Source organism: Sinohyriopsis cumingii, chromosome 14, assembly GCF_028554795.1.
Source record: "Sinohyriopsis cumingii isolate HCF-2022 chromosome 14, ASM2855479v2, whole genome shotgun sequence".
Classification (NCBI taxonomy): domain Eukaryota; kingdom Metazoa; phylum Mollusca; class Bivalvia; order Unionida; family Unionidae; genus Sinohyriopsis; species Sinohyriopsis cumingii.
Genome location: NC_142974.1, coordinates 107321888 through 107463821, shown reverse-complemented (window position 1 = coordinate 107463821; position 141934 = coordinate 107321888). Strand labels below are relative to the sequence as shown.

Sequence of the window (141934 nt, the reverse complement as noted above, 5' to 3'; positions counted from 1 at the left end):
ATTTATCGTCGAGATTTTTAAGTCCAGTCACCGAAACAGTCGAGAGAGTCGCATATGGTGACAAAAAAGATGATAAGGAACTCAGGAAGCGCGGAATTGTTCCCATGACGAGAGATATTGAGGAACACACTCGATTGGTGCCAGGTCAGCTTGAACAAATTCACCAAGCACAAGTACAAGCACAAGAGCGGCAAGAACAATTGCAGCAAGCACAAACACAAACACAAACAAAAAGGAAATTTTCGCGTAAAACAGCGAGAGAACAAGAGCAACCTGGAGGCGGAAGAATAAGAATCTCAGGTTCTGATAGATTTACCGATGAGATTACCGAAAGAATAAAATTAATGAAACCAATGGAGGTTGTAAAATTTACTGTGGAAAATTTTGACATAAACAGACGAAAAAAATTAATGAAACCTGGTTATGCCGAAGGTGTAACATTTGAGCAATGGATAAGATGGATATATTATACATACAAAGATGTCAAATTGATTAAAGGTAATGATCCTGAATATGGTAAATTTGTTGATTTGGTAAATAATTATTCTTATAGGCCGCGAGGGTTGTTTCCGGTACCACTATCGTTATCATCTCCGCCCGCAAAAACTAAAACCGAACCTGCAGAAACTGAAACCGAACCTGCAGAAACTGAAACCGAACCTGTAAAAACTAAAAAAATTAAGGTTTTACCATCAAGGTATTTCACCCGTGATGCTCTTGAAACATTTAGTGACGAAGATAAATTAATTTATGTCGCCAGATCTGGTTTTGAAACACAAGAAAATTATTTGAAACCAAAACATCGTCATCAAAAAATGACAAAAGGAAAATGGATACCTGCGGTATATTTTGCTTCTGTCGGAAAACCTATTGATACCAGTGACCCTGATTACATAGATTTTCTAGAAAAAATAAACCGATTAGATCAGAAGGAAAAAATGTTAGGATCGTTATCTGATAAACCTAAAGATGAACCAAAAACAGGAAGCGGATATACCGTTTGCCCTGACAGCGTCGTCAATGATGTGTCTCGCCTCGAAATATTAATCGGAGGAAAACGAGCTGGAAATAACTCTCGTGAAATAATCAACGAGGCCTCAGATATTTGTCAGCGATTATTCCGTGGTGGTGTCATCGATTCTTACATTTACAAAGAACTCGTTGACGAACTCATCGATTAAAACAACACAATTGAGATAACATGATTGTTCACAAACATCAGCGCAGACCTAGACAGGTCCGCGTAGTTAACTCTCGATTGCCTGTATACAAATATATCCACGGCAATGGACTCGGAGACATCGTTAAAAGTTTCGTCACGCGGGTAGTCCCTAAAATAGGACCCGCAGCTAAGCAAATCGCATCAAAATCAATAGGAAAGATTGGCGAGACTATCATCTCTGGTATTGGTAATTTGGCAACTAAAGGCTTCGATTTTGTCAGAGGTAAAATATCAAATTTAACGCGTAAAAAACAACCCGTCAAATTACCTAGCACCAGCGAAATGCCCCCCGAAATCAGTAAAGCCATAAACGACGCAGCAAATAAAAAAATAAATGATCTAGCGCAGGAAGTTGCTAACACAAATCTAGCACAGGAAGTTGCAAATACAAGTTTCATATCGGGTAGCGGTCTTCGTTTTAGATAAAATTCTTATTAATAATGTTCGCACAAGTGTCAAATGAAGTGTTCGACATGGATGAGCCTGTAGGTAGAGACACATCCGTGCGAGATTTCCAGTATTTCTCGTACGACGCAGTGACACCAAATGCGATTGGTCGCATTGAAATTCAAGTTCACGATACAACGAGATATTTTCTTCCATCTGAGGCGTATATCGAAGTTGTTGGGAAAATTATTAGGACGAACGATACCAACTTTGATGGAAATTTTAATATCGGATTCGTCAACAACGGTATCATGGCATTATTCAAGAGCGCCACTTACATGATCGACGGAAGAGAAATCGAATCAATCACGAACAACGTTGATATAGCAACGACGATTATAGGCCTAGCTAGATACTCGGATGATTTTACCAGGTCAGCCGGTCCTAGTATGATGTTCACCAAAGACAATTCTAATCATCCCGATGATTCCACGTATGAAATCAGACAACCTAAAAATCGAGATACTCCCGCTGTGCTGCAAAATATCGAAAACTTGGTAGTTGGCCCCAATATCAATCACAACCTTGGATTTGCCACGCGAAAACTTATGCTAAAAGGAAATGAACGAAAATTCTCCTGTGCAATTCCGCTATCTCACATTTTTGGATTTTGCAGGCATTTCAGGAAAGTTATTTACGGAGCAAAACACACGATAAATTTTATTCGAGATGACGAAGGTAATAACAGAGCCATCTGGCGAGCAGTGGGTGCGGATGTTGATGTCGGTAAGGTGGTCCTAACCAAATTTACCTTGTGGATGCCAGCGATAGTTCCTTCGATGCTTGAGGAGGAAAAATTATTGTCATTCATGAATCAAGGCGGAAAGTCCGTTATGTCCTGGCTGACAACCATGACCGACTCTATCGACGTTAATATTAACGGAATATTTACCTGGCGAATTGCGTCACAGCAAGGCGTCTCGGCACCTAGACATATCTTTGTTGCTCTTCAAAACGCAAATAGACATGTTCAAACTAACAATCACATGATATTCGATAATTTCGCAGCAACAAACGTATCACTAAGAATAAACGGCCAACAAGAGCCATCCGAGGAAATATCGATTGATTTTGTAAATTATTATACGGCACGCGCGTATCATCGCTTGTTGTGTTTCATGGGTCGCGATCAAAATATCGATACCGGATTGCAAATATCGCAGTTAGATTTTAATGCTCGCTATCCCATCTACTATTTTTCCCTGGAACATCTCGATTTGGTAAAACAATCCGTCGTTGATATCCATTTCAAAGCCAGAATTAACACAGCCGGAGCAGCAAGGGCATTTGCGGTTATTCTCAGCGATAGAACAATGATCCTGGAAGGAATCAGCGGCAGAATGAGAGTCATCGACGCTCCTGTCGAGAAAATGTAACTTAAAAATGACGAAGATTTTTAAGATTTCTAAATTTAGATTAAAATAATATTAATATGCCGTACGAACACGTCAGCGTGACTCTGACTCCCGGTCAGATGAAAAAGCTCCAATCAGCGATATCAAAGCGATGCGGTATGAAATTAACCTTGAAAAATGATCAAATTCATGGTGGGCCTAACAAACTATCGCTAACTAAAAATCAACGTGAACGATTTACCAAAGCCAAATCAGCGAATTCCGGCGTTCATGTGAGTCTTAGTATAGGCGCCATCAGAGACATGGTTAAAGTAGGCGGATTTTCCCAGCTCTACTAGCCGCGATTCCTGGATTAATAGCTTCGCTTGCTCCGGCAGCAGCACCCGGTCTAGCATCAACCGCGGCCGGATTCGCAGGTAAAAAAATATTAGAAAAAATTACAGGAAGACGATACGGTAAAAAAAAGTATCCAAGAAGACCCCCGCGCGGATCTGGCCTAAGACTGGGACGACCTCCCATATACGGATCCGGCCTAAGATTGGGACGACCTCCCATATACGGATCCGGCCTAAGATTGGCACGCCCTATTCGAATTTAGATTTACTTAACGAAGCAAAGAAAAAAAAAATAAAATTTTTCAGAGGTGTATTTATGCGGGACCAACTACCAAAAACACCAAACCCTACCGAGACAGGAATAGTAAATCTCGACTCAAATACCGGCCCTGGCACACACTGGGTCGCCTACGCGATTAATCCTCGCGAAGTCGTTTATTTCGACTCATACGGATTAGCTCCGCCAAAAGAATTTATCAACTACATGTCAAAGTTAAATATTCCGATTTGGTATTCGACACTTCCAACACAAACATTAACGGATCCACCGATATGCGGCCCAGAGTCAATTAACGTTCTCGATGCGATTTCAAAATCATCCGATCCATATCACAAGATCGTATTTAAATACGCCGTAGATAAATATCATGGTTGATATTTACGGTAGATCTCTCTTTAGGAAGAAGGAAAAAGAAGTAGATGACGTCGATACATCAAAATTCGCAACTAAGAGTGATATTAATAATCTTCTATCGCTGTCAGAGATAGATCCTGGCGAAGTTGCTATTTTTCAAAATAACGAAGGAAGATTACAAACCAGCAACGTCAAAATAGCGGATTTAATCAAGCGAGACGACTATAACGAACGTATCAACCAATTTACCCGCCTATCAGATTCGGTAACAAAATCTATCGCTGACGTTGCTGATCTTATCGCGAAGTTGCCATCAAAGGCCGATATCGTAGATGTAGAAAAAAAGGACAACGAATTATCAGCAACGTTGCTTCTAAAGGTCGATAAGGCAATATACGATGATGCTCAAGATAAATTGACAAAAAGACTTAACAGGCTAAATAACGATCTTAAAAAGCTCGACGATGCCTTAGGTAAACTTAGTAAAAAAGTTGACGAGGATATAAAAAAATCCATCGATACTTCATTCGCCGCAGATCAACTAGTAAAGAAAAAAGTTGATCAAGAGTTGCACGATGATCTTAGCGATAAGGTAGGAAAAATCAACGAGGATATTACTAAGATTTTTACCGATGTTAACGAAATAAAAACCGTAATGGGCCAGAAAAGCGATAAAACACTATACGACGATCTCAGCGAGAAAACAAAAAAAATAAACGAGGATATTGCCAAAATTAACAAAGATATTGACGCGGTACGTGGATTGGCGCGTCAAGGTGTCGATATGTCATTGTACAACGACCTCGACGAGAAAACAAAAAAAATCAACGAAGATATCACCCAAATCAACGAGGATATTAACGCGGTACGTGAATTAGCGCATCAAAAAGTCGATAAAACATCACATAACGATCTTAGCGTAAAAACAAGAAAAATAAGCGAGGATATCGCTCAAATCAACGAGGATATTAACGCGGTCCGTGAATTGGTGCGTCAAAAGGTCGATAAAACATCACACGATGAGAAAACAAAAAAAATCAGCGATGATATTAACGCGGTACGCCAAATCGCAAGTGAAAAAGTCGATAAAACATCACACGATGAGCTTAGCGAGAAAATCAGCGAGGATATTAATGCGGTACGCCAAATCGCAAGTGAAAAAGTCGATAAAACATCACACGATGATCTCAGCGAGAAAACAAAAAAAATCAGCGAGGATATTACTAAAATAAACGAGGAAACTTCCGCGATACGCCAAATCGCAGGTGAAAAAGTCGATAAAACATCACACGACGAGAAAACAAAAAAAATAAACGAGGATATTACTAAAATAAACGAGGATATTAACGTAGTACGTGACTTGGCGCGTCAAAAGGTCGATACATCAGTGTATGACGGAGAAATTCGAGATTTAAACGCGAAACTTCTTGCCGCAACAACAAAAATTGACCAAAAGGTAGATACACGTGTGTACGACCCAGAAATGCGAGATATAAACACGGATCTTCTCGAAACAACCACAAAAGTTAACGATATTAGCGCAAAAATATCGTTTCTGAATATTCCAAAATTGGTGAGTTTTCACATACCAGATCACGTGGTAACAAAAAATATTCCCTGTAATTTAACATTTGTGGTAAAAACACAGAATAGTACCTGGACACCCGAGAATAACACGCTTAGCTTTACTTCGCCAATTACTGGTGTATATCGAATATATATTATCTCCGGAGCGACAAAATTCAATGTAACGGCCGATCATCATGAAATTTATGAATATTATCCCGGGTTTTTTGTTATTTCTATAGGTGAAAATAACACGGAAACTTTTAAGCTAGAACCACCGGATAGAACCACCACAGGACCGGTTGTATATTTTGTAATTTTCGAATATTTATCGACATGGGACACAGTTGGTCGACCCGAACCATCTACAGTTGGTAAATCCGAAGAGACTGTAAACGGTAAAGTTGTGATTCCAATTGGTTAGAAAATTAAACTAATAAATGACCTCATCGGATTACCGTTACAATCAGGCGCGTTCATGGCAGGATTCGCTAAAAAAACTCCTCGACGAGTATCAGGTAAAAATAAAGAAATACCAGCGTAGATTAGTTACCATTGATGTTGCCGTATACGCGGTAAGTGCAATAGTCGCTGGTGCAGGAATAATCTTATCCGCGGTAACAACAATCGCGCCGATCGTAGCGACGATAATAATCTCATCGACAACAACAATCGCTGGTGTTCTCAATATCATCGCGAAAAAAATATCCTCGTGCACGAATGAAAAATTATCCTTGTACAAGAGTAAATTATCCCATGTCAACGAGGCGTATTCGAAATTATGATCGCTGCTTTCTGAGAGTCTCAACGACGGCGTTATATCCGATCTAGAATTTTCCTCGATGATAAATATCTACTCCGAGATTGAACAAATAAATATAAATAATGTCCGAATTGACTCAAATCGTGACAAACACGACACCGCTGACAACAACGCTAATATCGTTAAGCTCAACAAGGCCAGAATTTAGCATTGATTCTCTAACTCCAATTGGCGTCAAGGAAATTGCGTTAACACAGTTGCGTGTCTATAACAGCTGGCCCAATATCAGATCGAAATCGTTCGGTAGATTATTATCAAACAATTCACTTGTTATCGCCAACAAAAAAAAACTCGATGGAACCCCCGATTGGATCACCGTTGGCATACCAACAGGCAGTTATGAGATTGAGCAAATCGACAAGGAATTCACATATAGGATATCAAATATAACCGGCGACGCTGAACCGGGGATAAAAATATTAGCACATGAACCAACGTTGTCGTCGATTATCGAGATAAAATCGCCGTATATGGTCGATATTTATCACTCATCGATTAGGACCGTTCTAGGTTGGCCCGAAATTCCACCTGGGGAAGTGTTAACACCAGAACCAAAAAAATCTGATTTTATCAGCGACAAAAAAGATTATCACGGCACCGATCTAAATTGCATTGGCTCATATGAGAACACGGAAAGGAATCTTGATTTTACTTCAGGTTCTCAGTATATGCTAGATTTATTCGAAGATAGCATTAATTTGCTGTTTGGTGAAATTATCAACGAATACGAGAAACAAAAAAATTATTGGAACATTTTTTCCAGGAGTGCATATTTAACGTACAAAGCTCATGTGACGAAATTATCATGACCGTAGAAAGAATAAATAAATTAGCGGCCGATATGGAACTCATTAATAAATTAGCGACAAAAAATATAGAAAAAAGTGCCGTCTTTGGTATTGGTATTATTATTACAACCTTCATGCAAAGGCATAATTTAACCTAGAGAACGTTGCTAAATTATAAATTTCCTGGTTATAAAGTTGATGAAATGAGAAAAACAGTCACTGATACCGTCGATAAATTATTTCCAAAATTACACGATGCGTGGACCAAGAAAAAATTACAAGCAGAATCGGTTCTACAACATGATAACGACTCAGCCGGGCAAGGGCGGCATATCTCGCCGGGCATCGTTAATATAACAGAGGTCATCGCGATTTATCTTCATGCTGATGTTGTTGAAAACAGCTACAACGTTGATTCATCTGTGTCAAAACAAGCACAACAGGGATTTATCTTGTATTCGTTTTCACCTAGCGTCTCTCCGGGTTATTTGATAATAAAAGAGCCGGTAAATCCGTTTTACCTGCGATGTCATAATCGATTATTATCGAGAATAAATTTCAAACTAACGGATCAAAATGGACAATCGCTTGATATACGCGGAGAAACATTGAGTATTAATTTGCTGGTAAGATCGTGAAAATCGAAGATTCTTAAATCGAAGATTCTTAAATCGAATCGAAGATTCTTAAGATTTTAAAATCTTTCCGCCAGAAAAAACAGGCCAAAAAAAATAAATAAAACCCAAGGAAATTTTCAAAATTAGTAGATTTTTTTAGTTTTGATGGGGGTAAATACCCGTCAAATTGAGTAATTTATATAATTTCGTAAATTTACTGGGGTAAATACCCGTCAAAATTAAGAAAATTGCACAATTTCAATAAATAAATTATTTCGGTAAATAATAAAAAAAATTAATAAAATTAGAATCGGAGATTCTTGAAATTAAGAAATTTATATAATTTTATGTTTTTGGTGGGGTAAATACCCGTCAAATTGAGTAATTTATATAATTTAGCAAATCTGCTGGGTTAAATACCCGTCAAATTGAGTAATTTATATAATTTAGCAAATCTGATGGGGTAAATACCCGTCAAATTGAGTAATTTATATAATTTAGCAAATCTGATGGGGTAAATGGTAGTCAGAAACAAGAAAATTGTACAATTTCAGTAAAATACTAAAAAAAAATAATAAAATTTGTTTTTTTTTTGTGATAAAATCTTCAGAATCTTCAAAATCTTCGATTCCAATTCTGATAATATCTGAAATCTTCAGAATCTTCAGATTCTTTAGAGTCTTTAGAATCTTTAGAATCTTTAGAATCTTCGATTCCAATTCCAATTCCAATTCCAGAATCAGAAATCGAGGATTCCTTGATTCTGCTTTCATCGACTAGTTTTTTCAACTGCCTGACACGTGAGCTTGTAATTTTTCTTGACTCGTATTCGTCGGACAATCTCGATCTAACTTTTTCTACCAGCGTCGATAATTTAACAAAATCCTCGATTTGATCATCGCTGATAGTTGCAAGCGATTGGTACATCGCAATCTGGATTTTCTTTATAAACTTATATTCTGATGGTAGCGTGTACCTGTACTCGAGCCTCCCTTGAACAATCGTCTCAAATTCGGACCGGATTTTACCTGTGTCCAAATCCGAAGATAAATTTATATTTTTCTTTTTTAAATCCTCGATAGCTTCGATGATATTATTTATATTCTGTTCGTCCATTATATAATTTTTGTAATATTCAATTAATTTTCAAAATCTTCGTTTTCACTTTCTGAGTCTGATATTATTGGAATATAATAAAACTCGATCCACTCGCCAAATAGATATGAGAATGTTGCATTTTGAATTTTTTCTGCCACTCGCCACACCGAGACTATATTAATACCGAAGTATCTTGCAGCGATGCTCATCGACTCAAATACAAGTTCCTCGCTTGTTTCTCGATTTATCGACTTGACCGCCTTAGCTATTCGCTGTCCGCCGGTATTGCCGGATCTGCAATTTTCACTCTGAGTTAGCGCTCGAAGATTGAATAGTTTGTTATTGAGTTTATTTCGATCGATATGATCGATAACGAGACCGATTTCTATTGGTCCGTTGAAAACTTCGAATACAAACCTGTGATTATAATAGCTTGTACATCTTCGTTTTTTGTTTTTGTTAATAGTAAATTTGAGATATCCAAATTTATCAATCTTGCCGACTTGATTCTTTGTTCTAATATGCCTAACGATACCATCGGACGATGCTTCATATCCCATGATCGTTGGATGAGATTTAAACTCGCATGTCATTGTTTTTTCTGGAATAGCTGATTTCAGATCCATATATGATAATCTATATGTCTAAATCATTATTTGCCTTGAATCGATTAATATAATCTTCTTCGCAGGTTATCACTGACGAGGATCTTTTTTCATAATATCTCCGCAATTCCCGATAATTCTTTCCTCCACAGGCCAAACACAACCGAGTTTTCCCTCGCGTACCAACTTGACAAACTAAACATCGTTGTGGTCCTTTACTACCACGCCGAATTGCATGTGTGTGAGCGCCGCAATAATCACCTCTGCAGGATTTGTCACAGAATTTTGTTGAGCCGATTAGTATCCATTTGCAATGCATTATTATAATTTAAACATATGTTTAAAATATAATTATGGACGCATTTGATCTTGATGAGGCAGAATATATTATACCTGAAGTTGATCGGGCGAAGAGAGAATTTTTCGATGATGGAGCTGTTCACACTTGGTCGACCTGGAAAACAAATTCTGTTGATGCTACGATGAACCTGGAACGAGCCAAGAAAATAATCGAGCATATAAAAACCGAACACAAAGAAGAACGATTTATCTTTGAAATAAAATTTATCGCACAAATGCCCGATGATACTTGGATTATTCGCGATAAACGAGATCCAGTGCGTGGCGGTAAGAAAAATGTTATTCTCGATAAAAACTCTAAACCCGGGTTGTTACTGGGAATCGATGGCCCCTATTACGCCAGGGCATATCCATCTAGTGCAGTCGTTTATGGTATTTATCGGCTAAATAACAACCCGGACGTGAAAAATCTGCCTGCGATGAAAGAATCACCGATGATAAACTGCGTGGCTGAACGCGTCATCGAGCACATGAAAAACGCTCGACGTGGATCTGGTCTGACCCAGTTGAGGTTGAATAAAATTAACGCATGGGCAAAGACTGTCGCTGATGGTGCATCTGTGGATGATGTAGCTGCGCTGAGTAAAAAACTTAAATTTCCTATCACGGTGAAAACGTTATCGGGAGAAATATTATACTCATCACCGTATAAATCCCGAGGAGCGCCAATCGAGATTGTCGATCACAATTCCCACGCGTGGTCGCAGTCGGTAATGATATTTCCACGAGATCGTGTGGTTAAATTTTATCCTGTAGATGCCGCGAAGGACAATTCCGATGCCATGTTCAGATATATCAAAAAATTAAGCGTATCTGATCCGATATCGATATGGTTATTCTCGAGCGAAGAAAGATACGATCAGTTTATTTTGCCATGCGGTGATATTTACCGGGGGGAAATATTACACGAGTCGATGAAAAAACTTGCGGTGAAATATTCATCAAATCCCGATCAGCTACTAACGAATTGCTTTACAGTTCCGTCTGTTGCTGCTCACGCTGCTAGAGAGAAAAATTCGTGGAAACCTACGAGGAACGAATTTCTCGCTGATATTCAACTTAGCTGTATCGAATACGGCCATGGCGGATTGTGGAATACCAAATATTATTTCGAAGATATGATCTCCGTTGATATGAGCGCGTGCTATCCTGGAAGTTTCCTCGGATATGGCGATTGTGCTGATTATTTTGCTAAATTCGGCCATCCTACCAGCGAAATGACAAGAGTAGCGATTAACGGGCCGTTGCCTGATTTTGCCATGACCGGATTCGCTTGCGTCACGTCGTTTGAGTTTGCTGAAAATTTACATAAAATTTGCTATATTTGGTTCGGCAGGCATTTCTCTCAGCGTCGTTGGGTTCCTACGGTGTTGTTGAGATATATGCTGGATTCGTCGATGTTAGTATCGTTGACAGTGAGCGAGGCGATCATATCGTATAGGAAACAAACTAATGTGTGGTTGCCGACAGATTGCGACAACGCGAAAGATATAGGAAGAAAGATAATTGGTAAATTTACTCAAGGTGGATCCATTGATCATAAACATCGACACGCTAGATTATTTATCAACGATGCCGAGATGGATTTTATAATCGCTGATACGGTATCACGAGGAATATTCTGCAACAGAGAGAATATTATCATTGATGGAGCGAAGTTAGGTACCGTAATTAGCTACCTTGATGGAGAATCAGCACAGTATATGCATTTACGGTCGTCGATGCTCGCTTATGTTAGTATAAATTTACTCTCGATGATAAATACATTTTCTGATATCGCGGTAAGAGTCGCGACGGATTCACTTTATATCGATAAAAAATATCAGGACAAGTTGGAAAATTTAATCACCGATGGTAGTTCATGGGGAACTTGGAGGATAAAAAACGAGGATATTCTAGATTATTGCGAAGACGCCGATGTCGAAGATTGCGATAAATTTCATCGAGATAAATTTGGAGAATCTTCGGTAGCCGCATCTGTATTTGACCCAATTTCACGCAGTAAATTCGTTTACCTAAATGGACCTGGTGGCAGCGGTAAAACAACGCGAGCAATAAACTTATTTGCGAACTCCGATATGATTGTGTTGATTCCGACTCACAGATTAGCGCGATAAATAAAGCAGCGCGGAGTTAATTCTTGCACGTATCACAGTTATTTCAAGTACAGTGGTGGATCATGGGATTCGGCTCGTATGGGAAACAAATACATCAACAAGATTATAATATTCGATGAAATTTGCACGGTGAATTTAGATATTTTAAAATCGATCTTGGCTTGGCTGGAAGGGAAAAATACCGCTGTGATAATGTGCGGAGATCACGGCCAACCTGATCCTATCGATGGTGAATCGCCTCACGAATGGCTCAGAAACTTCGTTGACTATTACGAGGAAATCGACGCTGATTATAGATCGACTGATATTTTACTGACCGAATTTAAGAAATTGATTCGACTACAACCAAATAAAATTCAGTGTGATGTCATGAGGAGAATAATCGACGAGACTCCAATGAGCGAATTTCTAAATTTGTGGCGTCCCGATCATCTGATCATTGCTAGTAGGAAAATTATTCGTGATATTATTCAGGAAATGTTATTCAAGCTGCATTGTGAGAAATTTCCAACGCTGCAGGTACCATTGTGCTACAGGCCCGCTAATACTAGGCGACAAAATATTAATATTATTTTGCCATGCGGAGAGGAAAAGATTTTGGTCTTGAATGATATTATCTTTATTGATATTAGTCTCGTTAATGACGCGATAAATGCAGAAAAATCACCGTGGAAACTAGGATACGCAACAACGATACACTCATCGCAGGGATTGACCGTAGATGGCCAAGTTTGGATCGTCGATGATAGAATTTCCTGGTCAAATTTGGTATATTTGGCCGTGTCGAGAGTAAGAAAATTATCCCAGCTAGGACGAATTCGAGTAAATCACATTAGTGACGCTGGCGGTAGTTGAGTATCTTCGGGGATTATTTGTAATTCTTCCTTGGTAAATCCGCGTTGTGGCGCTAACGAATCCAGAATATAAATTGCTGGTCTTCCTGACGATCTTGTTACGGCGGATATTTTATGTGTTGTGACGCTCCAGGTTGGATCGGTTGCTCTTTTTCTGCCTCCTTCGGCCTCGCCTTCTTTATATAAATATCTGACTGTGACACTACCTAGCACAGGCTGAATTGTGGAATCTCGCTTTAGTGGTATATTCGATTTTGTAATTGCAATTGCGGGTTTCATTGCTATTGTTCGAGTTACTTCGTTATTCAGCGCGTTGATTACATGAGGCAATCTTGATGCCCAATCGTGAGATCGATTATCTTGAATAAACTCACGCGCGTACTGGTATCCGAATAATCTTTCTGCGAGCGTTTTATTGAATCTTTCGACGATAGCTTGATTGCGATGAACACCTACAATACCGCGACGAATTTTGACATTATTCTTTTTCATCAACGAAGTAACCGCGCCAAGAAATTCTCGACCCGGATCAATCTGGAGAAGATTCGGCCATGTCAACGGGGATCGTGAATAAATTTCGTTAAATGCCTTGGCAATTTCTGTTGCTGTTTTATTCGATAACGGCTCGGCTTCTTTATACCTGCTGGCGATATCAACGACTGTCAAAACGTATTTGTATGTGACGCCGTCAACGGTATCGTGAGGAAGAAACATTAAATCAGCCTGATGAACTTCATTAGGGATGCTGACGGTGAAACTCGCATACGGTATTTTTTTAGGCGGAGGAAGATATATTTGCCAGATTGCCTGTTTCGATAGCCACGATTCAGCGACAGATTGTTTTACCTTAGCGGATTTGGCGAGTTTGGCGATCGCTGATTTTCCTCGCCAAAATCCTCGCGGAGAATAATATATCTGCTCCATTATTATTTACCAGCACCGAATACTAATTTACCTTTCATCGCGCCTTTTACCACCCATGTTGCTAATTTCTCTTTGAAATTTTTGTTAGGAATCGCGTCTAGTGCATGAATTAGCCTGATATCAGCGAGGTGTCTCTGTTGTAAATCACCGCTGCGATATGCGAGATCGTGAACATAGCAAGCTCTATCGATGGCGTTTACCGGATCTTCACCCTGAAATGGTTGGTTATTATCGTCGAGTCTTATATCGAGCCTCGTTCCAGGTCCACAATAATTGTATCCTGGAAGATGCTTCTCTCCGGGATATTTCGCCCAGGGAGTCCCAGGTAGATTTGTTAAGGAGGCGGCAATGTCTCCTCCGGTTCTACTTTTTTTTTTACAAATCTAAACTTGCGCGTCTTACAATCTTCGCATTCTCCTGCAATTGCGTTCCTGTTATTTCGTGTAACGATTTCGGTTGGATTTATCGTAGCTGTGTGAGTGCGACACTTAACACAATATAAATCCATGTATTCTAGTAACATGAATGTAATTGATTTTTCAGCCACGAAGCGACGCGAGCAGGTAAAACACAACGCTGTATTACCGAATTCGATTAGAATGATAATCATCGGCCCATCAGGATCTGGAAAGACGCAGTTGTTGCTAAATTTGATCATGCGATGGCTAAAATGGGACAAATTGTATTTGGTTGCACCATCCGTTGACGATCAACGATGTTATCAAGTGCTAAAAGAATTTAGCGACAATACCGACGAAGGCACAATCGAATTTATCACAGACATCAATGAAGCTCCATCCGTGGAAAATTTAGACGGCGATGTTAATAATCTTGTTGTATTCGACGATGTTATGCTAGACAAACAGACCAACCCGGCTAGGATATTCTCGCGTGGCAGACACAAGAACACCGATGTGATTTACGTAACACAGAGATATACTCAGATTCCAAAGGTGATTAGGGACAATTGTAATATCTTATCGGTGTTCAATGGCGTAGACACGCACACGCTAAGAAATATCCATCAGACTTGGTGCAACGGCGACATGGACATAAACAAATTCAAAAATTTATTTAGCCGCGCTCAGGCAACACCACACGGTTTCATCACGATAAATCTTCATGATCCACGCAGTCGGTATCGAATTGGTCTCGATCAAATTTATTCATGAGAAAGCAGCCCCAAGTTGCAACAAAAAAATTAACACAAAAAAATCTATCCCTGGATTTTATTTTTCCTGTCCTTAACGCTATATTTACTAACACACCGGGGCGACCAACCAATGCACTCAGTCTGAAATACACGAAAATTAGCTTCCGTAGAAGGCTGTAAAAGTGAAATCCGAGGCTTCTACGGAGAATGTTCTCGTAGGAAGCTTTATTTTGTCTGTTCACGAAGGTCTGTTAAACTTCCCTTGATTATGAAACTTTATTTTTCTGTCTCGGATGCTATGTTTATTGACACACAAGTATACACACCTGATGCACCTAGTCTGAAATGCATGAAAATTAATCTCCGTAGAAGGCCGTAAAAGTGAAATCTGAGGCTTCTACGGAGAATGTTCGCGTAGGAAGCTTTATTTTGTCTGTTCACGAAGGTCTGTTAAACTTCCCTGCTGCTGGTTTTAACTAAAATGTTTGTTAGGATATATTGTTAACCATAATATACAGTCAATGGGACAATGGGGTTTTTGATAAAAAGTAACATTTATGCCATCTAGTTAAAGATATTAACTCAAACATAAGAAAAAGTTTTTATTTTAACTAAATTTGATAATATTTACTTTCTGGAGAATATCAGCGATGGGCCCTATAGCCTCCACATAATTTTGAGCACAGGTCACCTATGGAATTCTTATCATGTTTGGAAAAATATGTTTGAGAAATTTACAAATATGTTGCTTGAATGTTTTAAAACATTTTTAACAATCATATCGTTAGATTTGCAATTGTTGTTACACTGGAATTTTGTATCAGTACAGTGATACATGTATGTGACTTGAAATTCTAGGGCTCTTTTTGCTCTAATAAAGAAAAAAATAAACTCCAAGCTGGAAATGTTGAATACATGTACCATTTCAGTGATACAATATACAGTGTAACTGAATCATAAGTGTAAATATATGTATCACTGTACTGATAAAATATACACTACAACTACAGTTACAAGTCTAAATATACCGTTCCGGAGGCCTAGTTTTTAGACTGTCAGCCTCTGAAGTGGAAGGTCATGGGTTAGAACTCCAGACTTGTCATACCAAAGAATTTTAAGAATGGTGCTGGCAGCTGCCTTGCTTGCCACTCGGCATTAAGAGGTTAGTGTTAGGATTGGTCAGCCTGGTGTCTGGATAATATGTCCGGGTGGGAAATGATGCTATATATTTGTGACACCCACCCAGTCACATTATTCGGACACTAGGCTAACCAGTCATAATACTCGCCTCCAGTTTATGTTTTGCTGTTTAGTTGAGGGGAAAAATAAGCCAAATGAAAGCCAAAAAGATTGTCTCTGTGTAAAATATAAATCGTTTTGTTTCAAACATGCCTAAATACATTTCTTTGATTAAATTTGCTAATTTCTCCATCAGATACATTATTCAATTTACATTGATGTTAGGGAATTACTTCTAGTACCTCCAGAATTCATCCCTCGCATAGACTTGAAAAGTCTTGGTCTCTCTCTCTCTCTCTCTCTCTCTCTCTCTCTCTCTCTCTGCATTTGTATACACAATGGGAAGTAACTCTTACCGATTTCTTCCCCTTAACCCACAAGTTAGCTATCTGTATACAGAATATAATCAGTTTAACATTTGCTGCCAACAGTCAACAGGTCTCTGAGTTATCCAATAGTCTTTTTGTTGGTACAGTAAGTAAAACAATCATACTACATAGTATAACTTAGTGAAATTTAAACCATTTTATATGAATTTGTTATTGTTTTATCAGACATGTTTATATGGGTAATGTGTTGTAAAGCTGTGGTAATGCAGTGCCACTCGTCTCATGCAAATGTTGGCTTGGTGACAAACATATTTCTTATATATATATATATATATATATATATATATATATATATATATATATATATATATATATATACATATCCATGTCAATCAATTCTGCGCATCTAGTAATTCTGCGTAGCATTACGTCATTTCTGTAAACATTGGATCACATGCTATTCTGGGTCAAAAATCCATTTCGTATCAAGAAAGCACAATCGTGCTTTAACTAAGAAGTGCGATACACATAAAGTGTGCAAAAATATCCCACATTTCTACTTGAAAGGCATATGCAAAATATGGTTTCTAAATGTCAACATAAAGACACACTCCATGGCCTTTTTAAACCTGTAACCCAGAAAATCCTTTTTACTATGTTTCTTGAGAATCATTCAAATAAATACATTATATAAAAGATGGAAATGTATGCCTTAAAAAATTATGCATGTTAATCCAAGTTTCCAATTTGCAAGAAGTTTTCCCACACGTGCAATATCGTCTGCTACACAATGTGTCAACTTGCCGCTAGAACGGCATTCCCAAGAAATTCCCCAACGTATAGTCTGTTTTTAAATTCTTTAGTAATTCTTCCCCATAAACAAGTAAACACATTACATCTTATTAATTATTGTTTCTCTTTAACATAATGGCTGATTTTTTATAAAATGTTGAACTTTACTAATTTTTTTTACAAGATCGGTTTAGTTTGCTTAATTTATCTTGCCATTTATTGGCATTTTTACGTTTAATTTTGTAAAACTAGCAATAAACTTGACCTTTCCTCGACTGAAAATGCTAACAAAAACAGTAGAAAGTAATGTATTTCATTTCTAAAGCCCGATAGATAAACATTAAACATTTTCAAAGCTGTGCGCAGAATATGCTGACATAACTCGAGTCATAAAAACATAGGGGTGATATCCTGTGTGTCCCAAATTAATATTATTCTGAAGAGAATATTCTGGGGACAATTGCCACTTGTCAAATGGTAAGCATTGCAGTATTTTATTTTTCATCAATCGGTTGAATTCAATAAACGTTTTGCTTCAATATTGGAGACAGAAACCTTAGGTGCAAGAATGCCTGACTGCATTATATATATATATATATATATATATATATATATATATATATATATATATATATATATATATATATATAATCAGTATATATTTAATTATCATTTCATTTTATCCTTGTAATTGGATCAGTAACTGTTTTCTTTATCCTTTGACCAACTATTTCTAATTTAAGACATCTAATGGAAATATACATTCATATTTTGAAATTTGATTGGAACTGAAATCTTGAAATGAGGGTGATTAATATCACAAAGCTTTGTCAGCAAGAATGTTGACAAGCAAATACGATGAAACTGGGTGTAAATCCAACTCTGCACCCAGATATGATATAGGCTATTAATGACTTATTTCTCACTCCAGTTGTTAACCAACCCATGGAACCAACTGGACAACAACCTGACCACAGCAATATATTTTCAGCACCAACTACTGACAGAATCATAAAGTCATTCAGAGACGATATATATGATACAGGTTCAGTGAGCATTTTATTCTCTGTAGTGGCCAAGTCAGCGTGCCAACACTCCAGCTGTCCTTTTTTGTCATAAAACCAGTGAGGCCACACCCATAATACTGTTCCATGCAAGGTGGAAAGGTGATACGTTATGGGTCACTGATCTGTTCAGTTGGACAACAGATCTGCCCAAGAAAAATCATAGTGACCGCAAAGCTTCAAAAGCAGTTTTGGTGTCTAATGTTTTGCCCATGTCTGGAGAACTTTGAATTGATGCATACATCTTGTTTAGCAGACTATGTGCAGAAGAAAACTCAAATGATTTCAGTTCTTTCAAGGATCACATCAGCTTGATAATGATCAACATTTAAAGAATAAAGTATGAAATTATCATACAAGACATGCTTTCTGATAACTTGACTTCGACACAGAGTAAGTGGTCTGCATGCTCTGAATGTTGGCCTCAACTACTGACAGATTTATTCAGAAGGTTCATAGGTTTCATGACATAACCAATTTTATCACTGTAAACAGGTTTCCATCTACTGGCAGCCATAAAATAATGTTATCACCCATCTCATATATCCGTCATTCGATAGAGGCAAGGACCTGATACATGCTCTCCAAAGAGACTGAATTACATCTGGTTTGGATACCAAGGGCTTTTCTTCCCACTAAAACCACGGAGAAAGGACATAATCCCACAAGCATTCTCATCCTAGCTAAAGGGAGTCGCCAAAACAGAATATTTTCTAGCATAGTACTTTAGTAGTCAGTAGAGTCCTTACAAAATCCTAATACAGCATTATGGAATAGTAAATCTAGCATAGTACTTTAGTAGTCAGTAGAGTGCTTACAAAATCCTAATACAACATTATGGAATAGTAAATTTAGCATGGTACTTTAGTAGTCAGTTGTTGTTGTTGTAGGTTTTAATGCCATTTTTCAGCACATGATAGGCTATACATGGCAGCCAGTATTAATGGTGGAGGAAGAACCCGGGAAAACCCTGGAAAGAACCACCGACCCACAAGAAGCTACTGGCATGCTTTCTCATATACCCATATTAGCCGAATCCAAGACTCGAACCCACGCAGACAGGGGTGAGATGGCAGTGATCGTTAACAGAGAGCGCATTAGACCACTCGGCCACTCTGGGCCCCTTAGTAGTCAGTAGAGTACTTACAGAATCCTAATACAGCATTATGGAATAGTATATCTAGCATGGTACTTTAGTAGTCAGTAGAGTGCTTACAAAATCCTAATACAGCATTATGGAATAGTAAAGCTAGAATGGTTATTTAGTAATAATATTAATAATAATGAAGATTTTGTATCGCGCCTAATCTTTAGAAGCTCTAAGTACTTTACAACATTACATTAAACACCTATAACATAAAATGAATATATAATGATATGATTACAAAAAACAAACACCATGAAATTAGAAAACAAAAAACATGCTGAATATATTTAAGGTAGGAAACATTATTAGGTCTGTAAGTTTGTTCTTGCAGTCGAAATAAGTGAGTTTTAAGAGCACTCTTGAATGTGATCACTGTTGTCTTTGTGTCTAAGTTCAGTGGGTAATTCATTCCACGTTACTGAGCCCTGGTATGCAAAAGATCGTTGTCCATATGACTTCGTTTTCATGGTGGGAAAAATGAGTATACAATTGTCAGAATAGGAGCAATAGTATTTTGCTGGAGTGTACACATGGGTAAGGTCGGATAGATTTGTTTTGACTGGAGTCCCTCAGTGAAACGTAGCACAGAGAACAAATTTTGTGTTTGATTCTGAATCGAATGGATAGCCAGTGTAAGGTACAGATCAGCAGGGAGGTGTGCTCTGATCGTGGTACTCTAAGTATGATCCGAGCAGCTGTGTTTTGAACTGTTTGAAGTTCCTGGAGTAGATATTGAGATGAACCCGATAGAATTGAGTTACAGTAGTCTAGTCTTGAAATTACAATGAACACATAAGTGTTTTTGTGGCATCAACTGAAACATATTTGCGAATGGAGCTGATGCCTCTCTGCTCAAGGTATGCAGCCTTCATATGTTCATAACATGTTGGTGCAGTGTGAGAGTATTCTCCAGAGTAACACCTAGGTTTCGTACTGACTGTGTGAATTTAATGTTGGTGTTGCTGATATGTATTGTTTGAGGTAAAGGATGTGAATGAGAAAGTCTTTGTGTTGTGATCAGAATGGTCTCAGTTTTATAGTCATTTGTCTGCAGCCTGTTACGTGTCATCCATGATTTCACATCACAAATGCACCTCTCTACACCTTGGATTGTAGCATCAACTTCAGTTGGGTGGCTATATTTGTATAGTTGGGTGTTATTAGCGTACAGGTGGTGATACACTGGATGATGATCTATGACACTTGAGAGCGGTTGAGTGTAGAAAATGAAGTGAACAGGTCAAAGAACAGACCCCTGTTGAACTCCACAACATAGATTAACTGGGCTGGAGTGTATTCCATTTGAAGACACAATTTGTGTCCTGTTGACCAAGTAGGACATGAACCACAGTAAGGCTGTATCATGATTGCCAATTACATGCTGAAGATGGTGAAGTAATATATCATGGTCTATTGTGTCAAATGCGGCAGTCAAATCAAGGAGGGTGAGAATTGTAATCTTTCCGCTATCCAAAGCAGAGATTATGTCATTACCTACTTTCAGAAGAGTAGGTTTAGTAATATGCAAGGGCGACATGCAGATTTAACATTGTTACAAAGACTGTGAATTCAGATGAGATACAAGCTGTGATGGAACAACCTTTTCTAAGACTTTTTATATGAATGGGTTCTTAGAAACTGGGCAGTAGTTCTTTGAATTGTTATGGTCGAGTGTTGGTTTCTTCAGCAGAGGCTTTACAGTGGCAGTTTTGAAAAATGATGGGAATTCGCCGGATGAGAGGTATTAATAACATCAGTTATTGAAGGCAATACTGGATATAAGCACTGAAGCAGCAATGATGTTGGAATTGGATTAAGTTCACATGACTTTGGTTCACTCTTCATCACGATTGTACGTACTAAATCCATAGAGACAGGTTCAAATGTTCACAAGACTTTGGTGCACCCTTCATCATGATTATATGTACTAAATCCATAGAGAGAGGTTCAAATGGTGCTAGTAGTCAGTAGATTGCTTACAAAATCCTAATACAGCATTATGGAATGGTACTTTAGCAGTTAGTGGATCGCTAATTCAAGTAAGTTAAATTTTGCAGAGCATATGTTAGTGAAAAATCTTATTCTGTAGCAGATTTATCCAAAAAACAGTATGTGTGAGCTGTCACAGATAAGGAACTATTTAAGTCGAGAAACAAGGTACGAATTAATGTTTATAAAGCAAGAGGCAGCATGGTTTTTTTTAAAGATTTATTTCAGTAGGCATCTCACAGAATGGAACAGAAACAAAGAGATATTTATATTAAGGTGTTATCGAAATACTGAACTACGATCGTTTCCTTCTTCCCCTCATTTTTGCTCTAGTCCACCATTATTTTTGTGACGGGGGGGATACCCCATATAAAATCCTGGCAACATCTCTACAGGTGTTAATGTTTTAGGATTTCGTTGATCGTAGTTTCAAGTTCACCATAGAACTGATCCTTTATTTTGGAGGACAAGTGACATGTTGAAAGTTAATGAGAGCAATACCGGGATTTTGTCTGAACTACTTGTGTGTAGGTTTATCATCCCTATAAGTGGGTTGTTCAATGCAAATCCTATTCTCTTGAGTCATCTGGACCTTTTCTTTGCCAGAAGAAGGTGTAGTCTTTATAAGTGATCTTGCAATGTGAGGCATGTGTCTTGAATAGTTGCAATGTCATTGTTGTGTTTTCAACTCAACATGATCACGGCAGATGTATGTGAGCCATTGATCCGTTTAATGTCTTCACATTGTCCAGTTGTCATGTCCATGTCATTCCTACATCCTAATCTTAGGGCTGGTTTCTTTTTTCTATTTATCTTAGGCTTGCCTGGTACAATGATTTCAATCTGTTTGTCTAGTATAGCCTCTATGCTGCAATCACTCATTGAAGATGTTGGGATATGGTGGGACAACGCCTTTTTGTCTAGGGACTGACCAGCTTTGTGGCTGACAGACGCTGTCCATTGAACTGCAATGAACTCTCCTATGATGCCCATTCTCTATGCCAATCAGGTTAACTGCTGCTTCCAGTGTTATGTCAATGCTCTGAAACTAAGCCTGAGTGACTTCTCCAGGGCACATGCTTCAGCAGATTAAAATGGTTGTCCATGTATCATGACCATCTCTCAGCAGTGTGTTTTTCTTCCAATGGAACGGGGAAACCAATACTGTTTGAAACAAGTGCAAGTGCTGGAGTTGCCAGCAAAATGTCTATAATGACATCAGACTGTCTTAGTGTCTCCACTCCAGAATATCTTGTTTATTACCTTATTTATTTATATAGTTACATTTGTATAATAGACTATAAGTGTATTCGTATAATAGCTTTTAGGTTTATTTGTACATTATAGTAAGGTTTAATAGACAATAGGTACATTTATATAATAGAAAGTAGGTATATTTGTATAATATATTATAATGTATATTTGCATAATAGACAATAGAAGTGGTTGTATAATAGAACATGCTATATTTGTATAATAAACTTCAGGTATTTTTGTTTAACAGACTTTACGTATATTTTCATAATATAATTTTTTTGTATCACAAGATCAAGTACGTTTATGGTATGGCTCTGAATACGTTGTCCATCTGTCACAAATTGTTTGTAGCCATCCCTTGTATATTCATTATTGTATGGCATTTAATTTAATTATGCAAAGATAGTATATGTATATCAAACTGTCATAAATCAATGAGTTGCTGAGTAATACTGAGATTTTATTCTAAAAAAAGAATACAATTGGGTCCTTCAATCATGATTCACTTTTGGTAAATCGAGTGCGATAAGCAGGTTTATAAAATTTTATTCTGACCAACCAATCCATTTATTTCTTTAACATGTAACTGGAAACACTCATTTTGTGTTATGTCTAATAAACATTGTGGCCACTTAGTGTTCAAAGCATTAATACACCCCATAATTTCACTACTTATTTGGATATGCTTTCACAAGTTTATATTTGCCAGTCACTTAGGTGAGTGATGTCAGACTCACTTGGGCATCTTGTTCAAAGATGATTTACTCATTCTTTTTGGACTGATACAACATGGAAATGAAACTATTCGGTAAGCAGGTTGCTATATTGTACTACCACAAGTTGGATTGTTTACAGTTGTATGGAGAATGTGAGGTTCCATTGCATGTATGGTTATACATCATTAATATCAGTTGGATTTTCTACTGCCGATATATTTTGTAATTTATCCATTCTATATCACATTCCATATGGTTGCTATTTCTACCATTTATTTCAACATTCAGTGAGAGATTATGTAAAAGGCTGTAAAACTCAATGTTTCAACAAATGATAAAGCTTCATGACACTTCTTGATATTTTTATTCCTAAACTCAAAGGTGCATCAAATACTTGATGTTTGATACAGATACGTAGTTGTCTCATTATTTTAGTTTTCAAGATAAAATTAAATGAATATGTAAAAAAATAAAGAAATGAAGATTATACAATTTAGAACTTTAATTATGAGTGGAGATTTATGCCTACAAGATTTTGTACAGGATACAAATCTATAGTCACAGCTGATGATTCCCATTCACTGCAGTCATCATCATCATCATTGGTATTATTAGATAATTTTGGTTGTTGTTGTTGCTTATGATTGGTCCTTGTATATTATAGTGGAATAAAACGAGGATTTTTTTTTTCTTCTTCAAAATAGAGTAATACTGCCAGCTATATTCAGCCATCATCTTCATAGTTATAGGTACTGATACAGGATTTTCGTTAGTAGTAGGATTAGTAGTAGTAGTAGTAGTAGTTCAGGATTGTTTCATTGCCCCTCATCAGCTTGATATATATTAGAAGATTAAAGAAGTTTTATAATGAGATTTTCTGACATTTTATTATCACATTAATTTTTACAAATAACACATCCTGCATTAGCTGCAAGGATTCTACTAAAGGCACAGAATAACACTATAGGCAACAGTGGGAATTTAATATTATTGCTGCCATGTCCTGTCCATACTATTTTTTCAACAAATGACTGCATGCAAAGGGAATTTTACATCTGCTATTAGGGTACACATTCAATACCAAATTAACAGAACATTTCCAGTTGGTCACCAACTAATAGTGGACAAACATTTTTTTTCATTCTTTCTTGAAGAGGATAGACAAATGTCACAACGGGCACCGAGGAAAACTAATATTAAAAATACCTATTGGTTGACCAGTACTCACACTAACCGATACTAACATCTACTGACCAACACGTGCCTAATGACCAGTGCCTACACTAAGTCCAGATGTAATAGATGGTGTAAGACTGAAAGAGATATAAAACCCATATAAGCAGAATTAAACTACTCCAATACAATCCCCTTATAAACAAAATTAACAATTCTCTGCTATCTCTATAACCAATATAACAAAATATAGCAGAATGCTGGATGTAAAGAATGAGAACAGTAGAAATATTTATACACAACCATGCCATCACTCATATGTACCTATTCAAAGATGGAGCAATGGGGAAAAGGGTGGAATTATTAACATACAAACATACCATCACTCTCTTGCACCTATGCAGAAATGAAGTGATGGGGTAAATGGTGAGAATGTTCACACATGCTTACAGAAACATGTGAGTGATATAGTATAGGTGTGGTGTAAGAAAAGAAAAGGATACAAATGTACACTTACATATAACTGTATTTATAAACTGTCACATATGGGGTGTAACAGACATACATACATACATACATACATACATACACAAAATGGAGAGAAATCGATAAAATGGTATAGATGATTATGCACCAAATAACAACATTGGAACAAAAAATAGGACGTTTTTTGTGTGTTGTATTGTCACTAAAATGATCATCAGTAAATAATTTACTTGCAAAACTGCAAAACAAATATTGCATAGTAGAACAAATATTGAAATAAATAATTTTTAAGACATTTTACTTTCCAGTTTAAAATGAATTAGGCACATTTAGATGTACTTAAAATATTAAAAAAATTAAAACTGTGACAAGCTTACAGAATACATTTTTGAACTAGAATGTGTGTTTTGCGCTTATAATACCATGTACGTGATTTATTTCTTAACAGTATAAAAATTTGCTGAGGATTTTGGTTTCTAATTGAAATTTGTATGACTTTATTATATTCGGCCTAACTTAAGTGCTTTTGAAAGTTTGAAAGCTCCTTATATCACGATGTATTGTAGAACATTTCTGTTCAGCTTTTTTATCGGGGGGGGGGGGGGAGTTTGCATGGAGAAAAAAAAATGTCTGATTGTTTGTGGAATTGGGTGTCAAATGTATTGCTGTTTCGTATTATTTGTAGATAAACTTACACATTCTTCATGATGGGATGACTTCTGAGTATTAAGTAAAATTCGATTCAACGGTGTTAGAAACGTTACAGATTTCTACAGTTTTAGTAAATCCTCGGCTTTTGTGAAAAATTTGTTGTTGTTATTAATGGCAACCATATTTGATAACACATCTACTTGAGTTGTACAAGTTCGAAGGCTCTCAATGCCAAGACGTATTTGTATAATTTGATCAGCTTCTGTTATGCGAATTTTATATGATGGGGTGGGTTTAAAGTTTGTGTGGTTTTAACAATATGATCTTATTTTGATTGCAATTCAGGATTATTTGTATGTTACGTTACATGCCAGGATGATGTATGTCATTCGTCATATTCTGCTCAGCAGTATACTTTTCAAACTTTTGTGCAACGACTGCCATAGGAACATCGGCTAAATTTTAACACAAAACTCTTAAGGTTTCCGTGCCGGGATGCTTTCTGTCAATTTGGTCAAATTCTTTTTCAACCGTTTTTGAAAAGAAGTCACTGATGGGTTCATTATAGAGTGTTTCTCATGACGAAGACTATTTGAATTTCGAATACAAAGCATCTGTCCCGCTATTTAGCTACACCTTGTTTGGTTGCGACAGTCATTTATATATCAATACTCTTTTAAAGAATGACATAAATAAGGTGGACTTAACGATGCAAACTATTCGTTCCATTCAGCAACAATTTCATTCTTGATAGGGCCATGACGGATAGTAAGGACATTGCTGTGTAATGACATTGCTGTGTAAGGACATTTCTGTGTAAGGACATTGCTGTGTAAGGACATGACTGTGTAAGGGCATTGCTGTGTAATGGCATTGCTGTGTAAGGACATTACTGTGTGAGGACATTACTGTAAAAAGAAAGATTTTATTTCTGGATTCCTTCAGGTATTTGGACCGACATGTCTAAGAATCATTTCAATATATGTCAAAAAGGGGTGGGGATCGGGGTAGAATAAAACCAGTGAAATATTCCCATCGGCATAATGGGGTTTTGTGATGTAGCTAATGCCCATAATTAGGACTGATTCTTCCCTTCCTTGTACCATTACTTGGCAATAATATTAGTCTTAGATATTCTCCAAATCATAATACACTATAATAATAATAATAATAATAATAATAATAATAATATTATTATTATTATTATTATTATTATTATTATTATTGTTGTTGTTGTTGTTGTTGTTGTTGGATGGTAATGATGATGGTGGTAGTGCTGCTGTTGATAATTGTATTGGCGGTGGTGGTAATAATAATAGTGATGGTGGTGGTATAATAATTTGTTCTGGTTTTGTTTTGTTGTTGTAGTTATTTTTTTGTATTTCTTGCTGAGGTATCCATTTTCAAGAATTTGCCTGTTTTTTCTTCTTCTTTATATCCGCATCATGAAGAATAAAGACCACAATTAATTGTGTTAAATACCTTTATAAGTACGAACAATATAAGGAATAGTAACTCTGAACATTACATTACAATGAGTATCAATAACGTCATACACATCTGACGTCATGACCTTCATAAGGGCAACGTCCCTGGTTACTGTTATCATTTCATATGTGTCATTCGCAGCGAAGGAACGTGTATTGTTTGTTCCGATAATTTTTGCTGATCTTATTGAACATAATTCATAAATGGACACAGTTCTAGTACAGAATATTACACCATGCTGTTTGAATTCCTTCATAAATGGACACAGTTCTATTACTTAGTATTACACCACGCTGTTTGAATTCCTTCATATGTGGATACAGTTCTGTTACTTAGTATTACACCATGCTGTTTGTATTCCTTCATATATGGATACAGTTCTGGAACTTAGTATTACACCAGGCTGCCGGGAGAGAAATGTGTAAGTTTTTGACGTTTGGTTTAATTTAGTTCGAAAATAAACAGAAGTACAAAAACAATCTCTAATTATTATATGTAAACTAAGGTATTGTAATGGGGCGGGTTGGGGCGTTAATTGACAATATCACTTTGGTAAGGATATGTAACTATGTATAGGGTTCACAACACGCACACGCCAACACAATACTGGAGATATAGAAATGAATACAATTAAAAAGACACAGATGAAGAATAGTAACGTACATCAAGTAAGATGAACCCTTGCATGTAAATGAAAACTGTAAACAATCTAAAATGTGAGCAAGATAAGAAGCAAATAGGCAAACAAATCTGTAAATGGTATATCAAATAAAAGGTAAAGGACAAATCTTTAACATACACATTATTAGTCACGTTTTTATGCCTGCATACAAATTGCAAGTTATCATTTGGAATATTCAATCACACCCCTCAGTCGTGCATTTTAATTTAAATTCAGTGATGTTACAACGAATTAATAGGTCATAGAAGGCCCAACTACTGCAGAGTTGATCGCGAGTAAGTAACCAAATGTTGGCCGATCAGCAAGGATTTTACAAAAATTAAACCTCTCGTTGTTAATGTACTCTCTGTCTATTACTCGCAAACTCGAATCAGCGATTGACGAGAAAAGCCATTTTAAGCGCTCTATATCTGCGTAACGTCGGCCATATTGGATGGCGGCCATATTGGATGGCGGATCATCATCATTTATAACAACTTGAGAGGTCTCTATGCCAGATTGTTTTTCCCTCGCAAGTTTGGTCAAATTCAACTCAGTAGTTTTGGATGAACAAGCTGAAAAAATATTTTACTTCTATTTTTTGTAACAGTGGCTTTCCAATTTTGTAACAGCGGTCATACTTTAAGGTTGTTAATGTTGTGGGGATTGACGCCATTTTTCAAAGCATGATAGGCTATCATGACGGCCGGTATAACTTGTGGCTGAAAAACTTTGGGAAGAACCACGGACCCATGGGAAGCTACTGGCAAACTTTCTCATGTACTCATATCGGCTGAGCCCGAGACTCGAACCCACGCAGACAGAGGTAAGAAATCAGTGATCCGTAACGGTGAGCTCTTTAGTTACGTCGGCATCCCGTGGTCCCTACTTTAAGTGGTGAGGTATCTTGTTTAAACTGAAAAGATAATCATATAATAATGCTTTCTGTCACAATATATGGTGCGTATTTGAGCATAATGCGTTAAGTAATTTAATAACTTTAGTAACGGATCATATATTTGATGACGGATCTAGTACAGGATTATATGTACCAAACTGGATTACAAAACAGCAGGTTTTTTTTTGAAGACGTTTATAATAGTAATTTAAACATTTTAATAATAAGATAACTTGACATATGTGAGAGAAAAAATATTAAGACAAAAAGGCCATCATTTCTTAACAGACAAGCACAGAGGTGATCATAAAAAGAATTATTTGTTTTGTGGATAATTTCGGTTGACGGGCATGTCTCGACAATAGTTGGATAAAAAGTTAATGTCAAGCTTGAGTGAATTTTACAAAATAAATGTTGTTATAACATACCATTAAGCGGATATTTTTAAAGAATCCAGGTGTCCATTATGTAAATGAAACCTCATACTTGATGGAAATCCAAGTTTACAATGGACTAAGCTCAAGTAGTGTATCTTGTATATGCACCGAACTTGATTGTATGAAACCTGCACTTTTTAAAAATGACATCTGCCTACACGAATATAAGGATTGCTTCAATTTATTCCGTGAATCATCCATACAACTAAAAGAAAATATTTTCTTATCCATTCATGATTCAAACTTAACAAAATATCATTACAAATATGTGACACGTGCCTGTTGTGACGTCTCTCACTTTAATATGAGCATACACACACACACACACATATATATATATATATATATATATATATATATATATATATATATATATATATATATTGAAAATATATGACGAGAATAGTATAATGTCTTTGTTTTGCACGTACATTAAGGACCATGACAACCACCAGATCACAAAAAACATACAGTAGCGAAAGTTAAATATCTTTACAAAATGAAGGTTTACTGAGGATCTGAAGATACATGATAGATTTAAGATATTCATTATCTAATTTTTTCTTGTAGTTATAAAGGGTATGTAATGTAATTTATGAACCAGCTATAATTGTACGGATCTTTAATCTAGGGGAAGATCTGACTGCGAGGCACACGCTTTATATGGAATGCGACTCAGGATTGTATCGTATATATCCGTTGATCGGGACGCTTTAATTATTACCCTTACGATCTCATCTAGTTGCTTTTGACTGTTTGATTTTAATATCGCTGATCGATAATAAACCTCGTATCAAATGTAAATTATCTTGCATATAATCTTTTCTATGCGGCTGAAAGTCATACACTGCTGGTGCGCCGTAAACCACAATCAATCAAGCATCTTATATAAATAGAATAATATCGCTCAAGATATTGTGATGACATTTACCAACCTATCTGGCTTGTCCGGATTCTTTAGTGTAGTGGTATGTGTGACTGGATACAAAAAAATAAAGTACTTGGTTAGATACCCGGCAGTGGCTTTTGCTGCCTCCTTCTGCAATTTTATGGTGGAGACTCGACCATCAGCACTGTCATGAAAGCAACAGAGGTGGGTTTGTACAAACCGTTGTCATTTCAGTATTTTCGTAATTCTCGTTGACCTTGTTGATATTTATTATCGTAATAATTATCATCATAGTCGTCTTTGTCGTAATCATTGCAATGGCATCATAAACTGCCACTACTGTTAATACTAGTACTACTCACATTCACGTTATCTGAGTAAACATTTCGCGTTCCATTTTTTTCCCTGGGCTGATCTTTCCTAAATGCTTTCAGGGTTTAGAATATATATGTTGCGTCATCAAGGATAGCATGTACATTTAGAGACTGAAAGTCATAGATAAGCCAAGAATTAAGAGAATTTAGGTTATAGTTAGGTCTTAGGCTAAGATAATGTGTGTCAGAGATAGGCCTTAGATTAGGAGAATACGTGTCAGAGAAAGGGCGTCAACTAAGAAAATGAGTGAAAGAGACAGTCCATAGATTGGAAGAATGTGTGAAACACAGACCTTAGATTAAGAAAATGTGCATCTGAGAAGGACTGTAACATATGAGAATGCGTTCCGGAGATACACAATATCTAGGTTGAAGATAGTCCATTAAATAAACCCCAGATATACTCAAGATATATGATAGTTTCAAACGATGCGCACTAATCTCTAACAATGAAACTGAATTCAGATTCCTAGCGTCCAAACTCTAATCATGTCATATACAAAAGTCAAATAAACCATTGTATTAACGCTAGGCTTGTGTTAATACTGGTATGGTCATCTCGCAAGGTTATACCATATATTTACTCAACAATAGTTCCAGTCATTTTGTTTTTGTTTGCTTGTTAAATTCCTGACAATATGGCCAAGCATGGGCATATTATGTGCAGTCAAATTATCCGCAAGTGCTTCCATTGCAAAACTGAACTCTGGTCATAAATGTATACTGTCCTCAGTCACTGCCTTGCTCTCTCAACCATGTGGTAATTATACAACTGTATAAACACTTTTGCCATAGTTTTCCAGTTAGTCTACCAAAATAACACAGTTAAGTTTATGAGTCAATTGCAATAATTGGCATCGTATGCGCTCTAAATTAGCAGCAGTCTATGTGTACATAACTCCTGGCATCCTTTTTCTATTTTTTTATATAGCATTGTGATATTTTATCAAGATATCGTTTTATAGATTATTTTAGTTTGGGTTACATCAACCAAGAGACAGTTTTGAATTTATGCCTCTAATGAAGCATATTTAAAGCGCTGTTCCAAAGACAATACAGCTCAAAATTTATATCATTAGTGTATGTGGCATTGGGTCTGGGGTATGGAGTTAGGATAGGGTGAGGTGATTTGGTGGTAATGCAATGTGTGACATATGTTCAAAATTATTTGGAAACGGGGTGCCACTACTAAATCTGTCATATGATACACTACCGATAATTGGGGCCCCGAGTGGCCGAGTGGTCTAAAGCGCTCTCCGTTACGGATCACTGCCATCTCACCTCTGTCTGCGCCGGTTCGAGTCTCATATTCAGACAATGTGTATATGTGAGAAAGCTTGCCAGTAGCTTCTGATGAGTTGGTGGTTCTTTCCGGTGTTTTCCCGGGTTCTTCCTTCACCATTAATACTGGCCGACATGTACAGCCTATCGTGTGCTGAACAATTGGCGTTAAACCCCACAACCACAAACCACCACCACTACCGATATTTTATTAATAATTGTGTTTTTCAAATCCACTTGCCCAACATCGGGCAAGCTCGTATTTATAAGGTACTTGACCATAAAAGTGTCTACAAAATTAATATAGAGAGAAAAATGTAATCTTTAGTTGTAATGCTTAATTGTCGTCACTTTATTAGCTCTGCGATCTCATCATATAAATATATATCAGTATCTTATTTCAGTCAAAGATTGTTTGGATGGATGTAGCCATATGACATAAAAACAGAAGCATGTAAGTCAGATGACAACACTCCGTGAAAAGAAAAGGGTTCACTAATTGATATCGAAATATTTCTGCAATGTTCTCAGCTCTTTACTGTTATGTCATATTGGATTTGATTTTTTTTAAAAATCTGCATGATTAATTAAACTTTAAGTGGTTATGCAGATAAAAGTTTGATATATTTACAACTTTATTAAAAATAAATAAGTACCATTACTTCTTGGCTGTTAAGTATCTGAGTTTAAGATCTTTTACCTTAATATATCTTTCTCTTTCTCTCTCTTGCAAATTTCTTGCTATTTCCATAATCCTTACCTGCTGTTAATATTTACTTTTCGAGCATTTGCTTTACCGCTTCATCTACATATATCTTTATGTCCTATTAATATATCATTTTGGTTATTTTAATTATGTACATATTGGTTTTAGTTGAAAAGAAACATACAAATACAAAAAATGTTGTATTATTGCAAAATAAATAGAACATGATTCGAAAAGAAAAAATAAATCTCTTGATATACCGATTAACTCAGGCATGCGGTCGAGTTTGAATACCTTCTACTGAAGATATTAATGAAAATTACATTTGGTTTATTTTAACAGAAACGACAAGATTTTATTTTTGTATCTACAAAGCCTATTCAAACATAAAATGTTCCGAACACATGTGAAGCTCCAAATCAGTATCATCATAGAAAGTGGCATATAAGGCTAGAATGGGATAAAGTCGGGTGGTGTTGTGTCAATAGCGAAACCAGCATGATGTTCATATATGTTTGTACACTCTGCGACACGAACTAATTTGTCTATATTTTATCATTCTGGAACAAATAATACACTCTATCATCTGTCTATAAATTCAAGATGAAATTCGGCCTAGGCAAGCTCATGCATGCAAGTAGCATGCCAATGGCCAAATCTTGCAACATAAAAGATAGAGACATACATTATTTTCAGTTCGTAATGCTCTATGTTCTGCCACTTTTATGATCTGTGTTCACACACCAGCACATGCAAAGATTGTTTAGAAGCTTTTCATCAATTTTAAGATGAAATTTAATTACATATATATAGAAGGAGATAAGTCAGTAGACAACACAAAATCTACATTATGCAAATGAGCCTGAAATAGAAATGCAGCTGAACAATTTATGATGTACTTACACCGTTATTAAAAGAAAGGAAGGATAGTTGTGTAAGGCCATTGAATGGTTCCATTTAATGTCTATTTCATCAATACTACTCTCTCTTAAAATTACTAAGAATTTATAAATGTAGTGTTAGGTATATTGTATCTGTATTGTGTGCTTGAATTTTGTCTGTTATTGACGGATGACAACAAAGATTTTGCCTCCTTGACTCTCGTCATGATTCAATAATTGTGTGGATTGTTTTTTATCTTATGCACTGTAAGTTATAAGCAAGATGTTTACTAGAATCTGACTTCTAGGTGTGTCCTAGTTTACAAGTTAATGTAATTTCCCACTCAAATTAAGGAACTTTCTATTGCTTAGTATACCATCTGGGGATGTGTACATATATAGTCAAAAAAGGAATTCATTTCTTATATGATCATTCATATGGATCTATTGATTTTAAAGTTCTTTTCAATCAAAAATCATTCGAGATGAGTTATTTATTTAAATTATTTATAAGATTTACTAAAGTGCTCATTGACTTTCTTTGGATTATTCCATTCATTTGCAGCTTGTGAATTCATTGACATACATTCTGTCCTATTGTGTTGCCATATCAGGATATATACTACCAATGTTATGCCAGGACACTCAAGGAATATTATCTATTCGTGACAGTTTATATTCTTGGATATTTTCAAAGGAAATATTGATTATTTGAATTTAGTTAACAACAGTTTCTTTTAAAATGTCACTTTATATTCCGCTGAAATATATTCTATGTTGACATTTATGTTGGTTTCACTTCCTTCCTGTTATATATTTTAAGACCCACAATCGTAGCGTAACTTGTGAAATCATCTAGACCAGAATTTTATTAGAATGTTTCGGAGATACTAAAAATTTGTCTTAAAGATTGATGTTGATTTTATTTTTGGTACAGAGTTTTATTTTCATTATATTAGGTAAAGCCAAAAAATATTCACATTGTCATTTAAGTCGAGAACATCATTTTAAATTCTACCCAATAAAAGCTAGAGTCTATAGAAAAGGATGGGCTGCTTCAGCTTACCCGACATGATGATATTTTTTTTAAAGCGAAAGCTTCTTGGACAAAACACGTGATAAAGAAAAGCTTGAATCAGTATTTAGTGGAAAATAATATTTGGATTATATTATTTTGGGTTTATTAAGTAAGTGCTTTTGATAGGAAATTAAAGGAATTACAGATGAACAAATATATAGAATTAAAACAAAGAAAGTTTCAGCTTTGGAGACGGTAAATTCAAGACTGCGAAATAGAGAGAAAATGAAAATGCAAAATCAGACAGAGGAAAGGGGGTAGTACAAAGCAGATGCAGAAATAATTAATGGATATGCAATTGAGATTGCAATAATTAGAACTGGCAGGCGGGGTGCAATTTTAGGGCAACTTTATACATAACTCCTGTTTGTGATGTGACCAGAGATATTAATTATTAGGTTAGAACTCCCTGTGCTAGTACAAATATACTTTTTAAGAAAGAAACTTAACATACACTTTCTTAAGTTTGATAGTATTGCAGAAAATTTGAACTGGACAAGAGAATATTGGACCTTATTATGTTTTCCTTTGCTACTGATAAAAATATATACATGTGTCTGCTATTGCAGTCTCAATTAATCTCCTAATTTAAAGAAAATGAAGGAAAATGACTAATAATTATTCATGACACGTTTCACTCCGATAGACCAGTAAAAAATACGATGTCAAAAAAACCTCGTCACCACTTTGCTACCTAACAGATATCAACAAGTCCATTGAAAATATGCATCTGATATACGTGTGTATCTGCAAAATTCTCCTTTCAAATAAGGATCTTTATACTTTCTTGCTCAGCTCAATGCCGTTTTATTTGAATGTTTGAATTGATATCAATTGTATCTTTACATTTCATTATGGGAATATGTAGCATAGACACGAGCTATGATTATATGTGGCATGTACTCGAAGCATCGGGTGAAGATATAGAGTAAATAAAGAGATTAAGCGGATCCAAGGACATAACATCAATCTTGGTCTAAATTGTCAACATAACATCGATCATCACGTTTACATTAACGTTTAAATTAGATTTCATTATTGTTCACGGTAACATCAATATTTACTCTAGCTGGTTGTTCTTCTCCTATTTTCAGTTCCATTAATCTCCCCGTTAACATCAATATTTACTCTAGCTGGTTGTTCTTCTCCCATTTTCATATCTAGATTAGAGCAAAGAAATACATATTAGGTTTGACGAAAGACAAACATATTAACATGCAGATATAAAACTTAAGAATACATCTTTAAAAGAAAGACAAAAAAGCCATAAAATTGTTTCTGTCAAAGTTTGAAAAGCACTGGCGACAAGCTTAAGTACTACCTGTAGTACTGAGTTTTATTCTAAGGTGTATATATAGTTTGCGATAAGCTTGCAAATGCATACCAGACCTATATTAGCAAAACTATGTAAGCGTTTTTCCTGCCCAACCCAAACATTTATTTGAAATTTAATAGCAAAATAAACAGGCCATGTAATATCGCAATCAATAGAAGTGATCTCCCGTGGTGTAACCCGTATGTAGCTTCGGTAAGTAAAGGCGTTATTAAAAGGTAGAGGCCCCACGTTCTTATTTCACGTTATTGCTTGCAAGTGATTTTATCTGACAGAAGCTAACAACTAATATATACCCAAGGTATGTAATATTTTTACCTCTAAGATTGCTTTCATTTCAAGTATAACGTGTATTATAACAAATTGATGTGTTTATTGTTTCTCCTCAACCGTCTTCATTGTGGGTAATTTACATTTGTCGCAGACATAACTAAAGAAATAAATTTGATTCCATGCTACGTATCCGATCTTCACTGTGTCTAACTTTGATACAGTTACCAAACTGTATTCAAGCCAATCTCAATGCTATAATCCAAATTACAACTTTAGTTTCTGTGAGAATATATGAATCCGTAGATCATGTGTATTGGTCTCATGCGATCCTCCTTACAAATAAAGGGGAAAGGAAATTACAAATTTAGACAAAGACTTGCATGTACGAACAGAGAAAGAACTCACAGATTAAAACAAATGGGCAGTGCGGAATTAAATGCGATCCTATTTAAATTTAAAATCAGAAATGGTTTATTCTTATAATTATTTCCCTTTCCCAAGTAAAGGTAGCCGGAAAATGCAAATCTCTAAAGTGCTAGTATCAATGATATAAAATAATAGCAAATATCATATTTGTACATGGCTGTGATGTTCACCTCCGCATGCTTATGTTTCAAAACATTGTATTTGATTCATAAATGAATGGGACCGTGCATATTTCATTCTGCCACAGGTGGAAAATATGTGCATTTTAAAGATGATTCCATTACGATAATGGATGGTGCGTAGTACGTTGTATTTGTTTCACCTTTAAAATGTGTGAGGATCATTCGTTAATCTTCTGAAGTCTTGGGTCCGAACCAAATTGAGCATATTCCCATTGTGATTGTTTTCGTAACTGACATGGCTTGAACTTGTTGCTTTTTAACAATTTTATTAGTGGTATAGATCTAAGATATGATAATCTAGCTTTATGTAAACATAACGAACTCTATTTAGATAAATGTGAATATTGAATATCGAAGTAAATTAAATCAGCTAAAACACATTAATGACATATTTACATAGTTCAGTAGCAGAATGTGACACGAGTTAACTCGGATAGTATAAAGTCATCACACTTCTTCAGGTATGATTTATTAGTATAAACTTTGTATGAAGTGTGTGTTTAGAATACACCATTATCAGATTCAAGACAAGGGGCACATTTTCCTGAAATATTGCTGGATGATGGAAACTTGCAGAAAACCTATAGGATTACTTATACTTTAAATATACAAATGACAACGAAGCAATGATTTTTGTTTTATGGAGAGCTTACTTGTATCATTTTATTAATGTATTCGGGATACTTTCTTGTACAAAGAGAACTTTAATGCTGAAATGACACTAAACCATACTGCTCTTGTATTGTATTTATGTCAGACAGTCAGTGGCTATTTTCAACATTGTTATAGGACAATTCCCAAATAAATCTTAAAGGCCTTCAGCATGACTAGTTTTTGCTGTCATTAAAACATATTGTAGAGCTTTTCAGTACCCCTCAACCGTACAAATTTTGAGCCATGTCTGTAAAAGAAACAGGCATAACTAAGAAAACTAAGTTCACATTTCATTTGAAACTGAAGCTACACGCATCATCTCATCTACAACGTCTAACTTTAGAAGTCAGTCATGAAAGGAGCTAATTCATATCGAACAATAAGATAAACTAATTGTAAGCCAAATTAGATTCAGTTCGTTTGCATTTATAACGATTAGGTTATGCTAAAACATTTAAGCCAACAAGACATTAATAAATTTCGGTTAAATCTGATAGACAAGTTAATGAAAAAAGTTATTTGAAGTATATCCTCAAATGCCAGCGATATATAATATATTAGATTTCAATCGATAACAACGTATGTATGATGATTTGTATTATATCGTGATTAATAAGAAAGTCCCAACAGGTGCAATATACTTACTTTTCCATTTGTATTCATCTACATCAGTTGTACATGTGATATATTGGTCATGATAAGTTATTAAACGAGTTCACCAAATTGCTACGTATTCCTACGTATTCGTGATGTCCGCCTGCAGACAATATAAAACGAAAGTCATATTAAAGTGGCAATATAGAGCACATCAAAAGTATGATATTCTTTATTTTCTTAAAAAGGTCTGGAAGTGTAAAAGGGAACAAATTTGTCGGAAATTTTCAACATTAGTCTCATAATTTCATTGAGATCTCCCCATGCCTAATTTGAAGTAAATCCATTAAATGATTACAAGTTGTGATTGTATTAAGTAAATTTACATAACACATAGCAGTTAACCCCAACCCCGTACACGTTATTTGTTTTCTCCATATCTAGAAAGCACCGTTTGTGAATTTTAGGGGATGACAAATTTCATTGATTTTATATATACTTCTAAGTTAATTACCTAACTGATACAAAACTGACAAGTGTGTCAATACACTCTTAGTGGGACCCCACATGTTAGATAAAAGCAAACAAACATTATAATAGCTTAATTCATATCACCATTTATGTATGCATTGTTTCTACTGAATGAAAAGTACAAAAAGGCGATTCGATCTGGATATGGTATAAATGAGATTTGATAACTTTCTTAGCTGTGTCTTTGAAATGGAAATCTAAGTTTCATTTTGTCACTATAACTTGAGTATTTCTTTCAACGGTTAGGCTTGGCGACTTAGTGGACGTCTGGAGTATGCATGATGCGTCATGACAAGTTATTTGATATTCATTACTTGAGGAAATACCTGCTTACAATTCATGTTATGGTATTAATTTTGATTGGTAATACAGCCTACTTATATTATTGCGCCGCGCTGTGTCAATCTTAACAGAGCGATCGTTTCAAATAAATGTGAACCTACTAATTTTTTAATTAGTTTTTTAAAACATTCTGACGCTACTAATTTTTTTAAGTTTACTATTGGGTTTTATGCGAATTCAGCATATTTGTTTCAAGAAATTCCAGGCTTTATTTATGGGCAGAGGAACAGGCTGATGTTGTAACTATATTATGATTGATAGGTTTCTTCCTGTTGATTGCTAAATTTTCTCATTGGTTTTATTAAATTGTGACAAGGTAATTTGCTTTGATATAGCTTTGTAGAAAGAAATTAATTCATTTTCCAGTCTATATATTTAATTAATTTAGGACAGCTTATTCAATATTGAGTTTATACCTCCTGTGGTATAGTCATAAATGAATGCAACAGTCCAAGGTCCTTTATTAAATTTCATCATTTAAAACACCGGAATGGATGTCCCAAGTATATTAAGCATATTCTAAAATAAACCCTGCTAAACCCTTGGACTCTACTGATTATGCATTTTGTAGGCAAGATGGCGGGCTGAGTCTTAATGAGCAAAAAGTATGATGTACTTTGGTGCATAACAGTTGAATGTAAATGTTTCCTTTCAGAGGACCAGTAACTCTACATCCTGTAAATTTTGTTCGATTGACATTTTCTGTAGAAAGTCTCTTCCGATGAATATGGCATTTTTACTTTTGTCATTTTGCATTATGTTGCATTGTTTTAGGGGGGAATCAGGCTAGAAACGGGGACAAGTCAGATATTTCTTAAAATGTTTTATTGATTCACCTGGCATGATACCATTACCATGTGCATATCGTCTTGTGTTTGACAAATGTAACTTATTTTGAATATGGAGTGAATGATCTGACATCTTTTGGATGGGGATATTGTAATCATCTGTATAGCATAAGAGGACATGCCTGTATTACTCTTGTCTTGTGTTTGAATACTCCAGCATGTTACGATAGAATGATACGTGTTTGGGGACATCAAATACTAATAACTTTGAATGAACAAATTGTTCGCATCTATAGAGAATGAGATGATAGACTTGTATTAGTCTTGTCATGTGTTTGAATGATCAAACATGTTTGAATGGGAAATCACTGATCGTACGCATTTTGAATGGAAAGTGTGTTGAATGAAGAGATTGTAATCATCTGCACAGCTTGAGGCGATATAACTTTGTTAGTTTTGTCTTGTATTTAAGTAATGTAACGTGTTTTGAATGGAAAGATGGAACACCTATATATTGTAAAACGACGTTACTTCAATTTTAAATGGAAGGAGGAACGTTGATGTGTATATGTAACACTGAATGTAGCAACAATACTGCTAGCATCATTGGAGACAATGACATGCAAGTTAAAAAGCAACGTACGTGTTTCACATTCAGGTACGTTCCAGACGCATACAAATATAGTCATCGTTGCTAACGCTGCACACATTATACCTTTCATAGACAGATCTGAACTAGTTTATTATTTTAAATTACCTTCAGGTAACTATCCTTTTTGTAATTAGTGAAGCTAAACAAAACTGAATACTATATTTCAATTTTTTAGATGTCAATGTATTGTAATAGGAATACAAACGGTTTCTGTCTCTAAGAAGCATTATTTTATCAAATATCTTAACATACAAATCTATGGTTATAGCAGCACTCATTTTAGAGTACTAACAGTATGGTACAAGCATTAGAGATATAGTAACAACTCTCCACAACAATTATGCTGATACAGAACATGTGTATAGCTCAAAATCTTTGACACAGTATCTGGAAACCTTTTTAAATAGGTGTAACCAACTTTTTTCATGGGTATACTAGACAGTAACTAGTAGTACATTAGACGTAGTCATATTCACCCAATCCTTGAGCTGATAAATGAAATGTATGATTTAAACAATCTCGTAGCACCTTAAGATGTTTACACTTGACGTCACCAGATTTTTGAACATATGGTTGTTCCAATTTTTCAATTGAATACAGCAAGTGATGCTGTAGATCTGAAACTTTGAGAAACGTTAATACGGGTCTTTATCAAAATCTAATTCATCGATATATCACAAGCGCCGATTACTATTTAGAAGCTAAAGCTTTGTTGTATCCTGGTTTATTCCGTCAAATATTTTACAATTAACTTTACTGTACGTCGATTAGCAGCATAAGGCCATATTATTTAAGGCAGTTGCTCAGGAAACCAGTGAAGAAATCAACACAGATCAGAGAGTTGGCATTTACGAAGCCACATTCAAAAGTCAACACGCGTCCAACGCTCCTACCACACCTAAATTGTTTTGAAATCCCATATGTAGGATTGTCTCAAAATTAAGAACCATTTGGCATCTTGACCTCTTTTCCGTCACCAACTTGGACTTCACGGGTACAAAGAGTTAAGTGTACTGGCATGTAGTTTCTGTCTAGTAAATGAATCGGTACATACGATTGAATTTACAGAGGTTCGTGATTGGATATATATTTGGGACACTGGTTTACTATTCCTAGCCAAAATACCGCTTATGCTGCTGTTACAACTGTATGGTCTTAAACTTAAGAACAGAACAGGAGCGAAAACAAACAAGTTTTACAAAATTCAAAACATTGTTTACTTCCCTAAAATACGAAATGAACAGTCTTCTTGAGACACTTATTTCTGCTAAAACAACGATGATAGAAAACAGATGTACGTTAATTAGAACCAATATTTTTAAACACACCCCTGACATATTCATCGCCTGAGATAAACGTTATACTCTTATATTGTTACAAAATTCACAGTAAACTAATGCACCGAGTGACATAGTGGTCTAAAGGGCTCACCGTTATGGATCATTGCCATATCATCTCTGTCTGCGTGGGTTCGGCCAATGTGGGTATGAGATAAAGCTTGCCAGCTTCTCTTGGGTCGGTGGTTCTTTCCTGGACGTTTCGAGGTTCTTCCTCCACCATTTATACTGGCCACTATATATAGTCTATCTTGTGCCGAAAAAGGCGTTAAATCCTATGACAACAACAACAGCAACGACAAATGCTATCTGTTATCATCACCGTTTTTTTCCACCCAGTATATATTCCAAGAACTTTGGACAAGGATACGAAGATTTGTTTGTATCCTTGTTTGTTTGTCGCTGTTTTGTTACTTTCATGGCTTGCAATTTGTTCTATTCATCTTATCCTAACACACAAAAAACATAGTATGTAAACAACACTACATACTTCTAAAAATACATTCACTAATTCTAGCAAAAAAAGGGTTTAACCCATGTACTGATTGGTTGATACTGTTCAGTGTGATGTACACTGAGAAGATAGAAAACAACAGGAAAATAATTGAAAGCGTAAAAAACTATTTGTTAAATAAACAAACTTAAAGTAGAATATTTAAGAGCACTAAGTCTTTTTCACTTTTGATTTAATGTCTAGTCATACTAATCATAGAGCTAATCAGAAAATGTCATGTCTGTGAATGACTACGATGAGTATATGTTGATGATAATTTTCAAACATGCTTGTTAAAGGCATACAAACTTTTAACTGAGTAACTAATTTGAGTACCTCGGCAATTTACCTTTGATATGGAAGTGTTTCTTTTGAAGGTTTAGCATCACATGACTGTAGAATTGTGCTCAATAGCAAGATGTGTTTTACATTTTGTCACATTCTCTTTGTAATGTTTAAACTGTCCGAGGGGCGTGCTTTGTGACGGTTGTAAGCGTAAGGCTTCAGCACTATAGAACGTTAAAACCCAATTTTTCATTATATAACTAGAGAACTTTAACGATTTTTTATATGGCTGAAGGACATTCTTTGAGTTCGCACACAACTCATATGGCAAGATAATGAGAAAATAGTATTTTGACGTGACTGTGTTCTTGTAAGGCTTAATGCGCTTTAGTTATTGACCAATTGCTTAACTATTAAAGTCAAGCTAATTTACATGCATACAGAACTGTACGAAAAACAAACATTTCTTATTAAAAACTTGTAATTTTATCTGTATCTTGGAAAAGAAGTGTACCTATAGCATAAAATTGATTCCTTGTCATCCATATGCATTTGGCATTATTAGTCATCATACATTATCATTCTTTATGATGCATTGCATATACATCAAAATTGTTGTTCTCGCTAAGCGACACTATTCACATTTAATGGACGGAAATTATAAAACGACGAAAAAATAAAAACGAATACGACACTTTCCAATGGATACAATATTTGTATTCTTTACTTCAAAATGGAATACTTGAATGCATGAGTGAAAAAGTTGATATTGCCACGGTGGCGATAAGAGTGTTATGTAAGGAATGAAAAGGTGCTATGAAATGTGCATACTTCAAACTCAAAACAACATATAGGTTTTAAATAATGGATTATTTTGAGACAATCGATACATTCGGGATGGAGTGTGTGTGCGTGTATATTGCAATTCGTCTGCAGTGGCTGCTACATAATTAGATCGGAAGCTCGCCAAGACCAAAGACTTTATGTCTGAATAAAGAGAAACAATATCACAAAGCGATATGCTAATCGTAAAGATCACGATCTTTATGATATGACAATTGTTACATTCTGAAGGATATCAAACATGACCACTGTCTTAATCCGAGCATAACATGTATTAATGCAAAATTATATCGTTTCTATTTTCGTATGAAAGCAGCTACTAATGACACACGGGCACAATTTAAAGCATTGTACGTAGGAGATACATTTTTTTAAAGTCACTGTCATAAATTACTGTAAAGTTTCGGAAATAATTTGTATAGAACTATGGTGTTAACCGCACTGTCACATAAAAGTTTTATAGCTTTGAAAAATGAAAATGAAGCAGAAACTCCTTTTATTATGAAAAATATAAAGACAAAGTTCTGTCGTGAAGTGGAAATCGTTGGTGGAGTTACTCCTGGGTTGTCCAATAGCGACAATCCACTCCACTTCTCTACTAAAGTATTTCCTGCTGTGTACTCACAAGAGAAGATATTTTCTTTATCTGTGGCGTACCTAATATATTTAAACATGTTTCCGGAAAACACTCTTATTCGATCACATGTATTGCAAAAATAATTGAACGTTCAAAACGCTTGAAAGGTAAGTTGCAACATAACTGACATGCATACAGTGCATGTTTAAATGCCTTAGAAATATATTCAAATGCGTTTAGTGTATGTTGACATGCATTACTTATAAATTTTGACACCTTAGTTAATCAAGTTTTATAACAACAATGGCCTCTGATATACCTCACTCACCGGGAATAAATAGCCTCAGTTACGTTGGAAACACTATATTTTTGCTAAGCGTGGTGCTGTTCTACACACGATGGATATATCTGGAAAATATTTGGTCAATGAACATAAACCATTACAAGATTGTAACTTAGTGCTACACATTAATCAGCAGACAACTTACACGTGTGAAACACAAGCGAGAACATCAACATGAATCTTGTAATTATAAATATTAGTAGTAGAAAAACGAAGTTAGTATCAATATCAGTAGCAGACGTATTGTTAGTACGAGTGATAATCGCAGCAGTAACTGTACTTCTAATAGTAGATGTAGCAGTAGCATTGGTAGAAGACGAAGTTAGTAGCAGTAGTACTAGTTAAAATGAGTTATATTAGTAGTAATATCAGCAGTAATGACAGTGTTAACATAAGACAACGTGATATCATTAATAGCAGACGTATTTGTGCAAGCAGACGAGGCAATTAGATATGTGAGCCCACATAACCAACAAATGCAAAATTTATAAGATATTTATGCAAATGTTGCATGTTGCCGTCACAGTACTGTATTATTTATGTTTGTTACTACCTTCTACTATTGTGCCTTATCACGTACAAGACCAATATCCTTGCACTAGATACAGCTCTCCCAGTTGGACGCTTTTTCGTTGGCATTGCAATCCCTCTTCTGATTAGGATAAAATCTTCCTCGGTTAGGTAAACTTTTTTATGATGTAGTTCGCTGATATGTATTTGCAAAATTATCTGCAGTGATTTGTCCTTTTGTTTATAACTACATGATTCACATTACCTGTGCTCACAAATATGTTAATTTCCATAAGGTCAGTGAACGAAATTAAATTTAAATGCCTTTGTATTAAGTAGGTAGAGTTAAACCCTAAAATTATATGGTGAGCGGGACTCTTGTTTTATATTATCTGAATAGCGTATTTAAAGGGCATCTTTATTCTGAAATATAGCAGTCGTGATAATGATACAAGATGACTCAGGGTATCAGACTCTTCAACAAAAAAGCGCAGACTGGAATCATTCCTATACCAAGCCTGGAAAAACGTCCTTGTTTCTTTGGAAATAGACTTTTCCTGTGCTGATGTGGTGCTAAACGCGAAATAGCATATTGTATTGCAGAACGATCAGATTAAATTTAATAATAAATTTACTTTTTTTATACCTTAAAAAGTAATTAATAAAGGTGTACAAAAAAGCAGACAATTCTGGACTAGGCTTCTGGTGATCATTTCCCTGCAACATGGTAACATTTCAGACGATATAGTAACGATTCTGACATTTCAGTACTTGTAGCAACGGTAGAAGAAGAAATTAGTAGTAATATAAGAATTAACACAAACGGTAACGGCAGCAACAGTAGTAGCAGTAGAAGACGGAGTTAGCAATAGTACCAACATAAGGAATAATAGTAATAATAGTAATCTCGGTAATATTTTTGTACTGTAATTTATGTGAAATAAATTACTTTTACCATGTAATATGTTCTGGAGAAAAACATTTGACCTTCGAACTTCTGGAGATGAACTTTATGACCTTCATCCCGGTTCTCATATTGTGTTTTTGTTTTCAATATTAAAGTTGTTTATATCAAAATTATTTATTCATATTTTAGCATCTGAAGAGGAATCAGTCCTTAAATTACTCATTGGAAATTAAAGTTAATTAATACTTATGGACCAAGTCAATATTGTGTGATTAGTGTAAATTCATGCAGACATTTTGGATTATATCAATGCGTTACATCAGGCTTGTTAGCACATCAACATATTACATACCATTCGCAAATCAGCACATTCAAGACTGGAATTCATCCATACCACCACTGGAATTAATTTGGAACACTTTACACTTTTAGACTTGTGACGGAACTTGTAAGACTATTTGGGATTGAATTTACATTACGGCATGTTCTTTTAAAATTGCCATTTTACTAAACATACTGGCTTTCGCTATTTGCTTTACTTAGTTTAGCTCAACAGAGTCGTAACAAATAGTAAAACTAGTAAATGTAGAAATAATAATAATGGTTGTTACATCAGCATTTGCAGTTGAAGAAGAGGAAAGGGCTAGTAGTATTAGTAATAATACAAGTAGTTCAAGTATTATAGTAGTAACAGCATAATCAACAGAAGTTTGTGTAGGTCAATGATGCAGTTCGAGATTTGAGCTTCCAGGCAGAGAATAACAGACATATAGAAGGCAATTGTGCAATCATAGCCTTTTGCTGTCACACTAATTTTTCAGTTTTGTTGGTAAAGACTATCTGTCTGTCGTGTCGTGATCACGGCTAATCTCCTTGAATAAGATAGACCTCTCCTAGGTTAACACTTGAAGTTTTCACTAAACTTCGTCCACTGATAAGACTAAAGTCTGGCTGAATTAGGTCACTTATCAATAACGTAATCCGTACTAAGATAATGCTATGCAGCGATTGGTAGATTGTTTATAACAACAAGAAAATGTTGTTTATGAAATCAGATATCTAACTTAACATCAGTGAGAGCATCAGTTGTTTCGAGAATCTTGCTTTTTAAGGGATTTAAATAACCATTGTAAGTACCAATTTTTGTGAAATTTAAAATGAAATGTTTGCTTTTGGCAGGGTATGTTCATTTAAACTAATGCCATTCAAATTACCTGTTCTCACAGATGTGTGAATTTCTATGCGATCAATGCATGAATTGAAATTTTAGGAAAATATGGGGACCAGGAAAACTTATGTTACATTATAGGATTGATATTAAAAGGGCAGTTATTTTTTGGAAAATAAAAGTTGTAATGATCAAATGTAAGCATGACGAACACCCGACCATAAGTGTGCAGGTTCGGATACTCCCCAAACCAAGCATGGACATCCACCTTTGTGCCTCTTCTATCCTATCGCATTGTGTTATGCCGGAAAACACCAACATTAGTAGATCCTATTGCATACGAATCAACTCAAATTTTCTATTAATGCTTTAACCATCAATTAGTAAATTGTAATGCATAAGTATCAACTAAAATGTATCATTAATATTTTTCTCTTTAATTAGTAAATTGTATTGCATAAGAATCAATTGCAATTTATTATGAATACATTTACATTTACGTATGCATCCTTCTAAAATTCTTCTTTTTACAAAATAAGATACAATTCCGGTGACAGTTCAGTAAGATATGATCATTCTTTTTGCAATGAATTCAGTTAATGAACATCTAGAATGAAAATACTTAGCATAATGGTTGTATATATTATTTATGTATGTGTTGCATTCGGGCAATATATAATTAAGCTAAAAAGTCAGGACCTGCTGGGCTTGTGGCCTTCAATACACTGACCACTGCACTTATGCATGCCAGTACCGTAAATCGCACCTCCAAATCTCTCCTACTCCTGAAATACACTTCAAAACGATATGACATATCGCTAGTGTCACTTCAAAAAACCAGAAGACAAGTGTGAAAACTCTGTTGTTTCTGTAACCCACAGTAAGTGTATTTAAATAAGTTCCCAAAAACGTGTTTAGTAATTTGCATATTTTTAAAAGATTACAGGAATGATGAATTTATTTTTACAACCGAACTGATTGTTAATACCAGTTGCTCAATATTTTCAACAGTTTGTCATTCAGTAAAATTTACAATATAAATATATATGGGGATTTGGTCTCTCAAAATTGTAAGGTCCGCTTAATTAAATATCTCTGCAAATATATTGATTTTATATTGAAGAAATATTCTTTCTTCAACAGTAATTTGTATTTCCTAAACAATTAGAAGAAATATATATGTATAAAGCGGTACTAGTTATAATATAAATAATAGTGCAGGTAGGATAAGAAGCAACAAAGTCAAAAGTAAAGTAAGTCACAGTAGTAATGATTATATGTACATTACTAATAGCAATATTAGTTACTGTAGTTTACAGTAATTTATAATTTGTATGTCACTAACGTCAACCTATTTCCCTTATCATGTACAAAAATAATCCCCTTGAACGCGATTTACTTCTCCCATGTTGACAATTAAGTTTGCACTAACGTTCAACTGATAATACTAAAGTCTGGCTGGGTCAGGTCAACTTCTTATAACGTAGGTCGTTACTATGCACTGTCAAACTTCTCTGCAGTGATTCATCGTTTTGTTTATAGCAACAAGGCTTTGTCTAGGAGACCAGTATCGCACACTGAAGGGCGTGTACATGTTAAGTGCGAGGATTGTATTAAAGGATTTATAATAAAAGTTAATATGCAAAAAGCTTATTTTGAATGGATTCATATACATTTGTACGTATCAATTCTCTGTATATAAGTTTGGACGAGGATATATGTTTCTTGAATCGTATTTTTTTAAGATCAATATCATGCATTATACCTGTGCGCACATATGTGTAACTTTCTGCGATAAAGTAACTTCCTGTGGGTCGGTGATTCTTATCGGAGCTATCCCGGGTTCTTCCTCCACCAATTATGCGTGCTTGATGTATTGCCTACCTTGCGCTAAGAAATGACGTTAACCCCAACACAACAACAACAACAACATTTGCGTAGAAGTATGTTGTATTACCCGTACTGCCTATTAACTACAATTTTGTTCTGGTAAAAGGTCACCATGCCTAAGATTAATGAAAGTTCACTGATTAGGGCGACGGACTTAACCAGAAATATGCGGGTTAGAATCCTGTCCAGATCAGCGGGGAAGACAGCCGTTGTGTGCTTCTAAATAGTCTGTTATGCTGTTAAACACTACATAATTGGGTGTAATACAAGTAAATGTGAGAAGAAAATGATTTCACAATTAATAAGATTTTACAAACTTTTATTAAAATCTGTTTGTTGGTCGCCTGATGTGTAATAGCATTATGACACTTGACTAAAACTTCAAGGCTTAAAACAAGATCAAAGGCATTGCGTGCTTTTATTTGAGAAAATAATTATGGACTTTTACGTTTCTACCTGTTGAAGTAACTCATGGTTCTTTAGACTCAAAGTAAGAATGATGATAAGAGCTTGTTATATCGATTACACTTTTAGACTCACACAAAGGAAGAATGATGGCAAGAACTTATTATATCCTTTATACTTTTAAATTCCATACAAAGAAGGAATAAAGCAATTACTTTTGTCACAATTAATTTAACTGCATTAATAGATCTCCAAATACTTTTCTAGCCTGTTGAAGTTGACATGAACACACATTTGCATTGAATGATTTGGATGAATGCATCCATATGCATAGGAAACATGTCAATGTTCATCACCGCAAATCCTTTTAGTTAATCGTCTAAGCCTATTGGAAATGAGCTCATACCATGCTCGATAAATAGGGGTTTTGTTAGAGTTTGCTTGCAGTTGTAAATTAATTATTGAAAAATAACAAAATTAAATAAAGAAACCTTCATTTTTTTGTTACTATATACATCATCGTGTAATATGAGTATGGTGAATATATACATCTTCGTACACTATGAATATGGCGAATATATACATCATCGTGTACTATGAGCATGCTGAATATATTCATCATCGTGCGCTATGAGTATTATGAATATAGACATCGTCGTGTAATGTGAGTAAATTGCTTACACAGAACTGAAAGGTGAAAATTGTCAGAAAAGTCAATAAAGTTTTAATAAAGATTTCAAGCTTACGATTTATATTGTTAAAATTTATTTTCTGTTTGTATAATTTTCAAACATTTAATATTTCCTTTATTTAAAATGTATCAATAATTATACACTCAGACTGATGTTTCTCAGAATATTATATTTTACATTTCTTGATATTCAAGGACATTTATTGTATAGTTTAAACTTGTACTGTTATCTTTATTGTAACATCTCCCGTGGGATTTTTTATATACGTTATTATAAATAAATGAGTATGGTTGGTCAATATCCAAAACATCAAAGAGTTTAACATACATTTTAGCAATTGCATTAAGATGTCGCTAGTCCTTAATGTTTGATTTATATAATTTAAGCAATTGTGTGTCACCGCCAAATATAATCATAAAGTAAAGTGATTACAACTATTTCTTTAGCTTTAATTTTCATTCAGAGAACGAACATATGATGTCAATACTAATTAGTACAATGAAGTCCATACGGATCAGCTTTAATTTATTATCATTAATACACTAAATTAATAAACTGTATTGCTTACGGATCAGATTTAATTAATTATTATTAATACACTAAATTAGTAAACTGTAATGCATACGGATCAGCCTTAATTACTATTATTATTGCACTAAATTAGTAGCCTGTATTGCATACGGATCAGTTTTAATTAATTATTATTGATACACTGCATTAGTAAACTGTACTGCATAAGGATCAGCTGAAAATTAATTACTATATTAAAGGTACGAGTAATTGTTATTCAGAATTTTTACGGACGAAAGAGGTCCGGGTGGCAGTTATGTAAAGCTAGTATTATTCTTATTCTTTAAGCAATGAAATGTATTCAAAGAAAATCTAGTGTCAAATCTTAGCGTCTTTACATCTTAGCAACATGATACAATGTCAAATCGTACATCATGATAATAGTTTTAGTTACGTCTGAATTATAATTACTATTAGATTCACAAGTACATAAAACAAGAAGAGAAGAAAGCACAGGTGCCAAAGAGTATTAAACTCAGGATCATTAGCACCAAATTCAGATATAAAGATCACTAGACTTAGTCTAGACTAGGTAGTTTTGTTGGTTTGCACACAATAACCACTGCACTGAGGCATGACAATTTCTTAACATAAACCCCAAAATATCTCACAGCTCCGATATACTCCTCAAAGTTCTCTCACATATCGCCAGTGCCACCATACAAGCAATGTATGTTCAAATAGTTACCAAAGGCCAGATGACAAAGGACAGCTTATGTAACCCACAGTAAGTGGTCATAAGCAAGTTTGAGCTTCATAGCATCACATAAAGATCTGTAGTAATTCACGGATGTTAAACAGATTGCATAAATTACGATTTTATATTACAACATGGCTCATTGTTAATATCAGTTATTGTACATTTTGAATAGTTTGTCCTTCAGTAATTTCTGACAACACTATTTAGATCAATAGAAAGTGCAAATCTTTGACGAATTAAGTCTTGTCGAAATATTCCTTTTGCATCAATAATTTCTTTTCCCTACAAAATCAGAATAAATGAATGCAGATTTCATTTATAAAGGGGTCTTTATTATACAGCGTCTCGTTAGAGTTACGTCCTTCATATACCACAAAAATTGTCATGGAACCCATTTTAGGGATGAATAACATATAGTAACGGCCATTGTATAACACTGGTGTGGCCATGATCCCATTTTGTAGATGAATATACTATGGCAACGTCCTTCATATAACACGGGTATGGGTACATATATACATGCTGGGATCTTTTTATCTTCTTTACATTTATATAATGTAGAAGAAAAGATGTTTTAATGTTGTTTGTTCACCAAAGGAAAGTACAATAATAATAATAATAATAATAATAATAATAATAATAGTTAATAGCAATGTCGATAATAGAAGGTATGGCGATGATGATTATATAGGTTATGTTGATGTTCTTGTCGTTGATGATGATGATGATGATGATGATGATGATTATGCAAACTGATGTTTTTTCTTTCGACTATTCTTTACGTAAAGGTAGCGAAATAAAGAAACGTCTAACGTTGTTAATATAATTTTTATACTGATAGTAGTTTCTCTTCTGCAATATTACGGATCAAAGAGACTTGTAATTATCTGATCCCAAATCAGGTACAGCAATTACCATACATGTGCAACTTTACAGACCAAACCACACCCACATAAACAAGCAAACACATACATGACAATCGATTTACAGGCCTATCTAAAATTTCAAAGTGTGCAAGTTTGCAATGTAAATAGGAGAATGAGAAACTTTGTTCCTTATACAAATTACATATAGTTTTCTTAGGAAACTATATGTTTATGTGTATTTTACAGGAAGACGTTTGGATCTTTTAGCCAAAATTCTTTTTAGTCATAGTTTATGATAAGCATTTAGCATACATTTAGTTAAGATGATCCGACTATTTGTAATTTTTTTTAAAACAGTTAACTTCAACTTTGATGACAAGTCTGATTGTGCATGGAGGCACCTTTTTTGTTTAGTATCCACTTTTGAAATGAATACTCAGTTAAATTAGTATTTTTTATTAAAAGTATACGCGTACGTCATTGTGCCAAATCACCATAAAACTTAAAACTTTATTTATTTTACGTCGATTTACTCTCAAAACATATATTAATTACTTCAACCTTCTGAGATCTGGCGTACTGATATCGTCAACGGCTTAGATTTTGAGGTAATGTCGATTTATTCTCAAAACGTATATTAAGTACTTTCAACTTCTTAGATTTTGTCGTGCTGCAGTCTTCAATGGTTTAGTTTTTAACATACAGTAGTCTTCAATGGTTTAGATTTTGACGTAGTGTACTTTTCAACTGCTTAGATTTTGACGTAGTGTAGTCTTCAACGGCTGATATTTTTGACGTAGTCTAGTCTTCAACGGCTTAGATTTTGATGTACTGTAGTACTCATTGGCTTAAATTTTGACGTACTTTATTATTCAATGGCTTCGAAAATGACTACCGTAGTCATTAGTGAATTTCAAGTAGTGTAGGTTTCAGAGGCTTAGAATTTGACCTACTGAAACATTCAACGGATTTTGACCAACTGTAATATTCAACGGATTTTGACGTACTTTAGTGTTCAATACTATACATTTGACTTAATTTGGCCACCAGTGGCTTATATTTTGACGTAATGTAGGATTCAGCCGCTACGATTTTGTCATACTGTTGTCTATTTGTGGTGTAGGTAACCAGAAAATCGAGAGAATACCATCAAATTTGAATAGAAGCATACCATGTAGCAGACCGTAGAGACGATAATAAATTGTGCTACTCCTATGTTATTCGGGCCATATTTATGTCAAATTTAACTATGTTATATGATTCATAAAGTGGTATTCCATTCACGAACGATTATTCCATCATATATTTCATAAAATATATACATTTCTTTTCTTTTCCTTACCTGTAACTTTCTTTTGTATGCCTTCTTTCCAATCTCTCTCTCTCTCTCTCTCTCTCTCTCTCTCTCTCTCTCTCTTCACATTATTTCTGAGATTAATCACTTTATGAAATTATTTTTGTGTTTATGGGCATTATTTAACTTTATCAGTAAATCTAATTGTACTGTTCGAATAATGGAAGATTTCGGAAATGAATTGTTTGCATAAGTTCTGATGCTTAAGTATGTTGAAATGCGTTTCATGTACTTCATGTACCTACAGTAGCTCTTCTATTTTTCTGCTGATAACACTTACTGCATTCCTTGTCACTGCATGTCATGTGATTACGATGGTGAATTCAGGACACGCTGCATTCCTTGTCACTGGGGGTCATGTGATTCCGATGATGAGTACAGGACACGCTGTTTTACTTGTCACCAGGGAAAATGTGATCACTAGGGTAAATGACAGGCGTCGTGCTACTCGGTGTATTCGGATAAATAAAGCTAACCCATCTGTTTTCAACACATGACTGTTTTCAAATAGCTCGGAAAGATAAATGATGAAAGGCAGTTTTGAAAACTAGTCTGTGATAGACTTTAAAATTACATTGTTGTTTCTAGCGAGACACAATCCCGTCTTCTAAATAAGTCGATTGAATATGTAATCTAAGTATTAAAGAACAAAACAAAATAATGAATTAAATAATGGGTTGATCGAGTGCGCCAATGTTTGCATTCATCCTTATTATATAAATATATATTATAAAGAAAAACAATTTCATAAAACAATACATTAGAAATTGTTTTCATTTGTATAAATGGCACGTTCAATTGTGTACAAATCAATATTTGTCCTTGGCTAAGAAATAATTCATATGATATATATATATATATATATATATATATATATATATATATATATATATATATATATAACTAGGTATCTCACATCAGACAAAGAAACTCATATAGATGTATTATACATGTTACACATACTATTATTTAAAAAAATTTGCTCACAGAAATACATTATATAAAAAAAATAATATAAATTCTAAAAGGTCACTGTCTCAAGTATACCTCGCCTCTACCATCGCCAACAACCTATCACTCGATGCTGAGCTCAACAAGTGGATTTGAAAGGCATCAACAACAATCTGCAGATTGTCACAGAGAGTGTGGAACAACATCATGCTGACCCTGAGTACTAAGATCTCTGTGTACCGTGCATGCGTGCCAAGAACTCTCCTGTAAGCCAATGAAACCTGGACTCTGTACGCCGCACAAGAGAAAAGACTAAGCACCTTTCACATGCGATGACTATGATGCATACACGAGATCACCTGGAGAGATTGAGTGACGAACAACGCGGTGGTTGAACGTGCTAAGATTACCAGCATGGTCGCACGCCTCTGTAAACGTCGCATCAGATGATTGGGCCATGTACGTCGGATGAATGACATACGGATCCCCAAAACCCTTCTTTATTCGAAACTGGTCTCAGGCAAAGGGTCGATCTGACGGTTACATTTTCGCTTCAAGGAAGTCTACAATGAAAGTACTTGACATCCATGTGAATACCTAGGAAGAGCTTACTCTTGACAGAGCCAGCTGGCAACATGCTCTGATCATAGGTCTGAAAGCATGCGAGGACAAGCTTCGCTTGCTAGCTGATGAAACGCGATCTCCGCGAATGAAGAAGCAGCTCCAACCCACACCAGACCAGGTGTGGCAAGTGCAGCAAGGACTGCCACTACTGTATTGGGCTCCATAGCCACATTAGACGCTGCACAACCATCAACCGAGACATCTCTCGTGGGCTTGTTTCCATTGTCTCTCGAACCAAACGGATGCCAACCCCCAATTACAAAACGTTGCATAACAAGTACAGTATTTAAATCTAAAAAGTCACTCTCTGAAGTAAATAATCAAAGGAAGCATAAAATATGAACTAAAATAACTCTTACCAAAATATATTACCAAACAAATGAAGAAAAAAACAACAATAATAAGAAATAACTATAGTGCATTAAATAAAACGTCTCAAATATCAATTAAAGAAAATCATAAAGCCATTAGTAATACGATTCTCATCCAAACTTTTTAAACATTATTTCGAAACAAATAATAATGAATCACCGGTGCTGCACACAAAAGAATTAAAATAAAGCAGAAAAAATTAACAAAAACTTTTATTGAAATAAATTATCAAAAATATATAAAATTAGATCGCTTATTCATACAAGTTAGACACATTTAATATAATATAATTAACAAAGCTCGACCATTTAAATAAATTAAAAAGCAAACACGATAATTGATAAAAAGTAAATCTCTGTAATAGATATTGAATAAAAGATAACAAGATCAAGAAAAATTGTGAGGATAAGTGAAAGAAATATTTTTAAAAGTCATTATCTCAAGCAATAATCCAGGCAATTATGGAAATGCTGACAAAAAGAAGCAGGCTCAAAGAAACATGATAAAAATTATGAAAAATAGTTAATTTGTTTTCAAAATTAGATTAAACAAATACAAAACTCAAATAGATGATTTCGATAACGGTCGATGAATATTTTTAATAAAATGTCACTTTGTCAAATAGATTATTCAAGTTCATACCCCCAAAAGTAATAATACATGAAACACTGAAATATATATATATATATATATATATATATATATATATATATATATATATAGATAGATAGATAGATAGATAGATAGATAGATAGATAGATAGATATAGATATAATCATTATTCAATAATTGCAGTTGCATCAGTTGATAAATGTATGGAATATTTCCATTGGTCAGAACATAATGTGTTCAGACTCAGCTGCTTTTATTTCTGTATGCACTTTACAGAGCACTACTTATTACTAACTTCCTGTATTAAAACTAACTGAATGAGGAGGCATACACACTGCATGCCATTAGGTCTCACTGGACAGTTATTTCAGTCAATTTGCATCCGACAATGTCCAATTGCACAAAATGAAAATAAAGTTACAGTAAAAATACTAATAATATAAATAATGGTTTTTGTAGAAAGGTTAATTTGTATACTGAACCGACACTACTTCTGGACTTCTTCCTAAATTCATTGTGAACAACAAAAAAGCTATTTTGAATATTTTCCTGTGACAAGGCTTCTAAAAGAATCAGTACGAGCCTTATGCATGATTAAAGTGCCTTAGTGCTATAACCAATTAGCATCCTTCTCATCACCCCTCAACCATCTTGATTGTTAGATATTTACCTCTGTAGCAGACATTCGTAAATACGTATGCCAAGTCGGCTATACATTTGCTGCCCAGGTTATGCATTCGTGATCCAATAGTAGTCTAAATGTGACAGGCAGTTACTAGACAAGCCATCCCTTTATGAAACCTAACCCAAAAAAATTCGAGAACATATTCCAGTTCAACATCAAAGTAAATCATTCTAATAGATACGCCATCAAAATATAAAAGGAACTCCTATTATTAAATAATCCTAATGAACATAAAAGTAGATGATTCTAATAAATAATCATGTTAAATAATCAAGACTCTAAAAAATAATCATGTTAATCATAAACACAAATCATTCAGAAAAAACATAATCTTAACAATAAAAGTATACTATTGTAATAAACAACTCTACCAAACATAAAGTTATGTCGTTGTAATAAACAACTCTACCAAACATAAAGGCATATCATTGTAATAAACACTCTACCACACAACCACACATAATGGTATATCTTGTAATAAACAACTCTACCAAACATAAAGGTATATCGTTGTAATAAACAACCATACCAACCATAATGGTATATCGTTGTAATAAACAACTCTACAAAACATAAAAGCAAACAATGCTAATAACCAAGCCCAATTAAGTCAAACGTAGATTATGTCCAACTTAAATGATAATCACCCTATTAAATATTCCTGTCAAAACATAATATAATTCTTAATATAAAACTAAATAAATAGTCATCTTAAATATCAGAGTAAATACTTTTAATTCGTTATTGTAATGAGTATAAACGTGAATCATTCTATTAAATAATTATGTGTTATGTATACTTAATTAAACTGTTTGTTAGTTAGCTTTAATTTTTTTAAAAATTTCATTACATTCTATTAAAATTGTATGCTAGGCTTCACCTTGTCCAAAATTGAGTACATTTCTGCTTGACCTGAGTGCCTTTTTTGGATTTTTTTTAAAATTTCATTTTATGTCAGCAGCAATACATAGCTAAATTATTCTTTATGTTTATGAGCCTAATGTTAGAATTAGTATTGATAGAAAAGTAGATGTTTATTTGCGTCAGAGTTTTGGACTTTCCTAAGTCAATTTAACAGGTTATGGCTTTAAATTTGTAAACATCAGGATCATTCTAGAGGTTATGTTTACATTAGGCAAAGGTTTTGCTTCAAAAATGCTAATTGTGACCCGCGGTCATGTAGAGAACTATATAATCTTGTAATTGTGAGGACATGGTCATTAGTGTTTCAACTTCTAGTACTTTCAAGTTGTAATATATGTTGTAACCAGGGGTTTTGGGTTGAACTCTCTTTTTTGGGTCAAATTATTGAATTAACGTGTGGGTTTTCTCAGGAAATATAAACGTGCTCTGATAAAGTTCTTGGATAAAAACATTCTCTGGAATTGATACTGAATTCAAACCTGGAATTATATTTCTGTGATTCAACAATAGACTGTTGTGTCAAAACTTCAATAGGTACCACAGACACGTCATCAACATTAGTTTGGAATATTTCCTGGACATTTACTGAATTTTATTCAGGACTCCAAACTTACTGGGACCTGTGTATGTAAGTCTTGGATTATTTTGGGATTTAATTCTCAATACCATAAGAATAATTTATCATTTTCACTTTGTATTATCGGGAAATAAATATATTTGTTAAATTTTACAAAGCTTGTGTTTTTCATTCTTTACTGTTACTTTTTTTAAGAGCATAGACTCGTAACACATGTTAATTATAAAAATAATTCATTCTAATAAATAATCACGTTACAAACACTTGCAAATAATGAAATACTTAAAAGGTACTCAAAGATAAGTCATTCTATAAAATATCATGTTAAAAGTAAAATAAATTCGTCCGATAAAAGCATACAAATTAAAAATAAAATTAAAGTAAAAGTAAAAATATTAAAGTAAAAGTAAAACATTCTAGTACATAACGCTGTTAAGCATAAACGTAAATCATTCTAGTAATGAAATAAGCATAAAGTAAATCATTCTAGTAAAGGAATAAACATAACCCTGTTAAGCATAATAGTAAATCGTTCTAGTAAAGAAAATTTGATTAAATATTAATGTAAATTATTCTGAGACAATAATCCTAAAAAACATGAAGTATGTTCAAATAACTATTTCTGTTAAATAATCCTAATCAACACAAAAGTAAATCGTTCTAATAAATAACATAATTGAACCTAAAAGTAAATTGTTTAAATAAATAGGCCCAAGAAGCAAAAGTAAATCCTTCTAATGAATAACTATTTTATTCATAAAAGTAAATCATTGTATTAAATAATCCCGTTACAAATAAAACTATATCAGTGTTGCAACTAATGCAAATCAATTCTAATAAGTAATCCTGATGAATATAAAATCAAATCATTCTATTAAACAATCCACATGAATATAAAAATAAATCATTCTAATAAATAATCAAGTTAACCAAATCAGGATATCATATTCAGTATATTCTTTGAAAACGCAACAATAAAACTTTCAATTAATAATTATGTGAAAAATGGAAGTAAATATTTCTAATAAATAAGTCTATGTACATTGAAGTAATTCATTATAATAAATAATCATACAAATAACAGCCAATCAATCAAATCAATGATCGTGTTAAACACAAAACTACATCGTTTCTATAAGCATCCGTGTTAAACATAAAGTCAGTCATTATATGATATAATCCCTAAAACCATAAAACAAAAAGGTAATGGTAATGAACAAAAATATAAATCATTCTAATAGACATCACAGTTTATAATCAAAGCAAATAATTATTATAAAAATCCTGTTCAACATAAAAGTAAACCATCTTTTAAAAATGTATAAGAATACATTAAATTAAGTCATGATTAATAATCCTCTTAAAAATATGACTACTCAATCTAGAAAATAATATCTTAAAAAAGAAAAGAAAATCATTTTAAGAAAAAGTCCTAATGAAGATAAAAGTAAATGATTCCGATAAACATTGTCGTTGAGGATGAAAGAAAATATTGAAATACGTAGTCCTGTTCATAATAAAAAAATAATAAACAATCCAAGTAACATAAAATTAAATCCTAATGAACCTCAAAGTTGATCCTCTTAGAAAAAGTTTTCAGCAAACACAAAACAAATATTTGATATAAATGATGATAATATACCTAAAAGTAAATCATTATAATAAAACATCTTAATATCATATAAGTATATCATTATAACTGATAATTATGCTAAATATGAAAGCAGGTGTTACTGAAAAACCTAATGATATGAAAGATAAAAGTAATTTATTCTAATAGGAAATCTTGATAAGCATACAAGTAAATGGTTTTGAAACAACTGATTACACTACATATGAAATTAATTATGATAAATACTGCTATTAAACTAAATTATTTTAAGAATTAATACCGAGAAACGCATAAGTTCAACATTCTAATAAACATTCAAGTTAAACTTAAATTTTGTGCCATTCCAACAGAGAATCTTAATGCAAAAAACTAGATCATCCTGTTAAATATCTTATAATTATTCTAATATATTATCCCCTTCAACATGAAAGAAGATAACTCTACTAAGTAACTGTAGAACGTTAAAGTAGATAATTCTAATTTAAAGTCCATTGAAACATAAAAGAAAAAAATGATATAAAATCAGGCTAAAAAGCACAAAACAAGGTCTTTAAAATAAATTATCATCTTAAACATAAACATTATTCATATTAATAAATAATAATCATGAATATAAATTCCAATCTTTTCAATAAAATAGACCTGTTAACCTAACACTAAATCCTTTTAATAATAATCCTGTTCAACATAAAACCGATATGATTTTAAGACATATTTACAATAACACATAAATTGGGCGTAACTGTAATAGACGAGCATGTTAAACATATCAATCACCCATTTAATATTCAGGCCTAATAAATATAAAAAGTATTCACTCTAAAAAAAATCATGTTAAAAATAAACTAAATCTTTTTAATAAGCAACCCAAATTAACATGAATATACCATTCTAAAAACAATGTTGAATATAAAGGTATTGATTTTAATTCTTAACGTTAACACTGTAAACAATTATTCAAACATAAACGGAAATCATTTTGAAAAATCTAAATAAAACGTAAATCTAAGTCATTCCCTTAAATAATCACTCTAAGCATAAACGTTATTGATTAAAATAAACAATGATGTTCAAAACAACCATTTTAATAAATAATCCTAATGAACACAAACGTAACTCGATCTATTAAATAATCCTAATAAACACAAAAGTAACTCGATGTAATAGATAATCCCAATGAACACAACAGTAACTCGATTTAAAAAATAATCCTACTGAACACAAAAGTAATTCAATCTAAAAAATAATCCTAATGAACACAAAAGTAATTCAATCTAATAAATAATCATAATGACCACAAAAGTAATTCAATCTAATAAATAATTATATTCAACAAAAAAGTAATTCGATCTAATAAATAATCCTGTTCAACACAGAAGTAATTTGATATAGTAAGTAATCCTAATGAACACAAAAGTAATTCGATCCAATAAATAATCCTAATGAACACAAAGGTAATTCGATCTAATAAATAATCATAGTGAACACAAACGTAATTCTATCTAATACATAATCATAATGATCACAAAAGTAATTCAATCTAATAAATAATTATATTCAGTACAAAAGTAATTCGATCTAATAAATAATTTTATTCAACGCAAAAATAATTTGATCTAATAAATAATTATTATGAACATAAAAGTAACTCGTTTTCCTAGATAATCCAAAGAAACATAACAATACTTCATTCAGACGGGTACGGCTACTACGATTAAAACAAATAATTATAATAAAGTATAATTGCCATTATAAAATTATATCATTATAATAAAGAGCTGTGTTAAACATAGAAGCCAATCATTGTGTGTAGCTAACACTCATGAACATAAAAATTAATTATTCCTATAAATAAACCTAATAAACAAAAGAGTGAATAATTATAATAATTAGATTACTCTTAAACATATGTAAAACATTTTACAAAGCAGATCATTAAGATGAAGCAGATTATTGAGTAGAAGCAGATCATTCTAATTCTGTTTAAAATCAAAGTAAATCATAATAATAAAAAATGCTATTAAATGTAACAGTGAAACATTTTAAAAAATGATATTAACCTTAAAATTAAATCATGCAGATTTATCAGCCTGCTAACATTAAAAGTAGAGTTTTCTAATAATTCATCAGATTAAACTTAAAAGCAAATTAATAAATAATCCAGTTGAACTTTTAGGTACATCCTTTAACAAATAATCGCGTTAACTTTTATGTTTACATGATTATTTATTGCAATGATTTAAGTTTTGTTTAATACGATTAGTATTATTATTTAGCAAAATGGTTCAATTTTAGGTTTCACAGGACTATTTATAACACCAATTCATTTGAGTGTTGCTTATCATTGGCTACTTTGATATTTATCTAATGACTGCTTTAACGTTTTATCATTTTTACGTTTGTAGAAAAATGTTAGGCCGGGATAATGATATTTTTATAATATTGTACATTATTGTAGGCCTTTTGCTCACTGTTGTTTTATTTGATGATTTGGTTGCAATAGTTCCTTTTTTTATCAACATTTCATTTAATGGATTAGTTGAGAAAGTTACTTTTTACTCATCTATTGTTAAGATTTATCCTCCTAAAGTGTCTGACTACTTACCTTATTTTATATACGGCCACTTGCTTTAGAGAGTGCGCTTTTATCACCTTCTATATCTTAGCATTTTGTTAATTTATATTGATCAGATTTTTGTTAATACTTTTCGTGTTTATTTATGTTATTTTATTTGTGAGCAATTTTAAAAACAATAGCTTATGTTTAGTTTTGTTACATTATTTAAATGGGCGTCTTTGATTAATTTATTACCTTTTTTCTTAATTTATCTTTGTTTAGTGACTGTTAATAATTCCTGCTGTTACTTCTGTTGAAAATGGGTATCTTAATTCATTATTTTATGAATATTTGTCAACGTTTAATCGTGTTGGCGAGTTTTCAGTGGTTGTTATATGATCACTTTGATAATTTAATTTTGTAGTGTACAGTATAGAATTAGTTAAGTTTGGTCTGCATGACTTGAATCTGTTAGGAGTTTGATATTGCATAGGATATATAAATAGATGTTTACGTCTGAACAATTATTAATAATAATCATAGTACTAAGACTTATAATGGCACTTATATCGTGTTTTCTCAACGACTCAAGGGATTTCGAGGTTTCGAGTATAGCACTGCAGTTTCCCATTGATTGCACTAGGTCAAGGTAATGGGCCCACACTGATTATAGTATGCAGTTACGTGGGTCTATTGTGAAGTAAAGTCACAACATTCGGTGTTTATAAGGATAAAATTAAGCATTCAGTTTCATTCCGACTTTTTAGTCATTCAAACTTATTGTGTTTACGTTGTAAGTCTGCAGACGTGTTTTATGACGTATTTAGACATTATTTGAGAGGAAAAACATTTGTTTGGACTGTTCAGTGAAACTATAAAGTGCTCATTATTTGGATTAAATAGTATCTTGGAACTAATATAAATTATTCGAACGAATTCTGGACAACGCCAAATTGACAACGTCACAGTTCTTGGAAGACCAGTAAATTTCAAGTTTCTAAATTTATAAGGAATTTATTCAGTCATGTAGAATTTTCATAGATCTAATCATGGACTACCTTGGATTCACTTCATAACATTATAAGTTCCTCTCACGTTTTCATTTATAACTTCGATAATTAAATTGATTGTCAAGTTTTACAAACCTTGTTGGTGTTGTTTCTTTTCTGTTTCTTACCTATGCGATCACAGTCTTAACAGCAACGATATTTGATTTATAATTGTATTAGCTTTTCATAATTTATTTGTGCAAACACCATTTTGTTATTATTTATGTTTATTTCTACTTTATTTGAATAGGCTTTTGGGGATTAAATATTAATTTTATTTGGAATGTTTGTGAGAGCGCGACTTCTTAATTATATTAAATTTCCCGAATAATCTATTTTGATGGGGAACATTTGTTAAATATTTTGAGTTTGTTTTGATTATTTGTTGAGGTAAGCAGCTTTTTGATTAATTACTTATAAGTTTTAATAATTTGGTGTTTGAGGGATGTTTGGTTAATATTTTTTTAACATTAATCGTGATAATATTTTGAACGAGCGACTTTTATGTTTATGCTCGTAATTTATTTGCGTCATTTAATTGTTGCCAATATTCTCTATATTTACCCGGATAATGTACTTGATTGCACGAGTCTTGTATTTATCGATTTTTTATGAGGAAGAGACTTTCATATTTATCCTGATAATTTATCTGAATGCGTTTTTATCAATACTGATAATTGTTTGAAAACGACTCAATTCTTAATATCTTTATCTCATACGTTATTGAGATAGACTTTTATAATGGTTACATTCATTCATTTATCTATTGTTTAATTTAATATTTTTGCAAATAGAATTTTATTACTTTTTAAATAATATTCATTATCATGTTTTGAAACAACATCCCTTGTCACGTTTTGAACATCTCGGTAAAAGTTTAATGAAAGCATAAATAATAACCGTTTTGAAATTTTAACTGAAAAGCAAATGTACTTGCAATTCTAAACATTATCGTTTTGTTTGAAGTAAGCTCTTTAATAAAAAATTATGTAATATATTTTAAAACAAGGTAGAAAAACCACTATAAATAAACATCATGTAACATGTTTAAAACACAGTACAAAAAAATTGCACTATAGATAGAAATATTCTTAAAGCATCAACTTCGATCCAATTTGAAATAACTACTTGAAATTGCATTTGATATCACTTTTTCCAGGCAACTCTTTTTTACTTTTGGAACAACATTTTGCACAAATTTACATATTGCCTGTGTCATCATAACATATTGGGGGGGTACACTTTTAAATATCTTCTCTTGATACTCTTATAAACACTTTATGTCAGTTTTAAATAGCATCCCATGTTACGTTTTAAATACCTTTTTATACAATTTGACATAGTCTCTATTGTTACGTTTCGAAACACCTTTGTGTACAATTTAAGACTGCTATATTTGATACTTATGTGAACACCACTGTGTACACTTTGAAAGAGCCCCATTTGTGATATCATTAACATCCTCTGTGAACAATTTTACATACCCCGATTGTTACTGTTTAAACACCTTTGCGTACAATGTTAAATAGCATATATTTTAAACTCCTGTGAACAAGTTTAAACGTTTCTTTGTAACCTTGTAAACACATTTGTATACAATTTTAAATAGCCTCCATTGTTAACACTTTAATCACTTTGTGTACAACTTTGCATAGATTCCTTTGTTATCTGTTTACACATTTGTGTTTAATTTTATAAAGCATCTTATGTTACTTTCTAAGCATTTTAATACAATTTTACATAGCTTCCCTTGATACTTTTAAACACATTTGTCTACGATGTTAAGTGGATTCCTTTAACGCTTTTTTGAATACCTTTGTGTACGGTTTTAAATAGCATCATTGTTTTTACTTGCCTTTAAATAGCATCCTATATGACCTTTCAATCGTTACTGAAAAAGGATGCTGTTTGATTGTATTTAATCGTTACCGAAACAATATAAACAAACCAAGCAGCTGCACAAGGATCGGTGCTTTCTTTGCAATGGCCAACGACCTCAAACTTTGGAATCAGCGATGTTTGCTTGTGAACAGTGTATCTACCTGCAAGATGTAAATGCACGGGTTATATGCCGATTTGAAAGTATTGGTCGAAAATAGATGTGTCCCATATATATCTCATCATCACCTCATTTACCGACAAATCCCCAATCAGTTCAGGTATAAATCAGCTACGCTGTGATTGCACGTTAGAAAAACACATGTTGAAGGTTTGGTGCATTCAAAGCGTTTGTGTGTGTGCAGAAAGTGAGAGAGAGATTCGGGGTATGATCACGAAATCGAGTCTATTGCGCACTCAGGATTATTCTGCAACTGCGACAAAGTTGAGGTAATAATTGTGTCTACATATAGTCACTGCACTACGGTGGCCAACACTTATAAGTCAATTACAAGCAGGTATGTTCCATTCGTCGTTGATAATCAAACTAATTTAATCGTTCGATGATGTCAGCTGCAGCATCCAATCTTTCACCGATTTAAATCACATCCTGCTCATAAATGAACCATCTGCATTGATTATCAAACCGTTCTAAGGACAAAGAATTACATACGCAGGTTCATACTATGTACTTTCTTGGTGAACTAGAACTGGTGCGTGAATACTTTTTCCTACTTTGCTAGCAAAGTAATGAGCCCCGGTGTTTCTGTTTATTTATGTTGTGCTAGATAATACATATTTATCTGATGACAAAGACGTTGTTGATTTAAACACAAGCTGTTGATATGTCTAAATTATTTCCGCATTAAGCATTAGATATGTACATGGAAGTTTGCTCTCTATATTTTTCAGCTCATGTCTAACAGTGTATTAGTTTGACAACTCACGTGACGTAGAATAAATACGTCTTGGTCAACAGCCCATTAAAACGGCACGATGGCCACAGCAAGATCACAAGAAGCCATATGCAGTCTCGTTGAAGATAGGACTCTGACACTAGAAGCTGAAGGTATGTAATAAGTCATTTCAAACAACCTAGATGATTTTTAATAATATATCAATACGAATACATGATATTCCAAGATGTAAGCACTAATATTAAGTACAAAAAGCCTGATCATCGAAGCCCCGTGTAGTATATTCCCCCAAATCGGGATGAAATTATAATCTTCTTTGGCAATATTTTCCGTAGCGACTCAGAAGCCGTGTCAGTAAGACTAACATATCTGATTTATCTTTGAACGAACAATAATTACTGCACGCCCTGTTCAAAAGCTATGTTGCCCGATGTTTCTTCTACTTTGTGAAAATTAATGGGTTCTGATTAAACACCTTATTGTCTGATGTTTCCAAAAATGAGTGAACACTATTGTGTCCCCTGCTCAGAAGATTTTGTTGTCTGATGTTTCTAAAACTGAGTGAACATTATTATCTATGCGCCCTATTTAAAAGACTGTGTTGTCTGATGCTACTAAAAATTAGTAAAAGTTCCTGCATGCCCTGATAAAAAGAACGTGTTGGCTGATGTTCAGGCGGACTTGACTAAAAGGATTTGATTTATAAGAGTTTTGCTTTAAAAAAAATGAATATATTTGACAGTTAAAATGATTGTGGATACATTACAAAAATGTAAAACCAGATATTCTTTATGATACTCTCCAAGTGTCGTTAAAAATTCTGCAGATTTGTTCATTTGAGTTAATGGTAAAATCAAACTAAATTTAAAATATTTCATTCCACCGTTTCAGATAAATATGCATTGATGTGCCTATTGCATCCGTGCGAAGTGCTTTAGAACTGTGTGTACAGTGTCGATGATGTGGGCTTCAGAATTGTGTGTACAGTGCCCATGACATTGACTTTAGAACTGTGTATACAGTGTGCATGACATTGGCTTTAGGACCGTGTAAACAGTGTCCATGACAAGGGATTTAGAGCTGTGTATACAGTGTCATTGACATGGCCTTTATAACTTGTATACAGTATTCATGACATGGGCTTTAGAACTGTGTATACAGTGTCCATGATATTGGCTTTTGAGTTGTGTATACAGTGTGCATGACATTGACTTTAGTTCTTTGTGTATAGTGTCCATGACATTGGCGTTAGAAGTGTGTAAGCAGTGTCCATGATTTTGGCTTCAGAACTGCGCATGCGGTGTCAATGCCATTGGTTTTAGAACTGTGTAAATAGTGTGCAAGGCATGGGCCACATAACTGTGTATACTGGGTTCATGACAAGGGCTTTATAACTGTGTATACAGTGTTCATGACATGGGCTTTAGAACTGTGTATACAGTGTGCATGACAAGGGCTTTAGAACTTTGCAAATAGTGTGCATGACAAGGGCTTTAGAACTGTATAAATAGTGTATATGACATTGGCTTTGGAACTGTGTAAGCAATGTCCATGACAAGGGTGTTAGAACTGAATATACAGTGTCAATGACAATCGCTTTAAACCTGTGCAGACAGTGTCCAAGACATTGGTTTTAAAACTGTGTATACAGTGTCCATGATTTGGTCTTTATAGCAGTGTAAAGAGTATGCATGACATGGGCTTAAGTACTGTGCATACAGTATTTATGACACGGGCTTTAGAACTGTGTATACAGTTTGCGTTACATTGGTTTTTTAACTGTGTATACAGTGTGCATGACAAGGGCTTTATAACTGTGTATGTAGTGTCCATGACATGAGCTTTAAACTGTGTATACAGTGTGCAAGACAAGGGGTTTAGAAACATTTAAATAATGTATATGACGTTGTCTTTAGAACTGTATACACAGTGTCCATGATTTGGGCTTTAGAGCTGTCTAAATAGTGTGTATGACATTGGCTTAAGAACTTTGTATACAGTGTTCATGATTTGAGCTTTTGAACTGTGTAAAGAGTGTGTATGACATGAGCTTATGAACTGTGTATACAGTGTGCATATTATGGACTTTAGTACTGTGTACACAGTGTCTATGTCACTGGCATTAAATCTTTGTATACAGTGTCCATGACAAGGGCTTTACAGCTGTGTATACAGTGTGCATGATATGGGCTTTTGAGTTGTGTAAACAGTGTGCATGATACGAGCTTTAGAAGTGTTTGCAGTGTTCATGACATGGGATTTAGAACAGTGTATACAGATGTCCATCACAAAGGCTTAAAACTCTGTCATTTGCTTTAGAAGTGTGTATACCGTGTCCATGACAAGGGCTTTTGAACTGTGTACACAGTGTGCATGACACGGGCTTTAGAAGTGTATGCAGTGTTCAGGACATGGGCTTTAGAACTGTGTATAGTGTCCATGACATGGGCTTTAGAACTGAAGGCAATTGACAGCCACATACTTAGATCTTTCAAACATCCAGTACTGATATTCATGCCTTGTAAAATATTCACGAATATTTATCATGAGTATTTCCCCATTCCATTATAAATTCTAAATATTTCTTGTAGAATATTATTACATTTTTGTAATTAAAGGTTTCGTTATATTGATTTCACAATGACGGTTATTAACTTTTTGATGCACTAGAATGACTAATTTATTGTGATTAGAAATCCCCCAACCCCTGTGCACTGATGGTATTAGTGCACGTGCATCTGTACTTTCTCCAAACACACACAAACACACACTGACACGGAGAGAGACAGAGCGAGAGAGAAAGAGAGAAAGAGAGAGAGTAATGCCATATTTTAACCTTAAGATGAGAAGAAAGCTTTCTGACATATATTCTAGGTTTCCTGAATTTATTTAGAAGCAAGCTAGATTAAGAATTGCATGGTAGCCATGTCAAAATGATGCAGTTGTCAACGACAACAAAACAAAAAAAACTAAGAAGGATTGCAAAACTCAAGAACTTGCCCAAATGCAACCTTCGGGCGATAGAGAAATGAGCAGCATAATAAAACCATCCGTGCATAGCGTACGATACAAACATATAAATGATGATGTCATTATTATTACTATTATTATTATTATTATTATTATTATTATTATTATTTATGAATAAATTGTCACCATCCTAGCTACCATATAATTTTACAAAATTGACTATACTATAATTTCATGAATAGGAATCTCAGATAAAACAAGCTTTGATGTCTAGTTTGCTAGACAATCGAATTATTGTGTTAAAATTCAAAGTTGACGTTTTTAACAACAACGTGAAACGGAGATGTATGCCGTTTCCAACTCAGTTTAGTAACAGTGTGGATTAGAGTCCTGATAGGTACAGTAGAGGTTTCTATAAGCATATTTATGGAAGCTGCAAATGCACCAAATTAATCAAACTTCAAAGAAACTTCTACAATAAATATTTTCACATGACCGATCATTCGACCACCAACACCACCACAACACCATAAATAACAACCACAAATACTACTACTACTACTACTACCACTACTACTACTACTACTACTACTACTACTACTGCTACTAATAATAATAATAATAAGACAACTTAGAGCCCTTAATATCTGAAAGAGCTATAGGTGCTTTACATCTTTAAGTTAACTCATAAGGCCATTAAAACGGCATTCTTACAGACAACATAAAAATATGAAAATGTCTCACAAAGATGATAAAATATCATATGAATCATTTCATCGAATAACAAAAAAAATATAAATGGCTTTATAAAAATGACCTAACAGACCCCAAATGAGTTAACAATACAGTTTCAATCTAATAATAATGACCAATGGCTAAAGGTCAAATTTGTTCTTGGTGGTGAAAACGATGAGTATTGAGAGCACTCTTGAATGTTGTCCTAAATTCAATCTTATCATATCGCAAAGAGTATAGAATTTATGTATTATATATTTCATTTTTTCAATTTTAACTTTATGCTCCTCTTTCATAAGTGTTTGATCGAAAGTGGTGAGAATTTATTTCTTTCTAATATCAAATATTCTTAACACACTGAATTGATGATGATTATGCTTGAGAAACTTCATTATGCCATTATGATATTATGCGTTACATTTCTTTCAAATTCCAGCTTAGAGCTGCTCCTTCAGAAACCACGCGGAAAGTGGTGAGAAGTTGTTTCGGGTAAATATATCAGAATTCAGTCAAAAGTTTTGAACAGGCGAAGTTTCACTCTATAAAAAATTAAACTGTACCCAGTGCAAGCCCATGAAACTACAATTTTAAATTTTCTAAAACATATTTTTCTAAAATGTATATGACGGTTATACTGCCTATCCACTACATAACATCGCGTGAGGAGCTGAATCAGAGCATATAGCATCATGGATTAGACAAAGTTTCCCCTGTCTTCGAAATACCTTTATTATTTGCATATTGCTTGATATGTCCACTAAAACGCGATATATATAAATCACGTGTTGAAGAAAAACTAAACATTTTCAGCGCTTTTTAACAATCACTTAACATGCGTTTTTAAGGACCTACCTTAGTTCAGGAAGGAAACTAATAAGAGTTACTATCGTAGTTCATCTACACTTTCACAAGGATATTGTTCTAATCCATGGTGAACTTTTGGCCAAATCGCCTTTTTAATCAGTTACCTAGACCATTTTCGACGTTCGAGAACTTCAGCTCCGTTTTAAATCGCGAATGTAACATTCTGAAGCCCGATACTTGTGCCAAATTTGGCACATTTTTGTCTCATCCCTCAATACACACATGCTAATTCTGTATTCAATTTAAACAACTGGGCCTCGTTTCGAGATTATGCTGCGTTTTAGGTAACATTTAAGACTGCTAGACTTCTTGTTACATTATTGCAAAATTTAAAAAAAAATATCTTTTAACTAATTAAAATGTCACGTACCTGATGTACTACCTACTAAATGCTGGACACGTTCCTTCGACTAGTGAACTCGCGTTCTTATATAAACTGCCAGCATGGCTGAATGCTTGAAAATATCCGTTTTTGTCTCTTTCGTTTCCTTTTGTTGTTGGCTTCATCTGAAGCGGGTGGTGGGGGTTAGATAACGTTTTGTGTGCGATAGATGCATTTGTCTCTGCGATAGATGCCTTTATATAGTTCTATTGGTCATAGAAAGGACAACATATGTAATGGTCCTTTACACATCGGCCGTCGGTCCACCGTTCCTTGACACATTTTTATGTGTTGCCAGTATCGAGTGGTCTACGACGATCACATTTATAGATCACTCATATTTCACCTCTCTATACGTGGAATCTAGTCTCGGATAGGTAAATGTGGGTACGTCATAAGGCTTACCAGTAGCTTCCCGTGGGTCTGTTGTTTTTTCCCGGGGTCTTCTTGGGTTCGTCCTCCAACAAATATACGGGCCGCCATATACAGCCTATCATGTGCGAAGAGAACAAACGAGTAAACCTCGCAAGACCACAACTGATCGTATCCACATTGGGATTTTCACCATGCGACTTCTTATGATGTCTACTTGTTTTATTTAATGGGTAACAATCTGACTTATATTACATCGCCAAAATGATCACCTTGAAAAATTTGTGTGATTGTCATTCCTCCCGAATGGACGGTCACATTAACATGGGCTTTTCACTACATTAATTCTTATAATATCTAGTCAGACCTGAATGAAAATGGTTATACTATGTAGTGGTTACTCCTTCAGAACGGAAAATCATATCAACATAGTATTTCCACCAGATGACATTTTATGGTAGCTGGTGGGTCTTAGATAATCACGGAGCCATGCTAATATTGAGTATTTCCACAATCGTACCTAATTGAAAATCTTGCTATCGCTGAACTATATCATAATTTTTCTTATCATACAGCAGTACAAAGGAAGAAGTGGTGTCAATTTTAATTTCTGAAAGTTATTTTAAGCTTAAAGAACGTCTGTTGTTCTTCTTTTCTGCAAATCGCTTTAAAAATACCTTGACGATTTAAAGAATACCATCGATTAAGCCTTTAATAACTTGCATTTCTCAACACTTGTTTTAAATGTTCATTTCGTTAAATCATGACGCAATAGCATGGTACACTCGGTAAAGCATTCATCTGAGATTCAGTAGCATGGTACATTGTAGAATTCAATTACGATGCATTAGCATGGTACACAAAAACATTTAACTGAGATAGAATAGCATGGTACACAGTAGCTTTCAGCTACGACACAGTAGCATGGCACACTGTAACATTCAACTGAGATGCCATAGCATGTCACACCTAAGCATTCAGTTGATTCAAGAACATAGTACATTGTAGCATTCAAATGAAGTGCAATGGCATGGAACACTGTGGCATTTAAATGAGACGCAGTGACATGGTACACTGTAGCAGTCAACTGAGATGCAATGTTAGGCACACCATATCATCCAAATGAGATGCAATAGCATGAAATACTGTTTCATTCAACTGAGATGCAAAAGCATGGTACACTGCAGCAGTCAACTGAAATGTAAAAACATTGGAACACTGTATCATATAAATTAGATGCAATAGCGAGGCACACAATTGTGTTCAATTGAGATGCAGTAGCTTTTAACTAAGATCCAATGGAATGGTACACACTTTAGCTTTCAAATAAGATCCAATGTATTGTAACATTCAAATGAGATGCAATGGAATGGTGCACTGTAGCATTCAGCTGAGATGCAGTAGCACGGTAAACTTAGAATCATGTTCTTACTGATAAATGTTATTTCAGTCTTTTATATATTTGATCTTGTTTGGGAAAGACACGTTACTCAAGTTGTCTAATGATTAAATAACCACCAATGACAAGCTATTGACGTAGAGACCAAAATCAATAACAATACATCCGATGGTTTGGTTTTGTATTCTCTATGCCTTAAAGCTGTATAATACCAAATCAAACCGAACCAAGCAAACTAGTTGGTCATGGTTGGATATATATATATATATATATATATATATATATATATATATATATATATATATATATATATATATATATATATATAGTTCACTGTATGATTGATATACCATGAGATATATAAATTGTACATTCAAAGGAATCAAGGCTTGCCAAGTTTCCTTTCAATGAAAAATATATACTACGAATGGTGTATCATCGATACAACGTAGATATACTACATTTATTTTATTTATATCACATACAAATACATGTATTTGTCTTGTGAACGGAGTTAAGGCTGACTAGTGGTAATTGTGTATTGACATAGTGAATGAACTCACATCTCTGCCGAGTGCGCCCGCTGTAAAATTTAGTTCTATGCTGTTTTATGGCTATTCACAATCACATTTGCATAATGATAAGTTGATTGCTTTCTATTTTTGTATATCGATTAGATCAATATAAGACACGCTTATGATTTATGCATGAAAGACGAAGTTAATTAAAATCTAAGCGAAATGAAATTAGTGGATCTGAAACTTTGACAAACGTTATTACAAGTCCTTGACACTAATGTAATTGTTGGAATACTGCTGCTACCACCAGCAGTAATACGTATATCTCGCCACTAACAAGCGAAACAAACACCTTTAAATGTGCATTACATAATAATAATTACCTGGTGTATCATGATTTAGTCTGAAAAATATTGTACCGTTGAAGTTATTGTTCGAGCCTTAGTAGCATAAAGCCTTATTGGTTAAGGCTCTATATACGGCTACTCAGGAAAACACTGGAGAAGAGTTTATCGGTCAAGGAGATGTGAACGACATTATCACTTTTCGAAGTCAGTATACATGCATATAGTTAAATTACAACACCATCTTTAGTTTGCTAATAGGTTATCTCTAAAAGCAAATTCATTTTTAAACCCAGACCGTCTATTTTGCTAGCTACTTACACATTACAGTGGCAGTTAGTAAGGTATATCAGTATCTAATTTCTGTTTTACACATGAATCGGTACATATAACTCAATTTACTGAAGTACAGAATTCTATATATTTTTGGAACTCAGCTGTAATATCGTACGCATTAATAACATGAAACCCATTCACCCAACCAAGTCCGACGTTGATATATTGCTCTCAGAATAGTTCACCAGGTATGTGTCGTCCAACATTATCCTGATTTCGATTAAGGTAGAGACTTTGGGGACGCCATTTTAAGGGTTTGGATTTGTTTGTAATCTCAAAGTGAAAAGCAGTTTTATTTTGTAATCTATATGTTAAAAAGGTTCGTGAATGAGCTCCGTCCTTATTAATCATTATATGCGTTTATGTTAAGCTCGTGTTAGGAAAAAAGATCGATTAATTCTATATGACTTAAGTAAGACGTTCTCATACTGGTACATATACCCTGAATATTACAATTGCTACACGTTGCGTCTAGCAGTAGACTGGTATTCAGTTTGTAAAACAAATAGTGGAAATCTTCTCTTATACATTATGGATGGATGCACACGAAATGATTTACACAGACGATACGACGAAGAACTCACGAAGATGGCTGAGTACATTGCAGCGGACAAACCCTCATACTAAGGAATTGCCGAGGTTTACTTGTAAATAAAGTACATGTATATAACAAACAAGTTATCATTGTCGGTTTCTAATTTCATGCACAAATATTATCACCACCACCACCAGTATCATCACAAAACGTCACTACTACGATACTGTCAGTAAAGGTATCAGTTGCCAACGCTATTATTGCCTCGTAAACAAAAGCACACTGACCATTAGTAGTTGTGACTATGTTTTGATCATACGCCAAAAGGTGACTTGAATTTAATACTAGAAACAGCGGCAACAGTACGGTGGTGGACGTTTTGGTCAGAGAAGAAGGAGAAAAATAAGAAAAGGTAACATGAGGATTTCAGCTAACAGTAGTTGTAACTGCTGGCTTGACAAATAGAGAGAAGAAAAAAATATATGCAAATACTCGGATTCTTTAAGTCAGATAAATAACTAAAACATTTATGTAAAACCGGGGAGTCTTAGATTACTGAAGTAAAATAAATAAACTTAAAAGATATTCATGCAAACATTGGATTCTTGGAAGACTAAAGTCAAATAAATAAACTGAAAAACAACAATACAATCATGTGTGTTTTAAATTATTGAAAACAAATAAATAAACAAAAAGATATCAACGTAAAATTGAAGTTTGTGATGAAATTTGTATCCTTGTTCATTTTTCCTTCCTATTCCAAATTCTGTGCATTTACCGTCCGCATTGGCTTGAACAAACCACATGAACGAGATACACATATCGCAAACCTTGATGCTATAAAAGGCGATGGGTTAATATTTTGCATGAATGCAAGGAGACGTGTAAGGTAACCTATTCGTAGCGTAGTACAAATTAGACAGGTAAGGCAACCTGTGTGTAACCTAGCTCATTGTTATTCGCTTAAGAATCCTCTAAACTGATGGGTTGGCTTCTTGTAGCAATTAGATTCGCCGGTAAAAGACGGGACAAACCAGATAGCAAACGAATTTGGTAGGCCCATGTAAGATCCTTGATCTAGTTTTAGTCTCGAAGTGAAGAGCAATATTATTTTTTCAACAGAGGCCCAGGTGTCCTAGTGGTATGGGGTGTTCATATTTACAGATTACCGACATATCACCTCAGTATGCGTGAGTTCGAGTCTCAGGCTCGGCCAGCGTGGGTATGTGAAGAAGCTTGCCAGTAACTTCCTGTGGGCTATGTGGTTCTTTCCGGGATGTTTACGGGTTCTTCTTCTACCATATAAATTGGCCGTCATGTATACCTAATAATTTGCTGTAAAATGAAGCTAAACCTTAAACCATAAACAATAAAAACTACGTGTTAAACATCGTCACTGTGACTCAAGTCTGAATAATGTCTACTCTGTCCAAACATTACTTTTAAATCCATCCTTTCAAATGAGTCCCGTCTTAATCCATATCTGTGTTTGATTATATTAACATTGTGCTAATGTAACTATTCATTACTTTTAAAGGACGTAACTAAAATGTTCACATGCTGTTACATTTGTCCTAAATATTATGTTTCGTACACGTTCCATTAAGCTGTAGGCTGTTGTTCTATTTGTAAAACACAGTGTTAAGCATCTATTTACATTGTGAAAGGATGTGCACGAAATGACATATATGGTCAGTGCGATGCAAATGCATAAAGATTAATGCAAAATATTCAACGGATAAAATCCTCATATAGGAATTGAGATTTACCGATAAATAAATTATGTAGCGGACAGGTCTTGAAAGTTTCATGCAGATTGCAAATATTATCTGACATAAGACCTTACGATCCTGTCACGTTTGATAAGTCCGAGATATAGAGCTATACCGCGGCCTTGTGCTTGATCTCTAAATATTGCCCCGGGGTTATATTGAAATATCACAAGATTAGCATGACCCGCCAGACACTGGAAACTTGCGTTGGCGAAGGCGATAGGTCGCATCACTTAATAAAGTCTTGCCGTTATCACACCTATATGTTAAAGGTTTATTGAAGGATCAAAAGTAAGTCCACGGGTTTACGAGGCGTGTTCTTATCTGCCCAACGTTGACAAACAGCGAGAGGGACATCGTAAGATTAATTTAGTATTCGCCTGGAAAGGATTGCAGATCAAAAGGGTTTACTCCGAGAAAAAGAAGCCACTCGTAATTTGGCGGCAGAACTTGGAAGTGCATTCTAAGGAAAGACATTGCTTCAGAAAGGTCAGTAAGCTATTTGCTCCATTGTTGCAGATTATTACGGCATCATACTTTTAATTATTATTGTCTGTATGTACACGTAATTACTTTCATATATGCGTGAGTTTTAAGGTAAAGAAATGCGTCTGATTAATGTGATATTGTTTAGTATAACGGGATGAGGAATACGTACTGGTGTGATTGAATTTATTGCTACATTATGACGTTTGTTTTAACACACAAGAACGTATTGGTATTTCGATGTGAATGAATGCGTGACCGACGAAATTAATCAGCCATTATCTGATGATATGCTGTGTATAGTGTGAGATGAGAGGGCTAAGGGAAAAGACTGTACCGACCTTGTGTTTTCACAGAGAGCTTTTAGAGGACAGACACCTTTCGGTTCAATTGAGTCCCAAGTCTTCAAGGGTTTAGACGGAATTGAGGCTTTACTCAACAGAAGTGCAGTCGTGGGGGAGAAAGTGGAGACAGAGGAGAAGGAGTCTAGAGAAAGCCGAAGAGGACGAAAAGGAGCCTAGAGAAAGTCAATGAGGAGGAGAAGGAATTTTGAGAAAGGTCGGGGAGGAAGAGGAGAAGGAATTGAGAGAAATAAGAGAAAAAGGATACAAAAGAAGAGTAAAAATACTAGGGCAGGTGGAAATCAATCTCACAGTGCTAATCAAGTGATGCAATAGGCGTTTTTAGATGGGTTAAGAGGAAGGAGTGTAACTGGAAATTTGAGACATTTGATTATTGAATTGCTATTAAATTGTTATTCATTGAATTTCAACCCTTTGTTGTATATTTAACCATCTAACGGTCGGCATTGCTGACGGGGGGCTCTGAGCTTTATATCCATCTTTACTAAAGTTAACTTCCATCAAAATAGAGCCTGAGTGGGACTTCTATAATAGTTTAAATAAAATATTGGGAGCAGCCCAACCCAGCCATAATCTTCGTCCCAGACCCATATATAGTAAATTGTAGAAACAGCGGAGCAGCAATAGTCTTTGTCATAATCTTCGTCATTAGGGCGAGTAGCATCGTAGAAGTTGTTGTTATGGTGGTCGTAGTTTTTGGTGTAGGGGAACAAGATGAAGAGCGGGGGAAAGGGACTTCAACTCAAGGTAGTTTCATCTACTGGGCTGGCAAATAAAGAGAAATAAAAGATAGATGTAAGTACTGGGGTCGCTGAGGTCAACTAAATAGCAGAAGGACGTGCATGCAAGCTTTGGAATTGTGTTGTATTAACTGACCCCTCATTCATTCTTCCCCGTTCGCCTATTTTTTGTACATTACATGCTTGGATTTACTTGAACAAACCAAATGGAATAGGCATACATATTACAAGAGAAACATAAATTAGTCGCGTAAGGTAACCTATTCACGACCTATCTCGTTGAGCAAAGCTTATGACTTATAACATTCTATGCGGAGTTTGGTTGGATGGTTTATAGCAACGAGATTATGCACGGGGATCATACAAGCAATACATGGTGTACATTCATAAAGGTTAGAGTTTGATCGATTTATATAAATTTTGTACGTATCTGTCTTCTTTTTATGATTATAAATTACACAAAACACAGTTATATTACTTGTGTTCACAAAGAAGGGACTACTATCTAGTCAATGTATTCTGCAGGTATCAGTCTGACTAATCTCAAACACATGTTTACAACAACGGGAAACATTATCTAGTCAGTGTATGAAATGCTCATGGAATTACATTACTGGCGAGGGTATTTACGTACATGGATTTTGTTTAGAAGTTTGATCCTTGTCCTTTTCAGCACTTGTATAACATTATCACTGTATTAGGTTGACAATTCAATTCACTAGTCAACACGTTTTTAGTTACAGTCCATTGAAAAGACACGATGGCCACTGCAAGATCACAACAAGCTACTTTTAATCTGGTCTATGATGGGACACTTGAACTAAAAGGTCTAGAAACGGAAGGTATGTGATAGATAAGTCATACATAATAACCATGATGCTCTTTAGTAACTGTGAATACCCATATGTTGTATTCCTAAATGTACTGAGCTCAGTAGGTTGAAATTATATACCTGCGTCAATATTGTAATAAGCCTAAATCTAGAAGACAGATATTTGTTACTTAAGGTCTTATATATGAATTGAAATGTTTCGGCGAATTTCCAGTTAGCCCCATTGAATAACGTTAATACATAATAAGACATACTGCTTTAGCCTCTACTATGTCGAACTTACATTATTAGTATTATTCTCAGATTTGTTTTCTTCTTTCTATTGATGATAAAGTTACGGTATTAGTATGCATTTTAATATACTGTATTTATTTTGAAAAATAAGATACATTTTCAGTTGTGATATTTTTTAGAAGGTAACAATTATTACATGTTTCTTCGTTGTCGAACACGTCCAAGGCAGAGTTCTATCTGTATCAGTAAAATCTGCAGGACATTATTATATTTGTGACGGAATTTTGCTTTGTATTTGTGCAACAACACCATAAATATAAGGTCGAACCCATACTTGTATGCACCGTATTTCAGCTCCCAAAACCTGAAAACACGAATTTGTATTACTGATCAGTCATTCAACCAAATACAGTAGCGTAGTCCTGTCCTGATATTTGCATCCAATCATGCAACCCGCCATTGAGGTTTTGTTGGCGGGAGGTCATATGCCACAGTTATATTGACTGCTGTGTCAAGTTGCTATGGGGAATGTGTATACAATTGTATATTTTAACTTATTATGCATAGCTTCTCTGTGATAACACGATCTGCCCTAAAGATTAGATTAAGATAGCATGATACCCCAATGGTTAGATACAGCTAACATCATCCATCCTACTGTTTAGAAATATATAACATGATCCGCCTTAATGGTTAGACAGAGAAAACATGATCCGCCCTAATACTTCGGCACGTTGGAGTATCATTTAGAAGTAACGTTGAATTATTTTTCTATTTCACCTCGATAACACCACAAACCGAACAAAAACAACTGTGTTTAAAAAGAACGAAGCTACCGAAATTGTTTGCATAGTAATAACATCAATGATTCACATGTGTCTTCAAAATCCGCTAAAGACGAAACAACAGGGAGAAAAGTCCATTTTAAAATTATGTAAAAATTGTAAACTAGCAAGGAAAATAATGTCAGGTACATAGTAATACTTACCTTGTCAAAACCATGACGTATACAAAATATAAACATATTTTATATACAGTTGTAAAGTAATTATATACAACAACATAATACTCTTATAATTATATATGACGTACAGTATTAAAGTAATTTAAGATTTGTCCAATAATCTCTAAGTATGGCATGATAGTCTGTGAGCGCGTGTGTGTGCGTGATTTAGATTGTCCGTAACATAAGCATTAGAACTGTGCATACAGTGTCATTGATATGGAGATTAGAACCGTTCATACAATGTATACATGGGCATTAAAACTGTGAATAAAGTGTCAGTGACATGTGCATTAGAACCATGCATACAGTGTCCGTGACATGGACTTTAGAAGTGAAGACTCTTGTCAACCAAATAACTAAATCTGTCACGCAATCCTCACCCTTTAGCTTTATATCTCTCATTCCATTGCATGGAGACATAAGTTCTTATATTCATGCCTGGTAAAATATTCATCGATATTTTAAGTTGACTTTGCATCATTGTCATTTCCCCATCCCATAATAAACACTAGTTAATATTTTTTGTAAACCTTTCTCTTAGGATTACTCTAACAGTTATCGTTATATTGATTTGACAATGACGGTTATTGACTCTTTAATGCATAAGAATGTTTAATTTATTGTGATTAGAAATCCACCCTCCAATCCCGTGTACTGATGGTATTAGTGCACTTGAATCCGGATGTTACACACACACACAAATACACACATACAGAGTAAATCCAATACTCGAACTCTGATACAAAACTAAAACTTTCCCACATATTCTAGGTTTTGTGAACTTATTCAAGAGCGAATATATTTAAGAATTACACTGTGGTAATGCCAGAATTAAACAATCAGTAACGAAAAAGAAGACGTGAAAGAATTTTAAAAAAATCAAAGACTTGCATAATTGGTCAAATGCAAGCTTCAGGCGATACAAACAAAATGAGCACAGAAATACATCCCAACGTGCTTGGTGTAAGATATCAAAAAATGTACATCATTATGCTGCTGGTGATGATGTTTAAAGCTACATTATTATTATTATTATTATTATTATTATTATTAGAGAAAATGTAACAATATATTCACCATATTAATTTTATATAATATAATACACTATAGTGAAACTTATGAAACAGGAAAGCTCAGGATACCCTAATCCCCTTAAGAACAATATCTGTTTAGTCCCGAAATGTTTCTTCTATGATATGATTCTTTTGACCCCAGTAAACCGAAACCCCTCAACTCTGAACACCGAAAACATTTCGATTCAAATTTAAATTTTATACTTAAAGACACCCGTATAAAACTGAAATTCAGTTGAGACAGAAATATATTTAGCTCCTAAATTCTGACACACGCTGGAACAGATTAATTACCGTTAATATGTGCTGTAATGGTCTGAACTGTGTAATAAGGATCCGGAAAATGACCCCAGGTGCACGCGTTTAAATAACACACATCACGTGTGCCGACACAGATTAAGGCTGACAATAGGCTAATTTGAAGTCTTTGCACCATACAAAACAGTAGACCTAAAAGGCTAATTACATGTATTAATAACTAAATGCTTGCAGGTAAGTCATTTAAGAGATAATATATTTATCGGCTGATTATCTAATTATGATTGATGCAGTCATTTGTATATCTGATTATTGCATAGTTCACTTGTTTTTAAATTAAATATCAGGGCTTTATTATCCAGGCATATGATCTCGCTTTTGATGCTTTGCCGACGGATACCGACAAATTAGTATTCTAGAAGTCTGATTCACGCAAACGATTTTTAATATAGAAAATTATTACATACGTGGATTTAAGTAACTATGACTGTCGTTTGACTTCCGTCAGAAAGTAATGTTTTGCGTACAGGGCAACGTGTGAAAAACTGAAACCACCTGTAATCCGCTCCGGTGGCCTAGTGGTTAGAGCGTCCGCCTCGGATGCGGGAGGTCGTGGGTTCGATCCCCGGCCGAGTCATACCAAAGACTTACAAAAATGGTACTAACAGCTGCCTCGCTTGGCGTTCAGCATTAAGAGGTTAGTGTTAGGATTGGTCGGCCTGGTGTCAGGATAATGTGACTGGGTGGGACATCATGCTACATGTCTGCGGCATGATGCCCCAGTGCTAGACATCACTATAAACTGCCACATTGCAGACATAGTAGCGATATGACTGAAAAATTGTTAAAGCTACGTTAAAAAAAAATCAAAATCGCAAAGCACAGAAACCTCACTGTTTTACTGACATTAAAGGTCATTCTTCATAAATGCATGTATTTAAAATACAGAATAAAAACAACAGCTTTCTAAATTTTGTGCACTTTTACACACATGTACACTGATGGTTTCGTAATTACATTGTATTTCTGTCTCTCTCTCTGTCTCGTCACGTAAACTCGCTGAAAAAGACATTTTCACCTTTGCTAAAGCCTCATTAAACGGTAAACTTCTCAAAAGTATTGGGTCCCAAGGGTTTTCGGTTTCGGTGAGATTCGACGATCTCCAATGAAACGGGATTTAATATCTAGTTTGCTAATCGATCAAATCATTGTGTTAAAATGTATTGATCACATTTTTAAACAATAAAGTTACACGGAGATGCAGGCAGTCCTCTATTTTAATGTTAACGCTCTAACTATCGGGATTAGCATAGCTTACTTCAGCGCTATAACTCTTTCTATCAGGGTTCACTCTCGTTATATCAATTATAACAATCTTGCTATCAGGGTTGACGCAGCTTATTTCAAAGATAGCAAAGTTACTCTCAGGGATTACGCTGCTCATTTCAATGTCAAAGAATCTTGCCATGGGGATTTACGCTATATATTTCAATGTTAACAATCTTGCTATCAGAATTTACGCTGTATATTTCAATGTTAGCAATCTTGCTATCGCGATTGAGCAGCTTGTTTCAGTGACATCATCACTGAATGTAATGTGTCATGGCTGATCAAATCCCATAGCCCGACGACCCGGACAACTCATTGTCGAAGCCGAGCAAGTATCTTTTCAATGTAGGTGCTCCTGGTTTTAAGAACACCTCCTAAAGTCCCCTTCAAAGCATATAAGACTTGGTTAGCGCTTTAGAAATGTCCCCACAAAGCTGTTTTGAATACCCAATGGTTTAAATATTTAATATCAGTTTAGGTGATCTTTTTCCTCTGATTTTGCTCTGATGGTCCTGAACCTATAAATTTCCGGTTCCGTACTCATCTCCCTCCAAGTATGTTACCGACTGGGCGGCTTTCCTTCCCCTTCCACCCTTTCCTTGTCCTAATTAGTTGTGTATCTTGCGAGGAGTAATTTTTCTAGATAAACTAAGTGGCGTGTCTTTATATCTTATTGTTTCTATGGTTACTTTTGGCACACATGTTTCACATCGGTCAAGACTATATTTAACTTGAACCTGTCTATTTTACAATTGGCATATGCTTGTGTATACTTCTCGGTTCTCTTTCAGTGGAACCCTTATTATATATATATATATATATATATATATATATATATATATATATATATATACACAGAGTTTTATTAATATTTTTTCTTTCTATAATGCATGCATAAAGCTATAAAAAATAATTAAAACAAATACATAAATCTGAAAATTTAAATAAATAATCAAAAATCAACATAAAATAATAATATATTATATCTTGTTATATTATTGACAAATGTTCAATATTTCATCAGAACTCAATTTATATAGTAAAGAAGTATGGTGTGCATAATACTCATAATCAAGTATTTTATAAATAATTCATCTTCATGTATTGAGAATTAATTTAAAAATACACTTTTATTTGTTAACTTTTTATTATATTAGTTTATACTTTCACTAGTTAAATTATTCTATAAATTAGAATAACATAAAAATATTTTTAACTACTTGTAAACAGGGACCATAATTAAAAAATGATTCATGGATGTCGTATAGTGTTTTGGAATTTATATCTTTTGGATATACCGTATTAAGACGATGAATCCAATAGGTTTCCTTTAGCAGACTTCGATCTCAGAATCAGCTTTAACAATAGGTTGAAAGGAGAAATCTGGCAAAGTAAAGGAACTCTTGTTAAAATGAGATGAAAATGTTGTTCATACGTTTAGGTATGTGTTGACTGGTTTGTCCAATATATTGGACGCCACATTGTTTTGCATGTGATCAAATAAATAACATTTGATGTTGCACAATTTGTATCACAACGCATATTAAAAGTTTATTTGGTATTATTACTATTGAAGATGCATTTTCATTAATAAAATAACAGTGTGAACATCTATTACATTTAGTTCATAATCTTTTTACATATGACGTTTTTCTAATTTAGAATTGATTAGGTATTCTTTAAGATTTTTAGTCCTTTTATAATCAAGTGTGGGTTTGCTTTCTTGTAGCGATTTAACACATGCTTTACATGATAATGTTAATACATCCCAATATTTATTGATAATCTTATCTATATTAGGCAAGTTGGATTACATTCAATAACAAAATGAATAATATTTTCATTTCTATTTTTGATTTTATATTGTAACGATTCAAAATGTGTAAGAGAAGACACTTTTTGGAAAGCAGTATTAATGCTGTCAATAGGGTAATTTCGATTTAGAAAAACTGATCTAACTCTGTCAAGGATGGCTTAAAAACAGCGTCTTCCGAAACAATTATTCTATATATTTTTGCTTAACTATATGGTATTCCGTTTTTACATGATTTGGGATGGTATGAAGAATATTCAACATATTGATGAATAGTCGTGTTGTTAACGTGAACCGTAAAGTAACGTCACTATTTTCATTTTTCACTACTTCTACGTCCAAAAAAAATACTTTAGTTTTAGACAGATTGAATGTAAATTTTATTGTTGGATGTAATTTGTTTAAACTGTCTACAAAATCATAAAGGTCTTCGAATGATAACCTCCAAATCATAAAGATATCGTCTAAAAATCTTAACCAAACATCTGGTTTTAATTTCCCCATAAGTAAAGATGCATAAGAAGTTGTCATAAGACTACGCATTGCTTTTACCATTTTCTGAAGATAGTTTGTATTACAAATTGAATACAAATTATTTTCGAGTGCAAATTTTATCAAATCACACGATCTTTTGATTATTTACGTGTATCTTCGTTTTCTTGAAGATGATATGTACACGCTTCGATACCACCATGGTGTAGTATATTTGTGTAGAGTGAAACCACATCAAGTGTAACAAGGAATGAATTTTCAGTTAGTTTCGGTAAAGATTTCAATCTGGTAATGAAATCAAAAGTATCTTTGACATATGAAGGTAGCAATTTCTTCAGTGGTTGTAAAATATGATCAATATGTTGCGATATATTATTTGTAATTGAGTTACATGTAGAAATAATGAGTCTACCTGGATATCGTAAGGTAGTGACTTATCAACCGTTTTATGTATTGTGGCTAAAATATAAAACTGGGTGCGTATTTTATTTGGGAAGATATCAAGTTCCATCATATATGTGTATATAGATTTGCTTATTTTTTTTTCTTTAATTTCTTCAGAAAGATTATAGGAATGTTTTGTATAATATTCGTCATCATTTAATTTTCTTTCTACTTCTTTAATATATTCCTCTTTATTCATTATTACCATGGTTTAGACGTATCAGGTTTTTAATAATAATACGTCTGTCTTGCGATAAGGTACGTAACGAATTTATTTCTTCTTTAGATATGTTTGTAAAATGTTTTCTTTTAGGACTGCTATCTAAAATTTCTTGTTTAGTTGCTTCAATATAAAAATCGAGATAAATATCTCTTCCACAACAAGTGTAAATGATGATTCTTTTTTACAGTAAAAGGGCGTATTTTGTAGACGAAAATTGCTTTCGTATTGAGAATTTGTACATGATTGTGAGAAAAAATACTATAATTTTAACGCTCTTGTGTGTTTGAAAAATGATTCTGCTAACTTCATATTATCGTTCACTTTGGTTCTCGGACAATATGATAACCCCTTACCTAGAAGATTGTAATCACTATTAGTTAGAATTTGCTTAGAAAGGTTTAACACGGTTTCTTTTCCGCTTTCGATTTCCTCTTTTCTTTTCATTTCTTTCCTCCATCTGTTTTTGTTTTGTATTCTAATGAGTCTCCTATTCTTTCTTCTGTTTGTGCTGTCTGCAACAGATCCTTGAGGGTTTCCATTACTGTTTATATTGTTGCTCTTACGGATATGTAGGATTCCTGTGTAATTTTCGTCGCCCAATTTTTTTACTGCACCTGAATAGGTTGCCTTTGGTGTGCCTACGGCTATTAAGTTTTTTGCTTGATCATTTTTGGAATTGTTTTTGAATGGGTCTATTTATTTTTGTTCTGTGTGATTTGGTTGACAGGTAATTTGTGCTGTTGGAGATGTTTATTACATTTCGTTTTCATTTCTTGGTTGTTTTTTTTATTCCGTATGTGATTCTTAGTTACTGCTCGTCGTTTATTTTTAACATGATGAAGTTAATTTCCTCTGCCGATTTATTCGATTTGAACTCAGACTGATGAAACAATAAAGCAAAACCGGTCACACATCCTAGGTGTTGGTGTTGTTTACTATATATATATATATATATATATATATATATATATATATATATATATATATATATATATATATATATGTGTGTGTGTGTGTGTGTGTGTGTGTGTGTGTATCTATATTTCCCGTCACTTCGGTATCTGGTTGGTTGTTGATTCCGATGTGCAATAGTACTTTGTTGTGCTTTTCTTTGTTTTTGTTTGTTTACTTTTCGTCCACTTAGAGGGGCCCCTAGTGGCCGAGTGATCTAAAGCGCTCTCCGTTACGGATCACTGCCATCTCACCTCTGTATGCGTAGGTTCAAGTCTCAGATTCGGCCAAGGAGGGTATATGAGAAAGCTTGCCAGTAGTTTCTCGAGGGTAGGTGGTTCTTTCTGTGGATAACTCGGGTTCTTCCTCCACCATTAATACTGGCCGCCATGTAGAGCCTATAGTGTGCTGAAAAATAGCGTTAAACCCTACGACAAGAGCAATTCTTCTATTTGGAGGGTTGTTTTATGTTATGTCCAGTTTGTGGCGGCTGTTTGATTTTCTTCTCTAGTCGTCTTTCTGAATAAATTTGTGGGTGCCTCTCCAGCGTCTACGTTGTGTTCCTCGTCTTTCATCACCTTTTCCCGATTGGTTAAGTAGATCTATCTTTTCTGTCGGTTATTGTAGTTGTTCGCCATGTTCCATGGCTTTATGGAGTATTTCTTCATGTATGACTTGTCCTCTTTCCTCGTGTTGGACTAGCATTTCTTCTTGTGATAACGGAATGTTCGCTTCCCTTATTTCCGTCTCATTTTATTTTATGTTTTATTTTTCCACCTCAACCTGCTCTAATAAATATACTCTGTTTTCAACATGTTCCTCCATTGGATTTCAGGTCAGTTATCTCTCTCCTATTTTTCTCAACTGCTCTTCTAATGCTTTGTCTTTTCTATCACATTCCTTTTTCTTCTTTAGGTTTTCCTTTCCCATTCTTGTCTGCTCAATGGGGTGACATTTTTTCTTTTTCTCCGGGTGGCAATTTTGGTATAATCTTCTAACCTAGGTTCCATGGTGTTTCTCCTCCAGCTGCCACTTCCGCTTCTCTTTGTTTCTGTGTTTCTTTCTATGTTGTTACTACTTTTGGAAAAATTATTAATGTAACCGTATACATCTCCTGTCTGCATGTGCGGCACCGGCTGTGAATTATATGAGCTTCCAGTCCTCGTCATTCTTCCTTCCATTCATCCCTCCTTTTCCGGTCCTACAGTGTTTTCTATCATGCCCTTTATAACCACAATTTATGCAGCTTTTGTCGTATATCCGTTATACCATGATCTAATCAGGAAACCGTCCTGATTAAAAGCCGCTTTCAGTTTCTTAGCCAATTCCCGCTCTAAGTCTAGAATCCTACGTCCTGATGTTATTGTTGGTTCTGTCTAAAAATTGCCATCTTGGCACTTTTGATCTTTGCCTTGACTTTTATTTCAAATTTCGCAATTGTTGCTGCCAGAGGTATATCCAGGGGCATTTCTGATATCTGGACTTTAACCGTTTTTGATGTACTTTCTTGTCTAAACGGTGGTGGATCAGTAACTACTCCCATTTTCCCCTTGAAAGATAGTGGTCTTTTTACTAGCACCGTATCTTTTCCTTTATGATAGATAATATATACTCTGTATCTTGCAATACTCATACCTGTTATCATTTCACATAATACTCCTTTCTCTCTAACTAAATTTAATACTTGTCCCATCGTTGGTCTTTCCTTTTCGTCTTGTATGTTTGTAAAATCTATAGCCTGGACTCCATTTTTTCTTTACATCTTGTTCTTCTTCCATGTTGCCTCAAAATATTTCTCAGGCTCTTTCCGTGGCAAGATCATTTCATAATGCATACCTAGTGAACACAAAATGCCGTCCTCGTGTATCTGAGCCAAGCTCAATGTATGGAACCACTGTCCTTTTTAAATGAATACTATTTAAAGTTCCAGAGTTATGGACTATATTTCATATTCAAATAATGAATTTTTCTTGGTTCTTAAATGATTGCTTTGTTCGTGTCATATTGAAGACTTTTTTGTAGCTTGTACGAGACAACTTCTTTCCCTGTTTTGAAAAGTCCGTCAAGTCCATATTTTCATGCTTGAATCACTGTATGTACCACTAACTGGCTATTCGTGCCCTCGAGGAGTACCGTACGCTGGATTCTATCATTTTAATTTATTTAGTAACATCCTTTATCACACCGATAAGTCAGGTCATAATTGTTAACAAGTTCATGTAACAGTTTCATGTTCCCGCGTTCTATTACCGCTTGAATGCATTGTGGGCTAAGCCAAAAGGTAAAATCAAATCAAAGCCGGTATGATTAATTAGCAGTGTTTTAAGTGATTTTGTTGTACTGTGTCAATTCAGACATGATCAGAACACTGATTTTAATCAAGCTAGTCTGTTTAATTAAAATAATGAAAAGGAACTTTGCCAACATTATAGCTGGTTTCCTTAGTGATCTAATCAAATGCCACCAATGATTATACAGGGGAGTAGTGTCCACGTGCGATACTGCGTTTAAAGCGAATCAATTACGCTTATCAATGAGCGGTCTGTTTCCGTGTAAACGACAAATTGTTTGTTATGATCACTTCAGACGTAGCTGTGGCACAAACTGGTGTTTACTAAGTTAATAAAATGAGTTTACTTAAATTATTTCCCCATCAAATCTTGTAACACATCTAACATTGTCCAAATTATTATCCCATCCAAACTTGTGACACAGCTAACCTTGACCAAACACACATCCCATCCGATCTTGTAACACAACTAGCCTTGACCAAACCCTTATCTCATCTATTCTTGTAACACAACTAGCCTTGACCAAATTCTTATCCTATCCAAACTTGTAAGCAAATACACTGTAACTCTAAATACTACGATTGATGTTTTTGATGTGCAACTCGTGAAATATTAACATCATCTGTCCTAAACAAAAATGTGAAAATAATAAAATATAGTTTGTAGTCATTGTTATAATGTACAAGATTTCTCAAGCTATTTTTTCTTAACGTAAAAAGAAAATTATTGTTTGTTTCTAGGAACTAGAGTGTCTTTTTGTTAACATAAAAGTGGCCAATATCTGAATTATAGCTATGGTCAAGGGATATGGTATACATTTATGGGTTTGTTTTTTGCTTGTTTGTAAAGAAAAAAAAATCAGTAAAAAGCTGTGATTCAGAAATGCTCTAATGCTGAAAAGAATTCCACAAGTTTAAAATTTTGTAAAGTTCTGTAGGAACTCGAATCTTTTCTTTTAAAGAAGGAGTGGTCCAGGATTCGAGTGTTTTGAGTGGAGAATTTCTAGACACTGCATCAATGCGTTTCAAATTTACCTATGGATTAAACCTCGGGCAGCCCCACCCCTACCCCCTAAAATAAACGTAATATTTATTTTTAAAAAGTTTTAAAAGGACTATCAATTTTCTATCCATTCCTTTCACTCCATGCTTAATATCATGCAAATTCTCTGGGTGACGAGAAAGATTTAGATGAATATATTTTGGGAACTGCAATGTTCACGGAGGTACTAGGCACTTTCTGTTCAGTATCAAAATGAAAATGAAGGCATTTAGCACCTTTAAATCAAAGGAACATATGATTGTGCTTTTTACATATAAAACAACTATGGTTACACATGTTAGTAATTTAATGGGCGTACCTATAGTTTCTAAGTTAGGTGTAAATATCAAATTTCGTATGTCGTTATAAGTAAATATTTTATATCAAATAATGCTGAATATAAGAAAAATAAAATTTCCAATTTGTGGAACCGTACATATGTTTTATTTTTTGATAATATAAATTTAAAAATTACAAACATATCTGATGACTGGTAAATGAAAGTAAATGGCAGAGAAACTGTAACTAGCACAAGGAAATGAGAAAAAAATTCAAATTATTTGCAACGTTACTTAATATTATAATAATTAGGGAGAATATTCTAATATCTTGTTTTTCAGTGAAGATAGAAGGAAAAAAAAGAAAAATTACATTGTGTTGCAAAAAAAAAAAAAAAATGAGAAAAAATGTACTCGACAGAAATATCGTCAATTATTGAATGTCGGGAACGTGTATGGAGTATCCAAATGTTCTACGATATGATGTAATGAGTTATGTAGCCACATACATTAGGCCATTTTCCTCCATTTCACATATTAGCGCAAGTTTGCGCACAAAATGTTGTCAAGTTTCAAGCGTAAGAAAACCTTTGGCGTTCCAAAAACACATCTCTGCTGCATGATGCCCCAGTTCTAGACATCACTATAGACTACCACACTGTAGACATCGTAGCGATAAGACTGAACAATTGTTAAAGCTACGTTAAAAATCCAAATCAAACAATACACACTTTTGTAACACAGATTACCCCACCCCATTCAATCACAATGTATCTTATAGTTCTTGGGGAAGACACGCTAATCAAGCTGTCTGAGGATTAAATAAATAAGTGTATATGGAATTTATATTACATACCCGCACTCCCACTCTAATTCTCTCTTAAATATTTTATAAATATAGGTTACAATTACAAGACACTCACGTAGTGACAAAGAGCAATCAAAATACATCCAAAGGTTTGTTTTACTTGCATCTGCTGGGCCTTATAGCTATATAACAACAAATCAGCCCAAACAAAATATTTAGCAAAATGTACAGATGGTTTTGTAAACAAAAAGTGTATTGACCTTTATTTCGCTACATGATATAATTTTCCCGAGACAAACAAATATGCTTAATGTAATAAAGAAGAATGAGAGAAACGTTGGTTTTTACGCACATGTTGATCTCTGCTCAAAAGGCATCCCTGGAAACAATTTCCAAATGCATAATAAATATAGTCTCAGCTATAGTCTCAGTTAAAAGCTCTCTCCGATCCCGAAAAGAACAACAAAAAAAAAGGACAGGAAGGATACGACTAACCGTAACAACAACAACAACAAAAACATCAGCAAGAAAAACAACTGGAACTATTGTCCAAATAATCATCACAACAGCAACATTACGAAAATAACAGAACTAACGATCTTCCTACATGACTGAAATAACAACTACGACGACGACGACGACGATGATGATAGTAATCTTTTGGTGGCAATGAACATATGTCATGCCGCTTGTTACGATTAAGTTGATGATAAACTTGATGATGATGATGAAAATGACGATGATGCTGCCATTTATTTAAAAGGATCCTCAACCATTATTTCGATACCCACACGTAAATCTAAAATTCCAATTATTTGTTCTTGTTAAAATGTACAATCCAACCTATGAACAAACATTCACTGTAAGTTACACCTGACAACCCCATGGCCTTGGCCTTCGATTGTAGTGGGATTAATCGTCAGAAAAATGCAGTAATATGCCACTAGACAAAATCACACCTTTAATAAATGCAGCACACTCAGTTTTAGAACATTAGATTGCATTTGGTGCACATCGTGTCATCTGTTGCATAAATTGAAAATTTTGTTTAAATACGTTATTTAAATAACTCACGAATTCTTGTCTTGTGGCGTTGGAACGCAGGCCTTTAGATGTTATAAGGTTGAATGCTCACGCGTCACTATATACCAGCGACGTCACAATGAAGCCGAAATATAGAATGGTACTCTGTCGTACATTTACATTATGTTAGGAAAGAAACGAAACCATGACCTTTCCTAATTCAAAAAGTTCACGGATACTGCCACTAATTAATTTTACTGCATATTCTTTACATGTGTTTCTCAGTACTGAACTTTACAACGTGTGACAATGAATACAAATCATATGTAAAATACTTTCAAAGATGACTTCACGGTGAAGTTCTTGTCAAAGGTTCACCTGCATTTTTTTTGAGAACCTGGACTGTAAACAGAGCAACATGTAAATATAACACAGATTTCACTTCCGGATCATCACCAAGGCCTTATTACTCACTGTGCACTGTCACCGAAATACACACGGACAACCACACTCTGAGCTCATATTCTCAAGAATAAACAATTACCTTTAAATCCCTACCAAAAATACATAAATCTAACTCTTCTATCACCACCAAAATAAGAGAAGTAAAATGATCTAAAAACAGAATAGAACTACATCCGTGGGTACTGAACCGAAACTGTTAATTGTGACCTGATTCCTAACGTAAAGAAAATGGCCAATTTGCGGAATGATTTCGGATTTTCTATGAACTGATTTAAATCAAATAATTGTTTTTAATGTATTTGGAAATAATAAGTGAGACTTAAATCTAATATTGCAACGTTTAATGTTTTAATTGTTTTATTATGCTAATGTGTTTAAACGTCATGCAGCGCTGGAACACTTGATACAAGAAATGGCGTTCGGGATGGAAATCATATATGTTCTGTGATAATTTATTTTAATAACAATAGCTTGTTAACACATTGCAAGTGCTGCATTTAACCTGTAATGTATTGCAGCACACAAGCTGTTTTACCTAAGAACTTCCTTTTGTTTTATGCAACCACCAACACCCAAACTTTAAAACAATGAACATTTCTTGTGAGACATCTGCGTTGAAAGACCACCTGCCTTGAGAGACTAGGTCTCGTGGTACATATTTGTTATATAGTAGTATTATCTGTCTCGATAGACCACCTGTCTTGAAAGATCATTAGATTTCTGGCAGAAGGGGTGGTCTTTCAAGACAGGTTCTACTGTACAAAGAGACATATATAATGTTCAAAAATCCCTTGAAGTCACAAGATCAAGGGATTAAAATAAGGGGTACTTTACATATTTTGTTGCTGTTGTGTACAAATAATAATATTCCAAAGTTGTCCTGACACAATTCATTTACAAAATGATATTTCAGTGTAAAAGTCCATATTGCCTTGCTAGGGTTAGCTGTGCAAACATATTGATAATAATTTGCATGAATTATTCTGACATGGATTTCAAGATGAGGGCTTATTCATTTTATTTCTTAAATCCTTTTCAAACTTTGACTGACAAAATATGGAGAATTTACATAATCACAAATTACAAAAAGTAGCTTAAGTCTTTTTTATTGACTGTAAGCAGACACTGGACCACCTTAATGAGATACAGCTAGCGCCAAACGATATACAAATATGGCACATATAATGTAGACCCTAGTGACGGTGTAGTTATATTACCTGTGAAGGGGGAGCATACTAAAGTGTAACTGTGCTCTATTTAAACACAGTTGTATTCCCTGCGAATGGGTTGTGGTGGAGTTTGGGTTGCATACTACAGTGTAACAGGTCTCTATTCAAACACATAATGATATTCCCTGGGAAGAGGTGAGGGCAAACTGCAGTGTAACATTGCTCTATTCAAACTGTCCCATTTATGTTACCTGTGAAGGTGGGTGGGGTGCATACTACAGTGTAACAGTACTCTATTCAAACATAGTCACAGAGTTATATTCCCTGTGAAGGAGAAAGTATACTACAGTGGAACAGCATTCTGTTCAAACAGTCACAGATTCATCAGACGTTAATCCATGGTTCATTTAAAGAAACAAAGACCAATGTGATGGTACATTCATATTCCCTGGGAAGGTGGAGGATATTACAATAAATCACCACTCTACACAAACCTTGGTCAAAGGGAAATGGGAAAAACATGTTATTGTCCAGTCTAAGAAACAAAATAAGACAAATTCATTCATGAAAATAGCATGACCGTATATTTAGATTAAAGCTGGCAATGTAGGTGTATTTAGCACATGTTATCTGGAACTGTTAGATACTTTTACAACAGTATGGACTTGGGGTGGGGGCCTTTAGAATGTGCCCTTCTTTGCTAAAATATGTTGAAATTTAGTCCAATAAAGTAGACAAAACAGCGGAAACATCCGCAAATTCCTTCAATAAGATGTTGTTGTGGATTAAATGTCAGGAATATGATAATACTTTAAGTGCATTCAATCTAACAAGACTGTATAGCTCCTCTGGAACAAAAATCTAACAAATTCACAGTACAGTATTGGCAAGAGTTCTAAAAGGCACCATTTAACATAGGGGCTCGTACAATTATCAGAACATAGCACATGGCCTGAAGATAATGCCACAGTTGTGCTGAACCTAGTCACTAAATTGCTAAAGGCATTTAATATATGCAAATACGTCCAATGGTTATACAAATCTAAACGCATCTATGCGGTAAACAAATGTACAATTACTGACTAATGAAATAATGTTATCATATAAGCTGCTACCCACTTTACAATCATCAACCGATATAAGCATTCTAAATGTATGCATATTAGTGTGTCATTTGTTTACTATTTCCAGTTGAAGAATCACGAAGACAACAATAATTGTTTTTCTAGATGGTAGAGTTTCAAGTTTCAAGAGTCATACTTTTGTTCAAATAAATTCCACAAGATAAATAAAACAATGCCTGAGAATCATTTATAAATTTACTCTTTATTATTATAGCTATGTTCATAATATCCCCTTTTATTTTTCTTCTGCCATGGAGGAGTGGTGTCTTTTCTTGCATCTAAGATAAGGGATATTCCCTTTTCTCCCGATTCTTGCTTTCAGCCTTTGTTCATTGGATGGGTTTCTTAACATATGACTCCACTGTCAAACACTTGCTAGATTTTTATAACCAGAGGTAAATCTGTAACTACTCAAGGCCTTTCACCAAATTGTTGGCCATGCACAACACTATTTCCCTGTCCTCATGAATATGCAAATTTCACTAATATTGGTTTTGGTCCTTGTTTATACTCTAAATAGATTGATTCAACAAAGAAAGACCGGTGAGGTTATAAAAAAAATATTCACTGTTTTTGTAGTGCTAATTTAATTTAAGTATCCTTTCTTTAAGCTTTTATATTTTGTCTGTGGCTTGTGTGTCTTCCACTTGATTTATTATGTTCTCTCCATGTGCCTCTAAAAGAGATGTCTACTTTCTAGTTCGTGTATGGTTTCACAATGAAACTGCATGATGTACCTCATTAATTCACTTTTTTCACGTCATCAATATTGGAAGTTACTTTGACATCCTCTAGTTCATCTTTCATGTCATCAAACAGATTCGGGAATTTTTGGTCTATCCTATTAACTTTTCATTCAGTGATACTTTCAAATTTTGACCGTTTATTTTTTTCGGGGGGGGGGGGTAATCTCAACAAGCAATTCTCTTTTTTCTTATGTCAATATTGATTTCTTATTCCCCATTGAGGACCTCCGAAGTCTCGGTTGACCCACTTACCATGGAAGGATCTGTATTATTATGACCACTTTCACTCTATTGCCTCTGTTTGACAGTACTAATCACCCATCGATCAGCTGATCAACACAGAGCGAAACAGTCACAACATTTGCACTAGCCAACATTAAAATGGTATCATACTATATTCGTATCAATAATTATCTTGCAATCTGCTAGACGTAGCGTGACTACCATTTTCGAGTGCATTTATCATCACTTTCAAACACTGGACGTAGGATGATATCTTGCTACCCCAATAGAGTACCTTGGAACAAAACGGAAGTTAGTAGTCTAGTTATTGGTTATTGCTCTTGTAGAACAGGAGGTCTCAAGGTTACAACTGAAAGTGGGTGTGTATTAATGCGCCAAGACTCTGTATTGTAATCCGCATGAGTGTGAGGAACTTGTCACATGGCGTTTGATTCAGTAGCAAAGGACAAAATCTTTCATATAATTAGAAAACAAATCTACATTTACTGTCTTACCATGTGCATCATCTGACATGATTATGTTTGCTTGAATTATGTGTGTGATCATTTTTACTTAATATATGTGCATGTAAAACGTTTATCTCCTTGTCTTCTCGTTTTGACTGAAGTCTGAACACCTGAAATTTGAGCCTAATTTGGGTAGGTTCTGGTACTGTCGATAAGGACTTCATTAGAGGCAAAAATCAGCTGTTATATGTTCATGTATCTTTTATATTGTCACCTAGCAAGTAAGTACGTAGTTATACACGAATGACTCACGTGTTTTGATGAACTTGGGCTCAAATTAAACCCCAGGGCCTATTTCAGTTGCATATATTAATTTGTCTTTCCATGCACTCTTGGCGTATATATGGTTAAATGGCTGGTACCTCAATTAAGCAGGATCCAAACAGTTTAATAGAATTGGGATGGTTCCTGTGGTGACAATATGTTGCATACATTAATTAATTTGTTTTTTCGTGCGAACATTAGTTTATATGGTCATTACGTGATAATCTCAAAAGTTTCAAAATTTTGATACAGGGGTAGGGATTGAATACCTTGTAGGTGCCAGTTATATATGTAAATTTGCCTTTCCATGCCGAAAAGGTCTGTGGTATGGTTGTTAGTTTAGTGATCTCACGTGGTTTGTATTACTATTTGGTCCACATATCACATATGGCAATTCTCGTGAGTTACTTGAAATTTATATAAAATTACAGCTACCCCATTAGCCTTAATTTACTCCGAGTAATTTAGTTTTATTACTTTTTAAACGTATTAGTTAGCAGTAACAGTAACAGCTGCAAAACATTATAAAATAACATATATAAGATACAAGAAATTAACATTATTTTAATACTATTTTATATTATTCTTATTAGTAGTAGTTCCAAAACATTATGAAATAGCAACTGTACTAGTAGTAATAATAATGCAAATAATTATGACCATCGTGTCGGTGGCTAAATTTCGACAATGGACTATTGTTTTAGGTCAGAAAGTGATCTACAGATGTTTTAAATTGTTTACTAAAAGTATATATGTCTGTATTTTGTGTATTCCTTATAATGATGTAAGCCACTTTCTTATCCACAGCCGGCCGTAAACCCGTCTACAGTGGCGGTTTGGTGATCGAAGACATGTTGCTGGTCATAGACTTCCATGCGAGGAATCTCCAGCTTTACAGTCGTTGTGATGGCGAACTGCTGTATACATCACGCAGACTGGAGTCATATCCCATGGGTGTCGGTCTTATTAGCAAGACAGAAGTAGGTGTGTGTCTGGAAGACAGCAAAATTGTAATCCTGTCATTTAAATCTATAGATGACGTAAAGCGGGTCAAAACATTAGATGTAAAGAAAGGATTTTATGCCTGTCATTCAGTGGCAGAATTGAATTCAAGCGACAAACTCATTGCTAGTGGTTTGAAATATGACGGCATGTTGTGTTGGGGCGTTATATCGATTACATATGGACTTGTAGAATCAACTCACAACATCTGTAAAGGGTATCGTAGTCACTTGGCCATCAAAGACAATACAGTTTACATCTCATGTTGGACTAATGACTCCACTGTTAGAGGTGTGTATGCATATGATATTTTTAATCCACACACACACAAGTTTCTGTATCAACATCAGGAATTAAAAACACCGGGGTCAGTAATTTCTGGAAGGGATTTCATTTTCGTTTGTGACACAAACTCTTACAGAATTCATCAGCTGACAAACAGTGGTCAACTAGTAACCACACACACAGTGTCAGCAAGGCTCGATGAAATATTCTTTGATGACCAGAATGGAGTTCTTTACATGACAAAGCAGTACAGTAATGAGATAACGGTATTCAGATTGGAGTATTTACATAAACCAGGTAATTCTATTTTATTTTACATCAACTTTTACATCACACGACAACGAAAACTACATACTTCATTTATTTAAATTTCCTAATTCACCTTTATGCTCCAAAATATGATTTAGGAATATTAGTCATAAATTTATTGCAAGACATGCATGTATAATAGATGTAAAATAAAATAAAATCAAATTGGAATAAATAATATTTATTATCACGAGTGTATGCAAATGTCTTCAATCTCGTCGTGCATGGACATATTTATTGATTTATTTTATAAATAAAATTAAAATTTAATACGTCAATATAATCAATTCTATTAATGAGTGATTTATAAATAATCTCCACATTGGTTTTCACTACACAATTTTCATAAAAAATATTAAATCTATATGGACAATGATAATGGCGGCTGGCGACACAAGTCGCATCATTATCAGTTCAGGCCAGTACATATTTTTTACAGAAGGTGGCGCTTTCATTGATAAATCTTTGCACTCAGCATGAGATTGTACGCGGCATTGAAAGCCGGTTAAGAACGGATCTTATTCATGGGTTAGCAACAACTAAAATTCCCAAGTATTTTGTGTGGATAACAGTCATGTTTATGGAACTGTTCTTTGATGACCTTGCAGTGTATATTTATCTAGGAAAAAAACACTAATCGGATAACAAGATACTAGCGTTATTTAGCTTGAAAAAACATGGTTTTCCTTTAATACCATTTTCGATATTCTACGGTATGTTATTCAAAGCGCGCCATAATTACTACGATCTGTTTGCATTTCCATTGGAGGCTGCAATGTCCTTATATGGGAAACCCTAAAGGCGGGGCTGAAAAGGGACATAGTTCTTAGATGAACGAGTATGTTGGAAGATTATAGAAATAACATTGTAAAGTAATATTGTAAATTAATTTTAAAATTAAGAAGTTTGATACTGAAATAAGACCAGTTATTGATACTGTTTGTCACACATTTATATGTATGCATGGGATCTGTTTATATTTGCAACATTTATTAAAATGCATTAATAATGTCTACTTACATATTCTTTGTTAAATTGCTGTCATGATATAGGTCATTGAAATGTGATTAAATTCTTTTGGATAAATACATGTAGGAACATTTTAGTACCCTGCTCACAAAGTTGGGGTACTGCCACAGGGGTTCATATAGTTGCTTACAATTTGACCATAAATTATACATGTACTATATAATATTATTACAGCATAATAGTAATATATATAGTATGTGATTTATACGTAAATTGTAAGCAACGATATGAGCCCTGTGGTATCTGGATGAAACTAATTTCATAACTTTTTAATTGAGTTGAGTTCTAGCTGTATATCAGTTGGGAACATAGAGTTCAGAATAGTTGGAGACTATCCATACTTTTAAACTTTATGTAACGATTGACTTCTCCAAACTATATTTTATTCTAGCACATGATATACACAGACCTAATTTGACCGTCTTGAAATCTCCGTACTTTAGTCTGCATGTATGTCCATCCAGCTTTGACAAATCTAGTCATTATTTATCATTCACAATACCGTGAGAGTTTAAATGAATAGTTTTATATGTGAAGGGTAGATACGTGGATATTGTTGATTTGAGGCAAGGATTAACTCTGGGACTGACTCCAGGATAATTTCATTTTATGAGGAGGGACTAAAAATAATGTCCCTCACACCTCTAGATAAATAATCAGCTTTGATTCCCTTTTAACCTTAACAGTAGAGAGTGTAGCAAACCACTTGCTTTAAAGTACATTTAATAAAATAAATCCTCATACGAAAAAAAAATGAAAAATGTAAGTGTAATAACGTCAAACCGAAGCCTCTAACAACAACAGAGAGTTTCTCTAATTAGGTTAGATTATTTTGTTACTCTATCTTTGTCGTTCGTGTTTTTTTAAAAAAAATATTAGTTATCTCTGATCACTTTAGGTATGTGTATATCGCTTAGTAGCATTTATAACATCGGAGTTTTTACGCCTGCCTATAAAAAACATTTTATTTGAATGTTTGTCCAGCATCACAAAATCGTATACTACGAGATTATTAATAAATCCATCAAGGCCATCTACAGATGGGGCTTCATCAATATAGGTAATAAAATTAATATCATTGCCACCCTCTTCCAACAATTTTGCGTTTTCATCTCTGATCATCTACGGATGGGGCCTCTAAATATAAATTATCCCAGGTGCTTTTGTCAAAATTGAACTACTTCAACTACGTCTTAAATAAATGCATGATTATCAGGTTTACAGATTATTTAGGGTCGTTTATTCAGGAAGAGACATCATACACGAAAATATGTTTAAATATATCAAAGAGACGGATTATGAAATTCAGATCCAGGAGATATGGACAAAGAACTAAATTTATCATATAATATCTTACGTCGTAATTATTTTCATTTGTTGGACGGTTCATTTTGGATCATCCTTTAAAAATATGAATAAACCAAAGATTGTATGACTGATACTTTCGTTGATATATTTGTCCATGTGGCAAGACATCTTAAAATATTATTGTAAATATAACATTTATTTTATCATTCTGATGATTCTATCGTTGGTGGCGTTCCCCCCCCCCCCCCCCCCGTTTAGCCGGTCGTTAAATATTAGGATAGAAAACTCATTGACACTTCAAAGAAAATAAAAGATATAATACTTATTGCTATTTCCTTTCACGATTCTGTAAAAACTCCTCAATTGCAGGAGGGGCTCCTTTCTTTCCTTTTCTAATGCAATATCTGTATCTGCTTCCTCCACAGTTGGTACAATTTTGAAATTTCCTTACTTACATTTAAAACATAACCTAGGGCCAACAGACTCCAACTGTGATTTATGCACTCCACAAAACTCATCATATCATCTCTTATGACATAATTCCGTTGATCCTTGTAAGAGCCATATACATTTTTTGTATGAAATCTCCGGGTTGACGCTATATATATATATATATATATATATATATATATATATATATATATATATATATATATATATATAAGGCTATATCAATGGATCTGCATGAGGCATGCTTCATTTGAGGTTGCGTGGAATTCTTTGCCTGATGATCAATCCGTTGCTGTAGTTAGTTATAGAAAGACATTTACAGAAAAAATAAAATCAGATTATAATATTGAATCTTATTTTGATATTGCTGGCGATATAATATTTAAACCTGGTAATCGGAGAAGAGGTATAATTCAGTGTGAATCGTGTCAGACTTGCTGATTGTCGATGAATGTGGCATGGAATTCGAATACAACAATTTTCATCAGTAAGGTCGAGCCGTGAACGATTGGATCAATTTTCAGGATTAGTTGTATCATGTAAAAGATTAATTGTTCGTGATGAAGACGCAGATAATGATAATTTAATAGTGTTTCGCGTATTACTCGACATAATGGGCCGCCCTCGTGGACAGGCGTTGCATTATACAAATAATCTGTAGTTCTCTCTGGAAAATGTCCAGGATAATTTCGTCGATGATTTCATTACTTATTTAATGATATGTGGGTTATTCTGAGATTCCTGTAAATTATCAGCGATTTATGCTATCACTGTATTTTTTGACTCGCTCCTTAGAAATTTCTTAATTTCCTCATCGATATCAGGAGAAATCGGTACTCGTCTACTAGGATTTCTAGGACATAATAGAACATAACAGTCTGAATAAACATTGACAATGCAGTTATCACATTTATCCTCAATACGATCGTAACAATTATTATATACCTGTCGACGTTCACAAATATTACAATAATGTCCTGGATGTCTTGATATAGTAAGTCTGTTTCTGTTCGATGAAAAAATACGTATTAGTTGTTCGGGTTGACCGGTGAACGAGTAAGAAATGTTATTCATGTCATCTTGTGAAATCTGATCACAATCAATAATGTCATTATTATCGATATTATCGACGTTATTTGTTAAACATCTTTCTTGAATTGACGTGGGGTATGCAAATAATTCAGATGAGGAAAATGTATCGTTGCGTGATATGAGTTTTACACACATTCGTTTTGCCTGACTTATACGATCTTGTGACGGAGAGTTTTATACTATAAACTCCAGCTTCTCTAATCAATCTGCCATACAGGGTTTTTATCATCAACAGCTTTATTGATTAACCCTGTCTTTCGAAATATACAGGTGTTGATTTACATAACACGTGATATCCTTTATTTATCTCGAAAAGAAATATTTTATCGGCAGGACAAACACATAACCATGCGAAATAATCAATGACTTCTTTAGTATTTATTTTCTCATCACTAGGTTTTATTTCATTTTCGTTGTAAGAATATACAATCCTGTCGTAGTTGTATATTTTATCGAGATCAGACACGGGAAATCTTTTCCTGTTCGTTGGAATAATTTCAGTGATGGACCATTGTCCAATAAAAAACTTAGAAATAAAATTAGAATCATTATCCAAAGTAAAAACATAAAATTTATTTAAATATTATACTACTTTTCCTTGTAACAGATAACCGTTTTCCAGGAAAATATTTAATGCCTCATGTTTATTATCTAAATAAACATAATTATTAAGCGTGTCCTCATCATATGAAGAATAATTACGTAATAAAACAAATCGATCTTAGAAACATTGTGTAATTGATCATCAGGTGTGTTTCCAAGCGTTTTATTTAGAACATTCTCATTCGGCCCAAGACAGTCAAGAAATCCTCATCTTTATCATTATCTAATTTCGGATTGGAATGTTTGAAATAGATATTGTTACGAATTTTACATGAATACAAATATGCTAGTTTCATATGCAGATGGATATTCTGAGACTATGTTAAGTTCGATGTATTACAAAACAACTGTTCTGTATGATTGATATTATGTACAACGTTCAATGTATTTCACAATGTCCGCCATCTTTGTTTCGGAGGCACTTTATGTACTGAAGGCACCTCCAATGTGTCATATCATTGGTTTACATTGTTTCAATGTTGTAAATCACACATATACTAGTTTCATATGCAATTGGATATTCTGAGACTATGTTAAGTTCGATGTATTACAAAACAAATGTTCTGTATCATTCACATTATGTACAACGTTCAATGTAATTCACGATGTCCGCCATCTTTGTTTTGGAGGCAATTTACGAATTGGAGGCACCTCAGATTTCCACTACGCGGTATATGCAGTCATTGTTGAACAGCAATAAATAGTCAATATAACTAGTTTTTACGTAGAATAAGCTATGCTCAACAAGAAAATAATGCACTTACCTTCACCTGCGAGGATAACGCATTAGGATGGTGCGTGTTCTAATTTTCCCGCACCACCAACTTGTGTGGAGGCCAATGTAATTTAACGATATTTAGTATTTATTGAGTCTTAAATACGTGTTAACAATATGTATTATTTTGGCGGAGTATTACACTGTGTAGTGCAACGGAAGGTTATAAATATGGGTGTCGCGCAAAACAGTCAGTTTTCCTTCAACCGGCATCGGGTTCGTATACTACAATATATTATCGGCTTCCAAAAGTGATAGGGAATGTTATCATTCTCTAAGTAGAAATAATAATATTAGAAAATATACATTCATTTATGCAATATATAAATTTAATAGTAAATTTATGTACTAAGGAAAACCAAAGCCAAAGATAAAGTGTTGAATACTCTTACGTAGGGATATAGGGCCTCCATAACGCTATTTCGGTACATTTTTATGACTTTATATTTTTATCGTAAAAGAAATGGTCATACAAATAGGGCTCCATAACGCTATTTCGGTACATTTGTATGACTTTATATTTTTATCGTAAAAGAAATCGTCACCCGTTTCGCCTGTTAATTCTGTTTATTTGAATCCGTTTGTATTGGGATTGTAGTGTTACCCCTATAAACATTATAAAAGCATTACAGTAAATTATATGTGATCAATATTATTATTTAATACTAACTGTTGAGACTGCTGGTTATAAGTATATGTACGTTCTGTTATACTAATTTATTTATTGACTAGGAGGAGAATATGTGAATTCTATTATATTGAAGTGTTTATTGACATGTTAAGACTAAAATAAATCCTCTGTTTTTCTCATTCAGATTTTATGTTGTTTATATACTTAGATAAATAATCTCCTCACGGATAAGTAGCTAGTATAAGAAGCCATTATTTCTACAGAGATTTCGTCTGTCATCAGACGACGTACTATGTACTACCAGTACATTATACTATTGCAACCAATTCAAAGTCTCACCTTGAGGATTGCCGAACCATCGAAACAGGAAGAAATTCTCTAAATATAAGGGAGCTTGCGCCGGGAAATTAACCCCCGGGGTGGAGCACGTTACAGTGGTGGCAGCGGTGAGGAACTTCCTGGAAGAAACATTTTTTGATACTTCAAACGAATGGAAAGGAATATGTCGTCCACAGAAGGGTACAGTGGAGACAGCGAACCCGGTGCCGGGAGAATTAAACTCACGCAGGCCTTTGCCTATACAGTGGGAACACCAAGTGGAGAAATGCAATTAAGGATGCCAGCTTCTGATTGTGACCTTTAAACAGAACTGACATGCCAGAGGGAAAACTGTCAAACGTCGGAGGAGATAAGTATGGAAAGAGAAAACTTGCAGTATCGATTGGATATGCTACAAAAGGCATATGATGACCTGAGAACCATAATAGTGAGACAACGATTTGACTTTCATGAGGAGCCGTTGTTTGTGGATCATTCCAGGGGAATTTCTGTTGATGGTCTAGGAGAAGTGTCCCAGACTGGGGGAACATGTAATTCCAGAAGTTATGCTTCAAACCTCGAGGTTGGGTCGGGGTGCTCAAGCAGTAATTTGGGTACTGTGTTTGGCACCACGGGAATATCCAGGGATTTTCAATGTGAGACACGGCAGGGGATCTTTGGGACATCTGTTTCCTATGCTGGTGGTGACGGAACTGGCCAGCCGTCATATGGAATTGGGAGGTTACAGGATGTCAGAGATGATCCAGGTTATTTAAGTGGAAGTCAGTCTCATGTCCGGTTCAATGGGGGTCAGATGAAACATCGGAAACCAGCCTTTTATGATGGTACTACAAATTGGCAGGACTATTACGTCCATTTCCAGATGGTGGCTGAGAATAATAACTGGGATAAAAGAGGCAAAGCTCTAGAGTTAGCTACTACTTTGAGAGGAACTGCCCAAAGGGTGCTGAGCGACCTCTCACTATCACAACGTAGAGATTTTGATAGTCTTGTTGCTGCGCTAACGGCACGTCTCCAACCTGAGAATCAGGCTGAATTATATAGGGCTCAGATTAAGACACGATTAAGAAAGAGGGATGAGACACTTCCTGAGTTGGCACAGGAAATAAAGAGGTTAGCCCGATTGGCATATCCCTCTGCACAGATGGAGATTCGACAACAGCTATGCCTTGATTATTTTACAGATGCGTTGAATGATTCTGAAATGGAATGGGCCGTACATCATGGGAAGGCAAAAACAGCTGAGGATGCATTAATAATAGTCCTTGAATACGAAGCGTTTCAAACTGGTAGAAGAAGGAGGCTTGGACTCAAAAACAGCATCAGACAACAGAGAGAAGATTGCGATGATAAAGACGTCATGGATGCGGCGGTATATGGAGCTTATGTGATACAGGCTCAGACTGACGGACGAATTTCATCAACACTTGTGGGACAAGCTAGGAATGGTTCTAGCAATAGAAAACCGGGGAATTGCAAGTATTGTAATAAACCAGGACACTGGAAAAGAGAGTGTATCAAGATACAGAAGGACGAACTCGCAAAAGGCAACAGGGGAGCTTTTACTAACAAACAAAAGAGATCGGAAAACTTGAATCGGCTGGTGTAATGGACCTTACATCGGCCTCCTCAACAAAAAGGTCCAAGGATTTAGAAGCTGTTAAGTTTGAATCATTACCAGATGGATGATACATTAAAACAGAAATATGTGGAGTTGAAGTAAACTGCTTGATAGATACTGGATCTACCATTACAGTTGTCCATCCAGATAAATATAACTCCATTCCAAAGCACAACAGACCGAAACTCATACAAGATAACGCAAGACTACGCATGGCAGATGGGGGACTTGTCACTCCTTATGGATACGTACAAGCCACTATAAAGGTTAAATACAAAGTTGTAGAACATAAGGTGATTGTTGCTGAAGTGGACGCACCTGCCATTCTTGGATACAATTTTCTACATGCACATGGCTGTCAAATAAATATGAGACAGGGAACACTCACGTTTTATGGAGAAAAATTGTTGTGCCAAAAGGAAAGTGAGCTGGACTCTATTTTTCGAATTACAATAAGCGAAACATTGATAATACCTCCAGCTAGCGAAACGATAATCTTGGCCGATGTAAAAGGTGATGTCTCAAACGTCCAGAGTGCTCTTGTAGAAAATCATGGGTCAAGATTAGCAAGAGAGGGAATTCTTATAGCAAGGACTCTCGTTGATCCTCGAGGGGGAAAAATTCCCCTACGGGTAGCGAACGTTTCCAATGAAACTAGGAAACTGTACAGAGGTATTTGTGCCGCAGTCTGTGAAAAAGTAGAAATACCAGAAGACTAATTGATATCCAAGAAGACCGTGTTGGCTCCGTCAAAGTTCAAGATGGTTGCCCAGAGCAAATTTGTCTGTCTGGTATTCATTGGGAGACATGTCTCATTTATTTGGATGATATCATCGTGTTTTCCACAGACATAGACACTCATATCAAAAGGCTTGCTGATGTCCTCTCACGAATCCGCGAGGCAGGGTTAAAGATGTCAACCAAAAAGTGCGAGCTTTTCAAAAGGAAGTTCACTTTCCTTGGCCATATTGTTTCCAGTGAGGGCATATCGACTGATCCAGCCAGGACTGAAACAGTTAAAGCGTGGCCACAACCCCAGAATTTACATGACTTGAAAAGTTTTCTTGGAACCTGTTCCTATTACCGCAGATTCATCAAAGATTTTGCAGAAGTAGCAAGACCATTACACAAACTGACTGAGAAACAGGTAAAGTTTCAGTGGACATCACAGTGCCAACAATCTTTTGAGAAATTAAAGGATCTCCTCACCTCAGCCCCGATTCTTACATATCCAAATGTAGAACATTTATTCATTTTGGACACTGATGCAAGTGGATGTGCTATTGGAGCCGTACTATCTCAGGAACAAGATGGCATTGAAAAAGTAATTGCTTATTACAGTAGGGCACTCTCCAAGGCTGAGAGAAATTATTGTGTTGCCCGAAAAGAACTTCTTGCAGTGGTACAATCGATCAAACACTTTCATCATTATTTGTATGGAGTAGAATTTCTTGTTCGCACGGACCATGGAGCACTTAACTGGCTCCTTAAATTCAAGAACCCAGAGGGACAAATGGCGCGGTGGCTGGAAATCTTAGGAACTTACAAGGTGACCATACAACATCGTCCAGGCCGAAGACATGGCAATGCTGACGGTTTGTCACGTAGACCATGCTATCCATGTGACTACTGTAAAAGGCGAGAGGTTAAAGACGACGAAACTTCTTTGGCAAAAGTTAGGATGGTAGGCGGAATGCAGTTGGGTAATAGTGACAAAACTAATGAAACGCTCCGCATAGAAAGTAACTGGTTTCAAAGGAAGTCTGAATCTGAAATTAGAGAGGCTCAGATGAATGATCACGTTTTGTCAACAGTCATAAAATGGAAGGAGAATTATCAAGAAAGACCAAAGTGGGAGGAAATATCTTTTCAAAATGTGGACTGCAAAGAATATTGGTCTCAGTGGAATAGACTACAAGTCATACAAGGTGTACTTTACAGAGTCTGGTATGGCCCCGCACGAGGACCAATGTATCAGTTAGTATTGCCATCATCATTACAGAATGAAGTTTTGCAGATGCTTCACGACAACCCTGGTTCTGGACATTTTGGTATATCAAGAACGCTTGAAAGAGTAAAAGAACGATTTTATTGGCTAAGATACAAAAACAGTGTATCCGAGTGGTGTGCAAGGTATAAACAATGCCAAATGAGGAAAAAACACGCCATGTCAAAAACCGAGCAAAAATCAAGCAGTACATTGTTGGAGCTCCACTGGAACGAGTGGCTATGGACATCATGGGTCCTCTTCCAGAAACTGTTTTCAGAAACAGATACATATTAGTAGTAACGGATCAATTCACTAGATGGACTGAATGTTATGCTATGCCAAATCAAGAGGCTTCAACGGTTGCTAAGTTATTTGTCAACCAGTTTATTTGCCGTTTTGGTGTGCCCCGTCAGTTGCATACGTACCAAGGACGTCAATTTGAGTCACAGCTATTTCAGAGTTTGTGCGAAATAATACGTATTGACAAGACAAGAACTACACCTTTCCGCCCCCAAAGTGATGGCATGGTTGAAAGATTTAACAGAACGGTGGAGGATATTTTAAGCAAGTACATCTCAGCGGATCAAAGCGATTGGGATGCTCATTTACCCTTAGCAACATTGGCATATTTGACATCAGTGCACGAGAGCACTGGATACACCCCAAGCATGATGATAATGGGAAGAGAAATAGAATTACCAGTCGATTTACTCTATGGAAAGCCACCTTACTTGGGAGACGCTAAGAACGATTCTGATTATATACTGTTGCTCCAAGAGAAGATGTGGGATATCCACGAAAAAGCACGGGGGAACATGATTGAAGCAAGCAATAGACATAAAAGAAGATATGACTACAGAGCAAATCAGATCAAGTACAAAGTAGGAGAAGCTGTTTGCATCCGAGTTACAACCAAAACTAAGGGAAAATCTCCCAAGCTGCAAGAGAAGTGGGAAGGACCGTACCTAGTCATTGGTCAGATCTCAGATCTGATTTATCAAGTCAGGAAGAGCCCAAATGCCAAAGAGAAAATTGTACATCATGACACTTTGAAGCCCTTTCATGGGGAATATCAGAACTGGGTCAAGCAACAGACTGACGCGCCTGGGGGAAGGGAAAACAAAGCAAAGAAATATAACTTAAAAAAAAGAAGTATGCAACGATAATAGACAGTCTAATACGAGAAAGGATAGGAAACAAGTTAATGGCAGCTTTGAAAGCAGACGTGCCAGCAGCAAAATGTTACCTAAGTGGATGTCAGCGTATGCCATATAATCGAATCAGTTAACCTTGAATCTGTTAGGAGTTTGACAGACGAAATAAGTTACATTACGTGAAATACTTATGTATCCCCATGCTCTTGAAATTGGTAATATCGGAGAGCATACGGTTGTAGGTGTAGCTGGGTATGATTGCATCATGTGTTATAATCGGTTATTTAGCACGCTGGATAACTAAAGCAACTGCATGAAAGATGATACAATTTATTGTTCCTTCTCATCTTGCTCTTAAATTACCACTTTGGGTGTCAATATAAGCAACGGTCTCACTGACAGGGTAAAGGGGTAACAATAAGATCAGTGTTTTATTGGTAAAGAAACTATACATAACCACGTTTGTGTTGTCTCTGTCATTACAGGTAACAAACACCAACAACAACAACAATGACGCTGTACAAATGCAGTCAGTGCTACGCTACCTACACCAGCCAGAAAAGTCTAAGGCAACACTGCAGAGACAAGCACGGGGACCATATCAAGTTGCCCATATGAAGGCTGCACATACACGTGTACGAAGAGCAGACAACAACATCTGACTTCACACATGAACAATGTGCATCCCGTGCTTGGTAGGGGCTATGCAGCATACTCTCCAGTCAGCAGATGGAGGATGGATAGGCCAGTGAAAATGGAAGCCATAAGGAGAATGCTGGAAGAGAAGCAGCCTGAGCAGGGCACTAATGAAGATGTGACTGGAGACCATGTAGGAAGAGGGAACCAGAAGGAGGAGAAGATGGATCATTCAGACAGTGATTCCGAACGGTTATCCGTTCTGGCGGACAGAATAGACTTTGAATATGGGATGAATGATCTGTCTTCTCCCGAATCCATCGAGCTGGCGGAACCCTTGTTTTCGTCTCCGCGAAGAGTAGCCCGCGAACCATCAGAGGAGGCCACACAGCCACATCATTCTGGGGATCAATATGATAATATGACAAATGTTCCCAGGAAAGAAGCTACCTCCTTGCCTACAGCTACTGCAACTGCCAGCCACCCAGGTGAAGATAACCCTCTCATTGCGGAGAGTGTTCCCAGGGTAGCAAAATATGAGGCTTTGTCGTTCCTCACTTTTGGTGGCATGCCACTATACCCTCCAGCTATGAGGAATTGGAGTGCAGTCGAAGAGGAGTCAGTTCTTTTGGGAAAATGTTGAAATGGCCCCCTCGAAAGTGGTCAACGATGACGGGAGATGTCAAGTTGATGCTATGGGAGATGGCTGCCCTAACCTTGGAGAAAGAGCTGAATCCAGATGGGCAGCCACACAGAAATAGCTTGTTAGAAAAATATAATTTCCTTGCTCTGCCAGGGACCGCTCAGCCTAAGATTGTAGATGGCCAAAACGTCCGTTTCATGCGGTTCCAAAACTTCTGCGCCTTGCGAGACATAGTGACCTCAGCTGAAGATCCCAATGGTCTCCTGGAATCATTCCGGAAGGCAGCTGAGATCAGGGATAAATCTACTGACAATGTAATTCGAGGGCTACAGGGCATCCCTGTTTGGATATGAAAAATATGGTAATATTTAGAAATAGTAGGGCCTGCGGTAGGTATTTGAAATGTATAAAAGTTCTTATTTTTTGGAGGGTTTGGAGGTTGGCAGTAGAAAATAGCATATCCTTTTTTTATAGATTTTCAACTACTCGTCGTACTAGTGTAGAATAAAGAATATTTGTTCTAACATATTGTTTAAATGAAACATTTCTGGTTCTAATAATGGTTCTCAGAGATAGTGGAAAGTTTAAAATCTAGAAATCTCGTGTGGTAGTTTTCTTAATTATTTTATGTGTAAACTTCATGTTGCATGATGAATATGTTGTCGAGGACGGCAACTTTTGAAAAACTGGGGGTAGTGTTACGAATTTTACATGAATACAAATATGCTAGTTTCATATGCAGATGGATATTCTGAGACTATGTTAAGTTCGATGTATTACAAAACAACTGTTCTGTATGATTGATATTATGTACAACGTTCAATGTATTTCACAATGTCCGCCATTTTTGTTTCGGAGGCACTTTATGTACTGGAGGCACCTCCAATGTGTCATATCATTGGTTTACATTGTTTCAATGTTGTAAATCACACATATACTAGTTTCATATGCAATTGGATATTCTGAGACTATGTTAAGTTCGATGTATTACAAAACAAATGTTCTGTATCATTCACATTATGTACAACGTTCAATGTAATTCACGATGTCCGCCATCTTTGTTTTGGAGGCAATTTACGAATTGGAGGCACCTCAGATTTCCACTACGCGGTATATGCATTCATTATTGAACAGCAATAAATAGTCGATATAACTAGTTTTTACGTAGAATAAGTTATGCTCAACAAGAAAATAATGCACTTACCTTCACCTGCGAGGATAACGCATTAGGATTGTGCGTGTTCTAATTTTCCCGCACCACCAACTTGTGTGGAGGCCAATGTTTACTATTTATACGTGTGACAAAAAGATTTTAGTGTTTGACCATAAGTTTGCGATTAAGATTGTAATAATATAATTAGCATTTAATGTTTGTTTTGTATCTCAATAATTTAACGATATTTAGTATTTATTGAGTCTTAAATACTTGTTAACAATATGTACTATTTTGGCGGAGTGTTACACTGTGTAGTGCAACGGAAGGTTATAAATATGGGTGTCGCGCAAACCAGTCAGTTTCCCTTCAACCGGCATCGGGTTCGTATACTACAATATATTATCGGCTTCCAAAAGTGATAGGGAATGTTATCATTCTCTAAGTAGAAATAATAATATTAGAAAATATACATTCATTTATGCAATATATAAATTTAATAGTAAATTTATATACTAAGGAAAACCAAAGCCAAAGATAAAGTGTTGAATACTCTTACGTAGGGATATAGGGCCTCCATAACGCTATTTCGGTACATTTTTATGACTTTATATTTTTATCGTAAAAGAAATGGTCATACAAATAGGGCCTCCATAACGCTATTTCGGTACATTTGTATGACTTTATATTTTTATCGTAAAAGAAATCGTCACCCGTTTCGCCTGTTAATTCTGTTTATTTGAATCCGTTTGTATTGGGATTGTAGTGTTACCCCTATAAACATTATAAAAGCATTACAGTAAATTATATGTGATCAATATTATTAGTTAATACTAACTGTTGAGACTGCTGGTTATAAGTATATGTACGTTCTGTTATACTAATTTATTTATTGACTAGTAGGAGAATATGTGAATTCTATTATATTGAAGTGTTTATTGACATGTTAAGACTAAAATAAATCCTCTATTTTTCTCATTCAGATTTTATGTTGTTTATATACTTAGATAAATATCTCCTCACGGATAAGTAGCTAGTATAAGAAGCCATTATTTCTACAGAGATTTCGTCTGTTATCAGACGACTTACTATGTACTACCAGTACATTATACTATTGCAACCAATTCAAAGTCTCACCTTGAGGATTGCCGAACCATCGAAACAGGAAGAAATTCTCTAAATATAAGGGAGCTTGCGCCGGGAAATTAACCCCCGGGGTGGAGCACGTTACAGTGGTGGCAGCGGTGAGGAACTTCCTGGAAGAAACATTTTTTGATACTTCAAACGAATGGAAAGGAATATGTCGTCCACAGAAGGGTACAGTGGAGACAGCGAACCCGGTGCCGGGAGAATTAAACTCACGCAGGCCTTTGCCTATACAGTGGGAACACCAAGTGGAGAAATGCAATTAAGGATGCCAGCTTCTGATTGTGACCTTTAAACAGAACTGACATGCCAGAGGGAAAACTGTCAAACGTCGGAGGAGATAAGTATGGAAAGAGAAAACTTGCAGTATCGATTGGATATGCTACAAAAGGCATATGATGACCTGAGAACCATAATAGTGAGACAACGATTTGACTTTCATGAGGAGCCGTTGTTTGTGGATCATTCCAGGGGAATTTCTGTTGATGGTCTAGGAGAAGTGTCCCAGACTGGGGGAACATGTAATTCCAGAAGTTATGCTTCAAACCTCGAGGTTGGGTCGGGGTGCTCAAGCAGTAATTTGGGTACTGTGTTTGGCACCACGGGAATATCCAGGGATTTTCAATGTGAGACACGGCAGGGGATCTTTGGGACATCTGTTTCCTATGCTGGTGGTGACGGAACTGGCCAGCCGTCATATGGAATTGGGAGGTTACAGGATGTCAGAGATGATCCAGGTTATTTAAGTGGAAGTCAGTCTCATGTCCGGTTCAATGGGGGTCAGATGAAACATCGGAAACCAGCCTTTTATGATGGTACTACAAATTGGCAGGACTATTACGTCCATTTCCAGATGGTGGCTGAGAATAATAACTGGGATAAAAGAGGCAAAGCTCTAGAGTTAGCTACTACTTTGAGAGGAACTGCCCAAAGGGTGCTGAGCGACCTCTCACTATCACAACGTAGAGATTTTGATAGTCTTGTTGCTGCGCTAACGGCACGTCTCCAACCTGAGAATCAGGCTGAATTATATAGGGCTCAGATTAAGACACGATTATGAAAGAGGGATGAGACACTTCCTGAGTTGGCACAGGAAATAAAGAGGTTAACCCGATTGGCATATCCCTCTGCACAGATGGAGATTCGACAACAGCTATGCCTTGATTATTTTACAGATGCGTTGAATGATTCTGAAATGGAATGGGCCGTACATCATGGGAAGGCAAAAACAGCTGAGGATGCATTAATGATAGCCCTTGAATACGAAGCGTTTCAAACTGGTAGAAGAAGGAGGCTTGGACTCAAAAACAGCATCAGACAACAGAGAGAAGATTGCAATGATAAAGACGTCATGGATGCGGCGGTATATGGAGCTTATGTGATACAGGCTCAGACTGACGGACGAATTTCATCAACACTTGTGGGACAAGCTAGGAATGGTTCTAGCAATAGAAAACCGGGGAATTGCAAGTATTGTAATAAACCAGGACACTGGAAAAGAGAGTGTATCAAGATACAGAAGGACGAACTCGCAAAAGGCAACAGGGGAGCTTTTACTAACAAACAAAAGAGATCGGAAAACTTGAATCGGCTGGTGTAATGGACCTTACATCGACCTCCTCAACAAAAAGGTCCAAGGATTTAGAAGCTGTTAAGTTTGAATCATTACCAGATGGATGATACATTAAAACAGAAATATGTGGAGTTGAAGTAAACTGCTTGATAGATACTGGATCTACCATTACAGTTGTCCATCCAGATAAATATAACTCCATTCCAAAGCACAACAGACCGAAACTCATACAAGATAACGCAAGACTACGCATGGCAGATGGGGGACTTGTCACTCCTTATGGATACGTACAAGCCACTATAAAGGTTAAATACAAAGTTGTAGAACATAAGGTGATTGTTGCTGAAGTGGACGCACCTGCCATTCTTGGATACTATTTTCTACATGCACATGGCTGTCAAATAAATATGAGACAGGGAACACTAACGTTTTATGGAGAAAAATTGTTGTGCCAAAAGGAAAGTGAGCTGGACTCTATTTTTCGAATTACAATAAGCGAAACATTGATAATACCTCCAGCTAGCGAAACGATAATCTTGGCCGATGTAAAAGGTGATGTCTCAAACGTCCAGAGTGCTCTTGTAGAAAATCATGGGTCAAGATTAGCAAGAGAGGGAATTCTTATAGCAAGGACTCTCGTTGATCCTCGAGGGGGAAAAATTCCCCTACGGGTAGCGAATGTTTCCAATGAAACTAGGAAACTGTACAGAGGTATTTGTGCCGCAGTCTGTGAAAAAGTAGAAATACCAGAAGACGAATTGATATCCAAGAAGACCGTGTTGGCTCCGTCAAAGTTCAAGATGGTTGCCCAGAGCAAATTTGTCTGTCTGGTATTCATTGGGAGACATGTCTCATTTATTTGGATGATATCATCGTGTTTTCCACAGACATAGACACTCATATCAAAAGGCTTGCTGATGTCCTCTCACGAATCCGCGAGGCAGGGTTAAAGATGTCAACCAAAAAGTGCGAGCTTTTCAAAAGGAAGTTCACTTTCCTTGGCCATATTGTTTCCAGTGAGGGCATATCGACTGATCCAGCCAGGACTGAAACAGTTAAAGCGTGGCCACAACCCCAGAATTTACATGACTTGAAAAGTTTTCTTGGAACCTGTTCCTATTACCGCAGATTCATCAAAGATTTTGCAGAAGTAGCAAGACCATAACACAAACTGACTGAGAAACAGGTAAAGTTTCAGTGGACATCACAGTGCCAACAATCTTTTGAGAAATTAAAGGATCTCCTCACCTCAGCCCCGATTCTTACATATCCAAATGTAGAACATTTATTCATTTTGGACACTGATGCAAGTGGATGTGCTATTGGAGCCGTACTATCTCAGGAACAAGATGGCATTGAAAAAGTAATTGCTTATTACAGTAGGGCACTCTCCAAGGCTGAGAGAAATTATTGTGTTGCCCGAAAAGAACTTCTTGCAGTGGTACAATCGATCAAACACTTTCATCATTATTTGTATGGAGTAGAATTTCTTGTTCGCACGGACCATGGAGCTCTTAACTGGCTCCTTAAATTCAAGAACCCAGAGGGACAAATGGCGCGGTGGCTGGAAATCTTAGGAACTTACAAGGTGACCATACAACATCGTCCAGGCCGAAGACATGGCAATGCTGACGGTTTGTCACGTAGACCATGCTATCCATGTGACTACTGTAAAAGGCGAGAGGTTAAAGACGATGAAACTTCTTTGGCAAAAGTTAGGATGGTAGGCGGAATGCAGTTGGGTAATAGTGACAAAACTAATGAAACGCTCCGCATAGAAAGTAACTGGTTTCAAAGGAAGTCTGAATCTGAAATTAGAGAGGCTCAGATGAATGATCACGTTTTGTCAACAGTCATAAAATGGAAGGAGAATTATCAAGAAAGACCAAAGTGGGAGGAAATATCTTTTCAAAATGTGGACTGCAAAGAATATTGGTCTCAGTGGAATAGACTACAAGTCATACAAGGTGTACTTTACAGAGTCTGGTATGGCCCCGCACGAGGACCAATGTATCAGTTAGTATTGCCATCATCATTACAGAATGAAGTTTTGCAGATGCTTCACGACAACCCTGGTTCTGGACATTTTGGTATATCCAGAACGCTTGAAAGAGTAAAAGAACGATTTTATTAGCTAAGATACAAAAACAGTGTATCCGAGTGGTGTGCAAGGTATAAACAATGCCAAATGAGGAAAAAACACGCCATGTCAAAAACCGAGCAAAAATCAAGCAGTACATTGTTGGAGCTCCACTGGAACGAGTGGCTATGGACATCATGGGTCCTCTTCCAGAAACTGTTTTCAGAAACAGATACATATTAGTAGTAACGGATCAATTCACTAGATGGACTGAATGTTATGCTATGCCAAATCAAGAGGCTTCAACGGTTGCTAAGTTATTTGTCAACCAGTTTATTTGCCGTTTTGGTGTGCCCCGTCAGTTGCATACGTACCAAGGACGTCAATTTGAGTCACAGCTATTTCAGAGTTTGTGCGAAATAATACGTATTGACAAGACAAGAACTACACCTTTCCGCCCCCAAAGTGATGGCATGGTTGAAAGATTTAACAGAACGGTGGAGGATATTTTAAGCAAGTACATCTCAGCGGATCAAAGCGATTGGGATGCTCATTTACCCTTAGCAACATTGGCATATTTGACATCAGTGCACGAGAGCACTGGATACACCCCAAGCATGATGATAATGGGAAGAGAAATAGAATTACCAGTCGATTTACTCTATGGAAAACCACCTTACTTGGGAGACGCTAAGAACGATTCTGATTATATACTGTTACTCCAAGAGAAGATGTGGGATATCCACGAAAAAGCACGGGGAACATGATTGAAGCAAGCAATAGACAGAAAAGAAGATATGACCACAGAGCAAATCAGATCAAGTACAAAGTAGGAGAAGCTGTTTGCATCCGAGTTACAACCAAAATTAAGGGAAAATCTCCCAAGCTGCAAGAGAAGTGGGAAGGACCGTACCTAGTCATTGGTCAGATCTCAGATCTGATTTATCAAGTCAGGAAGAGCCCAAATGCCAAAGAGAAAATTGTACATCATGACACTTTGAAGCCCTTTCATGGGGAATATCAGAACTGGGTCAAGCAACAGACTGACGCGCCTGGGGGAAGGGAAAACAAAGCAAAGAAATATAACTTAAAAAAAAGAAGTATGCAACGATAATAGACAGTCTAATACGAGAAAGGATAGGAAACAAGTTAATGGCAGCTTTGAAAGCAGACGTGCCAGCAGCAAAATGTTACCTAAGTGGATGTCAGCGTATGCCATATAATCGAATCAGTTAACCTTGAATCTGTTAGGAGTTTGACAGACGAAATAAGTTACATTACGTGAAATACTTATGTATCCCCATGCTCTTGAAATTGGTAATATCGGAGAGCATACGGTTGTAGGTGTAGCTGGGTATGATTGCATCATGTGTTATAATCGGTTATTTAGCACGCTGGATAACTAAAGCAACTGCATGAAAGATGATACAATTTATTGTTCCTTCTCATCTTGCTCTTAAATTACCACTTTGGGTGTCAATATAAGCAACGGTCTCACTGACAGGGTAAAGGGGTAACAATAAGATCAGTGTTTTATTGGTAAAGAAACTATACATAACCACGTTTGTGTTGTCTCTGTCATTACAGGTAACAAACACCAACAACAACAACAATGACGCTGTACAAATGCAGTCAGTGCTACGCTACCTACACCAGCCAGAAAAGTCTAAGGCAACACTGCAGAGACAAGCACGGGGACCATATCAAGTTGCCCATATGAAGGCTGCACATACACGTGTACGAAGAGCAGACAACAACATCTGACTTCACACATGAACAATGTGCATCCCGTGCTTGGTAGGGGCTATGCAGCATACTCTCCAGTCAGCAGATGGAGGATGGATAGGCCAGTGAAAATGGAAGCCATAAGGAGAATGCTGGAAGAGAAGCAGCCTGAGCAGGGCACTAATGAAGATGTGACTGGAGACCATGTAGGAAGAGGGAACCAGAAGGAGGAGAAGATGGATCATTCAGACAGTGATTCCGAACGGTTATCCGTTCTGGCGGACAGAATAGACTTTGAATATGGGATGAATGATCTGTCTTCTCCCGAATCCATCGAGCTGGCGGAACCCTTGTTTTCGTCTCCGCGAAGAGTAGCCCGCGAACCATCAGAGGAGGCCACACAGCCACATCATTCTGGGGATCAATATGATAATATGACAAATGTTCCCAGGAAAGAAGCTACCTCCTTGCCTACAGCTACTGCAACTGCCAGCCACCCAGGTGAAGAGAACCCTCTCATTGCGGAGAGTGTTCCCAGGGTAGCAAAATATGAGGCTTTGTCGTTCCTCACTTTTGGTGGCATGCCACTATACCCTCCAGCTATGAGGAATTGGAGTGCAGTCGAAGAGGAGTCAGTTCTTTTGGGAAAATGTTGAAATGGCCCCCTCGAAAGTGGTCAACGATGACGGGAGATGTCAAGTTGATGCTATGGGAGATGGCTGCCCTAACCTTGGAGAAAGAGCTGAATCCAGATGGGCAGCCACACAGAAATAACTTGTTAGAAAAATATAATTTCCTTGCTCTGCCAGGGACCGCTCAGCCTAAGATTGTAGATGGCCAAAGCGTCCGTTTCATGCGGTTCCAAAACTTCTGCGCCTTGCGAGACATAGTGACCTCAGCTGAAGATCCCAATGGTCTCCTGGAATCATTCCGGAAGGCAGCTGAGATCAGGGATAAATCTACTGACAATGTAATTCGAGGGCTACAGGGCATCCCTGTTTGGATATGAAAAATATGGTAATATTTAGAAATAGTAGGGCCTGCGGTAGGTATTTGAAATGTATAAAAGTTCTTATTTTTTGGAGGGTTTGGGGGGTTGGCAGTAGAAAATAGCATATCCTTTTTTTATAGATTTTCAACTACTCGTCGTACTAGTGTAGAATAAAGAATATTTGTTCTAACATATTGTTTAAATGAAACATTTCTGGTTCTAATAATGGTTCTCAGAGATAGTGGAAAGTTTAAAATCTAGAAATCTCGTGTGGTAGTTTTCTTAATTATTTTATGTGTAAACTTCATGTTGCATGATGAATATGTTGTCGAGGACGGCAACTTTTGAAAAACTGGGGGTAGTGTTACCAATTTTACATGAATACAAATATGCTAGTCTCATATGCAGATGGATATTCTGAGACTATGTTAAGTTCGATGTATTACAAAACAACTGTTCTGTATGATTGATATTATGTACAACGTTCAATGTATTTCACAATGTCCGCCATCTTTGTTTTGGAGGCAATTTACGAATTGGAGGCACCTCAGATTTCCACTACGCGGTATATGCATTCATTATTGAACAGCAATAAATAGTCGATATAACTAGTTTTTACGTAGAATAAGTTATGCTCAACAAGAAAATAATGCACTTACCTTCACCTGCGAGGATAACGCATTAGGATTGTGCGTGTTCTAATTTTCCCGCACCACCAACTTGTGTGGAGGCCAATGTTTACTATTTATACGTGTGACAAAAAGATTTTAGTGTTTGACCATAAGTTTGCGATTAAGATTGTAATAATATAATTAGCATTTAATGTTTGTTTTGTATCTCAATAATTTAACGATATTTAGTATTTATTGAGTCTTAAATACTTGTTAACAATATGTACTATTTTGGCGGAGTGTTACACTGTGTAGTGCAACGGAAGGTTATAAATATGGGTGTCGCGCAAACCAGTCAGTTTCCCTTCAACCGGCATCGGGTTCGTATACTACAATATATTATCGGCTTCCAAAAGTGATAGGGAATGTTATCATTCTCTAAGTAGAAATAATAATATTAGAAAATATACATTCATTTATGCAATATATAAATTTAATAGTAAATTTATATACTAAGGAAAACCAAAGCCAAAGATAAAGTGTTGAATACTCTTACGTAGGGATATAGGGCCTCCATAACGCTATTTCGGTACATTTTTATGACTTTATATTTTTATCGTAAAAGAAATGGTCATACAAATAGGGCCTCCATAACGCTATTTCGGTACATTTGTATGACTTTATATTTTTATCGTAAAAGAAATCGTCACCCGTGTCGCCTGTTAATTCTGTTTATTTGAATCCGTTTGTATTGGGATTGTAGTGTTACCCCTATGAACATTATAAAAGCATTAAAGTAAATTATATGTGATCAATAGTATTATTTAATACTAACTGTTGAGACTGCTGGTTATAAGTATATGTACGTTCTGTTATACTAATTTATTTATTGACTAGTAGGAGAATATGTGAATTCTATTATATTGAAGTGTTTATTGACATGTTAAGACTAAAATAAATCCTCTATTTTTCTCATTCAGATTTTATGTTGTTTATATACTTAGATAAATATCTCCTCACGGATAAGTAGCTAGTATAAGAAGCCATTATTTCTACAGAGATTTCGTCTGTTATCAGACGACTTACTATGTACTACCAGTACATTATACTATTGCAACCAATTCAAAGTCTCACCTTGAGGATTGCCGAACCATCGAAACAGGAAGAAATTCTCTAAATATAAGGGAGCTTGCTCCGGGAAATTAATCCCCGGGGTGGAGCATGTTACAATACATATATATATATATATATATATATATATATATATATATATATATATATATATATATATATATATATATATCTGTGTATATATATATATATATATATATATATATATATATATATATATATATATATATATATATATATATATATATATATATATATACATATGTATGTGTGTGTCTGACAGAATCTAAAAGGTAAACGTGTCTCTAATGAAACTTGAATTAGTAAAAATAATAAAATAAAATAGCGACACAGAGTCAGACATAAAATTATATTGTTATAAAGGATATACAATATATCAAATTAAATTATACAATTTTATATAGTGCACTGGCATTAAGTCCATTAGGAAACAAAGTACCTAACTTATGAATCCAATAAGTATCTTTTATGAGTCTATTCATGGCACCATGCACAATATCTATTGGCGTGAAAGACAAATCAAATAGAAAGTGATTACTGGTATTAAGGTGTGTTGAAATATTAGAGGAAAAGTGAGGATCTCTATATTTTTTCATATGAAATCGATGATTATTCATTCTCTTAGAAACTTGTTGAAGTGTTTGTCCAACATATTGCATGCTACGTTTTATACAGGTTATTAAATAAATCATATCAGTTGATATGCAGTTAGTGCTATCACGTAGAGACAAAAACCTTTTTTGTATTAGCATTACTAAAAAAGTACATTCCCTTATGTTTGCAGATTGAGAGTACCGGTGTCTGTTACATTTAAATGACGAAAAGTGTCTTTTTTATTTTCTGTCTATAAAGTTATAATTTAAAATCTTGCAAATTCTTGGGTCTTCTATAAGCGAGAATTGGTTTAATTTTGTGAAGTGATTTTGCGCTTGTTTTATTGGATAAATTTAGGAGACTATGACATTTATAATTATACGAACTATATTAGATAATGAAGGATTATATTGTATTGTGAAAGGAATTACATCTCTCTCTATTTTACATTATGCTATGTTTAAAGCCTCAAGTTGAGTAAGATTACGGGAGTTGTTCAGCGCAGAATCAATTATATGTGTAGGAGAATTTTTATTTTGGAAATATGTTTGTAATTTATTAACGAATTTTATAACTGACAATCATCTGAAATAATGCGTCGGTATCTTTTGACGTGGCTATATGGTATACCGTTTTGCATGACATAGGATGACATGAAGAATATTCCACATATTGATGGATATTAATTTCCTTGATATGAATATTTGTGGAGATAGTGTTATCAATATTATTTTATTACATTTACATCTAAAAAATGAAACATGCGTACTAGATGCAGTATAAGTAAATTTAATCGTCGGGTGAAAATGATTTGGCGATCAATAATTTTGTTTTTCTTTCAGTTGAATGGTTAAAGCATAATTGTTATGGGATTCCAATCCATCCTTTTTCTGAGTTTTGATCTAAGTCCTATTAACTATTGAATAAATGTTTCTGAGAGTTCATAATTGAAAACTTGCTTCATTTTAGTCGTTAGTTGAATGTTTTAGATATTGCTATTTCAGTAATCGCTCATATCACATGCATTAGTATTACGCTTAGTATGATCATACATATTGATGGATCCGACATTTTAAATTTCTGGTGACTATGTTTCGGAATTTCTTTATCCCCGGTTAAAATTTTAATTAGTTACAACAATGTCCTAATTATGATGTAGTCAAGGAATGTATCTTGAAGGGTTATGTCTTGATATCTAAAAAAGATAACAAATGTTTATAAATTGTAGAAGAAAAACTGGTAAAACGAATGTTGAAATTATAAGATAAAGAAACAAACTTGTTGATAGGTGGTGTTTAGCCCAGAAGCCTGATGAAGATTAGGATAACGTCACACAGTTCACATAAGATGCAGAGTTAAAGAACTGCATTGGAAAATGCTGGTCTGACAGCTGATGATTATTCCTTGGCTCATAAGTTTAATTTGTCAGTAAGGCTTCCTCTCTACAGTATTTTGTTTAATCTGTCTCATACGAGTACTTCCAAATATGAATCTGGCACAACTTTAAGGAATAAAATATCTGATGAGACTAATCAGAAATGAATATCTCTTCCTACGTGTACCAATTTATAAAAGAAAGGATCCGTTATTTGAGATTGCTACATGTTGAAAAATAAGTTACAGAATAGAGAAAGAGGTTTCCAAATGATATTTTTAAGACGTCTAGGTCACTGTTCGGTTTTGGAAGCAATCTTTTGGATGGGTCCAACAAACCCCAGTCTGATTCATTTATGGAGAATGATGAAACATTTTTTTGGAAACGTTATTTATCACTTATTTACGATGCTGCAAAACCTATCTCTATTAAATCATTAAGGGACACGTGCTTCTCAGAGTCGTTTGTTAACAGGTACTTTGATTTTGTTTGAGAAGTGTACTTGTTCAGGGAATATTCTGTAGCTTTGTTAATGTTCCATTTCATTGCGTCATTTGTCGTTAACTTAGTATCGTGCCCCGTGACATTTATATCAGTGTATTAATTTGTTACTAGGTAATAACTTAGCGGCAGATAAGGCTGTGGTCAATCCACTTGTGACATATAAACCTTGTTTGGATTAGAAAGTAGATCATGTTGAGTTTGAAATCCATTATTTATATTGTGCTTGGGCAGTTATAGGACGTAAGGCAGAAAGAGCTCTCGATAATATCGTTGATCGCGAAATTATTCCTTTAGCTGACAGATGTATTGGTCAGGCTTTTGATGATGTCACGTTTGCACCTAGTGTTAATCAGTCAATATATATTGATCACGGTGATACGCTTTCTGCTAATTATTCTCTCTAATCTAACCAGGGTGTCAAAACACAATCACTCGTTGTTGAACAGGACCAACATTATATTTCCTGTTGATTCCGAAGGCTATCAGCGAACTTGAAGACACTCAAGTTCCAGTTAAGCGGTTTGTGAAAAAAGGATTCTTTATGAGAAAATAGAGACAAACTGAGATACCCACGGGTGACGAAGGGTCAGTGATGAGCTATCACATTGTCGTTCCGGAGTCATATGCCTAGGGAATTCTTGGTGTATCGCATGAAACTTCATTGCTTGGTCATTTAGGTGTCAATAAGACTGATAACAAGTCCTTGACTCATTTGTATTGGGCGAAAATTAAAAGCAATGTTTTGAAATAGTGTACATCTTGCCACACTTGTCAAATTGTAGAAAGATCCGATCAAAACATAAATAAGGCTCATCTTCAAACTATCCCTGCATTTGGCGAACCATTTCGCAGCATAATGGCAGACTGTATTGGTCATTTATATAAAAACCCATTCAGGCAATTAATACTTGTTGACCATAATGTGTGCGTCCAGAACATTTCCAGAGGCAATTCATTGAACAAAGTTGAAAACTAAAACCATTGTAAAAGCTTTAATAAAGTTTTCTTTCAACAACTTTTGGCCTTCAGAAACCTATCCAGTCTGATCAAGGGTCAAAGTTTATCTCTGGCATATTCGAACAAGTAAGCATGGATATTTTGGCATCCAACATGTTGTATCTCCTGCAACTCTCGCTGAAAGTGAAGAGGCAGAAAGATTTAATCAAACATTGATGAACATGATTCGGTCTTGTTGCTTTGATGCACACAATTATTGGACGAGGGTGTTCATTGACTGTGTTTACTGTTATGGAATAAGTTTAAGAATCATTGGGGTTTAGTCTTTCGAACCTAGGTTTGGACATACTATCCGTGGACCACTGAAAGTTATTAAAAGAAATACCTCTTTTAAATGAAGATTCAAAGATTAATCTTCTTGACTGTTTTGTTTTGATACGAAATATACGTCGCCAAAAGCTTTTGAAGTAGCAAGAACTAATCTTTGCTATCTTAGCATCCGTCCGTCGACGATGGCGTATCTCCAGAGTAACCTTTTGTTTATCCTTCTTTCTAGCTCTCTTTTCAGCTTGATTTATTTGTATGTCTTCCGCAGCTTTTTGAAATCACTGCCTGACAGCTAGACGCTAGGTGGAATGGTCGTTAGCACAGCTCTCCCAGTGTTGACATTGATGTTGACCGCATTCATGTCCTTCTTGCAAACATCTTTGAAGAGCAAACGTGGTCGTCCAGTCGGTCATGCACAACTTCTGCTAACTCCCCATATAACAGGCCCTTGAGAATGCGGGTTGGGTCCATTGTCTTGACATGGCCTAGGGCTTCCCCTGCACGTCATTGACTGATAACTCTCCCGACTGAGCATCGATATTGCATGCCTCCAATCTGACAGAGGCACCATGAGGGAAACCAATTATACGTTCTATTCAATCAAATGTAAAATTAAGGTATGAAAGAAATACAAAAGAAAGAAATACTCAACCTGGTAATAGAGATCTGGCTGTCTTGCCCATACCTCAAAAACCTTCATCGAGCAATAGTTTATGGTCCGTATACAATTGGAAAAAGTTAAAGAATTCAGATATATCATTAATAGTCCTGGGGGGTGGGGAGGACATAAACAACGTTGTCATATAAATATGTTACATGAGTATTTTGGTAGTGATAGCCAAGTTAATCATTAAATCAATTTAGGTTTACTTGCCTCACACACTGTAATGCATCAAACAATAAAACAATATGGATCAGAAACTTTCACATCTACAACCTTGGAAAAGAGTGAATTAACCGGCTATGTTCCAACGCTAACAAATGAAATATATCCTGACGTTGAGATTGTAGGTTCTACACATGCGAAACAGCATTGCTAATCGATTAATTATCGCACTCAGGACTGTTTGGCAATAAATTAAATATCTACTGGAATATGGTTATACAGAACCAAGTAAAATTAATTGGAGTGTACCATGTATTATTGTTCCGAAACCAGATAATACATTCTGCGTGTGTACTGGCTATAGAAAAGTCCACAATGTCACCAAACCGGATTAATTTCCGATGCTAATAATAGATGACTGCATTGACATTATTGGAAACGGAAAATATCTCCAATGATTTGCGTTTTGAATGGATCAAGCTAATTCCATTCACGGAAAGAGCAAAATAAATTTCGATATTTGCAACTCAAGATGGACTGTATCCATATAAAATGATGGTATCCATGTAAAATGATGGCAATACTCCATAAACATTCCAACGTTCAATGAAAATGATAACATCTGGTCACAATAATTGTGACGCTTAAATCGATGACGTCAACGTCTGCAACGATACCCTCAAATGATCACGTGGAAATCATTCTGAAATTCTTTCATTAATTCAGTGATGCAAACCTGACAATAACTGAATTAATACTTACGTTTGTATTACATTTGTAGGACATATTGTGGGACACAGTTAAGTTGAACGTTAAGGGCAAGGCCATGTCTGAATTTAAACTGCCTATGAGTAAAACGCAGCCGGTGTGGGTTTGGCTGAGAACTAACAGAAATTTAGTTCAAATTTCTGAATAATTGTTAGCCTTTGACACATCTGCTCAGTAAGATATCCGGATTTCATTTGTGTGATAAATGGCAGGTATCTGTTGCAAATTAAAGAACATACTCCAAGGTTCACAAATTTTTTCGACTCCAAACTTATTTAAAATGTCCGTTAATGCAAATGATGGTGAGTTTGGTGGCGTATTGATTCAAGAAAACAAATATGGTATCGATCATCCAGAGTGTTACTTGTCTAAATTACCAACTCAATAAGCATCAGAGAAATTATTCCATATTTGATAAAGAATATTTGGCTTTGATATTAGCCCTGTAGCACTTTGAAATGCATACCAATGCAGTTTCCTATCCGATTATTGTATTTAAATATCACATTCCCCCAACTTTAATAACAAAACAAAAAAACATTCAGAGAAAACTGAGAATCAGTTTGATGTTGTAGGAATAGACATTGACATTAGCACATCAAGGTAAAATATAATCTGATTCGTGGTGCACTTTCACTATATTGCTTTATGTATAGTTTGCATCATTCAAGAGACAGTTCTATCTATTTTAATTATTATCGAATCATGTAGAAAATAACATTTTATTGTATAAATCTTTCTTTTGCTTTCTGAAGGCAGGTGTTATTTATAATTAATTTGTAGTGCGTGCTTGACATTTGTCCATGATTGATGACATAAGTTTGAGCGTCCCTGTTTTGTGTCATCTTTGTAAGTTATAAATAAGTTGTTTACTGATATTTAAGTTTAAGCACTAGCCATATTTACAAACTTAGAATGTTCCGGAAGCATTTTTTTGTAGACCCACATCATGTGCATTGTATTGTATCTTAGGTCCAGGTAAATTAGTATATACGAATGATGTAAACAAACTCATTCTTTCCTATCTTAGATCATCCACGGAATCAGTTTACTTGTGCTCATGTATAATTTAAGAGCAATTATTTATTTAAATTATTCATTGGAACTAGAAAGTGCTAGTTGACATTTTGGAGTAGGTTTATTGAGGAATCATATTCTAGAGAAATAAATTGTTTGTTGAAATTTCCAAAAACTTGTAGGTTTGTTTCTTTCGGTTACATAGTTTAAGAACACAGAGTCGTAACAGTAACAAATAGCTGTTCACTGCCATTCAATGTATTGAGTAATTTGAAAACATTAAGGCACTACTTTTGCATCTATCTCTTCTTCTCATATTTGTTAGTTAAGTTCGAATCCAATTTAAACATTACATTGTTGCCTATACTTCTTTTTCTGAAGTCTTCATGGGCATCGTTTTCATGATTTGCCAGCACGATTTTCTATATCGCACATTGCTATCCAATGAGTCTTGATGCAAAGACCATCATTAACATATTTTATCATTTACGATTGGATTGAAACTTAATTACAGTATGTTGGTATATATATATATATATATATATATATATATATATATATATATATATATATATATATATATATAGAGAGAGAGAGAGAGAGAGAGAGAGAGAGAGATATAATTATGAATATTTAAAGACAGCTACCATTTCAGTTAAGAATATGTAAACATTCAAATATATTCTAGTAATGTGAATGGTTTGCCATGGATTAGAATATCAATAATAAAGCGCTGATTGCCTGCAGCCGTGATTGGCCGAAATAGCAATTCTTGGTTATACAAGTCTACATGTACACACTAAAACTCAAAGTTTGATTCTTTCGATTGCATCATAATTGTTTGATTTCGTTGAACTAATGATCTCGTTTAATAAAATTATTCAACCGAATAAATCACAACTTCAATTATCTTATATGTAAATTAATTTAACCAAACTTTGAGTGTGTAGTTAAATTGAGAGATTTGACTCTCTCTCTCTCTCTTTCTTTCTCTCTCTCTCTTTCTTTCTCTCTCTCTCTCTCTCTCTCTCTCTCTCTCTCGGGTTGCACAAAACACTTCGATGAAGAAAGTGACATCTCAGGCAATATTTAAATCTGCTCAACTACAAGCTTCCAAACTAGTACTGAAAGCAAGATGAAGTCTCGTTATCGCAAACATTGCATCATAGCCAGTTGAGACTTAAGTTATTGATTCATTTGCAGACAACCCAATAACGGACACATCAAATATATGCACAAATGTTAATACCAGTAAGTGGAACAGAGCATAACCATTTTGCACACCTCGGGTATAAATGATCTGCACAGTCTAAATTATATGGAATGATGAACAGGTAGACTATATACTGTAAATCGTTACTTCACGCAATACCCGTGTACAGCTAGATATTCTGGCAGACGGGTGAAACGTACAAAACTAACAGTATAGCATAAGAAGAAACAATATAAGTAGTTTACAGAATGTTTTATTAAACAACTATATTATGCAATACGCATGTATATTTTTCTCGGCATTCCTTGGGTCTCACTTGTCGCTGCACGAGGTTAGTTTAGGTAACATGGTACGGAGACCGGCTGTGTATATCAGGCTGAATCTCCACTATGGCTGAATGACAACAGTCGTGGCAGAGCTGCCGATGTTTTGTGGCAGAGTCGCTATAATTTGTTATGATGAAGTTTCTAGGAAATTAATACCTTGTGCAAATTGGGAACAAACTGCACAAACTACGCTTCACGACGGGAAATAACAACTTAAGTAGTAGGCAGCTGAGAGCCGGAAGGAACGGATACGAAGGAAGAGTGCCTTCATTTATGTTAGCACGAAACATGACACACAAGCAAACTAGGAAACATGCCAGATTTGAGCAGTAAATCAGCTAAAGCAACTATATCAGCATTATTTACAACTTGATTATTTTGATGATACCTTGGAAACATGGAATAAAATAAAACATTACGGTATCAAACTAAGATACGACATTCATATCTATACAAGTATATTTGTGATTGAAAAAAGAAATTAATATCTGTGTACGACATCAATCGATTTGCCGAGAAGAAAAATGTGTTCAGGGTCTATGCCTAAACTGCGGTATTTGTTGGTGTAAACTAGACTCCACTCACTCCGTATTGTTATATAGCAGTTAAAAAGCAATTATGTGATGGGAATAAATCGCATGAATGTAACAGGGTGCAACTAAGTATCCACAAAGTTGATTGAATGAAATATACAATTCAGGTCTTCAAGAAATATTATGTAGTGTATGCGGTAAGTACATTATTGAATTACCCGCTTCCGATAGGAGTCATGACTGCCTGATACTAAACAAAACGTGATCTAAAACACGGGTTGGACACACCACTGGTGCATAATGATGATAAACGAAAGAACTCTAACAGTTCCAGAGAATACTGAGACCCTTAGCACAAAACAGAATGGTAAACATCCTTCAAAACGAATACACCTCCGTAAAAGGAATCATAATGCTCATTCCTAGGAGGATTATGTCCTTAGAGAGAATACGAACGATCAAATCCGAAAGGAACACACTGACAGGCACTATACCATAATTATGCAAACTTCGACCCGCAAAGTGTTTTATTTACGTCATAGTGTGTGGCTTTAAAATTCTCGTATCCAGCCCTCAACCTGATTTATTTATGTCATAGAGAGTGGCTTTAAAAAATCGCTTATCCGGCCCGTGGCCTAGAAAACGTTGTACATACCTGCACTATACACTAACCCCAAATTAATGTACGAACACTTCCACAAAATGATAAATGTACACGATGCAAGTAGATGAAGTTGGCCATAATACAATATGCGTCTAGGAAAGTGTGGATCTTACAAGTTGATCCTCGATCCCTGCATTACCTGCCGAAATGACAACCCCGTCTGGAATGAGTTGCCATTGAATTTGTGGTCTGAATAGCCTAGCACATTTATGAGCAAATGTAACTTCTCAAGAAACACTGATCTACAAAGTGGATTGATATCGCCAAATGTAAATAACAGATGTTTTAGGATGAACGCAACCCTCCTGTATAAAAATTGCCAGATATTTATTTATAACTGTCAAGGAACAAGTACATGTATCTACTTAAATTAATCAAATCTGGATCCCTTTTTGGAATGGAGAGGGATTTATGATTCCTTTGTCTTAACTGTATGATTCCTTTGTCTTAATCTCATAAAACATGTTCAAGCTATCTTTCATATTCTAATATTTAAGATACAAACATCTTGGACTAGGAAAACGAGTTTGTTTGTGTTTTACAGTTTCTTTACAGAACAAAGTTTTGTTCTTCCTTGAAATGCATGAGGAGTCAGTATTGTGCATCTTGATTGTCGTTGTAAATGGCTATTACACTGTCCTTTTTTTTTCTTGCGTAGATGTGAATCAACTTCTTCTTGCTGAAGACATTGAATATAAAGCACTTCCTGTACTGAAAAACTGATATTTGGAAACATTAATTAACTGAACAAATTCATGACGGAATCTAACGTCCCAAAATCCATAGATGATCGGATTGGCCATATTGTTAATTACATACGTACGAAGAAGCAAGTCATAAACTACAATTTCAGAACTACTGAGATCATTCCAAAAATCTTTATCGACCGCGTCCAATATTATTATACAGAGATGAGGGAGATAGCTAACAATGAATACCAGAGTAATAGTAAACATCATTTTCGCGATTTTGTGTTTGTGTTTCTCTGTTGATAAAACTCTACTCGTATGAGACGTCAATTTTCTCAACGACTTCATAAAACTCCTCTCTTTATGTGTGCTTGCTGCGCTCTGACGTCTTCTTTCAGCCGCTAAAGTTCCTGATGGGGTAATAATGTCCGTACTCCCACATACAGTGACTGATCTTTCAGTTAGGGGATGACTTTTCACTAACCCAGCTTTAGTGACACTAAGTGCTTCGGTAACGTTAGCATGATTTGAAATGTCACCATTGTTCCCCAAATACTCAACACTTGCACTCTTTTCGCCCTGAAATGATGTCTCAGATAGTGCGACTTCTCTACTTCTGTTAACTTGTGACTCAACGTCTTTTAGAATTAATAATGGAATTCCTTGATCCTGGTGGATTTCATCGCGATTGATATTGTGCACGGACTCAGCTATAGTCAGAATGCTTTCACCACATGGAGTTTCCTTGGCAGATGCTAGCCCAGACTTCGGAATACTTCTACAAATGTCTCTTTGACTCCTCTTCTCTCGGACATAGATGACGTGGCATATCAAGGAGTAGAGAACAATCAAAACGACAATAGCAGAGATAAACAGTAAGAAACTGAATACAATAAAGATAATGTGCAGCTGTGAGTATTTGTAATCGTCATCAATGAAGCATCTCACTCCCTCTAACTGATCCTTTCCAACATGTACTGAACTGTGTCCGTAGATAAGTATGTTTGGCCAGGAAATAAGTAGCGATGTTAATATTGCGATTGCACAAGCCTTTCTGGTTCCAAAGTCCGGTACTTGTTTTTTCATCGGTCGGCAAATTTTTAAAAATCTATCTACGCCAACGACAGTCAATACAAATACAGAGCCAAGCGTGAAGAATGTCATAATAAAACTGAGACATTTACAAGCCCAATAGTATGTGTATGTATATGGATTGATTAAATCTAACACATGATACGGAATTCCAAACACACAGGCCAGGAGATCCATTGCCGCAAGAGATGAGATAAAATCACGCATTGAAGACCGCTTGAATTTGTGCATGTAAATGATGAGGACGAAGATATTCCCAATGATCCCAGTTGTCATGATGGCTACGTAGATCACAAGAACTGGCAATAATACTTGAACTTCAGCAGCATTTATTTCTTCTAATCTGGCAGTTTGATTCACAGACCCGTTTTGGAAATATTCGTCGACAGACATGTTATTTTGTAGGATTCTTGTTGTTAAACCTTCTTTAGACATTCCGTTTCTATCTCTGAAAAGGAAATCCAAGACTTGTATTACAGCGCAGAAATGTGTTCATGAATTCACAACGACAAAATATATTCAATTATTGTGACAACTTGGAATACACGTATGCAGCGACACTGTGTTGTTTATCTAACTGACCATAATGTGAGAGTGTTAAGTCCAGTGGTTCGGTGATCAGCGTTCAACACATAAAGAACATTCACTTTGTAATAAAGATCCAGTTGGTTACTCTATTCGTGTGTGTTAAGATTCTGAACTTCCCATTCTATCTGTTGTAAAAACTATAAATAATAATAATAATAATAATAATAATAATTAAAAGATCCATTTTGATAACATGAAAAACCTTTAACTCAAAACTACCTAGTCAAACCAATTTAGACATCCGATTTGTAAATTCAATATCCGTCCTTGTATTTGTGTATTTTTTAAAATGAAAAATAGTGTGAAACAAAGGAATACATTCAAAATATAAAAAGATATTCTGATATGGCATGTCCATCCTAGAAAGTTGATTGTGACTGACTGAGTCCATTGTAAGTTATGATGTAAGGTGATGCCTTCCTTTCGCTATTTTGCTGCTGAAATATATATATTTCATGATACCACTTGAGGTAAATTAGTATTTCACATACACCACAGAGTTATTGCAAAAATCATGGAATATTGATATGGTTACCAACATATTCACAAGCAAACTTGTTAGAATTCTTAGCTTTTTGTATAACTTGCAAAACTGACAATTCGCCCAATTGATAAACCGTGGTTTGATTGCCAATTAAGATAAATTATACAATTTAACGCAGATTTGCCATCAATCGTTTTAGGCCATCAATCGGTATAAGCCATCAATCGTTATAGGCCATCAATCCTTATAAGCAATCAGTCGATATAGGACATCAATCGTTATAGGCCAATCGACTGGAATAAATTCAAACAAATCAGGAAAAAAGTAAACAAGATGAAAAAGTATGCTAAATTGCAATATATGGATAATATTGATGCACATATTTCCTACTCTGAAAACAAAATGTTCTTTAAGCATTTTGGAATATTAATAAATCCCCTTTAAAAGAGATAAATCCTTCAAATTATCTTCCATCACTTCTAGATACAAGAAATAATGCTTCGGTTTGCACCTATGATTAAAACGAAAAGACTAACTTATTAAATGATTATATTACTTCATATTTAAGTATAAATGATAGTAAAGTTAGTCTCCCCACTTTTCAGAAAAGATGCTCTGATACCCCGAAACGAAATTACTGTTATTGAAAAAGAAAATAAAGATATTATTCATTCCATTTCAGACACCAAAGCCACCGAGTATGATAACGTGAGTCATAGAATGATTAAAAGCGCCAGCGAAACAAAAGCCGCACAAGTAACAATGCTTTTTAATTTAAAATTGAAGGAAAATTAATTTCCAGAAGAAAATGGAAACTTGAGCACATTCTTCCCATTCTTAAAACGGTGATACACACGACGTTGACAATTATAGACCGTTCTCTCTATTTAGCTGTGTCAAAAAATCCTTGAAATATGCATTTCTAAACAAGTTTATAAATGTTTCCATAAAAATTGAATTTGATATACGTATTTATGAGGATTCCTTCCTGTACATTTCACTGTTTTTTTTTTTTTTAACTAATTGAACTGTATCATAGTATATGCAATTCATTAGAACAATCTCAAAATTCCTGTATTGTAGTTTGTGATCTATCAAACGCTTTTAATTTGGTCCGGCACAGCGGCTTAGACTTTTAAATTGAACGAATTTCGAATTTCAGGTAATCTGATAAAATGGCTGGACAGTTATTTAAGTAGTAGAAAACAAAAGGTCTTTTTGCACGATACCTATTCACGGGAAATGATCATAAATGCTGGTGTGCGTCAAGGTTACGTCCATGGCCCACTCTTGTTTCTAATTTATGTAAATGATGGATTTTTATTTTCATCTAAGATTATTACTTTCATCAACTTTCCTTACTGTCACATGGATAGTATCATTTCGAATAGCCTCTTCGAAAACTAAAATACAAACTTAGCAGATATATTTGATCAAAACTGATGCACACGAGTGATGTATGTGTCCGATCCTCACAAGTCAGGTACGTGTGTCCGATACACAGAAGTCAGGTATGTGTGTCTGATACGCTACCATCTCGACGATTTGTTCTATACCAGGGATGCTACTCTGTAAGAGCGTGCCGAAAGTACTTCTTTGTGGAGTTTTCATTCCATATATTTTGCTACGTGTAACGAAAATGCCGATTAATATAATATTTAAAGTCAGTATATGGAATCTTCCATTCAGAAATGGGTGATTGCTTGACAGCTTCGACTGCTTCATCTGCCTTTTCCTTTACCATTTATACCATTGTGGCTAGACAGCCAACAGTACCGGACAGTTTTTGCAGATGATATGAGAACATCGTTTTTTTAATATATGGGATATCAACGGGTTGTCAGATTTATAATTATGCAGGGCGTTAAAAGCAGAAAAGGAATCCGAAACGATATTCTATATATATATATATATATATATATATATATATATATATATATATATATATATATATATATATATATTGGTCTATCTTTACGACAGGATGATCTGATTGCATTGAATTTTCTGTGACAAAATACAGGATTTACAAAGGACTTTTTGGTTCGCAAAGGTCAAATATTATTTTGGGAGATTTATATAACCACAATGATGATTTTGGAACACACAGTGTTGCAATATTTCCAACCATTTTTTATGTTTCTAAGTAAGGACCACTTCGAATTACAGAAGGTGGTATGAAATTCTGTTTCTGTACTATTACGGTTTGGTATTAGGGCCTAAATGCTCCATCATATGCGTAGTTACATGGATTAGAAGAAGTTTGGTTGCATACTGAAGAGCCAGTTTCGATTACATTTTAGCAATTGACATTTCCTAAGCTAGTTATAGGATCAAAAGTTAAGCAAATCCGAAAAGTTGTTAGATTTTATCTTCGTTACAATCTAAGTTATGAAGTGTCAAATCTTCAGCACTATGACCTTGTCAATGGATTTCTTGCTGGAAACGTTTAAAGAAGAGCAAAACGGTTGAACGCGAAATTGAATCGTAAGTACAAAGTCCACAAAGGTGGACTCGCACAACTTTAAAACTGCTCAACTAACAAAATATGTTGTACACTTCAAGTACCATAACAGTTGCTGTTTTGGGTTTAACGCCCCTTTTCAACGCAATATATACATGGTGGCCTGTATAGCGAGTGCAGAAAGGACCCGGGAAAACCCCGGGAAAAACCACCGACCCGCGAAAAGTTATTGGCAAGCGTTCTCGTATAGCCACCTTGGCTAAGCCCGAGACTTGAACCCACTCTGAAAGAGGTGAGATGGCAGTGATCAGTAAAGGTTACGGCTAGTGTTAGTGTACTCCATGTAGCATAGCATACTGTGTTAGTATACTACAAGTACCAGAACTTACTGCGTTATTCGACTCCTGGTACCATACTCGGTTGTAGGATGCTGAACTTGAGTTCGAGTTTCTTTCTTTTTAGCGAAAAAGAAACTCGATTTCCAGTCTCATCCTACCCCACAGCCAAATAGTACTGTACTCACAGCCAGATCAATTTACTACTAATACGGTTATTACGGTACTCACAGCGAAATCATATTTAGTATAAGTACAGTTTTTATTCTAGGATTAGATGACCATGGTTGGGTATTTATCGATGTGTAAATTTCACCTAATCACTCGCAAAGTAAATACAGTCCAGTAACAGTGAACCAAACGTAGTCCGCAAAATTTATCGATGTGAAAAAATTTCAGATCATTATCACGTGACTGTTTACATCCAATCAAAGAGCAGAAAACGCTGTCAATTTATAAAAATTGGATTTATTATATCATATAAGATTTAGTACAAGAACAATTCTTGTGGTACCTATAACAAGATCAGATTTAGTCAAATTCTTACGATGCCCACAATCAGATGGCATTTGGTATTCGCACTAAAGTAGATCAAAATAATTAAATTCATTGGCACTTACAAAGTTCCAAAGCATTTTGTTCTAAGTCGATGCAAAACTCGCCTCGGAGGACTTAATTAGTGAAAAATATTCCTAATGCGAAGTTTAGAACCAATCGTTAGTTCATGTTATGTTGGTGTATATAGTTCAGGTTTGACATGCTAAGTTGTGTATTTCCGTTACACACTCTGTGGCACAAGAGGGTATAAGGTGCACTTCCGTTGAATAGCTACGCCTTCCCAGCGAAAACTCAGCTTCACCGTTTATTTCAAAGTGCCCCCTCAGGCGGTAATAGTTGCGTTGATACTGAAATAAAGGGGCTTGAACTTTGTAAAATTGAAAATAGTTTATCATTCTGAACCCACTTTAAGAATATTGCACTCGTTCTTATTCAGATATAGTATTGAGTATACAGACAACGGGAGGGATGGGGGTGGGTGGGGGGGGCAAGATATAGTGCTGGATCATCAGGTCAACTATTTGGGGTGGGGGGAGAGTTAGAAAATTCAACTTTCCTCAAAAGGTCACCAAAGCAAATTCGGTATATGTATTTATTGAAAGTGTGCATAATATCCATTAAATCTGGGGAAAAACGATGGTCATATCAAGTGACAAGTAACTGTTCGTTTGTATGTGTCCAGTTTGTTTTTAGCTGGAGGGGGTACGAAAACCCGTCCACACGCTAACCCGGTCCTGGGATAATAATGAAACAGCTAAAATACCAGTGTGGTTACATCCTGAGCAAACGCTAGTCATCAAAAATCAAAAAGACTATAAAGTGCCATAGCTAACCTCAATCAGTCGAATTCAAATTTCTCAGCCGCCATGTAATTACTTCATTTAGAGAGGCCAAATTTTCATTAGTCTGATTCCAGTATAGACATTTATGTATGAAAAAGTAAATGATGTGGAATTCATATTTATCTGTATTTTGTTGTCGGAGTTTACCGAGCGACAAAATGTTGAAAATATCGAGTAACTGGTATTGACAATCGGTTAGGTTGTAATAAATTCATAATTGTTACACTCTTTCAAAATCTATCAATACTAAAGATGCTTATGGGATTTTATGTAGTGGGAACTTACATACGAACACTTACTGAAGAACTGTTAAGTTCTCTTCCTTATCCTCTGGCATTTGGAAGCTCTTTCAGCATATATTATTTGCATGGTGGCACTGGCGATATGTGAGAGAAAGTTGAGGAGTATATCTGGGTTGTGAGAGATTTGGTGGTATATATTAAGATACTGGCATGCCTAAATGCAGTAGTCATTGTGTGCAAGACTACAAAAGTACCTGGTACGGACGTAGTCTAGTGGTCTTTATACCCGCATTTGGCACACGTGCTTTCTTCCCTACTTATTTTATGCATGTAGGTATTTAATAATAATTTTATGCAAAGTGTCTGAGAAAATGTAACACAGAAGTAAATGAAACTACTATCATGATGTTAAGATTTGACACTGTATCATGATGCTAAGCCCAGACATTGTAGATTTTCTTTAACTGACTTCATTGCTTATACAATAATACTAATTTTACAGTACTGTCACCTGGACCAATTTCCTAAGTCCAAAAATCTGAATATAAATAGTATAAGTCACGTGATATGATCTGAGATATTTACAAATGAAATTATCGGTATCATCATATTCGGTTGGTATCTTTATTTTTGTGTTAGACTGGAACCAAAGGTTCACTTGGGGTAAAATTCCTAAGAATCTGTTATTTTGTGCGCTTTCTGTTAATTATTTAACAATTATCAATAATCAAAAAGTAAAATTTTCAACAATAAATGTAGTCTTATTTCAATACAATTTACTGATTTAATTGACATCAGAGTTCGTTCTATGCATGAAAAACGTGAGGTCTTTGTTAAAACTTGGTATTGACTTTCTGGCATTTTGGCCGTTTAATTTCCGTTTATGTTCCTTAACTGACGATTAAATTCTATGTCTAAATGTATTCATAATATACGATGATGTATCGTATTATATATAAAAATACTCACAAAGTTTCTATATTTCAGTTTGCGTCCTTTAAGTCTTTCACATTGACATTGCGATCCTAATGGCGTTTACAACTTTCTACAAACTCTAATGAAACTCATGTTTGTGGAATACATGCTAAGTTCACCCCTTACACCCCTAAAACAAGACACAACCAACCCTTAATGACCGTGAATATGCTCTTCAGATTTCCATGTACCATAATAAATCCATCTGTAATGTCTTCCACATCAATATTCCCATTAAGAGAAAGACAGACAAACATGGCAAAGGAAATAAAAAATGTAGCAGCCCTTTAAAGAAACATTCCAAGTGGAATGTTTATAGAACCTGGCAATTCAGACACTGGACCAGTATTATCCGACTGACGATAACCTGATCCTTAATAGTATACACTCTGCTAAATAAAACGATAACCGAATCAATAATAGTATACACTCTGCTAAATATAAAGATACCCTGATCCGTAAGGGCATACTCTCTGCTAAATAAAGCAATAACCTGATCAGTAATAGTATACACTTTGATAAATATACACTCTGCTAAATAAAACGATGACCTGATCCGTAATAGTATACACTCTGCTAAATATAACGATAACCTGATCCGTAACACTATACACTTTGCTTAGTTAGACTGATGGTTGCAAAATTCATTGACAAAGTATGACTTAAACTAGATATTAACAAAATTCATTGACAAGGTATGACTTAAACTAGATATTAACAAAATTCATTGACAAGGTATGACGTAAACTAGATATTAACAAAATTCATTGACAAGGTATGACTTAAACTAGATATTAACAAAATTCATTGACAAGGTATGACTCAAACTAGATATTAACAAAATTCATTGACAAGGTATGACTTAAACTAGATATGAACAAAATTCATTCACAAGGTATGACTTAAACTAGATATGAAAAAAATTCATTGACAAGGTATGACCTAAACTAGATATTAACAAAATTCATTGACAAGGTATGACTTAAACTAGATATGAACAAAATTCATTCACAAAGTATGACTTAAACTAGATATGAACAAAATTCATTGACAAGGTATGACTTAACCTAGATATGAACAAAATTCATTGACATGGTATATCTTAAACTAGATATGAACACAATTCATTGACAAGGTATGGCTTAAACTAGATATAAACAAAATTCATTGACAAGGTATGACTTAAACTAGATATTAACAAAATTCATTGACAAGGTATGACTTAAACTAGATATAAACAAAATTCATTGACAAGGGGTATGACTTAAACTAGATATTAACAACATTCATTGACAAGGTATGACTTAAACTAGATATAAACATAGGTTATACGAATTAGTAGTTTTATATCATATAAAGAAAACTGCTACTTACAAAAATCTCAATGAATCCCTCAAAATGTAAGCTTCCTGGATTTTCTTATGCATTCAGGTCGACGATCATGCCCTGACAATAGCTTGGTGCTATATTAATATCCATGAATCACTGCAAGGAATAGTGTTGCACTATTTAAAGTCGCAGTGATGCATTAGTGACTGTAATTGTATGCATTGTAAAGGTCATCAAACTACTTAATGTACCACCACACCAGCTTACGTCATGTACATATAGCTAACATTTATCAAGATTCAATCAGTTAAAACAGGGAAAAACATTCATAATGTGAAATCATGTACAAAAACGCTATAGTTTTTGAAGATTTAAACCTTCAACTGATAAATAAACGCGAAAATGCTTTAAGTGCAGAGACCTCTTTACCAGAAAATCTTAGTTCAAAAATGTTTCCAGAAACTTAACGTTCTCACCTAAACGGACACGTCATGTCCGTATAGTCGCCTGGATAAAAGTCCCTATGTAATACTAATGCTGCCTGCAGTAAGAAAACTATAGTGAGCTCACTCTTTTCACCTCACCCACCTCGTTTTGTCTGTTACGAAATAATGGTATTAGTTATCGTAAAGATCATTTAGCAGACATTATTCTGTGTCTCTTCAGGTCAATCAAAAAAATGTAACATAACTCATATGTAACATAAAAGAAGCATGATTGTGTCTGCAATCCTGAAAGTTTTCTTCTATTTGGAATAATAACAATATATCGAATAATATTTACAAAACTCCTGTATGTATGCCACTGTTCATAATTTAAATTTCGCGATTAGTGCATTTCGAGATAATAACCCTCGACTTATACTACACTACTACACAAAGGTGGAACAGACAGTTCTCAGACTTTGCGCTCTAATGATCGACCATTTAATGTACACGGGGGGGGGGGGATGACCTTTCCTTTCGAGTCGGGATATTTGTTTTTATTTTACCTAATAGTCTTTATTTTATTCAAATATTGTAATGGATATAATATTTATTTTTCTCTTTGTGATTTGTGACTTTGACTTTTAATTTGCTTTAACAATTTTTCAGTCATATCGCTACGACGTCGGCAGTGTGGCAGTTTATAGTGATGTCTAGCACTAGGGCACAAGGTCACCCAGTCACATTATCCTGACACCGGCCGATGAGTCCTAACACTATTCTCTTAATGCTGAGCACCATGCGAGGCAGTTACTAGAACCATTTATATAAGTATTTGGTATTACTCGGCCGGGGTTCGAACTCGTGACACCAGCATCCTATGCGGACCCTTTAACCACGTAGGCTAATCGATCAGTCATTTTTCTAGATAAATCAGATTTTCATTCGAGCTTGAACGGTTGGTTGACTGAACGATACTGACTCATAGTCTTTGTGGTTTTTCTGTTGGGCTAATAGAGAAGTTCAAATGGTTCAAGTTTGATTAAAAAATAAATGTTTCTATGTATTTGTTTTCATTTCTTGCAAAAATTGTTTATACATGAAGGCGTAAAACAACTTTAGTTATTATGTAGCCATATTGACAGGAACTACATTGTCAGATAGGAATCGGTGTATAACTTCCACGCTCCATGAGGAGAGATCCTGTATCATTATCTCAATAGCCAGCATCCGTTTTACATATGTCTGATTCACACTACCGACTCAAACAGGAGGCGAAACCTCATAGTTTGGTTCAGTGTGATAATATATTGATTCGTACAGGACTCACGGTACTAATTCAACTCCAATAGTAAATATATGGAAACACTGTCATTATCAAACTTCAATAACTTAAAATTTCTGGGTGCTGATGATGAGACATATAATTCTCCAAGCACATCTAACCTTGGTGCAAGCTTATGCGTGGAGAACACCACATGAGCCGTTGCATTTTGTTTATCTACATGTGCATGAAACATCTGTTATTGATTCTGCACCAAATGAATCAGGTGCCACTTTCATTATTGAGTACTCCTGAATCAAGCCTGTAAAATACTAAAATTGCATCAGTAGAAATTTGTCTACATTTTTATAAATTACATACAGGATAAGCTCTCAAAAGATATTTTACTAAAATTTTAATTTTCATTATTAACCAATTATGGACCACCAAATCGTAAATAATTTGTTCACCTATTTCTAGACTGGTTCACAATTCTTCCGTATAATTAGAATCGTGCGTCTTATAACCAGATTTAATTGTTTTAGAAAAAGTCGTATTTTACTCATTGATATTGGAGCATAATTGTAAGAAAGAATTGGCCATGCTTCTGCATGGATAATAGTTCAATAACATTTTATGTGATACCAATGTCTATAGCTAAATTGCATCCGCATTACAGGTTGCTGTGTTCTATTGTACTTATAAGTGGCTTATTCTTGTTATTAACATAATTGTTTTCTGCCTTTGTATCTTCATGTTATCTTTCTATGGCATGCATGCTACACAAACACAACCTGCAAGCATGCTGACATCAACAAGTATGACATCACAGGGTATCAAATTACATGGCTCATTGTATTTTGATCCCTCACTGGCGATAAGACAAGTTTTTAAATGTTTTAAATTTCAA

General features: G+C 35.0%; 2 protein-coding genes across 5 annotated transcripts; one reads left to right on the top strand and one right to left on the bottom strand.

Moving 5' to 3' along the window:
* The first annotated feature begins 36035 nt into the window (after positions 1–36035).
* LOC149784576 (uncharacterized) lies at positions 36036–112271 on the top strand. Of its 4 annotated transcripts, none has more exons than XM_089933289.1 (6): positions 46570–46633; positions 65903–66059; positions 70049–70101; positions 78460–78564; positions 97143–97919; positions 109409–112271. In XM_089933289.1, the coding sequence occupies exons 4-6, from the start codon at positions 78483–78485 to the stop codon at positions 109435–109437; spliced, it is 888 nt and encodes a 295-aa protein (XP_089789415.1). In that variant the 5' UTR covers positions 46570–46633; positions 65903–66059; positions 70049–70101; positions 78460–78482; the 3' UTR covers positions 109438–112271. The 4 variants fall into 3 exon arrangements, with proteins under 4 accessions (XP_089789416.1, XP_089789415.1, XP_089789419.1 ...); XM_089933290.1 differs by lacking the exon at positions 46570–46633 and adding an exon at positions 36036–36068; XM_089933292.1 differs by lacking the exon at positions 70049–70101.
* A 16180-nt stretch (positions 112272–128451) lies between these two features.
* Positions 128452–139844, bottom strand: LOC149784575 (uncharacterized). Its single transcript, XM_089932650.1, has 2 exons — positions 139381–139844; positions 128452–131966 (listed from the first exon to the last, which is right to left on the bottom strand). The coding sequence occupies exons 1-2, from the start codon at positions 139431–139433 to the stop codon at positions 130403–130405; spliced, it is 1617 nt and encodes a 538-aa protein (XP_089788776.1). The 5' UTR covers positions 139434–139844; the 3' UTR covers positions 128452–130402.
* Between the last annotated feature and the right edge of the window lie 2090 nt (positions 139845–141934).

Bases quoted from the DNA above. Each gene is read 5' to 3' on its own strand.
- LOC149784575 (XM_089932650.1), bottom strand. From the start codon at position 139,433: ATGCATAAGAAAATCCAGGAAGCTTACATTTTGAGGGATTCATTGAGA. The intron at 131,967-139,380 runs GTAAGTAGCAGT...TTTCCTTTTCAG, and splicing joins AGGGATTCATTGAGATTTTT to AGATAGAAACGGAATGTCTA.
- LOC149784576 (XM_089933290.1), top strand. From the start codon at position 78,483: ATGGCCACTGCAAGATCACAACAAGCTACTTTTAATCTGGTCTATGAT. The intron at 78,565-97,142 runs GTATGTGATAGA...TCTTATCCACAG, and splicing joins AAAAGGTCTAGAAACGGAAG to CCGGCCGTAAACCCGTCTAC. The intron at 97,920-109,408 runs GTAATTCTATTT...CTGTCATTACAG, and splicing joins GGAGTATTTACATAAACCAG to GTAACAAACACCAACAACAA.